At 38.5% G+C, this 144179-nt stretch overlaps 3 protein-coding genes across 8 annotated transcripts in view; 2 read left to right on the forward strand and 1 right to left on the reverse strand.

The window, feature by feature from the left end:
• The first annotated feature begins 876 nt into the window (after positions 1 to 876).
• Positions 877 to 74522, forward strand: MYOM1 (myomesin 1). 2 transcript variants are annotated; one of them, XM_077784125.2, is made up of 40 exons: positions 907 to 1057; positions 4582 to 5072; positions 13004 to 13141; positions 17374 to 17581; positions 19368 to 19525; positions 23092 to 23184; positions 24072 to 24160; positions 24289 to 24348; positions 25716 to 25880; positions 26474 to 26635; positions 29775 to 29916; positions 31846 to 32045; positions 33602 to 33658; positions 34026 to 34150; positions 35772 to 35955; positions 36720 to 36894; positions 39142 to 39263; positions 40181 to 40507; positions 42071 to 42267; positions 42937 to 43063; positions 43792 to 43976; positions 44713 to 44827; positions 49192 to 49348; positions 50257 to 50363; positions 50487 to 50531; positions 54101 to 54237; positions 55069 to 55213; positions 55786 to 55845; positions 56093 to 56160; positions 56740 to 56853; positions 57415 to 57502; positions 58229 to 58267; positions 58361 to 58466; positions 60320 to 60483; positions 62064 to 62100; positions 62415 to 62437; positions 63999 to 64054; positions 68707 to 68922; positions 71655 to 71778; positions 73008 to 74522. In XM_077784125.2, the coding sequence occupies exons 2-40, from the start codon at positions 4645 to 4647 to the stop codon at positions 73241 to 73243; spliced, it is 5379 nt and encodes a 1792-aa protein (XP_077640251.1). In that variant the 5' UTR covers positions 907 to 1057; positions 4582 to 4644; the 3' UTR covers positions 73244 to 74522. The 2 variants fall into 2 exon arrangements, with proteins under 2 accessions (XP_021407189.2, XP_077640251.1); XM_021551514.4 differs by lacking the exons at positions 40181 to 40507; positions 71655 to 71778; positions 73008 to 74522 and having other exon boundaries at positions 877 to 1057; positions 68707 to 69678.
• A 6001-nt stretch (positions 74523 to 80523) lies between these two features.
• LPIN2 (lipin 2) lies at positions 80524 to 123011 on the forward strand. Of its 5 annotated transcripts, XM_085571976.1 has the most exons (21): positions 88497 to 88733; positions 91912 to 91944; positions 93783 to 93983; positions 96351 to 96446; positions 99779 to 100077; positions 104089 to 104196; positions 108079 to 108202; positions 108838 to 109159; positions 109401 to 109500; positions 110299 to 110486; positions 111646 to 111739; positions 112070 to 112139; positions 112241 to 112330; positions 113046 to 113128; positions 114221 to 114365; positions 115080 to 115228; positions 115698 to 115784; positions 117123 to 117275; positions 118294 to 118408; positions 119083 to 119186; positions 120894 to 123011. In XM_085571976.1, the coding sequence occupies exons 1-21, from the start codon at positions 88647 to 88649 to the stop codon at positions 121036 to 121038; spliced, it is 2793 nt and encodes a 930-aa protein (XP_085428102.1). In that variant the 5' UTR covers positions 88497 to 88646; the 3' UTR covers positions 121039 to 123011. The 5 variants fall into 5 exon arrangements, with proteins under 5 accessions (XP_021407250.2, XP_021407249.2, XP_085428102.1 ...); XM_021551575.4 differs by lacking the exons at positions 88497 to 88733; positions 91912 to 91944 and adding an exon at positions 80524 to 80699; XM_021551574.4 differs by lacking the exon at positions 91912 to 91944 and having other exon boundaries at positions 88421 to 88733.
• A 9496-nt stretch (positions 123012 to 132507) lies between these two features.
• EMILIN2 (elastin microfibril interfacer 2) overlaps positions 132508 to 144179 on the reverse strand; it is a 30373-nt gene continuing 18701 nt past the window's right edge. The window contains exons 5-8 of the mRNA XM_031504014.3: positions 140311 to 140643; positions 139697 to 139735; positions 133489 to 133626; positions 132508 to 132922 (exon numbers count right to left, since the gene is read on the reverse strand). Coding sequence (XP_031359874.1) covers positions 132585 to 132922; positions 133489 to 133626; positions 139697 to 139735; positions 140311 to 140643 — 848 coding nt within the window. The 3' untranslated portion in view covers positions 132508 to 132584. The remainder of the gene's footprint in view (positions 132923 to 133488; positions 133627 to 139696; positions 139736 to 140310; positions 140644 to 144179) is intronic.

Raw genomic sequence — 144179 nt, forward strand, 5'->3', positions numbered from 1 at the left:
TTGTGTTCTATGGCAAGTGTGAAAAGAAGCTATAGCAGAACTGAGAGGGTTAATGCAAATGAACAAAATAAAATGCACTCATCACTTTTATTTAAAGCTAAATTTACAGTGCAGAGATAAATTGTATTTACAATGAAGTCACACTGCATTCCTACTATTAGATCTCAGATGACAGAACTCATTCTGATGTAATATTCAGCCACACAGATTACTCATTTTCATGCCAGAATGCTGGGACCAAAATGGAAGAAGACAAGCCCATTTAATTATTCTTAGAGGTAATACTGCTTAATTTAGAAACAAAAAGTCAGATTTTAGAGCTGCATTGTTTATATCTACTTAAATGCCTCATGTGGTCATGTTCTTAATTTAGCATTTTATCTTAAAGAAGACGATAAAAAAGTAACACTGTCAACAGAACAAAGAAAATACATTTCCGTTCAAATGTAACTCATATGACTTTAGAGAGTCTTGATAGATTGTCTGTCATTAAGCTGAAATATTTATACTACCTGTACTGTGGTTTGGCATTAAAAAAAAGAACCAATAAAATGTTCAAATTCTTGTACCAGAGCAAAGGTCAACACAGGCATTGGTCTTTCCTAGTTTCTGGTTCATGACACAATTTTTTTTTTCTCTCCTACTAAATCTGATTTAACTAAGGAAAAAAAAAATCCTAGAAATAATTTTGAAGTGGAATGCTGATTTTATTCAGAATTTAGTGAGGATATTTTAAGGGGAGAACTCTGTATCTCCTTTAGTTTGAAGCTGCTGTCACCATGTCTTTGCACAGAGATAGTACAGGGTATCGGTATCTGTCTCTGTCTCTCTCCCTCTTCCATGCTATATTTATAGCATCCCCCTGGCCATAAAAGGTCTGGACTGGGGCTCTGACATTCCACTGACTGCAGGCATTATTTTTGTTCTGGACCTTGAAGTCCAGTCCTTACCCCTCGTCGTAACTACCTCTTTCTTTGCTGGCTTCATTGTTGCTGTATTTTTGTTCTATTCATCCGCTTCAGAGCTCTTCCATTTGCTGCCATTCATTTGGATCCTGGTAAGTGGTTTTTTTATGCCAGAAGGTTTTACATGTTCAATTATTTTTAATCTGAATCTGTAATGCCAAGTTGATAGTAGTTCCCTTTATTCTTCTTAGCTCAGCTGTTGAGGGATTTGTGGATGTGAATTGAAGACATCTGAAGGTTCAGCTGTGAACCTGAAAGAAAGTAGTGCAGGGGCCCTTTTATTTTCACTCAGCTATCTTTACATATTGTCACAGTACTCTCAAATGAAGCATGGGTTACTGAGATACAGGAGGAGTTTGTCATGTCATCCTGAGGGCTTAGAGAAGGTTTAAATAACATAAATATTTTCTTGTTGCTTAGGATCTTATCTTTGCTTACAAGAGTTTCTTTTTTTAAATCTATTTCACTATTTTCATTGATTGATGGAGTAGATCTTTAAAGAATTACACAGACTGATAAACAGCACTAGAGGTGAGGCCAGCTTCCTTTAATGTGTAGCTATGAACTATGGACAAGTAGAGAACTGTCTGCCTGCTCAGTAGTAATTTTAAATATTCAGTTCAATAGCTGATAAAATATAGTTCCAAAAACTGTGAATTCATCTAACTATGGCCACTAATGTTTTTGGGCTAAGCTCTGAAGTTGCCCTCACACTGAAGGGGCTGGTTGGTGCATGCAGACTATGTGGGTGCATGTATCATAGATAAAACTTAGGAGATGGGAGTCAGTCTGACAATCAGGCAGTGCTCCAGAGAGGAGAAAAGTCCCTGGAACTTTCTGAGTTACTTGTCATCTCCGATAGCATCACACTGCTGTATCTGATCAGACTAATGTAACCAGCTTATCCTGGCCTGTGAGCAATCCGTGATGTTTCAGAGGAAATATAAAACATAACACAGACTATGATAAAATGCCTGTTAAAGGAGTTTCCTTTTACATGATGTAAGTCAATGCTGGTCTTTGATTAGATCATTAGAGCTGACTTAGTTAGTGTTCAGTGCCTGCCTTGCTATAATAATCCTTACTTCTATCACAGACTTTTACTCCTGAGGACTGTGAGACAGTCAGTGAGATCTTTCATGTTTGGAAGAAAAATGTTTCCTTTTAACTTGTTCTTTTGGTCTGATAAAAAGTAAATTAAATGCCTTGTTTAACTTCTTAATGGGCAACACACACAGTGCTTCATACTTGTGGATCACCTTCCATGCTTTGAAGCCTGGAAGATTTTGGGCATGCCTGAGCTGAATGTCTGTTAGCATTGTGGCTGTTGTATGAATGATGCAGCCAGCCAACACTTCAAATAAAGCTGGTGAAGATGCACCATAGTACTCTGCAGAAGGAAAACAGGATGTTCTCATGTTCCTTTCCTTTCAGTGTGCAAGACAATATTCTTCTGTACACCTTAACCTTCCTAGGCAGTGATCACAATGACTTACAAGCCCTAAACCCAACTCTGCAGAGGTGGAAGAGGGAGACAACACAGAAAAATTAAGGAAAAAATCTTCTGAAACTAGGGAAATTAAGAGGAATTACATACTACCAGTAGCTTACTAAGTGAAATAAGTAACAACAGAAAATACTGACAGGTACTAGAAACAAGAATGCTAGACAGCATAATTGCATTCTTTTAGACTGACATGAAAAAATAACCAGCATTAGGAATAAGAGAGCTAAAAAAGAACATCAGCTTTTGCCATAGAGACCAATGGGCTAACACTCTTTCTCATTTCTCCTTCTTCCTCAGATAAAAATAAAGTAAGTGTATAATTTGGTCTCCTTGAAGTCTCATAGTTTCTGTTTGGTCAGGATATCAGCAATTTCTTTTACATAAAAAGTTTCTGAATAAATTTCTTCCTTGTTGACTTCCTGAAGCTAAAGTTATCCTACAAGGAGCATTTCCCTTGTGAGATCCCTGAAATATAAGAACATTTTGGTTTTGGTTTTCGTTTGGTTTGGGTTTTGTTTCTGGGGTTTTTGGTGTTTTGTTCTTTTTTTTTTTTATCCATAATTTGCCTTGGTGAGGGCAAATACCTCAGCAGCTTTCAAAGAGAATTGTTTGAAATTTGTTGACTTGCTTTCAGAACCAAATACTAAAGGAAAAGCCAAGGACTGAAATCTAGGGGGCATAAAGACCAGCAGGGGAAAAAAACCCCACAGAATAGCAGACTATTCTGAACTGGAAGGGACCCACAAGAATCATCAGCGACCAATTCCTGTCCCTGTGCAGGACAACCCAAATTGGATATCTATACTTTCATGAAGTCATGATTATCTTACAGTTCTGTAAATGTATTTTAAGTCCAAAAATTAAATAGTTTTTCATTAGTATGAAGAAATCATGAAGCAGAACAAATTTCCTACTGTTGTGATCAATTAAAAAAAAAAAAATACTCAAAGCAATAACAAACACCTCTCACTCTTGTTTTTTGATCTTCTTTAAATCCTTGTTAACACTTCCTTATTGTAGGTCATTTCTATTACTAATGAGAGACCTTTTCAGAGACAATCCTAGTAGCCATGTGAGCCTAAGAGAAAGAGAAAGAAAGGTTATCATATGGATTACTTGAAGCAAGCTTCCATGTCAAAGTAGAAAAATCAGTTATAACAATAGCAAAATAAAAATGCAAAGTAATGACTGAACTGCTGGTTTTAAAACAAACAAACAGACAAGGGAAATTCTTTCTGCACTCAACTTTCATCCCACTTTGAGAGGGGAACTACCTCTCACCTGATCAGAATTTGCACTACAAGTGACTAAAGATAATCAACTGATGATGTGCAAACTAGAATTAAATGGGTCTATCATCTGGACAAAGGGTCTTGGAAACCTTGAATATGATATTTTAGGTTAAAAGAAAAGGATTTGCATTGAGGAACATGATAATATTTTAACCATTGCATACAGGCTGGATCCCTGATTCAACTGTAAAAGAATAATGCATAATAAGCTCTTTTAAATTGAACCCTGGTATCATGTACAAAACAATTACTATAATGCACATTTAAAGAAAAACTGACTTCCTTCTCAATCTTAGTGTTTCAATTCACTGTTGTAATCATAAATGGAAGATTAAATTCAATCTGAAAATTGGATTACAAAAATAAATGAAATGTTCATATATTTTTGTTTCAGCTTTTATAGGCTCATTGGATTTGCTCTTGCCTTTAAAAATAATTCATTACTTTATTATCTCTATTGTAATTGAACAAAATTCTTTATACTATCTCTGAAGAAGCGAGGCACACAGACTTTCATTAGTTTGCAGTAATAAGTGAGCACATAAAACGTGAATAGTTTGCAGTAGCAGGGAACCAACTATAAATGAACAGACACAAGAGTGCAAAGGTTTCTGGTCATGATGGGTGACATGAGCATCTTGAAACTTGAATATGAACCTGTCTGAAAGTCTAAATCACATCATAAAAAGATAACTCTAAATTCATTGGAGTTGATTTTTCAAGTTCAGTGTTAGTTTGTGTGAAGTTGGGTTTATTTGTATGCTAACTCAGGAGTTTCCTTGACAGTAGTCCTTATGTTTGACCTATTCTTTTTCAGACATTATCCTGTTTTTATTTGCACTCAGAAAAGTGCAGCAAAACCCAAAATTCGAAGGCATCCATGATGTCTTTACCATTCTACCAAAGACACCACGAGCACTATGACCGTGCGTACCGCCACAAAGCGCTGTCGTCCACTGTGAGCCAGTACCAAAAGGAGACAAAGAGCAAATCTGCCCTCTATGCTCAAGGATCTGCTGCTTACGCCAGGGGCTCTGCTGCCTACCGCCACTCGTCTGCAGCAGGCTTCAGCCTTGAATCCTCAGCAGCTTACAGCCATGGCTCTTCAGCCCACGACCTGGAGTCGGCAGCCTACAGCTATGGATCCACAGCCTACGACCACTCTGCCGCGCAAAGCAAGAGATCTGCTGCCTACAGCCTTGACTCCGAGTCCCTCAGCACCAGCTCAGCTGCCTACAGCCACGCATCTGAATCCATCAACAAGCTGGCTGCAGCCTATCGGCTGGGATCTGAAGCCTACAGTTTTGGGTAAGATAATCCATCTTTGAAACAGCATCCTGGTAGAAAAATATCCAACCACCTCCCATTGAAAACAATGGCAAAACTCTCCTCCTCATCCACATAAAGTTTCTCTATAACATAAAATACATGAATGTATTTTCCTGGTCAGGTGTTTTCCCTTGGCTTTGGCAATGGGAAGGACTGTGGTCAGCTTAGTTTGTTGAACAAATCCATGAGTGATTCTTGGACTGTTGTAAGAATAGGATTGGAAATGCTGATGTGGCTGAATGCTGACATATTCACACTCCAGATGGTTAAGCATGAGCTGCCTCTCCTTCCAAGTTCTTTAGTCACGTTAATACAGCTGAATTTAATACGAAGAGTTGAGATAGCTTTGGATTGAGTCTGTCTCTTATCTGGCAAGGTTGGAGTAGTATAAGAACTCAAAGCTCTTCATGAAAGTTTGAGTTGATGTGTCCATATATGATTAATTCTTCTTTGGCCTAATAGTTTCACTTTTGTGCTGAGTGGTCCAAGAAACTGAAATTTTCACACTGTATATTGGTTGATGCATACTATTTCCAAAGTAGAAACAACCTGAAGTGTCCCATCTTACAAGAGAAGAATAGCTATACTCAGCTCTTTTTTTTTTTAAATTTAAGATCATAAATATTGCTCAAGCAATTACATTAGCATAATACTTTGCTATAATAGCCTCATAATATTTGTATGCATATATATCAGAGATTTACAGAAATTAAGGAAGTATTAAAGTAAGATTAGAGCAGCTGTTAGCAATAGAGGAAACAATCAACAAATTATAGCTCAAAAACATCTGCTTGCTGTTATATTAATGCAAAATTAAGAGTATCATTAGCAGAACTGATCAAAACTTGTCCACCAGAAAATTTAAAATTTAAAACTGAATATTCTCCCCAGACTGTGGATAATGGTGAAATCTTGGCCAAAATCAATGAGAGAAAGACTACATGTACCACAGTAAACAATACCTTGTGATTTCAGCCTTCACTGAAATCTTGGCTTTCAGGAAGCTCAGGGTCCAATCTCTATTTGCCCTGAGTGTTTTCAGGAATTTGATCCTCAGGCTGTTAAAGTCAAGGTGAATGACTTTACTTAACTCTTTACTGCAAGAAAGATATTGAGTTGCTGGAACATGTCCAAAGAGGGGCAACAAACCTGATGAAGGTTCTCAAGTACAAGTCTTATGAGAAACAGCAGAGGGAAATACAGTTATTTATCTAGGAGAAAGGGATACTCAGGGGAGACCTTATCACTCTCTACAGCTGTCTGAGAGCGTAACCAGGCAGGCCTTGATCTCATCTCCCAGGGAATCAGACAGGATGAGAGGAAATGACCTCAAGTTGCACTAGGGGAGGTTTAGATCAGATATTAGGAAATATTTCTTCACTGAAAGGGTGGTCAGGTATTGGAATAGGCTGACCAGGGAAATGGTGGAATCATCATTCTTGGAAGTGTTCAAAAACGTGGCACTTAAGGACATGGTTTAAGGGTGGGTTTGGCAATGCTGGGTTACTGGTTAAACCTGATGATCTTAGAGGTTGCAATGATTTTATGATTCTGCATTGTATGATTCTGTATTCTGTATGATTGTCTTACGGTCTGATCATATCCAGGCTTTGCTGTTGAAACAAGTTTACTTGTGCAGATAATTTACCACTGAGAAAGCAGTGAGAATCTCATTTATAATCTGTTGGTGAAGGGAAGAAAACTGGAGGTGCTGGGACTGATTGTTACACTTCCAAAGGGAGCTGGGTGAGGGAAGATATCCCAAATTTCTGCAGCAATGCAGCTGTGCCTGCACTCTGTTGCTGACTGTAACCCAAAGCTTGCTTCTTCTTGAAGCAAAGGTTCTCATAAAAATAGAACTTCAAGTTTTAAAAAATGATTGTTAAAAATTCTGTTTCTGAGTCCTGCTTACAAGCACTTCAGCTGTCACACAAGTTTTTTTCTGAAATCTGTCTTATTAAGAATAACTCTAATGTCAATAGTATAATATTGAAGGAAATTAAATTATTTAGTTGAGAGAGAACTTAAAACATTTACCAAGGTTTTGCTTGAGATGAAAGCTTTTGATTTAAAGTAGCATATTTGCATATATAATACTCTGTAGTACAAGACTTGCCAATAGATTGTTCAGAGATAATAATGTCAGCTGCAGCTTCTTTATTTCTGTGGTCCTGTCATTGTATTGGAAAAACTTCATTGCTGCTGCCTAAGACAAGGATTCTGGAGATTAGATACATAGGATTCCAAGCTCTCTTACACAAAATTTAATTAACACAGGAGACAATATTTCTGAATGAAAATCTCAGTATTTAGCTTGGCTTTATGGTTAATATAGCCTCCATGTTGGTATTTATTTCTTTTGTGCATCCCATATATCTGCAATTTGCAAGAGGCCAAATGGAAAAAATAATGCAATACTACAGCTAAATGTAGTTAAAATTTGAAGGAATTCTTGTCAAATTTGTGCTGTCTTTCCCAGATAATGCAAAATACTTCAAGGGGTAATGTGGAGACAACAAGTGTTAAATAAATTAAGAAAATCAAAGACTTTCATTTTCATCCATTTGAAAAGAATGGTGTAGAAAAAAAAGTCTTCAAATTCTTCCAATTTTCTAGAAATAGAAAAGGTTGAATTGAAATTATGTATCTAAGTGACCTGAGTGTTTGATTGAAACCAGAAAGGACACACAAATCCAAATCCAGAAATGTTTTTCAGCTAGCAATTGATAATTACATATCAGTGAATATTACCATCAAATATAGATTTATGCATAATGGATGTAGTTTTGCAGATAAACACCATTGAGCCGAACAGCAATACTCAAATATTACGTTTTTATTCAGGTTATTTCTTATTTTTATTTAAAGTAGCTTCTGGTATTATAGTTATTATAACTATAAGCTTCTGGCTTATAGTTATTGCAAAATTTAAGTCTTATCCATTTTTGTAATCACGGTAGAGAAAAGAGTTCATGAAGCATTGGTGTTGACATGCAGTTAGTGCTATGTGATGAATTTATCATGGGGAAAGCAGTGGAGAAGGTCTAGGAACTAGGTAACCTGTAAGACCTTGACCTGGACCCAGTTCTGTGATGTTGAAGCCTCACTTGAGTGGAAAACATTCCCAGGATGTGAAAACAGGTAGTTTGAAGGAGGCACAGCTTGATTTTTCAGGGGGATGAAAAATTTTCCCTGTGCAAGTGGCCCGTCCCCCACATTTTGAGTCTTTTTCACACCACAGCATCTTGAGGAAGTAGAGGGAGCAAAATGAAAACTGGCAAAATCAAGAGCAAATATGGAAGCTTGCAGCTCTGCTGGTTGCAGCTGGCCAAAGGTGCAAACATCTGGGCTCCCAGAAGAAAGGGCTTCTCACCATGGAGAGGTTGCCTCTTCACAGCCAGCCCTCCCCACCAGCTGGTGGGGCTCTCTTTAGCCAAGCACTTCTTTGGCTTCAGCAGAGGCAGGAAAAGGGGCATGTGCTGCTTCCCTTGAGGCTTTGTGCAGGTAAGGGATGTACGTCTCCCACAAGCCGATGTTGTGGCCACCCATGCTCTTCCCCATCCAGCCCCTGGGGGCTGCCAGCCTTGGCAGGTTGGCTCCTGTGGGAAGCCTGGTTCCTGACTCCTTCTTCCACAGCAGTGCTCCATCCTCTGTGTGCTTTTGAGAAGATTTGAGTCAGATCTGCCAAAGCTTCTTATAGAACTACAGGGCTGTCAAACAGGGCTGCTGGATTAAATGTGTTTAAGTCTCTTTTTATGGAAGTTCAGTGATTTGCCTTTGCTCAAACTTTCACTGCTTTTCCATGCGTTATTCTCCTGTCTAGCAGTATCAATAATCCCATTGTGTCACAGACAGATTATCTGTCACCAGAAGGGCCAGACACCTGCTTAGAGGGAAAACAGAAGTTACTGGTGTGGCTCAGGCATTTGCATTTATTTTGCAGGTCAGGCAAAATAGCAAAGAGGACATGGTGTAATTCAGGTGTACCAAGCAAAGAGAGGAAAAATGCCTTTCTAACTTGCCTTTAATTGGGTTGCCAGTGAGGGCTAATGCTTTTCTGAGCAACACTGTAACCAGGATTGGGACAAGGCTGAGAAAATAATACACATCCAGAAACATTTAAAGACCATGATCTTGGCACTGCTCACCTCTGGTTTATTATAGGTGAGGGTTAAGGAGCTGGCTTCCAGATGTCATACCCAAGCATGGAAATTAATTACACCTGCTATGTGGAAACAATTCCCCTTCAAATAAAATTGTTGTGGAAGCTGTGTAAGGGAATTTCGCCAGCAATATTGCCTGGGCTTGTGACAAACCTGTCAGCAACTTAATATAGTCACCAGAGAGCATTTCTCATTTTTAGAAGCTGAATTTAAAGAGTTCTTCTCCTATTTACAGTAAGTTAAGATATTGCATATTAGGAAAGAAACAGCAGTTAAAAAGAAAGTCTGGATAAGGACTCATGGTTAATAGAGCTTCTCAAGGAGGTACAGCTGGTGCAATCATTGTGTATACCATTATCTCTTTCTGCTTAGGACAAGATACATGGTTTTGTAGAGGTGTAAAAGAGCTTATATGTGCCTTTTCATGCAAGAGTGAAAGAACAAAAGAATAGAGTGTTGTGGTCTGCTTCCAGAACGCATTTCTACATCCACTGGGTGCAGACTCTCTTTAGGCAGTGTGGGAAACCTATCCCTTCAGGCAGAAAAAAGGGCAGTGCCAACATATTCTCTGTCCGAAAATAAGACATCAACACAGAGCAAAGCATCTGTTTGGGAGCTGCACATGCCCTGCACAGGGTTTTCTTTAGTTCCTCTTTAGGCTAGAGGGAAAATTAATAGCATCTGGTTTTTTTCATCTCTAGAGAACAATGCCTGTGCCTTTTACAACTCTAATGAAAAACTAGGAAAATGCTGGCATTGACATTTTAACATGCTGGAAACCACCCTGAAGTCAGGACAGTAGGCTTAGGTCACCAACCTTGATAAAACTGAACAGAAAATATCTTACCTGGAAAAAAAAAATATACATATACTAACTGTGCATATCAGATGAGGCTGAAAGATGTTAAAAGGTCATGATACTGTTCCTCCCTATGAAACTAGAGAGCACTGATACTCTGCTCTTGCTCCTCTGGGGAGATTCTGTTCCACATATCAGGTAAAAGGTTGGAACATTTTAAAATAAAGGGCAAGATTTTAGAATCTAGTTCAAGAAACAGAGTCCTCCTTTGGGTCACCTAAACAATGGTTTTAGGCAGGATTTTGTTTTTGTGTTGCACAGGAAGAAATAGTAAGAACACAGGAGAACAGGGAAATAAACCGCATGATAGAATAGTGTTTAACCTATATTTTCAAGCAAAGAACTCCATTTGAATATGTGTTTCTAGTAGCCTCCATCTAGCTATGCCAGAATTTAGAAAGGAGAAACATTTTCTGCTGCTTCAAATTTATTCATCTAATCTCTTGGTTTATGCAGTGCAATTCTAAAGAACATTTTGGAGTGACTCTAGGTATCCCTCTGAAAACATCAGCTGGGTGCTCTGGTATGGTCATGAAGGTGAGATATTCAACTTCAAACACTTGGAGTGTTTGAGTGAAAAATCAGCCTCCAAACAAACAGAACCTTTTATTCTTGCCTTTTCAAATAATTTTAGAAAGATATAAATGAAAGATAGGATACCCCGACTACCATACCAGAAAGATATAAACAAAATGCCTGGCAAGGAGTGATGGGTACTGCTTTATATGCTTCCCATTAATTCCCTGCATGAGTGTATAATCTGGACCTCAAATGAAAACTAAAATGACTGCAAGGCCAAACTCTCCTTTAGGAATACTGTATTTATCTGGATTTGTCTGGATTTAACAGTGCTGTAAATGCCTGAGCTGAAATTTCCACCACATTTCAACTACATTTGTGAAAATAAAAAAACTTCTAGACATTTTAAGTTCAATTGCTACTGTGATATTTCTTGATATAGAAGCAACTAGGAATGAAGTGGCCTCATAACAGGTTCAGCCTGAAGCTCTGAGGAAATATAATGTCTGTCAGAGTCAAAATTCCAGGTTTGACCCATTTTTATATAGGACAGGAATAAAAGTCACCTGCTAAGTAAAGATCTGCAGCTCCTTACAGACTCTAGTTCAATTAAGAAAAATAACGAAAATAGTTTGCCTTTGATGTTTCTTTTCCCTTATTTGATGAGTTGTCCCAGTGCATTTGTGGTTTGCCATAGTGATTGCACCACATCATTGTCCAACCTAGGAGTAAGGCCATTGCACACCCCATTTCAATGTTACTTGTCATCTCTTGTCTCTTCCTTTTTATTTCACTCTGCCTGGACTGTTCCCAAGTGTTTTCTGCTTGGATTTCAGTCCCTAAAGCTGGATATGCATCTCTTGTACTCCATCCCTGGCTGTCCTGGGTAGTGCCTGGTGTCAAAATCCAGAGCCCACAGCATCTCTCTCTGTAGATGTGGTCTGTGCCTTAGCTGACCCAGTGGTGCCTGACATGGAAAATCTTTGGCTCCAGTCCTGCCATGTGTGCCACAGTCTCTCACTGGCTGTGCCTCCTTTTGTGTGGAAGCCAAGTTACAGGGAGAGGAGGAAGGAAGGAGAAGCAGTGCACAGTTGCTTTTACCCCCTGTACTGAGCGTCACTTGGCAGAAGTGCTGCAGGATTGGTGATGGTGGCACCTGAGGAGCACAGAGGAATTACATTAACTGGAACTGAGTAGGGAGAGAACTCAGTCTGGGTAAAGGGATGAACACAAAGAAATGAAGGAAGGGAGGATGGAAGAATGAAAGTGATCCTGTGTCATCTCACACACAGTCTCAGTGGATATATTACTAGCACATATTTTGGAAACAGCACTCTTCTTGTGTTGGTGGTGGTACTTTTGCAGGGATACAGCCTAAGGAAAACATTAGCCCAAGGATATAATATTATATTACATTATGGATGTGTAACATTCCCAGGGGCCCAGTGTTAGCATGGGTTTTGATATATGTGGAGACACCAGTGTAAGCTATCCAGGGTGTGGGAAGCAGGTTATCCCTGACAGAGGCACATATCAGGGCTAACAAGCCTTGCTGAGAAACCATCATTCTGCTCCTGTATCTGCACATGTAAGCAGGCAGCTCATACTGTACATGCAGTACATTTGTGTACACAAATCCCCAGACCAGAAACAGACTCATATATGATTTTCTGTGGTGATCTTGCAAGACAGGTGAATAGACACTTGGGGGATTTATTAAAGGCTGATAAATAATTAGCATATTCCACAGATATGGAAATTAGAGATGTGTTGCTTTGGCAAAGGAGGACGAGGTGTTTTGAGCTTTGTTTACACAATTTGTAACTATGTTTAAAATTAACCTAAAGTGATTGCCTCAAATATGCTTCATGCTCTACAGAATCCCTTCCAGTCTGCTGAAGACTGGGGGAGGGGTGGGGGTGGGAAGCTTTTCCTCCTTTTCAGTCATCCTCCATTTATCTGTGCTATGTTAAATGGTGCTACTTCACTCAACACTTCCCCCTGGAGTGTTATGGGAGAGCAGTGGGGATGGCAACACTGTTTTCTGCCCTACAGTTTCTGTATAGAGACTTAAACAATCTTCCCAAGTCCCAAACCAAAAGCTATTAAAGTACATTGCTACCAGGTATATTGCTTACTCTATCTATTTTGATTTAATATCAAGGGGCATAAGTGGTATGTTTGTAATGGTGAGATTGTCAAAAGTACACTTAGTTATGTGTTTAATAACTCGGAAACTATGGCTATTAAAAATTATAAATTCTTGATTACAAAACAAGAGAGCAAAAAGTTCTAGTACTTTAATTGTATTTTTGAGTGTTTCTTTACAGCTGCTTTCTTGATATTTAACAATATAATTTTTATTTCAGACTGAAAAATTCCAACTTAATGATAGAAGATCAGTCCTATAAGATGAGTCCCAAAGCAAAGAGAGCAAAACAGAGTTTGATATCAGAGGACAAAGAGAACAAAGCCTTAGACTACTCAGTGCCCATATTCACAGGACGGTAAGATCATTTTTATTTCATTTATTTAATTTCATTTATTTCATTTTTATTTAATTTTCATTTATTTCATTTGGTAAGATCATTTTTATTTCATTTGGTATCTTATTTCTGACATTCTATTAACAAATTATAAAATAACAAATTCATTAATCTGTCTTTACACTCGTGGATCTTATGGTGATAGTTTGCACTTCATATGAGTGATAAAAAGAAAAAGAGAAGCAAACTGTCTGGCAGAAAATTGGACATGGTTCATCCAGAGCCAGGACAAATGAACCTGCGTGTCTGGACTTTGTTTTGAACACATTATCAGGGCCACTTTCTATGAAATGAAAATATAATTAGAACCCTGCCTACTGGGAACCAGGGAGCATGTTGTCCACATTATTTAGCTTATTCTTTTGGTTTGAAGACTTATTCTGTAATCAGATCTCTCTTACCAAGCATTAAACATAGAAACAATGAAACAACGTGCTAATATGTTACCCTGGCACAGGGAAAACCTGGAATAAAACCAAATGCTTTCTCAAATCCATTGTAATGATTCACACAGATCTCACGTGTTGGTGGTATTTATTGCATGGTTACTACTGACGTAATACATCTTACTGCAGCAGTGTTCTCAGTAAAGCTGAATGTGAACTTTATGTGGAAGCCAGAACCAACATCAGCAATGAGGCTCCCCTGCCCTTTTTGGGGTATGGCATAGTGATTTTAGTAGGAGTCTCCAGCAGTTCCAGCATAGTCACTTGTTCAGATTAATACATACTGGGGTGTAGTGTGGAAAATTGTTCCTGGTTAGAGGCCAGGAAATATTTTCTTGCCCACCTGCAGTTGAACAGAAACCTCCCTTTAACCTGTCTTTCCTCTGCAGCACAGCATTTTTCAGGGGACACATCTAAGTTTTTTCTGGGAGCCAGTGCTTTTCTGTCTACTGCTTCATCAGCACCCAAAGACACTTCTGCTTTATACCCAATCTTGTGTTTTCACATGAACTGTGTTCCAGCTTGTCTGGGAGGATGTTATTGCTCTGGCCTTTTGAGCATTTGTGATGCTTTAGTGATGAGTAGTTTTGTTTTTCATTAACTCCCCCCACTGTCTCAGAGTAATTTTTTCTCATCCCTTGTACATTCCTGTGTTGGTTTCACTGCTCTTTGATCCAATGTTCAAAAACACTGCTGCCTTTTTAAAAATTTGCTTTGGAGTTTAATCTGTATCTTCTGTGATAGAAACACATAAAAATTGACAGTCTCAAACCTTGAGATAACATATTCACAAGCTTTCTTGCTACTTTTGCATCTTGGCCAGTTTTTATACTTATGTAGCAGATTTGCAGCTCACCATCATCTGTCTCCCATGTCCTCAAACACAAATAGTTGAGTCTACACAAGTAAAATTTTTAGTATTGGGCAATATTTGAAAAATACAACCATTGATTAGTACTTAGCTTTTTTACAGGCCTCTGTGATCTTAGCATATCATGTTAACAAATACTAAAAAATAATTTCATTTATTTTATTTTTTAATGCATACAGTAATACCCAACTCAATGTGACAATGTATAGGTTCATTTATTTGTATCTGTAAAATATTTTGGGGTTCTGGTTGGGATTTTACATTAAAAGGTACTGTCAAATTCTTACATCATTGTTATACTTATTTTTTGTTTTGTTTTGTTTTGTTTTGTTTTGGTGTCAATCTTACTTTTTACTTATGGCAATTCAGAAAGCTCTGTGTGCTTTTCTGCCACTGAAATTATCCAAAAATCTTTAATTTTGTTTTGGGATTTTTTTTTAAATTTTTAAAAAATTGGTTAAAAAGAGCATTATGATGACTGTTGAGTGCTCAACTCAACATGGCATGAAATGGTATCTGGTTTAGGCTTTTCATGTTGGCATCATGCTCATGACCACATGCCAAGACTGTGAAAGTTGCATGCCACATTCCTCTCAGATATTTATTTTTGTTTGAAAGATAACAGCTGAAGCCCATTGAACCATGTGCATGCTATATGTCATTCCCAAATTCCTCAGTGAAACTGATGTGTTGTTTCCCATGGGCAGAGAGCTGTTAAAAGGAAAAGTTATTTATAAAGGTCATCTCACTGTGGGTTTGTTGGAGCTGGGTGACCTCCAGCAGTGTGTCACCGTTTCCATTATTTAGTTCTACTTCAGAACTCTCAGGTTCTGCTGTAGAAAAAATACTTTGCTCAGACGATTCACTTAGCAACTGATCCTTTTAAACACCTTGTAAACACCTAGGCTAATCCTTGCAAGAGAAAATTGTGGAGAGCCAGACAGTATTTTAGACAGTAAAACACCCAGAGCTTGATGTAATGCTGTAAGTGCTGAAGTTGCTGAATGTGGCTCATGGAACTATTTGTAATCACTAATAAACCTATGCCGAAGGACTGTAGATGGCAGATACCCTTAAAATGATATTTTTCCTGTGCCATTTGGGGTTGGATCTGGTTGGATCTATTTGAAAATTATTTTCTACTGAAACCCTTGAGACTTGACTGTAAAATCAACGCTTAAATGGTACAATTTGCTGGTTTAGTGCATTTGTCATTTCAGGGAGCATGTTTCTCTTTGATCTGGGAAGATTATAACAGGGAGAAATTATTAGAAATAAATATTTAATACTGTTGATCAAAAGCATCTAGGGATTACAACTGCAGATGACTAGGATGAGTTCCATTTTAGTCAGAGGATATTCATCAGCTCCCAAAAGATGCTTAATGCCTTGAGAAACCAGTCCATCCTGTGAAGTTGCTGAGATCTTAACTACTGTAATTAAGGAAGAAATAGTATCAGTTTGGCTTTGAAGAAAAATGCCATGGATTAATTTAAAATGAATGTAGATAGCTATATTCATATTCATTATACTGAGTTTTTCAAAATTGTTTTTAAAAATTTCTTCAATATAGCTATATCTTCAGGTGATATTTGTGGGAACAGTTGATGTGCCTAAGTGGAGGGAATCTATCATCCCACTGATTTCTTAAGGATCATCCTCTTAAAGCAGACTGAAACACAGGAAGTTGAATTTGAGGGTGGTCATAGCTCTATGCTGTTAAGTAAGATTTTTAAGTCTTTTTAGCAATTGTTAAATGTAATTAAGCTTACACACATTCCACTGCTTGACTGTCTTGCATCTCACCAAACTGACTTCAAGATAAGGGGCTAGACACTTAATTCTGAGCTTGAATTCAATTTTTTTAGTATTGAGATGTGCTGTCAAATGCATAATATTGGAGATATTAAAAAAAAAAAAAAGAAAAAATTCCTTCCTTCTATTTTTTGCTTTGTTGTTGTAGTAGCAGTAGTAAGTGTTTTCTGATAAAAGAGAGGCTGTGCTTGAGTGCACTCCAGAAACAGAGGTGATGTTTCTGTAGTGCTTGCAAGATGGCACTTAATGAGAATTAAACTCAATTTGTTTTCAGTGTGCTAGCTAATGCTCCCTTACAGTAACTAATTCAGCAGGAAGATATTGATGCTTCTTCTTAAGTCAAGGAACTCTCATTGTGTATGCAGCACTGCAGCAGCTGTAATGTCCTGACAGTGCCAAAACAGTATGGTTTCAAAGGTACCTCCATATGTCAGTGTGGAAACAGGATTGCACCCCCTGAGAGCTCTTTGTGTCTCACCTTTGTACAAAGCTTGAAGAGGAGACTTCAAGAAAATCCACAGTTATCTTCCTGAAAGATAATATAGGATGGAATTTATATAGCATATATAAATTATATGGCATATATAGCAATATAGGATGGAATTTTCTGTGAAAAAAGAGAACTTTTTGTTGTCTAAAATTATATAGGGTGGGGGGGGTTAATAAATCATGAATGAGGACATTGATTGTTATACAGCTACAATTATCTCTTGCACCTTTGGCGGTGCTGTCACAAACACTGCAGCTGTAAGTTAATACATTGAAAATCTGTGGTTATGCTTCACACTCATCTTTATAGTGGTGGAGATAAAAGCCACAGCAGGATAATGTTTTAACTGAAAATGTGTGTGGCATATTTAGAGGGAGAGGCCCTGAAAATGGCCATGACTTTGGACAGTGAAATACTCAGTCTTTCTCCAGAATCCCTCCCATGTTTCTGCATTGAATACAAATAAGAGTGTTGTAGCAGAAGGGTGTTGGCCACCATAGTGGCTGGTTTGGTAGCAAGTAGAAATGGAACGTGTTTCCAATGGGATTCTGCTTTTTAAAAATTCTTTCAGAGAAGTGAATATCAGCGGTATCACAGACACTGAAGAAGAGAGAATTAAAGAAAGTGCTGCATATGTTGCCAAGAGGAACCTTTTTGCCACAGGGGAAGGAGTTAGTGTCAGCAAGGTGGCCAAGACTTCTGAAGAGGAACATCATGAAAAAAAATCAAGGAAAGTGGCGATCCGGGAGTCTGCTGAACGTGTAGCCATGAAGAAAACGGTAAAATATTAGAAATTAATACTTAAGCTGGAAAAGAAAATTAGTCTTTTTTTGTCTGCTATTTGTAAAATGCCTAGCACACCAGTGCCCTGACTTACTCCATGGGCAATCACAACAATGGTAGTAATAAACTTAAGTATTTTCAATGGAAATCTCTTTAATCACTTAAAAGTCTTGTTATCCAGGTATCAAATGGAAAAGGAGAGAGGCACTGTGCCCAGGCAGGCACCAGGAATTCTTCTGCTGTGCTGAGAGAAAAGGACAGAGTAGGTCCCCAGGGAAGGCTCTTTGGTCATGTCCACACCTATTTAAATGGCACATCATCCTTCAGCTGGAGGATGAGGCAGCTGCTGGGTAGACAATAAAAGTGGGTGTATATATATATATATATATTACTCATAAGTAAGTGAAGGGGTAATTTCTAGACTTTTATGGGTTGTTCAAAGTGTTCACCCCACCCCAGAGGTACATTAGGTATAAATTAGGGCAGAATTAGGGGAAATTAGGTGTAAATTAGGGAAGAAATCTGGAACTGAATCTCTAATTATGTGCATTATTAACAAATTTCTTAAAAAATACTTCTCAGAGCATAGTTATAAATATGTTGTGACCAGACAGGACATGTAAGTGCAAATGTGTTTCATTTAGCAAATATATTACTTTATTTCTATTACTATACTACTTATATTGCTATACTATACTATACTATACTCTTACTATATTTTATTATTTATTGTATTGAGCAGAAGAATTGGCAATATTCTTTTAAAATATGACATAAGGTTGGAAATGGTGTAAAAACTTTCAAAGACAGGGCAAAAAAATCAAAATCATCTCAAAAATTGAGAAAGAGTGAGGGTGAAATTGAGTAACAACCAATGGAAATGACTACACACAGAAGGAAAAGATAAAGTAAATGAGGAATGCCTGGCTATGTAGAAGTACTTCAGGATCTGAGAGTTATAAAAGGTCAGTCAATTTAATGACAGTTTTATGAAAACAAATACCAATCTAGAGTATTATTAGTAACACATAAGGAGCAGTTATTTAATTGTGTTGCAATCTGTTGTGTCTATGATAATGAGCAGTCACTGCTTGATGAATGTTGAGGACAAATAGAACCTGTCAAGGACTGAGAAACCATTGTAAGGAAAACTGGTATTGCCCTGTTTATAAAAGTCCTCTTTTAATAATCTGGGTACAGGGACCTTTAATTCTCCATATATTTGAAAGTTAGGGCAGAAAATAAATAATTTAGTTTGCAGAAAGTAGGATTTATACCTATACCTATTTATACATATTAGGAGTTTTTTCCAGCTCTGTGGATAGTCAAGCAGTTGAACCAGTTACCTTGGGAGGATGAAAGATGCTGTCAGGAGGAAAGCCTTGAAAGTACTTCTGTCAAGATGATCTAGGCATAGAGAGCCTTGCATTACAGCACAAGTACAGAAGACATCTGAGTTTCAGGCCTATTTCACCTTCCACTCTGTATTTAAAATAATAAATAAGTAATTAGATTTGGAATATTATTTTAGTTAGAATAGTTTTGAAGGGAAAATCTCTGTAAAATCAAATCTAGTTATTTTGGAAGGAGAACTTCCGGAAAATGAAAACTTTATTTTCTGTGTGAGATTAAGTGTGCCTGGATGTTTAAATAAAAATTGCAGGGGTATTTTTGTTGGGGTTTTTTTGTTGTTGTTGTTTTTTTTTTGTTTGTTTACTATTAATAATTTGCACTTCTAACTGCTGCTGTAATCAAGTGTATAATAAAATGTTTCTTTTCCAGCTAGAAGAGACTCAGGCATTCCATAGAAAGTTGAATCAAGATAAACTCTTACATGCTCCTGAGTTTATCATTGAGCCTCGTTCCCACACTATCTGGGAAAAGGAAAATGTTAGATTTAATTGTTCCGTGGCTGGCTGGCCAGAACCCCGTGTTACATGGTAAGTTTCTATCCCTGGCACTGAAAGTCACCAGTTAACCAGAATCTGAAGTCATCTCAGCAAATGCACTCATTTTTTCTGGAAATATATAAGTTAAATTAAAAAAAATAATCAGCTACTAATGGCAGGCCTGTCGAATACCTTTCAAGTCACATTGTGCAAAAAAAGAGCAAAATATTAAAATGAAGCAATAATAATAACAACACAAATAATTATATAGTTATTATAGTAAGTTAATTAATATAATATTTAAAATATTTGTGTAGTGGCATTAGGAATAAATAGACTTTATTTGATAGAGACATCAAATATATTCCTTCTCTCGATGTTTAAGGAAAAATAGCAGTTTAATTTATCATACTATCTTTGTTAATGTTTCCCAAATACTTGAGTATAGTTCTTCAAATGACACTAACATCCCTGAAGCATTAAAGCAGGCTTTGGTCAAGAGAAAACTTTTTGGCAGCTGAGCAGTTATAGTGCTGAATCTTCCTGACATAGAAATCCCTTGATGATGCTGTGTAATCTCAGTAATGATGATGTGCTCATAGCAGACACATTGTCAGTGTTTGGAGTCAGTGACTTCAGGTAGATCTGGAACTATCCAAGTAATGAAAACTTTGGAAGTATTGAAAAATTCTACAAATCACAGAATATGCTGAGTTGGAAGGGAAACATCCATTGTATTATAATGCTATGTAATAATAATATATTGCAATTTGTTAATTGAATTGCTTAAGGGACTCTACATTTATTTAGGTCTTAAAAACCTTAATCTCAGAGCTTGTCAAAAATTGTTATTAAGAGGTATATTAATAGGCCAGACTGAGTCCACAAAGTCACTGATCTCTCTCCTGGGACTCTGACAGCCAGGCTCTGCATGGACACAGTTTTCCCATCCTGTAAGGGTTACAAGTGCCCTGTGTTCACATTCCATCTGGAGAGGATTCCAGACAAACCCTTCAGATCTGGACTCAGCTGGATATAAGCAATGGTCAGCCACACTCATGGCTGCAATCCAGCTCTGTAACCTGAATCCTGCCCAAGAATTCAAGAGCTGGGTCATTTTCACTTTGGCTGAGATTCACCTTATCCCCAAAACCTGACATGGTTAAACTGAGCCTTCAGCTGTCTGTCTTTGCTCTCGCTGTGAACCAGCCTTTCATCTAAGTGCTAAATGTGGATGGTGGAAATTAATACATCATTTTACTGTACATCTGAATTCCAAAGGGGTTTCAGTTTGCCACAGGCTACTAATGAAAAAAAAAAAAAAAAAGAGATCACATCCTTTTCAGCAGGTGTCTTTGCTCTAAGATATAGAACAGTGCTGACCTGGATCTGTCAGCTTTCATTCAGCCTTTCTAACAAAATGTCAGTAGAGTATTACAGTCATTCTTTATGTAAGCAGTGAAGACCTTTTCATGCTATGCCTGAAAAACTATAAAGCTTTATGGACTTTCTCTAAAGGAAGCCTGCCTGATGCAGCTGTTCTGACTCCCCTGGAAAAAAAAAAGGCATATGGAAAACCCAGGACATTTGAAACCAGTAGCAGAAAGCATAAATTATCAGTGGCTAATGACAGTGGGAGGTTGCAGTCCCACATTAGCTAATGACTTGGCTGCTCTGGAATTTGCATTTCCAGAAATAACAAGTGGTCCTTCTAGCACGAGTCCTAGTCTTCTATAGATGAATATAAATAAACAAAAATTGAATAAATTACTTTTTACTAACTGATAATGAAGACAAAAGACGTGAAAGTCTTCTTGCTACTGGCATGACCCAGTAAAAGCTTTTTTCTGCACAGCACCCCATGCAACCAAACAACTTTGCTGCCACAGGATCCAAGAATTGCCCAGCCCTTTGGAGAAAATTTAAAGATACTGTGGTGTTAAGTCCTGTTTACACAATTTCATATACCCTGGAACTGATGGCATTATTCTGTTTTCTAAAATATTTTACACACTAGAAGTAATATAAAAATGCCCTGATGTTCTCAGGCAGTTCAGTCTGGGAGGCACCAGCTCACAGATGAGATGAAGAGTCATGGTGAATGTATTACTCTTGCTGGATTCATGTATTATTCTTTGCCTAAGCCAGGATAATAGAGTAATGAGGTCAGGCATCTTTGCAAATGATTGATGTGCAGAATAGAGAGTACTGCCCTGCATTGAGTCCCTTTTCATAGACATTTTTCTGAGAGGAAGATGAGGATGAAAGGCATTAGGGTTCTTACTCACTTAAGCATTTGGAAAACACTTGGTGTATTACTATGCCCAAATATTTTTAGCCAGGGAAATATTCTTTATTGTACAATGCTGATGGTGCTGAAAGGCACTTTTCAGATTTATTGTGGATATAGCTTCATCTTGAAATATATTCAATAATATTCTTAGTGAAAATAAAATGGCTAATTACTGATTTATTTGGTGAAGTGAGGCAATGCACTGACACCAGGCCACTTCCCTATCCTGACTGAAAATCACAAAAGGTTTAAAATATAAAATCTGAAATGAAGAAGCAACTTCTTTGTCTGGTTATCTGTTGTGAGAAGAAAGATTTATTTAAGCTACATCAGAGTAAAAGATGAAGGTACTTTTATCAATCCTCCTTTATCATTTCACTTTATGTATATACACCTTATGAAGAACAGGGAAGAAGCTATGTACAGTAAAACACTCTCTTAGGAAACATTTTTTCCTTATGGACATCAAGTGAATGCCAAATGTACTGTATACAATTCAAAGTGCAATTTATTTATTTATTAGACTTCTATTGCCAGTTTTTTCCATATTTCCAGTGCCTGCTTAAGACAAGATTCAGACAAACATTTACTTGGTTACACCACAAGTGGCATTTTATGCAACAATTGAAGAGGAAGATTTTGTCATGAACCACTGTTCTTCCACTATGAGAGTCTCAAGGTGTTTGTATAAATTCTGAAATTAGCCGTACCAGCTCACCAGTGATCAGCACTGGTTCATTTATTCCTTCAAACCTGAACAACTGGGAATTTTGAACAGTAAACCTTTCCTACCAGAAGATACACCTGTGCCAGAAAGCACTCATAGTATATTCCAGTCTAACCCTGTTAAGTTGCAAGTAAACAAAAAAGTTAACTTTCTACCTGACATTTTTGTGTATATAAAGGTTTTAAAAGTAGGTCAAATATGCATACCAAACAAAATGTTTATGATAGCTAGTAAGTAAGGAGGCTACAAAATTTTTATTTGCCATTTACAAAACACTGAGATGTTGCTCATGTGACTCCTCCTTTCTTTTACAAGTAGCAACATGAAGTTTGTGGTAATATGAACTGATTTTCATCCCACTCAAGACTATTTTCTTCTTTTAATTTGAGAATAAAATCTACCTGGGACAAGTCAAAGAGAAAGAGAGAAAGGTTACACTTCCAAAGATATGCAATGTATTCCCAGGGAGTTAGACTACAGTTTATCAAGGAGAAACATGCAGAAGCTGATGTTCTACTTCAAATATCAAGCACCTGACCTTTTAAAGTATAGAATGACTTCTCTTTGTGATGTAACTGCTTCTTTGCTTTTCCATAGGTACAAGAATAATGTGCCCATTGATGTACAGGCTCACCCTGGCAAGTATATAATTCAAAGTCGATATGGGCTGCATTCCCTGGAGATTACCGAGTAAGGAAATATTAAATGATTTAACAAACAGCTTTAGCTGAAATGTTGCTATAGAATAAGACCTGCAAAATGTGAACATACCTCTTAGGGATGTAAGAGATATCAAGTCAGGTAATATCAGAGATATCAACTGTGGTGAATGCTGTCTTCTAAATGTTGAAGCAGTTCTGATTTACCTCAGTAGAGGACATGCAATTTACCCGAGTTATTTATCTGGATTATTTATCTAGTTATTCTATTTATGGCAGAGTCAGAAAAGTGGGACACCTATGATTACTTTTTCTGTCTTGATGAGTACAATTAAACATGTAAAAATATGTGAGTTAACTGTTTTTCAAATATAGCAAAGTTCACAATTCTTACTGAAATGAGGAACAGAACTGAGATGTCCTCGTTATATACAAGAAAGGTCTTTTAGAGTACTCATCAAAGAGCAGGAAATCTTTGCACTCCCTTTGCATTAAAAATATTGAAAACATAAGTCCTAATCAACAACAATCTGTATTTGACAATTTTTTTACTGGCAGATACCCTTTGAAAATATTTTATGAAACCTACCATGCTACAAGTTTCATATTAGGCATCTCTTCGTAGAAGACAGTAAATTAGCAAGGAATATTATCAGATTTTTTTTCCTACTTATACTGTATTCCCAGATTCAAATCTGTAAGTGATATTTGAAAAGAGACATTTATTTCAAACACAGGGGTTTAACATTGATGAAAACCTAATGGCTACAATCAGTCCAGTGTCCAGTGTGTCTGTCTCCCAAGCTTTTACTTTATAGATTTTACCCAGATTTCTGAGGGTTTTCTTAATGTAAAACACCAGAGAGGCTATGCCAAGGAGCAATTGGTTGCTCTGCCTAATAATTTTTATCATTTCAGATGTGAATTTGATGACACTGCCCAGTACCATGCTTCTGCTATGAATGTTAAAGGAGAAGTGTCGGTTTATGCTTCCCTCGTGGTAAAAAGTAGGTTGCAAAACATTTCCTTCAAAGTTTTTTTCTTATTAAGATGCACATTGCCAGTTTTGGTTTTGTGGCTCACAGAGCCTTTGCCTCTTGGTGGTAGTGACCAGTTTTGTCTTTTTTTTTTTTAGGGTACAAAGGAGAAATTGATGCAAGTCTTTTGCATGCTAGAAATCTTTCCCTGTCTCCATGTAAGTTACAATGTGTTTCTTTGACACTTGCAATTATAGTTGTGACACCATGACACATGACTGAGCAGAATATTTAGTAACATTTTTTTTAAAAAGAAGCAGGTCTGATCTACAAGGGTGTGGAGCTTTACAATTTGGGATGGTGTTAGCCTCATTAGCAGAGGGAAATGGCATTGCCTTCTAGGTCTATTGGATTATATAAGAAATGTCCTGTTAATATTTCACTTCACTATGAAATAGAATCTGTCAAAGAGAGAACCACTTCCTCTTTTGCAATATGTAAAACATGGCATGAGGAAGCCTGTGCCTACACAGAGTAGGTGACTTAATTGTTATCTGCTGCTTATGTGGTTTCATAAGTTGGGTTTCACAACTGGGTTTCCAGAACCCAATTAGACTATTTTGGGATAACTCAAAGTAAAAACTGTAGTTTATTTTACCTGAGAACCTCACATTTTAACAATACGGCATCCATGCTTCCATGATAATAAGACAATCTGCCCACATATGCCGTGTGGGTGAAGGTGCCCTAGGAACCCCATGAAATGTTTGACAGATGAGACTTCTATATATTTCCAATAAAATTTGGGATCTAGCACTTCTTTATGGGAAAGAAATGTCATTATTTGCATATATTCATTGATCACAGGAAGAGAGAAAGTTATCAGTAAAGGCTAGTTGAGTAGAGTGTGACCTTAGTTTTTATCAGCTCAGCTGTTTCCAAAACAAACATGGAAGGCCCTCTGCTATGTATGTACAGTACAAGTGAAAGGCACTCAGGATGTTCTGCCTGGAAAACTTCACCACTTGGGACACTCAGCATCCGGAAAGATAAATTCAGGAACAAGAATAGAAACAGGCTACCTATTATATTAATAATAGTAGCCACAAAGGCTTATTAGCTTACAAAAACAAAGGCTAAGTGGACACATGACTTCTCTGAGATAGAGCAAGGAGTTAAAATGGGGAAAGAAAATAACTATATAAGCTAAAGATCCACTTGACCCAAACAAATAATTGATCACAAATAGAAGTTTTTTTAAGTTATAAAACAAACCTTAGGATAAAACACTGGCGTAGAAATTTTGAAAATTCTGAAACTAAATTCTGCAGAAGCCTCTCCCTGCTAAAATGAAGTAGCTGTGAGCACTGGAGTTGTACGAATCAAGAAATAGTCAATTCTCTGCAATAGAAAGGACTTGCATTATCCTGCAATTGCCTCTGAAGATGATGACTTAATATACATATTGTTCCTGTTTATACCTTGAACTTTACCTGGGACTGTATTCATAATGACTGAGTACTTTTTCTTCCTACTCTTTTCACAGAAAGAAAGAAAACCAGATTTTTTTTTTTATCTTATACAGTTGCTGTTACTCCTCATGGCTATGCTTCCAGGTTTGAAATCAGCTTTGTTGACAAGTTTGATGTAGCCTTTGGGAGAGAAGGTGAAACAATGAGTCTGGGCTGCACAGTTGTCATCAATCCTGATATCAAGCGCTTCAAACCAGACGTTGAGTGGTACAGAAATGGTGAGAATGTTTGAAAAGAAGAAATATAAACTTCTTTCATGTAAATCTTTATTTATTTCAGCTTATGTCAATATTATGATTTGGTCATCACTTTCTCACATTTTCCAATGATATTTTCTCTTTTTCAACTAGAATAGTTTCATAATTTAGCATTTTGATGTGAAACCACAGAAAATTGACAAAGCACTATGAAAATGTCTTCTAGGGATTTTTTATTTCTTAAAAAAAAATCTGAATTAGAAGCATTAGAAGCATTAGAAGCCAACATCTATGTGGTCCATTTATAGAGCTCATGTAGCTTTTACTATTTATTTATTTGTATGCCAAGATGGTTTTTATGCATTTGCACAGTGTTTTGTAGCAGCTGATATATAAAAAACTATTGCTTTCTGAAGTAATGCTTTGAAATCAAGGACAGAGTTGTAAGAAGAGCAGAATTAAATGTAATTTATGACTGTTTTCAAAGACAGAATGTTGTCTAATAAGAGTGATCTCTTTTGTATTTCCAGTCTATCCCAATATATTCTCCATATTCAGAATCTATTCCTCAGTAGATCCTGCTGGTGCTCATCATGAACTTCTCTGATTCCTAGGTGTTCTTATTACACCATCCAAATGGGTCCAGATGCAGTGGAGCGGGGAGCGAGCTTCTTTGACACTGACTCATGCAAACAAGGAAGATGAAGGTCTTTACACGCTCCGAGTGGCGATGGGAGAGTACTATGAAGAGTACAGTGGTTATGTCTTTGTTCGAGGTAGGACACAGTGTTGTGCACAAAACTCACTACAGAGATAAGGATAACATCTTCCCAAAATCAGATACGTGAGGTGCTTCCCCCCACTCCCCTTCTCACCCCCCATCACAATAGAATAATTATTTTCTATTGATAGATTCTAGCAATTTACATTCCAGTTGTTATCTCTGAAAGAAATCCATGCGTACGTCAGGCTTTGGTGTCATGTGCCCGAAGATTTCTAAACTCCATTAACATTCTGAGGAGGAAATTTAGGGTGTTATGTTCAGAGTGCTGAACATCAGTCATAAGGAGGGAAAATGCACATAATAAGTTACAAATGCTTTTTTGTAACCATCCCACTGCAAGCTAAACTGCACTATTTTTGTCAAGATTTTCTGTTCAGTTTGAGGGGTTCTTTCTAATGCACACTGCAGGAAAAAATACAGTGGAATGGAAACGCAAAGATCTGCAGCTGGAGAAGCATAATCTCATGCAGCAGAATAAGCTGATGTCTGTCTGGAGAGGTGCTTTTCAGGAAGGATCCTGGTGGACCAATGTGAACGTGTGCCTTTGTCTCAAAGACAGTGGCAACCTGGGCTGCATTTGGAAAAACATTGCCAGCAGGCTGTGGAGGTGATCCTTGCCATCTATGCAGCACTGGTGGGGCTCATCTAGAGTGCTAGATCAAATTCTACAAAAGAGACATGGGGTCACTGAAGTGAGGCCACTGAAGGGATGTGAAGGTGATTTATAGCTTGAAACATCTTTCATATGAGGAAAAGCTGAGAAAGCTGTGACTGTTGAGCCTGGAAAAGAGAGATCATGGGGGTAGTTTATCCATTTGTACCTGATAGAAAGGAGCAAAGAAAACACTGGAACAGGTTACCCAGACAGGCTGTGCAGTCCCAGTCCCTGAAGACAGAAAAAATCTGATTTGACATGGCCCTGGGCAACCAGCTCTGGCTGACTCTGCTTTGAGCCAGGGGCCAAACTAGGAAATACCTGGACCTGTCTGCCAATCTCAACCACTGTGTGATTCTCTGAAGTAATGCAGTGAAGAGTAGAATTAAAATGTAATTTTTGTGAATGTTGTTTGCTTGTACCATCAAAAACTTCACTGAATATCCATTGAGAATTTTTTCTTTAAGAGGAGATGTGGCTATCACCTTGTGTGCTGATTCTATATCTGTCCCAGCTGCTAAAAGCAGCTGAAGTGTGTAATGCTAATTCAAAAAGCTCTGGAAATTCTTGGCTCTGAGACCATTGCCAGAATGGCTCCTTGTTGCCATGTCCAGCAGAACTGTGTGAGACAACAACCTGCCCAGAAAATACAACTGAAGCAGACGTTTTCAGCACCTGAAGAAAGAGCCTATTGAAATGAGCTTCTGTGACAAGAAATAGGACATCTTTCTTCATTTGTTTTACATTGTGCTGCCATATAAATAAATGATTACCCTCAATCCTATTACATCTGGCAACACAGGTGTGACCTGACTGAACCTACTACTCCTTTCGGTAGAGTATCTTCCTAGACAATGAGTGTGTTTACCAATTTCTATCTACATTAATTATATTCTACATTACTATTTAAATGGTCCCCACAATCTTGGCTGGCTACTGTATTCTTCATTGCTCTTCCTCTACTGTAGCCAGCTTTTATTTAAATGGCAGCTCTGGTATTTAAGCTGGGGCAGTTGTCTTTTTGTGTCACAGGAATCAGTGTATCAATGGAAGGGAGGCTCATAATGTTACACATTCAGATGGGCTTCCAGAGCATGTGTGACTCCTCTACCATGGCTACAGGTCATCATTTGTCAGCAAGCCACCAGGGATGAAATCCTAGCCTGCTAGAGGCTGATCAGCAGTGGTGGTTCTCCCAGCTGTTTCCCACTCTGTCTTGGAAAGAAACTGTTGTCTCACGTTGTCAAGTGGTAAATACAGGCAATTAAAACCTGTCATAAAGAGGTCACTGAAGACATTTTGTTATTATATTAATGTTCTTAGTATTCTGTGATGTTAACTAGATGGTTTACTCTGTATGTTACCATTTTTAAAAACGCATCGAGTTATCTGTAATGAGAACCTGCACTCGGCAACATTGGCAGAGCTTCAAAAGCTCCATGTGATGTTACTCTGCCTATAAGAGAAGACTCTCCAAAGTGTTGCTGGGATTTTCTTTTTTTTTTTTAGGAAGACTACTGTTTTACTTAATGAAGCATATTAAATTTTCTAATAAGGCATTTTTTAATGAAAGTCAAAATCAGGAAAAATCTGGATTACTGTATACTGTAAACCAAAACCATGTAATGCCTTGAAACATTAAACCTCTTTGAGAACTCAGGTTTATATGGAATGTATTAAAAGTATTTATTAGCAAGATTTTTTTATTCAGGTATATAACTCTTAGGTCTTCTTTTGAGGTCGCTCTCAATTGTACAAATTGATGTTATCCTGCAGAGAAACAACATCTCTTATTTGAAAGTCTTTCACAGAATCTTCCTGCAAAGGTTATTTTTCTCTACATGAAGATTGTACTATCTCACAAATCAGATGCTTAGTAAACAGTAAAAATTACCCAGTGCCCAGCATTATGCTCTAAAGCTTTAGATAGACTTGTCCAGAAGCTGATGCACGAGTCAAGGCCTTTTGACACCAGCAGTCCCAGATTTGTGGTAAGCACTAGAAAGGAATAATGTGCTTATCCTTATGACATTTCTATTCCACAGGGATAATGTACATGTAATGAAATTAAACTTCAAAAGGTTTTGGTACCTTTGCAGTTCATAGCCAACCAAAATCAAACAATGAAGGACTCTAAGTGGGGATAAGATATTTAATTCAGTATTGTTATATCCAGTGGGTGAATAGTTTTAATTCAACTATTGACTGCCTCCCATGTTTTTAGTTCAACATTGTCTCTCACAGCTCCCTAACCAGAATATGCATGGTACTAATTATATTTAAAATGTCTAGGTGAATTACATTTGCAGTAACATTTGTAAATGTTGCAAAGGAAAGCCAAAACTAAGAAAAACACTAGCAACATAAAAGCAAAAACTTTTTTGAGGTCACCAGGAACATAATTTGGTCCTTAATGATTAATAATTGTGAAAGAACTGTGATTCATATTTGCAAACATATTTCTCCATCCTCATAGATGCTGATGCTGAAATCCCTGGAGCCCCTGGAGCACCACTAGATGTGCAGTGCTTAGATGCCAACAAAGATTATGTCATTGTCTCCTGGAAGCAACCTGCTGTCGATGGAGGAAACCCCATCCTTGGGTATTTCATTGACAGGTCAGTGAGTGTGCAGGACTGGAGAATTCAGTATTGAGTATTGCTGCTCATTCCAACTCAAAAAACTAAAGACACATTTAAAAGCATGAGCTAAAAGAAGTAGTTTATTATTTTCATTCTCGCTGCTGGCCAGAAGAAAATTGATTTTGTTTTGTTTTGTTTTGTTTTGTCATGGAAATAATCACATCTTGCTTAATTTAATTGCATAGAAAGGATTCTGACAGATCTGCACAGCTCAACCCTTGCTGCTTCCTCTGAGGCTTGAGAGGCCTCAGGATTTTGTAGTGTTGGGAAGCTCTTCTGCATCATGCAGCTGTGGCTCCTTCAGTACCAGGGCTTTCTTGCCTCTCTCCTAATAGTTACTATGCACCAGAAAGCAAAATACTATCTCAAAGGGACTTGGATTTATTTCCCAAATGCTGTTGTTATTCCAGCTCTTAGATTCACAAGATTCATGGAAATTACTTTTAAAAATATGAACCCTCCTTGTGTTACACACAGTGTCAGGATCCTAGAAGCCTGTGATTTAAGAAATTAAGTCAGTATTTTGAGACTTGCAGTGATTTTCAGTGCTGGTAATATTTGTTTGAATTCCATTAATAATAACTTCACCATATGAGGTTCCTCGGGCTTATTCAAATGCATGTAAAAAGCACTCAAAGATATATATATATATATATATATATGCCATTATGTTATGCCTTTGAATATGCATAAAGTATATCTCTGTAAAAAGAGGTTATTGCTTTGTGAAATAAATCTAACACTCAAATACAACTTTACTGTTTTGATAACTTTTGAGTACCAGTCACTGCTGTAACTATGCTCTGCTAGATCTAAGCTATGGCTCTTTAACATTCATTGAAAAATCCTAAACAAAAGTCAGGACTAGACTCTGAACGATATCTCATTTTAAAACTAGGCTATTGAGGGATGCTAGCACTGAAAGTAAATGCAAGAGAAATGGCATTTTGCTGTTTCAGTTGTGTTCACCTTGTTTATTCTGCATTTGCTCCCAAATTCAAAGCTGTGTTACTGCTGTCCAGTGTTGGATCCCACTAAAGGTATTTAAGGAGCCAAATATTCAGGCAGGGTAGCCCCTAACTGCCTTGTGGAGTTGAGGGCATGACTTGAGCCAGCAGGACTGATCTGTGCTAATGGTAGAAGCAAAGCTTGGGCACCCCTCACTCCAAGCAGACACAAGAGCTACAAAACCACCCTGAGTGGGATGGTAACAATTGTCAGGAGAGATTCTTGCATGTACCAAGAAATCTGGGTAGCAACTGTAACCTTTTCCTTGGTAGCTACCTCACCAGATATCTCTTCCAAGCTGAAAGGTCACGCTTCTGTTGACCATGTTGCTGGATACAGGGAAGCCATCACCACAGGCTTCTCCTGCCTCCCTGAGTTGAAGTGGGTATTTGTCCTATTTTCGTTCTGCCATAACCCACTTTAACACCCGTCACAGCTATCTTAGTGCTGGGCTGCTCCCAGAACTCACAGTGGGGGATTCTGCACCCCATGAAGCCCAGCACCTTGTGGGATGGACAGTGCAGCATTGTGCACTGAAGCAGTGTCCTTCTGGCAACTGCAAGGGCTGCATATTTCCTGTCCCTTCAAGTAAGCTAAAGCTGACGCTCCCTAAGCATGCTTGGGGGGTTTAAACAGTGAAGCGAGTCTGCTCTTATCGCTTTTTCAGTTCAGGAAAGAAGGGTGCAGCTGTGAGGGATTTAGTGCATGCCCAGCTGGTACTTCAGCCTGACGCCTTGGTGCAGCTGCTTTGATGTCACCACTACACAATTCTGCTGAGGAAACTGGCGCAGGCCAGCCAATGATCACGAACAGATGGCGAAGCTGCCAAGGCGTGGGGGTGCCCTGAGTCCATGTTTTCCCCTTCCCAGCACTGCTCTTGCTGTTTGTGTTTTTCAGGTGTGAGGTTGGCACCTCCCACTGGACCCAGTGCAATGAGAATCCTGTGAAGTTTGCTCGTTTTCCTGTCACTGGTCTGATTGAAGGCCGTTCCTATATTTTCCGAGTCCGAGCTGTGAACAAAGCTGGTGTCAGCCTGCCATCCCGGGTGTCAGAGCCTGTGGCTGCTCTGGATCCTGCAGACAGAGCCAGGCTTAGAAGTAAGATGTGCTTTTTACAGGTTGCATGAGAGGTTTAAGAGGTCTCAACTCATTAAAAAAAAAAAAAAAATAGGACTATCAACTCACAAGCCTTCAAAATCCCACCAGAGGGAGCAATGTAAAGCCAAAATATTCTTTGGTGACAGCTTTGCCAAGAAGAAATAATCTCGGTGCTCTTTGCACTGTGTTCTATCTGCTGAAATAGCTTTGGCTGACTGCGGTGCTATGCTTCAAACTTGCAGAAAGGGGCAGAAAGGGCACAGGAGAGTTTAATTGCCTAGAGAGATTTGCTTTTGTTCAGCCAATAAAATAGCTAAACAGATCCTGTGAATAGTCTCTCTCTGAGCCACAGACAAGGGTGGCTGATTCTGTTCTCGTGTGACAATCCAAGTCTTGCAATAACCAGAACGACACCAGGACAGCCCAACAGATCCCAGGATCTCTGCTTTAAGGTTAGCATTTTACAAGTCAAGGATATTTCTCCTGTGGCCTCACAATGTCTCAGACATTTTGCTTCCAAAACCACCGCTCTATGCATATGGCATAATCACATGCCTAAAATAAATTTATACTTCTATTAAAAAATCTATTTCTACATGTTTCTGGGATTTTGCAATTTAAAATGGTGAAGGGATACAAAGCTACAGTGCTCCCACGGTCCCAGCTTGTATGAGCTACTGTGTACAGTGCTGCAGCCAGATAATCTAGGTTTCCATTCAAGATAAAACAAAAGGCTAGAGGAAGGAGATTTGGCACTGCCAAATTGCACTCAGTCAGACATGTGAAACCCTGCCTGGGGAGGGCAGAGGGCTCTTCTTCTCAATGAGCAGCATGGAAGCTGTCACAGAAGGTGAAGTCTGGGTTTGGTGCTCTATTCCTGTTATATCTCTTGCTCTCATCCCTCATCATTTTTCTCCCCACTTGCTTCCTCTCTTCTTTCATCTCCAAATCAAATCAGCCAATGTAAGGTGAACAACATGGAGGCGGAGATCAATGTTTGCAAAAATTATCTCTGAAAGTGCACTGACCTGAAAGCTGCATAACTGCAATAGTGTGATAACATATTGGTTACTCAGGGAGACACCCAAGTTTATCAAGTAGACATGCTGAGTCAGGCTGAGCTGTTGCTGTTTGTGACTGTGACCCATGATTTACAAGCTGGTAATATGAGAGAAAGCACTTAAAAAGAGACAAGATGCAGCCTGCAGGAATTTGGATGCTCCTTTAATAAGTGAACTGTTAAACCAAAGGGATAGAGGATGGAAATAAAGCTGAAATTAGTTCTCTGAAAATGATGAGCTGAGTGAACTAAATACCTTGTCACCTAGGAGACTTCAGTGACATTTTAGGAAGGAATAGATGTTTCAGTGGATTAAGTTTTCTAGCTGTTAAATGCTGAGCTGCTCTCAATAGCCTGGGTAACTAGCTTGCTACATGGGCAACAGCCACAGCATTAACCAAAAATTGAGCTCATTGGGATCTTGCAATTGTTCTGAACCACAAAAGAGTCAGTTTTCCGATTGTTCTCATTGTTTTATCTCTGACATTTGTTTCAGGTCACCCTTCTGCTCCTTGGACTGGACAGATTATTGTGACTGAGGAAGAACCTGCAGGTAAACACAGCCCTTTTGCCTACAAATGTCTAATGTGAAGCTGGTTGAGTAATTAGGAAAGCTCTGAGTGAAGTGGACTTTGGCACACACCCAAAATTTGTTGTTCTGAGAGTCACTTGACCTTGAATAATTCAATAACTTGTTTTTTGAGGTGAAGTTTCATTATTCAGGACCTAATGAAATCATGCTTAGAATTAAAAGAAGGAAATTTAAACCAAATATTTAGAAAACTTTTAACTCTACATTAAAAAAAAATGAAGTGCTGAGGTATAATGATACTCCTATTGTTTAATTATGATGCTAATTCTGATACAAAAATGGAAGAATTAAATCCAAGTTCCCTTTCCTATTCTTCCCTGTCCTTCAGAGGGTGTTGTTCCTGGTCCACCCACAGACCTCCAAGTTATTGAGGCCACCAAGAACTATGTTGTGCTTAGCTGGAAACCTCCAGGACAGCGGGGCCATGAGGGTATCATGTACTTTGTGGAAAAGGTAAAATTGGACAAAATCAGAATCTTGCTGTGGCAATAGTTTACATTTGTTTTGTTCATCTCTTCTGGACCTCTGGCTAACTCTCATTTCTGTCTGAGACTTGCAAATTAGGGCAAGGATTAGAAGTCCATCAAAATAACTGTCAAACTGTAAATTAAGATAAACTAGGAATAAAAGAAAGATGGGAAATAGGAAAGTAAATGAAGAATGTGTCACACCCACTAATATTGTTCTTGAATTGTGTCATTGACCTACCTGGAGTAGAGAGAACAAAACTCCTTCTATAATGTGAAAGCACAGAGCAAAGTCAAGTGATTATGTGTATATATATATAAATATACACACACATATAAAATGCATGTTTATTTTTATGTATATGTATCTCATTAATATATATTATAGACATATATGATATTATATATTTAATTATACATATAAAATTTGCATACATGAAGCGTGTCTGGAAGGACAGATTGCTAACATTTTGGATGGAAGCATTTTGCAAGTTTCTTGTCATCAGCACTTTCTATTCCAGCTGCCTTTTCATGTTCATCCTCTGCATTAGCTTTCCATTTGCTCTACCAACTCAACAAAGACCACAAAATTTCTGTTCTGATCTCCTTGAGCAGAATCAGATTGAATTTCAGTTTTAATTTTTAATTAATTTTTCAGAATCAGTTTTAATTTCACCTGCTTTCCTGAGGTGTTTTTGCATGGCTGCTATCTTAGAAAATTCTTCACACCATCACCCTTTCTACTAGCATCTCTTGGCTCATAAACTTTTTTTATCCATGTTTTTTCCTATCAGTCTAGAGGTGTCATCAAGGGAGACATAAATATCTTCCCATTATGTGTTTTCCATCTCTCATACAAAGTCTTGTCTAAATAAATTAGTTTCTCTTAGCAACAGCCTTAGAGAGGGTGAATATATGAATTTTGAGTTTCACATAAGAAAGTTTTTTAATAATTGATTGCATGCTGAGTATTCAGCACTAATGTCACATAGTCAGATAAGAATTTTAATCCCTCAGAAACCAGAAACATTTACTTGAAATTATACTTAATGTAAATCAAAGCAAAAAATCAATCACTAGTGTTAGTGGTATAAGTGATCATGGTATGTAGAATTTCTAGGCAAGGAAGTAAAAACAATTCAAAACTTAATTTCTTTTTTTTTTTTTAATGGAAAATGAGGGTCAAATCATTATTAATTCTGAAATCCACCCCAAAAACACCAAGAGTGCCACAAGTGCATCTAGAACAAAGTGGTAATGTTAGGGTTTTGCTCCTAGAATAATGTTGAATATCTGCAAAACTCATTTTGAAAGTGGTCCAGACTGGGTGCAGCAAATAACATCACTTCCTTGCAGTGGAGAGGGTTTAGCTCTGGTATATTAAAACCAGTAAACTTTCATGTATGTTTTCTGGAGTAAGTGAACATCTGGCAGATTCATAAGCTTTGAAATATGCTCACTCTGTGGAAAGCCCCAAAGAAAAGATGTGTCTCCCTATTCTCCACAGCAGACATGAATTCAGTGGTCCAGGGAGAAAGCCTTGCTGTGTGAGATGCTCAGCCTTCAGATACTTCTGTTCTAAACATGATTTCTGGGTTTGACTGCAGTGTGTTGCTGGCACAGAGGACTGGCAAAGGGTGAACACCGAGATCCCTGTGAAGTCCCCTCGCTTTGCAGTTTTTGATTTGTCTGAAGGCAAATCCTACTGCTTCCGAGTTCGCTGCTGCAATTCAGCTGGAATTGGTGAACCCTCAGAAGCAACTGAAGCCACCATAGTGGATGACAAACTCGGTAAGTGTGTGATTGTGTATATTAAATTATGCACAGGGTAACTTTCCAGTTTGTGATGTAATTGTTTTGTCTGCAGGCAGGTAGCTGCCCAGAAAATAATTCAAGTGTATGAAAAGCAGTCAGTGATTTATTCCCTTTAGCTAAAATAATTTTTGTTTGGGTTGCTCAACCTTTAATGTAGTCAAATGACAGATGCAAAGCAAGGAAATTAAGCTGCATATAATGATGCCAAGAACTGCAAAGACTGCAAATAGCAAAAGAAAATGAAAACTCAAAGAAGTACAAAAATGCTTTGTTTTACTTAGAGTCTTTATTGAAAATAAGCCCAGACATCAGCAGAGTCTAACCTTCCTTGTTTGCCAAATTAAACTCAAGTGAAAAATTTAATACTTGCACGAAAGCAGAGACAATTTTCACTGGAAGAGGAGCCAAGATGTTCAATACAGAAAGCCATCAGTAGCTACACCTACATCACCAATTTTTTCCCAAACAGCAATGCAGATTTCAATCCAATCCCCAAATGATCTCTGTTCACTTCATATTGACTTCTCAGAGCATTTGGATGCCCATGGAATACATTTTTTAGAACAGTAAAACATCTCATATCCTGTCCTGATAGATTATTTAATTTAAATCAGAGCAGTTTTTTAAAGGTTAAATCTGTACTAGTCATGCTAGTATAATCAAGAATAGAATTTCATGTTTATTTTATTTGTAAGTTTTAACCAGCAGGCCACTCATTTATTTTTGCTTCTCACCCACAGATATTCCCAAAGCTCCTGGCCGTATTATGCCAACTAGGAATACAGATACTTCAGTTGTTGTCACTTGGACAGAGCCTCCAGATGCCAAGGAGCTGGTTGGGTACTACATTGAGTCAAGTGTGGAAGGATCTGGTCGTTGGGAACCATGTAACAACAATCCAGTGAAAGGCACAAGGTAATTAATATTAAAACTTGGAAATTATGGTCACCAGTGTCTGTCTGATTTACTGGATAAATTTGCTTTCCAGCCTTTAGTAGTAGCAGAGCTAATCTCTCAGTGGTAGCCAGCAGTCTGGAATTCCTCTTGCATATGAGGCTCTTAAGTTGTAAAAAAGCATTTCAAACAGTGAGTTTTGTCCAAAGAGAAATTATAATTAACCTTATATTAGAAACAATTAGTCAAAGGGAAAGAAATATGGACATTGCTAATGAAGAAAAGAAAAGCAGATTACTATGTCTAGCTATTGTACAGCTTATCAGCATGATGAAAAGCAGGACATTGAGGAATGACTGAAGTTACAAATGTGGAAAAGTAAGCTGCATAAGTTTGGAAGCAAAGTGCTTTGTTTTGGAAGACTGCTCTAAACATTTCTGGACTGTGTAGCTGGACTGTCAGGAGGACATGTGGACTATATCTCACTAAAAATATTTCTTTCTGACTGCTCTTTCACTTGTAATCATCAATAAATTAATTAACATTCTTAAATATTGGGTACAAACCCACATTTCTTACCAATATAAAGATTGGTCTCCACTCAGAAAAAAATAATCAAAATTTAAAACTTCCTAAGATAAATCAGATTTTGTTTTGTTTGAATAAGTATGCAATCTTCATAGTCCGAAAGAGTAAGTGCAGAACCTTTTCCTCAAGTGGATTGATGTCAATACAGAAGTAATCTCTGCTTGATTCTGCTAATTTGTACATGCTATCCATGACAACCCTTATTACAATAAGTAAGACTCTGCTAAATACTCCTGGACCAGCTCTGCTGTTTAGAAGGGCATTGTGAATGCTTAGTATATCAGAAGTACCTAAAATCTCATTTGGTTGAACACAGACACAACAATTTCCTTTATGTAATCTTTAGTACATTTATATTGCATTTATATTTATGTGTGCCATTATTACATCCTTTCATATCTATTTTTATGAGTGATGTTGCAGTTATATTGAAAGTGGGTGATGTTTCATGTTCTCTGCTTGTTTTAAAATATGATATGTGACCTTTAATCATCATAGAATTAAAAATATTGTTCTGAGTTACTATATATTGTGATACAAGTGCACTGCATAGGTTTCTATCACTGCATTTTTAGTCAGTGTGATATAATATATGATGTAGTCAGGCATATGCTGTCTGTTAACTTTGGATTTTCTGGTTGAGTCAATCTTAAAGCATTAGCTGCAGTTCGTAGTTTGCCTTATGCAGTATACTTTGATATTTTGAAATTCTGCACACATCCTGGTGAAAGCAAATGATTTGGAAAAGTCTGACAGAATGGGTAGGGAAAATTCCACTTTGAAAATTTTGATTCAGGTTTTCTTTTCTCGCACCAAAATTAAACTTTGATTTTGTTTTCCACATTGTAGTTGCTTCATATGCAATTGTGTGACATCAGCATTGGTAGTGCAATTATTACTACATTATGAAGCAGAAAAAAAATCAAAGTAACGTGGAATAAAATACACTTAAGATACCTATTGAAAAATAAATGGGGTTTAAACAAAAAAATTAAATTTCCATAACACAATCTATTCCTAAATAAACGATTCCTGTCTTTGGAAATTTTATGTTTTCAGGGTAGATGCCAGAGAAAATTTATGAGTGTTTTTTTAATATGGCAATTAAATTATCAAGTAAACATCTTCAACTAAAAGAATTTGTCTGACGTGGATTATTGTCATGTATTGAAGCAAGAAAGTGAAGTACAAAAATAATTTATCTCCTGTACAATACCCAGTCATTTTTTTGAACTCTGAAATTTTTCATTTATGATTGGAAGGGATTTATGGGAACCTGTGCTACATGTGTCTTTTACTTGTGTCAGGAAAATATCCCACAAGAAGCAAAATAGACCTTACCTGTGCAGATTGTCACATTTTTCTATTAGGAAGTGTGTATTTTATACACAGGCAGAAGTAAGGAAGACCCTCTGGTAACACAGAAACGTGTGTGACTCTTAAGAAGGAAAGAGTGTTGAAATAGTGTGTCTTAAAAGAGATGAGTTTTGACTTTCCTGTGTGAATGAGATGCCCTGATTCTGCATTCTCTGACCTTCATATAAGCAGCTGGGGTCATGGTTTGTCCTTGGTTTTTAGAAACCAGGATAAATATCATGGAAGAAATGCTTTCTTTTCCCCCTTAAAACTTTCATTTCCTTTATAATACTTCCTAAGTATTTCTTGACTGGTTTGTTTTAGATTTGTTTGCCATGGGCTCAGCACTGGTGAGAACTACATTTTCAGAGTCAGAGCTGTTAATGCAGCAGGACTCAGTGAATTTTCACAGGAATCAGAGCCTATAGAGGTGAAAGCAGCCATTGGTAAGCTATTTTCCATTGCCCCTTTCAATGGTAATTAATTAAGTAAATATGTTCTCAGTAATTATTAGTGACTAATTAATTGCTTTGATTCACAATGTTGTCCATAAATAATAATTTATCCATAGATCCTATAGTCTCACAGACATAGTTTCACACTCACTGCCCTCTTGTAGACTGTTCACCTTCACCATCCAGTTTTTCTTCAGGCGTTTCTTTTGAACCACTGTATGAGAGCACTGCCAATTCACTTAATAGGTATCCTGGAAAATGGGAATGTCATTCTGATTCTGTAATCTGGTATATCACCTTGAATGCACATCATCCTATATATAGTCAGTTCCTAAGAAATTTGTTTCTGTGACTAAACCTAATAGTGCATTATGTTGTCTGTAAACCTTCTATAACCCTGTGTGTTCTCCCTGTGCTGATGGATTGTTTCTGTTTGCCACTGCCTGAACTAATCCATAAAGATTAATGAGATCATTGGACTAGAATGAATTGTATGTCTGCAACACCCTCACTCCCGTTTGTATTGAAGCTGCATACCTCTCAACCTTCAAGCAGAGACATGTGGCCTAGGGCAATTTTGTGAGATCATCTTCATAGAAACACAAATGTGACCTGGAAGATCTAAGACTAAAATAACTGTAGCAAAGTAATACTATTAACTTTACATTTTTTTCTGTTCTGAATACTAGCCATTATTTTAAAAGGCATTATTTGTGAGCAGGCTGAGAGGAATTCTATGCATTTCAAATTTTCTTGAATTCAAGCTTAACATTTTGTGCGTAAACACAGTGACTTGTCATACTTAGCTGTATTGTTCACTGCATGCATTTCTTAACTCTGTTGCCTAAATTAAGAAAATAGAATGTGTTCTAAATCCAAATGTCTTTGCTGTTTTCTGGCAATTATAGGGGGAGGATTGCTTCATGGTGTGTGTCCTGAACTGAGTGGTAAAGCTGCTGGACTAACAGACCGCACTACCAGCTGGGAAGGCATGCATGAGGCCTCCCAGCCTATCTTTGACACAGATGCTTTGCTAAAATGCAATGCTAAATTTAATAGAAAGACACTGCCCAGTAGCTGTGGCAAACTGGGGAGAACAGGAGACAGGAACATCAGAGAAATGGTTAAGGATGCTGTCACATCTGCACCACAAAATGTTGCTGCTAAGCAGGCAAGTAAGTCTCGACCTGGGGATCTTTTGACAGTGGAAAAAGTTACAAAGAAGAAAGAAACAGGTGAGAATTAATGAATAAATAGATTTTGCTGCTTTGGTAGGTCCACTTCAGACTGCTGTAACTTTTGTTCAACTGTGCTACACATGGACATGCTCTACAGTGATGTATCTTCTATCAAACCAATAATTATGTGGTCAGCTCTCCATTAAGATCATTATGCATGTAATGGGATTGGAGATAATTTTACAAACTCAGTGGTTAATGAAAGTGAAACACATCAATATGGTTAGTAATTTAAAGGCTTGTTTGACTGAATATTAACGTATCCAAGGTGATATATTATTTCTAAATCACTTCAGTAATTTGTTAGGAATCTGGTTACCTAGTTCTCTGGTTTATATATGTGGGAAGGAAACAAAATCTGATTATGATGGTAAGCATGAAAATCTGTGTTCTGTTAGAAAATATGAAGATCCTTTGTGGATTTTAGCTTAAGCTACATCTTGCCTGATGATACACTGTGTTAATGAATAGTGTTCTATCTCTGACTAATAGTGCAATGTAAGGAGGAAAACCTATAAAGTTACAGGCACATGCACAAAATCATGTTCTAAGTTTCAATACCTAAACACTCATTTTGTCCAAGATATGTGGGGCTTGAATTCCATTTGAGTCCTGATACCTGGCCAAGGAACTAAACCCCTTCCTAGGCCTCTGAAGTGAGACACAAAATGTTGAACAGAAAACAAATTAAGGGCACCTAGGCCTAGCTGACACCAATATAAAACATTACACACAAAAGGAAACATATATGATGTGGAATTTCCATCCACAGTATGACTTTAGGGGCACAAGTATTGCTTTTCACTGTTATGTTACATATTGGATGTAGGCAAGCATTTTCCTACTAGATACAGAAGAAAAATAAGAAAGTGGGTTTGGATGAAGTGAATTATTTCTGTATTGTTAAAAAAATTGAAGAAGGAGGATTATGTCACATATTTTTTTAACGCAAGTTCCAGTAACAGACATATTCCATTTCTGGTCATACTGCAGTGCCTATGATCACTCTGCCTTCCATTAAGGTAAGACCACATGACGGGTGCAATGATACAATTTGCACAGTAAATAAATCTAAAAGAAAAAAAGAAACAAGTAAAGGAAATTCTTGAGAGGAAAGAATGTGAGACTATTTTTATTTTAAAAAGTAAACCACAATGAATGTGAAAAGGGGTTTGCTTTCTGCAAAAGAAAACAAATCATTGCATCTCAAATGTTTTTGCTTGTCCTGCAATGCTAGTTTTAGTTCCTCATTTTTCACAGACTAAAGTGAGTCTTGATCACTTGCATCAGAGCTGCAATTGCAACACATTCTTTTGCTATGTATCAGCCTGATTTTCAAAAACAGGGCATCCTGAAAACTAATTCCTATGCAGTTTGGACTTTGCATTTGGTTTGTGGAAGCTTTCATCCTTCATTTCTTATTCCAGCTCCAGAAACTTCCCTTGAGCACATAAATATTGTCCTAATTAGGAAATGCAGGGTAGGAGCCGCCTGAATACGGTAAGTGAAAGCAAGCCTGAAATTCTGCCTCCTACTCACATGTCATTGACATTGAAACAGCTGCCCCATCTCCACCTTATGACATCGTGGTACTCGAGAGTGTCCGTGACTCGATGGTGCTGGGATGGAAACAACCTGAAGCCATTGGTGGAACTGAAATCACCGGCTACTATGTGAACTATAGGGAAGTGGTTGATGGAGTTCCTGGGAAATGGAAGGAGGCCAACATTAAAGCTGTTACTGAGAGGGCATACAGGGTAAGAGGTTAACTCCAGAGGGTTTGAATTCCATGATAGTAAATTTATTTAGCCCTATTAAACTTCTCTGCAAAATTGCTTGTACACTTACTTGTTAGTCTGGCACCAATTGTCATCTTCAAACATCAAATTCATTGACATAGTCTGATATTTTGTGAGTCAGGCCCTCATAATAAATGGAATTCCTACTGGTTTTGGGGACATATCCCAGTGCTTGTTGGTGCTAAAACCAGCTCTGTGCCAGCTGGTTTTTGTGATCAGTTCTTGACCCAATTTAGAGACAACCTTGTTGAGCTGCTTTAGAAATGAAAAGCAGTGCCAGGACTGAGTTTCACCCCACACTGAGGACAACACTTGCCTTAAGTGAACTTGCTCCATACCACAAGACAGATTAAGACGATTGTTGAGCAGTACCTTGTTTCCTCCCTGGCTACCAAATGGCTATCAATAAGGAAAAGGAGCTTGCAATTTGAGTGTGCTAAGATCACTCATGTGTGCTCCATCACTGATCAGAGGAAAAGCCAAGATAATTATCATGTTAAGATGTCAATAATGCTTCCATCTTCAGGCAAATTTAAAAGCATGCTCATGTTTCTAACAATTCCCATTGTGACTTTCTTCTGAAGTCCTAATCCAAAGTTTATAAGTACCATCTTATTGATCCTGCAGATCCAAAACCTGAAGGAAAACATGGTGTACCAGTTCCAGGTGGCTGCTGCTAACTTGGCGGGGGTTGGGGCACCCTCCAAACCCAGCAAGCCCTTCAAATGTGAAGAGTGGACCATTGCTGTTCCTGGTAGGATCCTGAGTGGGACACAGCCCAAGGGTGCTCTGGGACTGATTATCTAATGCAGGCATTTTGCAGGGGAATCACTGGGACACTGAAGTTCATGGCCAGTCTTGAATTGTCAGCACTTTGATTTCGTACCATTAGAGTAGTGCCTTACATAATCCCTATTGAATTAGTAGCATTTTACAAGCAGATTCTTTAGTTTTCTTTATCTTTCCATCTTTGTTCCTCTACTGTGTCTGGCACTTTGCTTTCTAGTTTAAGTCCTAGACATAAATACCTGTCTAAGATACAAGGCAGAGAAGAATGGGGTCTTGTAACCCTTGTCTAAATATATCACTACAATGCCAGATCCATGACCTTTTACCATTCATTGAAATTAATGAACACAACCTCCACTGACTCCAGTGGACTTTAGACCAGTTCTTGAAGCAGCACATTAGCTTAATAATTAATTTATTTCCCGGAGTTTGGGATTATCTGTCCATTTTGTAAGCTCATGAATATTTGATCAAGATACCAATCTCAACCAATTAGATTGTGTTTTGGGTTAGTCTTTTTAATTGGCATGGGTTGTATTTTGTACATTGGGTCTAGGTATGATACAGAGGAGCTAAATGTTATATAAATTCTGTGTACAATTCTCGGTTCTGTCTGGTTTTGGTTCTGGAGTCATATGCATTGGTCCCTTCAGGATTTATTTTGACACCACAACCCCAACTTTTACATTTCAGGGCCACCCCATGATGTCAAATGCACAGAAGTTAGGAAGGACTCTCTGGTTTTACTGTGGAAGGAGCCAGTTTATTCTGGTCGTAGTCCCATAGTTGGTTATTATGTTGATATGAAGGAAACTGAAGCAAAGGAGGAACGCTGGAGAAGTGTCAATGAGAAGCCCCTTCAAAAGAAATACTTGAAGGTAAATAGCTGAAGATTCAAATAATGGCATAGCAGCATAACCTTCGGGAATTCAGTTTTGACAGCATCATCCTGAGCTGATCATGGCTCCACTTAAAGGAATACTCAGTAGGCCATATGATACATAATTTTGTGAAATGACTTTGAAATAAGTAGTCAGCAGTATCTCAGTTCTAGAGATAAGTCTGAAGTAGGTTTGCTATTTTTATACTTTTCAGAATATTTGAAAGAGAAGTAATTTTAAAGTGTGATCCTTTAATATATGTTTTATAGGAGTATCCCCAGGTGATATAATTTCAGTATAATACCTCAAGTCACTGCAATTAAATCTGTACTATTAAATCCCCTCTTGTTTCTAAATAGGTGTGGCTGGCACTTATTACCCTGATAATTTAATTTTTTAAAGCCAGCATTTATCTGCAGTAAAAGACTATGATGTTTCAGAGGTCAATGTACATGAATTAAAAACATCCTGTTCTAAAACCAGTGCTCTTTTTGCTAAGAAATCAATGACAGCAATGACACTGCCTGAACATTAACCATGCACGCAAGGAAGGAGCAAGTCACACAGATTAGTCATGTCACTCTGGAGTGGAACATAAAAAAAATAAGATAACTGGAAAAGAAACAAAACAAGAAAGGAAATAGAATTGTCAAATACCCAGACTGATCTTAATAAGCATGAAATTAAAATCAATGTTTTGCAACACACCACTGTATATATTTGGTTCCTCCAGATTGGTGGCCTGACACAAGGTGTGAGCTACGTGTTCCGTGTGCGGGCAACAAATCAGGCTGGCGTTGGGAAGCCATCAGATGTCACAGATGCTGTCATAGCTGAAACACGACCAGGTTTGTTAGCAAGATTTCCTCTTTGTCATCATATTTACACAGGTTCCTGTTTGTGCAATGTGTTTACCTGTAGGCTACATGCCAAGACTCTGATCCTTCTCAAGTCAACCTTTTTTATGAAGCAAGATATGAGTTGTGGGCCATATATTAAGTTCATTGTCTGGTACATTTTAAGGTCAGAACAGATTTTCTTATCGTAACTACAGGTTCAGGAATATAAAGATACAATAAAGTTGTAAGATTTGCATGTCTCTACAGGTAGGTGCAAAAGTAGAGGACCAAGTAAGATCAGCTCAACAAAACAATATTACGGACGGAAATTTTGCCTTTCCTGTATTAAACCAATTGTTTATGCTTTATCATTCTCCTTTTCTTATATAATGTGCCTCAGGAAAGGATAAAAGAAAATACTTTTTTTTTCTCTTGGTCTTTAAAATAAAGGTTTTAAAAGCACAGTGTAGTGACTTTGTAGACCACTTTCAGTAGTGAAATTCTTTGTTGGAATCATCCTTGAAGGCTGGCTCCAGTGTGTCTATAAGATGACCAAGAAACACAGCAACCTGTGCAAAGGCATAATCTCCATACCTGGAACTTCAGGAAACCCTGGGGTTTATTTAGCTGTACAAGTAACAGAGATGACTGATCAGAGACAACACTTTTTTGTCACCAAGTCCCCGCCAGAAAACCCAAGTATGGACTTGTGGCTTCCTTGTCTATAGACTATTTTAGAAGTGCAGGGTCCTACAAGGTGCAAAAACGAAGTCCCAGGTATTTAAAACACATCTAGTATAAGGTTAGTATGATGTAAGAAGGTACAGGGCTACATCTCAACCAATATCCATCATACACCCTCTTCTCTGACAATTCCCTTCCTACACCTGCAGACTTCATCTCCCTGGAATCCTTTCCCAGTTTCTGACACCTAGGCTAATTTTTACATACTGCTGCTCAGCTCTCATAGATGCCCAATCCTTATGACCAGGGCAGCAAAAATTCTAACAAGTATTCAGTTAGACCTCATTGAGGCTGTAAGTCAAGAAAGCCTGAAAAAGGAGGTCTGAAGCTGGGTGTGTAAAGAGTAGGGAGGCTGGGGTGACTGCTATTGAGCTGGGATGGGAAAAAGAGTCTGGAAGGAGTAGATGGTCAGTTGAATGCATGTAGGATTGGGATACAAGGACAAAAAGAAGGTAAGTAATTTTATGAATAAGAAGGGTTTGAAAAAGGATCTTTGAAACATATAGGAAACATAATTTGGTGGTGCTGAAACACCAGATCTATTTCTATCATCTTCAAGTGGAGTAAGGCAAACCATAAAAATTTATTCCTGAAAACAGCTATATACAGCAGCCACTTCTAATAAGAGAATTAAGCCACTATTAATATTAAATTTTGACTTTGCTAATCTGTTTTCACTGGGGGTTAGTATCTGTGCATCATACTTCTGCTAAAACATTGTTATGAAAACACTCTTCAAGTGCCTTAAATAAAGGGTTGACCATGTTACTACACTTGAGAAGAATTACAAACACTCTTGTGAAGATGACCAACATAACAAAAAAAATTGTACACTGTGTTCAGTGTTCACTCAAAAGAGGTGAACTTGAGCAGAACATTGGGTTTATAGACCTCACCATTAGAGAGGGAGGGTTCATACATATGATGTCTGAGGGATCACCAGAAAGTGAGGATTTAACCCAGTGAATACTCAGGGAAACTGAAAATTACTTACATGTACAAATCTACTTGACCCATATTTTGAGCTGAGATCTGCTGATACAGAATCCACCACACTAAGCTTCTTAAAGGTATTAAGAAAAGAAAAAAACTTATTAAAAACAATTATTTCATAAAATAGCCTCTTGATCAGGCTTCCACCTTTCTCACTCTAACCACAAAAATGTCAAGAACAATTACCCCATTTTATAAAAATTACCACAGATACCTTGGTGCTGCCCAATAAATCACACCTCTATTGCCATCTTGGATGGAGACAAAATATTGTCAGGTTTCTCTAGAAAGTTCCTGCTGGAATGCTACTTTTGGTGAATGTGTAAAATTGCAAGACAACTGAGATTTCTAATCAAAGAATGCAATCTAGTAATATCTGGAATGAAAATAGCTGCTTTCATACAAAGAGTGCCAGTTGACTTTATCTAAATAAATGTGTAAATATAATTATTCAATACTTTGCATCCACTTTCTTTTCATTGAAAACCATGTTTAATTTGTAAACACATACCAGTCCAGACTACTTTTGATCTGTACTTTTGGTGTTTGACAAAAGCACTTCAGCATATGTGGATCTCGCAGGAAAAAAAGAAAATCTAAGAGCAGACTGCAACTCTTCTGTAGTGCTGCCCTTAGTCCTGCCCTTAGTCCTTGAACCTCAGAAATTGAGGAAGTTGTCCCATTCAACTTTTCTGACTGGCTGTATTCAAAGTGATCCCATTACCTCTGGTGTGTGGAAGATGTCTGTTATTTATTTTCTTTCAATGTAATAAAATGCTCAGAATAATGGAGACGTGATATGACATGTAAGTATTTTATTTCTTACTATGACTCTAAGAGAAGCTCTGGATAATATATTGAAACCACCAAGCTATCTAGAGGAGGGAAATTAAGACTGCTAGTACTATGGCAGCTTCTTTGGCTCCACTTTGCAGGATAGGTGGAGTGAGGTCTTCAAAAGTGGCCAGTAATTTAGACTATTTTTTTTTACTCATATAAATATTAGAGGTAAATTCCATCATCACTTCTGGAAATAAATGCTATACATTGTTACCATAATGAGAATGCTTTGATGCAAATGTAAAAGACTCTATTGTTCAAATTACCTTTACGGCTGTAATTCTTTCCATGTCACATAAAGTGCCATCAAAAGATTCATGGGCTAATGGCTAATGACTTAGAAGAAACTAAACACTAAGGAAAATTCAAGTGATGAATTTTGCATATAATAAATTAAATTATAACAAAACTTTGCAAATATACTGCTGCCTAGTAAAATATTTGTAGGTCTCAGAATTCATTTATCACATATTGGTACTTAATGTGCTTCACTACTGCAAAGGCTGGTACATAACAGTACCAAAATGGGAATATTAATCTCATCTTTCATTAAATGCTTATGGCAAAGTGTGAAGATTAAGAAAGCTGTGTGTACACAGATTGTCATGACAGAAGCTGCTCGCAGTGCTGGAAAAGGCGTGTATAGTTTTAGGACAATGAAACACAGAAATCTCCTACTATGCTTGAGGGTCACTAAGAATTATGCTGAAAATAAAGCATTCCATTTCAGTGTCAGGAATAAGGCTCTTGTCTTTGAAGTACAATACTTTGTGGAGAAAGTGTGTCATTAGTATTCTGGGCAGTCTAGAATTGTCTTAGCCCAAGTAATGGGACATGAGTGCCCTATTCAGATGCGAGATCCAGCTCAGAGCTATTCAGAAAAGAAAGCTGGATGTTCTCCAGCCCCTCTCAGTGCACATGCTCTCTCTGACATTCTCAGACAAGTTGTTGAAATGAACATTAATGCCACAGATGACAAGATCACTGGGTTGTCCAAATCCCAGATGAAATTCCCTCAGCTCCACTGGGGTGTGAGGGAGCAGAATAGAGGTGCCTTCAGGTTGCTGACCCAGGATTCACCCCCAAGGCCTTCAAAAGGAGAAACTGGGTCACCCTATCCAGCTCAATGACTGAAGGCATTGGCAAGACTGGGTGGGTGACTTAAGCAGCTAATTGCAAATATTCACTCCCTTTGTGGGCCCAGGATTAATGGTGCAGACGGCAGCAGGGCTGGATGCCAAGCACAGCAATTAAACCAACCTCCCTGAGCGAAGCCAGTGTCACCAAAAATGTGCCTCAGTCACATTGTTGCTGCTGGGGCAACTTGACTGCTTCTTCTTCTTCAACTCTTCAAATGATCACATTTGCATGCTATTCCCTGTATAGTACTTACCCTATTAGAGAATAGGAAATCTATGCTGTATAATGAAATCTCTAACTACTGCTTACCATGGAAAATATTGCTATTTAATAGCTTATACATTTAGTGGATTTAGAGTCTTGCTTTTTTTACCCCCTTCAGGCTTTTTCATAGGAAATATTTCAACTCTCGTGTATGCTTCGATTCACGAGTGTAAATGTGATAATAAAACGATTTATTATGTGTTTTAACCTGTGGATTAGAAAAAGAACTGTTCTTGTAAATCAAAGACCAGAGATATCGATGGGTGCAGCAATTTATGTTCCAGCTGAGAAAATGGCAAGGATCTGCTTAATCCACTCTCTGAATGATATCTATAGAAATTTGTTTGCTGAATTCTCTGAGAAACTGGAATTGCCTTGTTCTGCTCTTTAAGGAACCAAGGAAGTGGTGGTTGATGTAGATGACAATGGAGTAATTTCCTTGAACTTTGAATGTGATCAGATGTCTCCAGACTCTAAGTTCATTTGGTCCAAGAATTATGAACCAATTGAGGATGACCCTCGACTGAACATGGATACCAAAGGCGGAAAGTAAGACCCTCAAGGGTAGCAATAATTTTGTATTTGAAAGATCTAGACTGTCACAGAAATCCATCCTTTTTAATGTATGACCTCAGGATGAGCTAAAACTGTCTCTGCTACTTGATGGTTACTTCCTGAGAATGCTGTTCTCCAGTAAATCCATACCCAGACCACTTGGAAATTGTAGCTTGCACAGAATTAGTCAGAGCTCCCCTGCAGGCACTCTAGTGATGTTTAGGCATGGGGAGAGAAAATCTGTGCCCTGTCACCTTATAACCTGTCAGTCAAGGCAGATGAAGATGATGATGATGATAATGATGATGATGATGATGATTATTCCTTTTCCTATTACTTTATATCTCCAAATAATAAAATTATCTGGCTTCTTAAAAAATGCTTTTGCCCTGTAATGGAGCTGTATTCTTTGGAACTGCTGTTGTAAGCAAGGATTTCTTATGATGGCATCGCCATGGCCTGATTTAGTAACTTATATAATGTCTCCAAGCCTACTCTGTTTCTTCAGGCTTTTCCCAGAGGAAGACAGAGTGAATGCACAGGTTCAGCCCATGAAGGGCCTATGGGCTCTCCTAGTGCCAGTAGCCATACTGAAAGAAACAGGGGCCCACCACAGTCATGGTGCTGCCACATGGAATCTGAATAGACCTGTATCTACAGTATCCTTCCAGGGTCATCAAAGCCTTGACAACAAGCCTTTTTTTCCTTTGGTGCCATCACCATTTGTACCACACATGGTAGGACTTACTCTGATTTATAGCTGACAGAGCCAAACATTTGTCTGATCAGTCAGAGCAAAAGCTAACACAAGGCTATTCATACCTGGTAATATAGACAGAAAGGAGGAGTTTGGTTCCAATGGATTTCACCTTTTCATCATAATGGGGTTTTTTCCCTTATAGGTCAAAACTTTCCTTTAAGGATCTTGGAGAAGATGATTTGGGAATTTACTCTTGTATTGTTACAGACACTGATGGAGTTTCATCAAGCTACACAATTGATGAAGAAGGTAGACACAATGCCTACTAAGCATGCCTAGTTTGCTTTCACATCTGTTTTTCTCTGCTCCTGTGTCTCTCAGATACAAAAGGCATGCACACACCTCATATTACTTCTTCTATGTCTTTTGCAGAAATGAAACGCCTGCTTGCTCTGAGCCATGAACGCCAATTCCCAAGTAAGTGTATCAATCATATCTGTAGGGAAGAGCTTTGCATGCAGTGGGGTAGCACAAGCCTGATCTCGTTGAATATGTCCCTGCTCATAGCAGGGAGCTTGGATTAGCTGACCTTTGGAGGCCCCTTCCAACCCAAACCATTCTATGAGTCTATGGTCACAAAGCTCCTGCCACCATCAGGTAAGGAGGTCACTATAGTAATTTCAAGTGAAAGTTGATTGGAATTGAAAAATTTAAGATAATCTTTTTTCTCTCCCTTTTTCAGTACATTTGTATATTATTGGTGCTCTTCCCAGGTTTCAGGCTACTGGTCTATATAATAAGTCTGTATTAGAGCTGGAAAATAAGTATCATATTGGCTTTGCTTCTTCTGCAGAACAGGCTTTAAAACTCACCTAGCACACTTGACCTGATTTGAAAACCAGAATTTGAAAGATTCTCCAATTTTACTCCAACTATATTTAACATGAGTTAAATTTAAGGTTAACAAATTTGGCAAGTGTAGTAAATTCAGCTGTAATGATCTATGTGTACAGAATTTTCCTGCTGAAATTCATTCTCTCCCTCTTTCCTGGAACATTTGACAAAACTTGAACATGCTTTCTACTCTTGGTATGGTATTTTTGTCAATTCCACAGACATTTATTATACCCTGGTAATAGTACAATTTGGTTATTTTTATTGGAATGTTACTTGAAAAAATGGGGGGAAAATAATATTGGATTACATAATTAATCTTTATGCACACAACAAGATAAGACCTAAATGTGGTCCCATGTTATCCTACTTTAGTCTCTTCTTTTTCATTCCAGGTACTAAAATTCTTGCCTGCATTTTAAAATCTTCAGCTTAGTGCATGCACTGCTGGCACCTCTTCCAACTCAGCCCACATTGCACCTCTCAGCCCAGCCAATCCTTGGCTACAGAAATGGCCTTTTTGCCTACATAATCTCTCTCATTTCTTTCTTCATCTTTTTCTCAATGGCTCTACTCTTCTCAACATACTGAATCACCTTTTGATAGCTTAATGACAGCCCTAACAAACCCTTGTTCACTCCTGCTCCTCCCAGCTATCTTCTAATTATATTTTCACACTAAAAATCTGTCATCACAAAACCTTGCTGCTGTCGCATGACCTTACTTGCCCTGACCCTTCCCTTCTGAGGACCCTTCCATGCTGTTTGTTCGCTACCAATGTCACAAAATAAGCTCCTCAGGACATAGATCATATCAAGTTTTTTGCACTGTATCAGGTAACAGCACAGACACAGCTGTGCATCAGCTTCCAGAAGGCACAGGCAGACAAGGGAGATCACTGCAGAAAGTATCCTTAAGGAGGAAGCCATCTTATATGCTTTGGACACTCTGGGTCCTTGTGTACACTTCAAGAAAAATATATATTACAGCTAGGGGTTGCGATTCAGCTGTTTGTACTTCTGAGCAGAAATTAATGGAACTTCTGCTTAGAAACAGAATAACAGCAGCCAGTATAACTCCATGGGAAATGGAGTTGCTTGAATAAGAGCCTTACAGAACACAGCCATGTATGGGTAAGACAATGTGTTGGTACAAGGTAAAGAGAAACTCTTCCAAGTCCTCAATTTAGCAACTGCTTAAGGACTGCCTGTCAAGTGCTGCCAGTAAATTGTGGTGCTGTATAAATACGATGTAAAACCACTGGAAAATGCCTAAAATAGCTATCGGTGCTTATGGAAATATTTTAAATAAGACTTCTGCTTGTGACAGATTTTAAGGCAAATTTGTCCAGTTGCTTTAGGCTGAGAAATTATCAGACTTTTCTCCAAAAAAGAATGCTTTTGCATCCTTTCAGCCATTTCTTTAACAGCTGCTGAGATACTTTTCTCTCTTCCATGTTAGACTAAGATATTCTTAGTTAATAACAGGCAAGTCAAGTGGTGGTTTAAAATTTCTGTAGAGCTGACAGTGAGACAAAAGCAGTGCAGCCTGATGTCTATTCACACTCCCACTTGCTTCCTGTAGCATTTCAGTTGCTTTGTTTTAAGAAATTATGCAAGCCCTGAGATTCCTTCTGTTTCTTACACACACAGTGATGTGCTGGGTGAGGAAAGCTCACATGGACCATTTGCACAGCAGGGACACACTTCCATGGGGTTGTCTTTGCCTCACTCCCTCATGGCAATGTTGCCCTTCCCAGGCTCCAGGCTTTTCCCTCTCTGGTTAAGCATGTGCCTTCATCCTAATTGTCTTTGTTCCCCTGAGACTGTTGCCTCACTTTCCAGGAGTTTTGTTTTATCAGAGGCAGACCCTGTGCCACTCAGGCACTAAAAGCACACATGTGGCTGTGGGATGTGAGAGGGACAAGGACTGAGTGTGGCAAAGGAAGAGCTGAGGCATCCTCACCCCCTAAGCTTGTTTGGCAGTGGGGTGGGGTGGCAGCTGTGCTCCAGAAGGCACCCCAGTCATTTAGAGCAGTGCAAATAGCAGGATGAGAGAAATCAGACACTACTTTTGTCCCAGTCATGTCCTGCTGAGCCTCTGCATACATTGAGCTAAAGAAACCAGCCTGCCCTGGGAGGTGTGTCTTTACACACACCATGACTACATCATCATGTGCTTTGCAACATGTTGTTTGTGCACTGCCCTCAGCTCTTCCATGCTACACCCTGGCACACAGACTTTGCACTACTGAGAAAGTAGAGCCTGGGGGAGAGTTCACACACAGCAGCACACGTAATGCTGAGAGTATGATTTTGACTGAGAATATGCACATCCATCAGGACAGATAACATGAGGAAAGTCAGTGAGATGAGCAATATGCCCCAATGTCAGAGTCCAACTCTTTGTGCTTAATGTTGCTATGTCTTAAAGAAAACTTAAAGTGAAAGCAAGCTGAGGACTGTTACTAACAGGAACTAGCTAAGTAAAAAAGAGTTATCTATGGTATAGTATGTGACTTTTGCATATTTTTTCCCCTGTTGACACACTGAATTGGTTTATATGTGGGAGTTTCGGTTTCTTGTAAGAAAACAAAATGTACAGGGGAGACAGGATGTGTTGGAATATTTGGTGAATTCTGGAGATGGGGGTTCCACTCAGAAGAGGATCAGAGGGTTTTCAAAAATCTCCCAACCTACAGCTCAGCAGCTGACTTTCTGATCTGGCTTTGTGCTTGGAGATCTTTTGTGATTTGTTTTGTTTTTTCCCCTCTGAGTCAGTTCACTGTCTTACAGTAATATTATTAGACAACTAATTAAACATGGGTCTGCAGCATACAGACTCACATAATGCTGTACAGATACTTGCAGCTTGCATTTGAAATAGCCTTGTTTTAGAATGGAGCATAACTCAAACCTTGAACACTTTTAGTTTGGCCTTGTGATTGAAGGATCAAAGGACTAAATCTCATCTGTCATTCTATGTATATGTGGGTGGAGAGTCATTCTGTCTGTGTGAAGAGCTGTTATGAGCTAGTTACCTTGCATACAGTATTCGAGTATGGAAGGATTAAGTGGCTTTCTTGTTGTTGCAGACAATAGTTGTTAGGGCACAGGCAAAATAGGCATCATTCCTTTCTTTCTTCTTTGTAGCTGTCCCACTTATATCTGAGTTGGCTGTGGAAATCTTGGAAAAAGGAGAAGTGAGATTCTGGCTGCAAGCTGAAAAACTGTCTGGCAATGCAAAGGCCAATTTTGTATTTAATGATAAGGAGATTTTCAATGGAGAGGTAAGGCTTTTCACTGCTTACATGTTTGCATTTTCATGAGTATCAATGAGGATTAGTGTCTCTATCTTCAGTATGCTTCCAACTAGTGTTCCACTCTGATGAATTTTCATGAGAAATAGAATATGTCATGGAAAGCATTATTAGAAAGATTTTATCCATAGTTCTGAGGTCCAGATGAATTCTACTGGATGCTTTTTATAAAGGGAAGTTATATGCCTTCCTGAATTTTGTGAATACCACGTGTTCTATTATCTGTGGTTTCAAGGAATCACTGCAACTGCTCAGACTCCTCCTACCTCCTTCATCTATAGCCCTGGAATACCCTTGTTCTCATCTCTCTTTGTGGTTTGAAGGAATTTATTACATCACAGAAAAATTCCCAAGTGGTTGTTTCCAGCTGCAGAACTTGTTAACACCCCAAAGACGGGACTTGGCATGATTTTGTTGCAACACCAATATCAGATAGAAGGCAGAGATGGGGCATTCTAGACATGACCTTGTACAGTATAATCACCTCCAAAGGAAACATTATTCTGAACAGGTTAATCTAAACCTTTCTAATGAAAAAGAGCATAGTACTCACTGTGCAACAGGCATGATGTGGTTGTACAGCATTAGGAAATAAACAGATTTATTTATCTATTTGGTTGTACATTTGGAGCTGGAGGTAGAGATAGTGAGTCTAGAATAGGATAGGGATATGAACAAATGGGAACCTGAAGAAGTGGGAATCCAAAAAAATAATTCTCCTAAAGAGATCATTATAACACTTCACAAATATTTTCTGTCTCTGACATGTATTAATTGTTGCTTTACTTTCCACTCCCACAGAAATATAAAATGAAGGTGGACCACAATACCGGCCTTGTTGAAATGATTATGGATAAACTTGAGGAAAAGGATGAAGGCACTTACACGTTCCAGCTGCAGGATGGAAAAGCAACCAATCAATCTAGTCTTGTCCTCATTGGTGATGGTAGGCTAATCTGTATTATGCAGTGGGCTGGCTTTTCACTGTTTTCAACACCAATAGACGTTCCAGTTTTTTTATGTCACAGTTTTGCCTGCCTCCAACAGGACAGGGCATGTGTGTGAACTGAAATTCTTAAAGTGATGGGAGGAAGGGGAATTGTTACAGAAATGTGAAATACTGCAGCATGTCATGATTTGCTTTCCTATGGGTGAAATGAAAATTTCCCATATAAAAAGCCCATTCAGCTGGGAACAAGTAGCTGCACCTGTTAGAGCTCAAGCAGCTGCTGACTCTGCTGCCTCCATTTGCCTTCCTACCAGGAGCTGCATGACTGGGGGCTGCACATCATCAGGCAGGACACATAAAACTCCTGCTGACTGCAAGCAGCTAGGAAAGTTGAGTTAGCTGTAATCAGCTTCTGACACTGGGAATGTCCAGTGAAAACCTGATCCTATGGCCTGCTTCTCAGTGACATCCAAGGGATAGAGTTAGACCCAACTGTTACAGTGGCATGCAGCATTGTACCAATGGCACATAAGTTTAACCTTGTATTTCTTACTGGTTTTAATTCCTAGTATTCAAGAAGCTACAGGATGAAGCAGATTTCCAGAGAAAAGAGTGGCACAGGAAACAAGGTGATAATATGAATACTTATAACTATCACATATGTGTCTGTTAAGAGTTTGTCTATAGTTATATATGTTAATTTGAAATACATGGGTTTTGTTATGTTACATGGTTACTTCTGAAGCAGAAATAGGAAAAATAAAACCACATTAAAATAGAACAGTATTCTTGTCAAGTAAAACACATCTGTCTTTCATTTTGCATCATGAATACCATTGATGTGACCTTTAAAAATATACTTGTAATTTCTAACAGGTCCTCATTTTGTGGATAAACTGGGATGGGAAGTTACTGATGAGTGTAATGTGATGTTGAAATGTAAGGTAAGGGGCAATGAAAACCCTGAGTACAATATTCAGAGTACACCACACTGGCCTACCACTACCTAGATGGTTGGAAAGGGACTAAAGACATGCCCTTTGCTTTTGCACTCCCAGCTGCATGTTGGACAGTGACAGAGCCTCTGAAGGTTAATCCTGCTGAGGCAGCAACTCATTCCATGTAATAAAATATGTTGGAAAATAGCTTGAATTTCTTTCTTCAGGTCTATCAGCCACCCACTCAGAGAAAGGCACCTGAAAAGGAATGACAAGTCTTTGTAAATTCAGGGACTAATTCATTCTTGGCCTGTTTGTGCATGTAGAAATTCCATGGGCAGGACCAACTCATTCCTTTGTCTCCTTTTCTCTCTGTTTGCATCCCTGCTGTTTTCCCTCTTGCCTCCCTCATTTTAAAACGGAGGCCTGCAGTAACTCACTGCAGTTACAGGTTGTAAAGCTTGCTGTTCTTCTGTGAGAGACTTGAACATGCTAACCCCTGGAACAAGCTAACCCAAATTAAAACACCGAGCTCCCCTGCTCAAATGAAGTGAATAATTGCAATGTGGTTTTCATCCATTTTAGGTGGCTAATATTAAGAAAGAAACACATATTGTGTGGTACAAAGATGACAGGGAGATAATGGTAGATGAAGAACACGACTTTAAGGATGGCGTGTGTACTCTGCTGATTTCAGAGGTGAGTGACTGTTTTCATTAGCCTTCAGTTGAAATTAGTGTTCAGATGAGTTATATGATCTAATCTGGTACTCCAGCAGAACAATTGAAAAAGGAAGTGAGTTTTAAAAATGGAAACGCTCACAAGGCGTCTGTGTTTTCACTAAAGCAAATGTCTGTCTGTAACTGCTTGTTCAGATTTTCAGGAAATGATGACAGAAGAGATAATAAGCTTGTCACTTCCTTTGCATGTCAATTTAGCAACAGATTGAGACAACATTTCCATTCTGAATAGCATTTGGAAAGTGCTTGTCACTCAGGGATCACCAGAGGTGTCGGGTTCATACCCAGCCTTACAGCAGATTTGGGGTAGGACAGGGTCCCCTGCATACCAGGACCTCCTGCCAAAGCCCATCCCACCACCCCAGCCAGGGGTGGGGCAGCTAGGGGGCACAGGGGCAGCCTCAGGCATCAGGTACCTGCCTGGGGACAGGGACGGGATATCAGCTGGGTTCACAAGTAAAATCTAGATTTTTCTACAGTACCTGTTCTGAAAACTGGTTTTATCATTACAATATTGCAGTTTTCTAAGAAAGATGCTGGCACATATGAAGTCATACTGAAGGACGACAGAGGAAAGGACTCCAGTGAGCTAAAGCTCAAGGATACAGGTCAGAGTCTGGCTGTGGTCAGATACCAGGACTGAAGTGGGTTTGGGGTAATACAGGTATCTCCACATGTTGTCTTCTTGTGGCTTTGTTCCTCATGTATACAACATTATCTGATTAGAAAAACTGAGATTTTTCAGTTCAAATAACATTTGAATACCACTTATTGCATCTGGATTCTGTATAATCTTGGGAGCATACAGTGATTACCACTAAGCAAAATGATAAGAGATTTCCTCAGGGGGCCATCAAAGCTTACAAGTATAGAAAAAACATTGCAGAACCAGATAATTTAAAAATATTTTTAGTATATTTTGTCAATTACTTAGAGGCCTCTCCACTTACTGTGATTACTATGTTCTTAACATTCCACTCCTATCCATTAGAATGTATATAAATGGGCTAGCATTCCAGCTGAACAGTGTCATTTACAAAAAAAAAAAAATCCTCTTGTTAACTGTCATTTACAAAAAAAATCCTCTTGTTAAGCTGCAGCAGTATTCATCAAGACTGCACTTAAATAAGGTCTGGAAACTGTAAAATAACAGGCCACATTTCTGCATTACTCAGATTTCTAATATGCTTGAAAAGGTAGCTTTTTCAAAGACTGGTTTTTCAGACCTTCTGGGGAGAATATTTTCTAAAATATTTTCTAAAATACTTGTCCTGTTGTTGACTGTGCTTGGACTGCAGACACAGAGTCTTAGTCTCTGGATTTTATTTCCACAGCCTTTGCAGATCTGATGAATGAAGTATGCAGAAAGATTGGTAAGCACTTAATTATTTTTTTGAAAGAATGACTCATTGTGGCACTCAATGAATGGCTGTATGGCTGCATAAAACCATGTGCTCTTCTTTCAGCTTTATCTGCAACAGACCTGAAAATCCAGAGCACAGCTGAGGGTATCAGACTGTACTCCTATGTTACTTATTATGTAGAAGATTTGAGAGTAGGCTGGGTGCACAAGTAAGTACACGAGAGCTTTGCAAAACCCAGTGCAATTTTGGTTTCATAGATTCAGAATCAACCTGAAGAGAGATGAGGCCCAGGTTTTCCCTCCACTCTCATGAGTCCTTATATCATACGAGCTTTTTTCAGTCAATTACTTTCACAGGAAATCAGTATGAGAGTCAGGTGTGGTGGTTCCAGGCCTCCTGTTGTTTCTCTCATGAAAGACAGTCCCATGCCACAGGATGCCAGCAGGATCCTGCTGCTTCAGAGCACTTCCCACCTCCCCAGTGGGAGCTGCATCTTTCCCTGACTCAGTTTTAAGGAGTGATGCAAATAAAACCCAAGTGACTGTCAAGCTTCAAAAGAGGCCAGCACCTGGAGGTACTTCACAGATACCTGCCCGGGAGATCTGCATGTCTAGAAGCCACATTTCAGTGGAACTGGGACAAGCAGGCATATCCTCTTAATGCATGGCTTCATTTTTAGGAGGCAAAGCAAATTCCAGCATGTGTTTGGGGCAGTAAAATCCAGACAACCCCTCCTGCAAGCACTACAAATGTAACCAAGACAGACAGAAGAACTGAGATTTTAAAAAATAATTTGAATGCCCAGCTCTCCATAAAATTAATGGCAGTAGCACATCCAAATCTATGAGACACCTTTGAGTTATCAGCCAGCACAAATAGCTTGCACTGGAAAACCCAGAGAAGCTAACAAGAGAAGTAAACAACTTAGATCACTTCAAATCCATTATTACTGTTCTTGCTGTTTCACTTCCTGTGGACATGGTAGTAGTTAGTCTGTATGATGGAACCTGAATTGCTGATCTCTCAATAACACTCTTGTAAATGAGGCACAGAATACCCAGGATGTGCTGTACCAGGCTTGCTGTAATTATTGACACTGATGTTAACCAGCATTCTGTCAGAGAAATGAAATGAAAGACATTTGAGGCCCTCTTGTTTCTTGGCACTCCTTTTCACCTGGTATCATCCAAAGTCCCAAGTATTTCAAATAAGTGCAAGAGAATATGAAGCATTCTGGGGGGGTTTTCTTCCCTCTCTCTTTCTTTTCTCCATTTCATTTTTAGAAACTTGTTTCATCTTGAATCATGTAAAATTAATCTAGAAAAAAATTATTTTTTCTCTCCAGTGCATTCAAAGTTATCAGTTTAAAGATAACAAGAAAATGAGCAGCTTATTTGACAAATATCTTTTGCTTTATCCAGGGAAATTAACTGCTTAGCTAGGAAGCTAAGAAATTGATTTTGGGGGGTGAGGGAGGGGGGTGTTGGGTTTTTGGTTTTTTTTGTTTTGTTTTCTGTTTTTTTAATGAAAGAAGATATGCTTATGTCAGAGTGTGTTTAAATTCCAAACATAGCAGAGCATCAGAAATCATTCCAACTGGGCAAACACCATTTTTGACAAAAGTGGGGGTTTTTTTGTAGATACAGCCCCATATAGTTTTGTTTTGCCCAACCAGAAATAAACCTATGCTAAAAAGACAACAGTAAATATGTTAAAAAGAGAAGAGTAATTATATGGATGCCTGGGCTATCCCTCAGAGATCTGGCTTTTCAGATCTTGTACAACTTTTCTATGGCTCAGGTCACAGACTGAGATGCATTATTTTTCTGCATTTTCTGATGATAGCTGGATCTTGAACAGGGAAAGGCTGTTACACCAATTCTGCCCAGCTGGCTCACAACTCCAGCAAGAGTTTGACTTCAAAGGTTTCAGAATATGGTGTCATACCATAGCATCTTGGAAATAATTTATTAACTCCAGATGTTCTCAGAGACTCAACATGAGCAAACCCTTTTTATACTCCAGTAAAACCAAAAGGTAGCATTGTTTTGTACTTTTCAGCGATACCCAGATTAAGTTCACAGACCGGATGAAGACTGGTGTCACTGGGGAGCAGATCTGGTTGCAGATCAATGAGCCAACTCCACAGGACAAAGGCAGATACATAATGGAACTCTTTGATGGCAACACAACACACAAAAAGACAGTGGATCTTTCTGGACAAGGTAAGCCATTCCCTCTGCTAACATCATCACTGTGTGGGCAGTGTGCTGTGGCAGCATGGGAGCATCCACAACAGGATCCTGCCACAGACCTGTCACCCTTTGGGGTCTGTGTGTGCACCCACCAGTCTGGCATTCTTTGTAGGGACTGTGCCAACAAGCCTGACAGAGTTAAGAAGCATTTTTGGACAATACTCTCTGGCACACAATGTAACTCTTGGGGATGGCACTGTGCAGGATCAAGAGCTGAATTTGATGATCTTTGTGGGTTCCTTCCAACCCAGTTTACCCTGTGATTCTGTGATTTGTTATCCCCAAACCATGTCATTTGTTTTCCCCAGCCTGTGCTCTCAAGTAATAAAATACAAACATCTTTTTCCTATTCTAAATACCCATCTACAGTCTGCCTACTAAGATGCCAGCCCAGTTTCTGAGCTATTTTACAAAACCCCTTGTGTTGCTGACATTGATTGGCAGTTTTGAATGTGAGTTGTAGCACTGTGTGTCTCTCTTCCTTCTGTGTGTCTCTCTTCCAAGGAATATTTGAAGGAGGAAGGGAGGGATGAGTTTGTTCTGATACTCTCCTACCATATTTCTTTGATGGGTGCAATAAAACTCCTTATTCTTCAGAGATGCCAAGACCTCTCATCAACATGAGGAAGGACGAGGGGAACAATTTGCATTAACTGTTGGAAGCTTTTACTTTGAGAGACTTCTCAGATCCTAGAGAACAGATTAACTCCTTCCAAACTGCTCTTTCCATTCCCTGCTCTTCTCATCCCTAAAGCTTCACTTTTTGTTCGCAAGCTCTGTGTAAGGGTGATAACATTGTAATAGTCTCCATGCTGCTGCTTTGGTACTTTATCTCCACTTTCTAGGGAAAGATATTTCTTCTTCCCTTTCAAAACAGGAGAGGTTGACCTCCCCCATGATGGCAGCTTAGCCTGAATTTACAAAGGAGACAACAATTTGTTGTTCACTTTGCTTGTAGCCATCACTGTGATGCTTCAAGTAGATGTGAACAATCCTTGGAAAATCATATCTCTTGTATTCCATAAACCAGTGGTCTCTGAAGTGGGTGTGTGCAAGATGACCCATTGTGCTTCACTGGGGTGGCAGGAAGAATATACAAGAACTTCACTTGTATACATCTACATAATCTATAAATATATATACATACAGGGAGAAAATGCTCAGATCATTTTATATAGAGATGTATAATATAAAAAGTTTGGAAGGTCACTGCCATAATCCCTCATTTAGGTGATGCATTGTGGATTTCTTCCACTTTTTTGTGAAATTACTTCAGCCTACTACTTTCTTGTCCTCTGTCTTAAAGCCTGACATCTGGAAGAAAAAAGTGTGTTTATGCCTTTATGTGTATATATAACAGCTGCCATATACCAGATGGCCTTTATCAGTCAAACCATTCAGCATTTTTGTGTTTGTACAGTACACATGCATGCATTTTAAATTTTACATTTTAAATGTATTACATCTACATTTTAAATTTATTTATTCACTTTAAATTTAAACTTGTGTGGTGTTTTATCTCTAAACATACTTTTTTCTTCTTTCCAAAGCCTTTGATGAAGCCTTTGCTGAGTTTGAGAGACTAAAGTAAGTATTATGCCATCTAAATACAGAAATGGCAGGCATAAAATAATAACAGTATTTATTTGTTTTGTGCTGGAGATAACTATATCTTATGAAACAGTCCTAGTCATACAGAAGCCCGTAGGAGTTTTGCATGTGACTTCTGCGGTGCAACTCTTATATAACAGTCAGGTAGCAAAGAAAAAGCTGTTTTGCCAAGCAATGAGAGAGCTTTTCCTTAATGGATTAAAAGCAGTTTAAAAGATAATCTATTTCTCAATGACTCTAAGTAAACCTTAACTGAAATTGGACTTTCCCTTTTTTATTTTCAACTCCAGGCAAGCTGCGATTGCAGAGAAAAGTAAGTAGGCCTTCTTTGACAATGGTTACAAGAAACTGTTTATTAAGCTTTTCTTCCTCTCCAGGAAGGTTGTGTGTTGGGAAAGAGAGGGCATGTGGGCATGTTTATATGCATGTGCTCATCCTAAACCAAATTTGTCCTCACACCTAGGAGAAATGACCCTTGGTTGATTTAACACTGGTCCACTTTGCAGCTAATCTTATTATCCTTATGGGTTAGGTTGATTTTTCTTATCTAAGCTCCTGTTCTCAGTATTAGCCTTCTCTAAAAATAAACTTTATTGCTGGGATCCCTCATTAATGTTCTTTGCACAAAAGTCTCTTTGTTTTCAAGGATTGAGAAAATAATTTGGCTAGTTTTGAATGCTCTAAAATGTCAAATGGCTCTGCATTACTTACAGAAATGGGTAAGAAAGCAACAGTAGCTTTTTAATTGCTTAGAATCTCCTCACACTTTTGCCTGTATGTCAATTACAGCAGAGCAACTAAAGCAGAAGTATGTATTAAGTACTTGAGGAGTAAGTTATTAGACTTCAACTTGAATTATTAAACTCTTTATCCTCCCTACTTACAGAAGAAGCCATGGAAAAATGAACTGTTCAAATTCATTTCAAATGACTTTCAGACCTGCGTAAAAATGAGGGCAGGACTGGCATTTGAAAAGTTATTTGAGAAAAATGCATAGAGAGATAGAGCAGGGCTTGGATACGAACAGGAACCCCCACAAGTCCTGGCTGAGACAGCGCAGAGGGGTCGGCGATTGCCCTGACCTTTAATTTCTGACCCGGACTATCCCTGAGGAGCTGTCATGCCAACTGTGACAACACAGCCCTTTCCTGGGCTCCTAAGGCTGTTATCTCCCTGCTCCAGAGCACATCTTTTACAGAGCAAAGCAGAGGGGAACATTCTGTACAGTCATTTCCTTCCTCTGCCAGGCTCCACCCAGACCTGTAACGAACCAAATCCGTATTCCAGGATAAGGGCCCTAAAGCCTGCATGCGACTGGCTTGTTTGTATTTGCCTAGGATTTCTATGGGACTCTCGAGTTTAAAACTACATCAATCGGGTATCAGTCTCATTTGCACACAGATTCACACAAGTGATGGAACTTCATTGTTGCCACTGAGACTGACGTCTTTGTATCTAAATTAAAAGCCAATCTCCAGCATTTTACCAGGTGTCATTCATTTTCCTTTGGACACCCAGTGTTTTTAGTTTACTGCAGTAAAAATTTTGAGTATCAGATCTCAAAAATGTAAATCCTTTTTGTGCACTCAGAATTAAAACCGAATTGATGTCAAAGTCTGCAGGACGCTGCACGTGTACTTTAATTCCTCTCTATAAGTGATTGACACCAACTATTAACACATCTTCTGCTGTGAATTCAACATATTTTAAAGTCCAAATGGTGTGCTAAAATTGCTGACTAGTTCTCTGCTAGCTCAGATATCAGAGACAAGTTGTACATAAATAAGACAAAAGGAAAGAGCTAGAAGAGAAACAGAATCCAGCACACAGTTGATTTTGAGACACTAAAAAAAATTAATCTTCTTTATTTTCAGATCGTGCACGAGTACTTGGAGGTTTGCCCGATGTTGTCACCATCCAGGAGGGCAAGGTACAGTAAATTAACTGAAGCTTTACACAACATCCCAACAGCTTGAATGCCTTTCAATGATGGGAAAACAGTCACACAGTCACCTTTTTTTTTTTTTTTTTTTTTTGAAGATGCCATCTTTTAAATCTGCTACATTATTTATTCATCCCCTACCTTCTGTACATAATTCAATGGACTTGCACAGATGGGTTTATGTATTCAGGGCAGTGTCTTTTCTTAAGAGTTAGATAAAAGTGAGATGACAATGTGAGTTGGGACTAAAACTCCTTATATAACCAGCTCTTTAAAAATTCATGCACAGGTTTCACAGTTAGATTTATTTTCCTTGTAACAGAGCATCAGGAAAGTTTAGCTCTTTTTTCACATGGGAGCCAGTCATTCTATGCCTTCTGCAGTTAACTTCTTTGCAATGTGACATGGTAATCACACCTGTAGTGGCTGGCTCTTAAACGGTGTAAAAGTAGTAAACCACAATAACTCAATTCTCTTCCAGCCTCCAGTCAATAGGAGAAAAAAATTCTCTATTTCCTCGGGGTAAAGGAGATGGAAGTCAAAATAAGTCACTGGTGCTATACTGGATTATATTAGGAGAGTTTAGCTGAAAGATTATGGTAAGGCACTCCCAGAGGAACACTGATGCTTGAGCACAGAACAGATGACCCAGAAACTGAGTTCTGAGTCTCACAACTTTTTGCCAGCACACTGCTTCTACAGCTTGCTGTTTAATAGCACTGAGACCAAGAAGTGCCTGCTCTTCACTTCCTGCTGCTCTGCCACAAGCCAGTTCCTCTTCACAGTATGTTCAAGCAGTGAAATAGGGCATGTGAATGTCACTGAAAACCTGTAATGTGACAACTATAGTAAGGCAGCACCCTGGTATTTCTGGCTTTATCTGTCAGTAGGTCAGCTGGGTTAAAAGAATTTGATTATAAGCTCAGCAGAAGTGTTAAGAATCTAAAATCTTATTCTGAAAAGCTTAACAATGTGAGATATAGCAAACAAGATAGACTGCAGCAGTTCTGGGAAAATCAAGTATGTTAACATTACAAAATAAAATTCTTTAAGAGCTTTAGCAGTTTGAGAAATGCTGTAAAGTAAGAAGCACTCGTGAACATTGTAACTATAGATAGAAGACACAAAGGAACAGAATGAATTAGCAGATTCTCAGCTAATCAGTGCTTGGAGGCGAGATGCTTTGGCAGGGTGTAAACTTGGATGTAAACTTTTACCAGTTTTAATCTTTCAGACAAAAGAAAGTTGATATTAAATTGTGTATGAGTTCACTAACACAGAATGTGCAGTGTTTATAAAACAAGTTTGTAAAAATTAGTTGCAAAAATCTTACCCAGACACATGTTGTCCTTGACAGCAAGGACATTCATAATGCTTGAATACACGGCTGAAATACACTCAGAACTTGAGACCAATATCCTTGACCTTATGTTTCTTGATTCAGTAGAGGATTGTTCTGAGTAGGACAGAGTGATCAGGGAAAACAAAGCTGGTTTGGGTGGTGTTGGCTCATCTGTCTGTTGTTTGCATATATGCTGGAGAGAGAAGAATGCAATTCTCTGTTGTGTAACTCATGCAAATTGCACAATCATTGAGGATTTTGTAAAATAGCAAATGAGGTAGCAGAGGTCCGGCAAGCTTTGATTGTGAATTCTCGTGCCACTATTACCACAGACTTATAAGAACAGATTGGTATCCTGAGACTGAACTTTCAAGCACGGGCATATCTCAAATTTAAACTTAACATTGTGACTGTGATGCCATTTATTAGCTTTTTACATGTGAGCTGGAGGGTATAGCTGAGAAGGAATGAACCAGTGTTTACTGAGTGTTAATCAAATAGCGTTCCAGATGGCCTAAGAGGCTTCCACTGATAGACATAAATGCTCCTCAGCAGTGTGGTATAATTGGAAAAGGCTAAGTGTCAGTTCCCATTAGGGAGGAATCTGACCTGACAGAGCATGCCAGCATAAGTTTTGTATCCAGCCAGCCATCTTAACCTAAGTGCTGTTTTAATGAGGGCCTGTAAATGAGTGAAGAGGCTTAGGATTCTGACAGGCACTTTCGGACACAGAAGCAACATGTAACATCCTTCTTCCCACCAACTCACTATTCTACCCTTCTGCCAGGGGTGTAGATCCTCACAGATAGGCTGGAAGAAGGGAGCAGATTTCCTTAACTGAGCTGCTTCAATCCACTCCCCAAACCATCCACGACTGGGACTCTATGCTAATATGAAAGAAGAGTGGCAATATTTGAAATACAATGACACATGTCTCTCTGCCACCTCTACTGCCCTACTCATGATAATCTGCAGTAAAAGGCAGAAGAGGTAGTGAGGGGCACAAAGGGTCTGAACTTGCAGCTGCTGGTTGCTTCAAGTGGACATGCCTCAATGCCCTGGGCCCAGGAGTACAAGGCACACTTTTTTACCATAATGATATCAGGTTGAACACAGTATTATAATCAAGGGCTTCGGTGAGTAATAAATGAGCAAAGACAATCTCTCGCCCAAAGAACGGAAATCTGAAACAGATGCAGTCACAGTGAACAATCATTTCGCCTTGGCTATGGAATTACCTTCCAGAAAAACAGGTTCTCACCATCTACATAGCAAATTATAAGACACATCTCTGCACATTAGTAGCTGGAAAGTAAATAGAAAGAGTTGGGAACATCAAGAGAATCACTCATATCAAACAGGAGCTAGTGATGCAAGGTTAAGGAAAATATAGCTATTTTAAGGAATTATTTAGAAGAAGAAAAGATTCATCACTGCTGCTTGAAACTCTTTGAATTATGGAATATGACAGTACTTCAAACACCCCAGCTTTGAATGATGCCTCTAATGGAGCTGTGTGGACATGGACATCAGCTCATTAGCACTGTGGTGGAGTGGAAGCTGGAGACACTTGCTACTGACTTCTTGCTTCCCTGAGAATCACAAGACAATAATAAAATGCTGAGCACCTGAAGGGCCCTATATGCATTGCCTGGCTAAGGCTGAGGACATGTTTGTATCCAGAGTGATAAAGAAGAGGGGGAAACACAAAACCTCATTTCCCACTTGTTTTTCAAAAAGATGGACTGATATGCCAATTGAAATCACATTCACACCAGTGGGCTATGAGAGAAAGGAGCCAACAGCCCCACGTGGTCACCAGCTGTAGGTGCTGCAGGAAATCAGATAGATGCTATTTCCACCATGCTGTAACCACCTCTCACTTGGAATCTGCCCTCCTTCGGTACCAAGAATTGCATGTTGCTAATAGAAGAAAGACTTCTCCTTCCCTTTTGCTCTCATTTTGGCCCTCAGGTTGGGCACATGGGGATTTTTATTTTGTTATCAGCGATATCAATGCCTCTTACTTTTATAGAGGTGTCAATTTTTCTGTCCATTCATTTCAACAACCTTTCAGGCATCTCTCTTCTGTCCCATAATCCACTATCACACTACTGGATAGGAAGCAGTGAGTTGGAGGGAAGGTTGGAAGAGATACTTGATTCCGGTCAAGTGAAATATTGTCTACTAAGTGGTAAATATATCACTTAGTCCATTCCCAATGAAGCGCTGAAGACCTTTCTCTTTGCAGTAGAAGTTCTTAAATTTCCAGTCCAGTTAGATTCTCCTTTAAATGGCATACATATAAATAAATTCCTTCCTAAATAAAGTTCCAGAGAAAGGCCTATGTACCACTGAATTGTCATGTGAACTTTTTTCACATTTGAGTCTCTATGTGATACTAATTTTTGCAAATATTTTTGAGAAGACTGCCATAGCACTGTGACTGGAAGAAGGGATCACTTACCTGTATCAATATCTCCCAAAAATGAATTAGCTGACAAGAAAAAAAGGAGGCCTGTCCAAAGTGTGCCCAAGAGACCCACCAGACTGCTGAAGGTACAAGAAGTTAGCAGTGACCTCTCCAACATGATGATTCTCTAACAGTGAAGATACTTCCTACAGGCTGATGGGACTGAATTCAGTCCTTAGGAACAGTACTAAAGTCAAAGGGAAATACTTACATGAACACTAAAGAATGAGTAAAGCCTGTCTTGATTTCAGTTAAAAATAGCTTTACAGAAGTGCATAAAACACTTCAAGTCTGTTAGAAAAGCTGTCAGGGCACAGTTTAAAAGGATCCCAAATTAAACAAAATATTCCAGGGCCACTTTGTTCTTAGTTATCTAAAAAAAGCAGCCACACTTTCTTTACTTATGGGATATATATATATATATATATATATGTGTGTGTGTGCGTGTGTGTGTGTGTGTATGTTGAGCTTAATGTGAATGAAATCACCTGACAGCTCATTAAAATCTCATTTCAGGTCTAACACACAAAGGCAGATAATATCTAATTTTATATTAAAAAATATGCATGGAGAAACCTCTACTAATGATTATAAGAGTAGAGAAGAAGGTCCATAAAATATTGAAAGGTTTTAATGGCATTCTTGAGTTCCTACTTTTCCTTTATTATAGAGAAGAGCAACATAAATTATTGATTACTGATGATGGTATGCATCCCTTTACTAAAAGCAGGAAGCTAAATGGGAAGTTGGAATATTTGGAAAGTCAGGCATCAAAAAATACAGCAAATATTTACTGACTCATAATTCTTTTGTATGTTTCTGTAGGCACTTAATCTTTCTTGCACTGTCTGGGGAGATCCCACCCCAGAGGTCTCATGGCTGAAGAATGAAAAATCATTTGTATCAGATGCCAATTGCATCCTGAAGTTTGAATCTGGAAAAAATGTCAGCTTTTCCATTTCTACTGTGTCCACGCAAGACTCTGGGAAATACAGCATTGTTGTGAAGAACAAGTACGGTACAGAGACCAGCGACGTCACTGTAAGTGTGTACATACCTGAGGAGGAGAGAGAGTCTGAGCAAGAGAAAAAGCAGTAAGATAAAGCCAACGCGTGAATTTAAGTCTAGAAGACAGAAGTACAGAGGAGATTTTGGATGTTAGGCTGATATAATCCATGTGTGTAAATGGCTTTCTGCTTTAGCAGGCAGCCTTGGGTTTTTCCATTCACTTCACATTTGCTTCTAATACACTCATTTATGCCAGGGAAAAAGGCCTTTCCTAAACGTTTTCTTAATGCTAACTTCACAGAAACTAACTATAGCATTTTAAGCAAGGCCAAGTGCATACTGTCTGTAAACACACGCCCACCATTTCACCCTCTTCCTGGAGCATCTGGAAGGAAAGGGTCAGGAATTGTTTCAGTGGAAGCAATTAATGAGGTAGATGGAAAGATCAAAATGATCGGGGCCTGTTTGAGCAACAGTTGGGATTTGTTCCAGCTTTAGTAAAGCAGCATAAATGGAATGTGCTAGATCACGGAGAAATGAGTGTTGGTTTTTGTCTGTGTTAAGGCCCCTTTGTATTGCTGTGTTAAATTAGTGAGGCCTTAATATGGGTGTCATTTACAGCCCTAAATATTGTTTAATCTGCCCAAACAGGCTAACAGTACTGTAACATAAATGAAAATAAGGCTTAGGAGGCCAGGATAATATGTGTGTGTGTGTGTCTGTAAAAGTGTATGAACTCTGCTCTATGTTCACAAATAAACTGAATTCACTTCTTTCCTTCCATCACAAGCTTGTTTCACTGTGTCTTGTTTTATTAGTCACAGCTCATGTAGTTGTGCACAGTGTCTTAGTGTCTTAATGCTTTCACCACTGTAATTATCTCCAGCTTCCCTTTAGATCCCTGTTAATCTTCACTTTGCAACAAAACCACAATGGCATCTCTTGACACCTCTCTGTCCAGACCTTCACTGCTTCACACCTTAAGTCAACAAGGTATTTTTGCAAATTTTGTCACAGGAGTAGTCCTATGCTTTTCAATGCACCTGGGTATGAATTGTGATTTAAGGGTGATATATAAGTGTTTTGTTAGATAGAAAACTTAACACTGGAGATTCAGAAATAATATATTTTATAAAGATCTTTTAGAGGTACAAAAATAATCTTCACTGTAACACACACACATACACACACACAAAAAAGTGTTACACAAAAATATTTCAGAGGAAAAAAGTTTGTCCAGAACTCTGAATGCACTTAACATAGATTAAATAACTCCACGTCTGCTATTTTACAATGCCAGCTGAGGAAAAGCAACAGAACCTGCTGGACATATGTATGTATATACATATGTATAGAATAGGATTAGAAGCAGTAGCCAGCCCCATTGCATGCCAATAAATGTTTTCATTAGTAGTCTCACAACAGCACAATTCTTCACATCCACATCTAAAGAACTAACATATATATTTTCAGTCTAAGCATCTTTCACAAACTCTCTCTTGTCTTTTCTAGCTACTTTGACTGCAGAAATAGTGCTGCAGTCCCAGGCACTTTGGTGCATTTCTGTGAGGATGCCACTACTAAATGTTGTACAGTTAACACTCACTTATACCCTTGCAATGTGAGGTTTACTCTCAGCTAATGTTGAAGTGGAAGCAAAAAGGAATTCTTAATGGTTCAGGTAAAAATAGATTCAACACAGTTACCAATGGCGAAAATGCTGATTTTAGCAATTTCTTTTGTTTAAAATAAGTTTCTATAAAGGGCTAATGATTATTATCCTAATCTTATACAAATAATCCATATTTGCATCAGTTTTATGAACTACCAAAACATGTTAGCACATGCCTAACTTTAGTGCACATACCTGCACTTATAGTATCATTAGTTTCAAGGAACATATTGAGTTTATCTGGTATAAATCTCTTTTTCTTCCAGAACAGATTTCACATCACAGGGATTTTTAACATGAAATTATGCAAAAAACAATGTGATTTTGGTGTTTCACATAAACAGTGTATGTGTTCACATAGCCTTATCTCATAAAATATTTCACACTCAAGCATCAAAATTGATCATATTATTGCATTTTTAATGTGTGTGAAATTATATCCTTTAATCAATAAATATCTGTTACCAAAACAAGTTAAGATTATCTAGTCACAGCTGCTGAGTAAAACAGACAAAGTAACAAGGCTTAATTTTTAAATTTCAAAATATAATCATGACAAGATCTGTAATTTGAGATAGAGCAAGATTCCTGAGTTTAAAGGGCTTATGCAAAATTATGTTATAATTTTTCTTAATAGAACATGAAGCCAATTCAAAGATGATATACAAGTCACTCCATCTTTGTCCCATGACATACAACATATAAATAACAGTCACAGCTCTTCCATCCTCCAGAATGCAAACAAGAATATGACCAGCTCTTTGCAATAACTGATATTTATTACTCAGTATTATTTTTAATAACACTGAATTTTGAACACAGTTTATTTCTACTACTTTATTTCCAAAAATCTGTCCTCCCGCCTCCCTCCTTTTGGCAGAACAGCCAGGGAATACAAGTGAATCACCTCCCAGGTAACAGGCTGGATTCTATTTTGCTTTGCTTTGGCAGATGCATGTGTCCCTGAAAGTTAGAGTAATAAGTTCCTTCAAAAGGTGTTGCTTCCAGGGACTCAGTTACGGTGATTTCAGGCTGAATTTGTGATGCATTTACATGTCGCGCTTGTGCATGTTTTGTTCTTGCTTTGCTTCAGGTGATTGTGATGCCTGTGTCAGGGCAGACTGACACAGTCCAAGGACACAATCAAAATAATAAACCTGTATCTAAAAAGAAAAAAGCAATGACAGCAAACAAACAGAAGGAGGGGGGAAAGAAAGGTAAGAGTGCCTTCACTGTTAGAGTCTTCTATCCTAATGAAAAAATTGTTAAATTGTTACAGAGTTAATTGTCTTTGTCAATCAATATTTTATAGGTCCCAATCAATCAAGCATACAGTACATATGCTCTTAATCAACAACAGATCCAAAGTGTGAATTACCAGGTTAGGCCTAAGTGAAAGAGACTTAAATCAATATTTTCAAACCACTTTTTCTACTTCCACTTCAAGCTGTCACCTTGACTAACCTGGCTGATGGAAGTTTTTTAAGTCATAATAAATACTTCTCAATTTCTCAATGCAGAGGAAAGACTTTGTAAGCATGGATACATACACAGATGGTATTATTTTCCAAAGTGAGATTCATTTCAGCAGCTAGATATTTGATATTTCACAAAAAAATAAGGCCTTACTGATTCAGGGACCCTAAATGCCTAAGTCTTTTAGAAAACCCTGACTGTTTAGCCGCTACTTGAGATTAATCAATTATTCTCTCCTAGATTTATGTCCATATTGAATGGTAAAGTTGGAGTTATAAGTGACCAATTTTGGTCTCATTTAGAGGAAGGGTAAAAAATGAAAAGCTCTCTAGTGATTCAGCCTTCCCATGTATTAATTGTATCTTATTTTACTGTTCTTTTAGATTCTAACTATAGAATTGCTATTTGGACAATGATTTATTCTTCACAATTACATCTCTCTCATACAGAGCATTTTAACTCCAAATCAGTCTTAAATTCTGACAGTATCAGAACATTTATTTTACATATTTTTGCCTAAGTATTTTTTCTTTGTATACAGGGTGTATACATATTATATAATTTCTGACAGAATATGTAATACTTTTATTCTCCCCCATCTTTTTGCTCCTAAGGCAAGAACAAATATTTTACAGCATTTCCTTCCTCTCTTGTCTTACTGGTATGGTAGACTTTTCTAAACAATCCTGTAAATTACGTGACTTAAGCAGGAAACAATTATTTCTGTACCTGTAAATGTGTTCCAGTATCTACCTCTAAATAATTTTAATTAGAGACATAGAGACTTGGGCTTGGTTTTGGTTCCATAAGAAGTAGTAATGCTATGTGTAATACTGAATCTCTTTATATGGGCAGGGAAAGAAGAAAAGAACATGATAAGGTCATAACCAATGTGAAAGAAATGTTGCTGAGCACAGTAAATATTGTTACTTAGGATTACTCAGAAATTTTATTACTTTTCCTAAATCAGATTTTATTAAGCCACACGTAGAAGAAATTACTGCTAGAGAAGAGACACCTGATCCAAATGAAATACCCCCTGTGGAAACAGAAAAGGATACAAAAAGCAAGCAGCAAGCAGCAAAGAAGACTGCTGGAAAGGCAGGAGTAGCAGAAAAAGCTCCTCAACCCACAGAAAGTTTGGATAGGCAGGGAAAGAAACCACTGGAAAAAGCAGCCTTGGGTAAACCCACTGAACCTCAATGAAGAATGTGATCCTGTCATCAACAGGATAATAAGTTCAACCTGAGATTTCATGAGTGATAGCTTAACCATAATATTGTAACACAGAAGTTTATTAATAGGGTTTTTTTGTGTAATATTTGTAATATTTCCTAACTTTAAATTTAAATGCATAGTAAATGGGCACTTATGTTTCAGTACCAGATAACTGCACTGCAGGAATTTCTAAACATCGGAATAATGATACATGTACTGTCAATGTGAATTTAATTACTAAAAAATGTTCATTATAAGCAGAGATCATTAGAGCAAATCCTGTCCAGAATGGACATATTTACTACAGTGTAAAGGAATGTTGGTATCAGTTACACAGATGTGTTAATCAATATTTATAGGCCATCACAGCTTGAGGCAGATGCTGCTTACTTTTTCAAGGAAATTATATATACAGTCATCTTCATGCCATGTGGGCTCTACTTCCAGTTTGGCCACAGTGGAAGATCTCCAGAAACAGAACCATCTCCGATGGATGTAGAGGGGGCATAAGTCATTTTCTTTTGATCCAAGTTTCTTTCATACAAACCTTTTTCATCAGGCAGATCAGGACCACATCTGGCCATTTCTTATCACCAAGATTCACATGACTGCTTTCCAGTCCTCTCCATTAATCCCTTTAAAGACTTCATGAGTTACTGTAGATAAAAAAGTTAGCCCATGAAGTATCAGCTGCCCCCCAAATGCTAATTTTCCTCCACAGTTTTTGCCACAACAGTCAGATTTCTGATAAACCCACTGCTCTTCTTCCTCAGTGGCTCAGCCCAAACCATCCCTTCATCCACTCACTATCATCACATCCACCGGTATCTTATAAGAGAGTGTAGCTTCATGATCATGTAAGTAAGGAATAAATGCAAGGCAATCTGCATTAAATCGTTGCTGTGCTCATTCAAGTTCATTACTGTGTTCATTCACATGTTTATGCTGAGGATATAGGAAAATATGACTCATTTGCAAATGCTTAGATACCATGAAAGAAGCAGAGTTCAAGCTAAAAAACAAACCAATAAAAATAAAGGTCAGAATTTATTTTGTTGCTACGAAAGCTAAGTTCAACTTTAAAGTGACCAGAAGTTATAAAACATAAGAAATGACAATAAAATATTTTAATTACTAGGAAAATATTCATATTGCTTTCAACTGTAAGAAAGCTCAATCGTATTGCCTTTTTCCAGATGGATTATTGATGGAAGGTCACTGAATTCCACTGGTATTTCTAGGTGCTGGATCTATTACTAATGTAGAAATACTGAAAACAAAAGAAATAACAGTTTCTAATCCATCCTTACAGAACTGTTAGCATAAGAAAACAAAGAGTATCAATAGCATGTAAATGCACAGAAGTCAAGACACTGATATCCCAGATGAGAAGAAATTAATTTCTTTCTAGTAGAATTCCAATTGGATTCTATTCAACTCTTTTTAAAAAAAACAGAAATTTTCTGGCTGGATGAAATACTGCATAGAACACTTATATGTAGGGAAGTAGAGTAATAATGTTCCTGTAAATAATGTAAAGGGTTAAAAAAACTTAGATGGTCCATAGTAAGTGACAGAAGGATGTAGGATGCAACAGAGAAAAAATTGTAGAAATCAAAATACTGACATCTACACAAAATGATGCTGGGAGAAACTTAAATGCAGACTAAACTACAACTAAAATAATCCAACTACACTTAGGTACTGTTTGACATTGCGCTTGACTCAGTTCTCCACCACATCTTTATCTAAATCAATGTATTGTATCCCAGCAGTGAAGGACATAGGTCCTTCAGAGAAATGCAGGAAGCAGCATTTCCATGGCAGGACACCCCAATGCATGTAATTTCTCGTGCAATTATTACAGAAAATGATATATAGAGATGTGCAATTCTAGTTACAGAGAGTGGCCCCTCAAAAGCAGTACAAAGCTGCAGGATGTTTCGCACAACTCTCCCTTGCCATGGCAATTATTTCAAGCTGCCTTACATCTGTAAAGATCCATCACCTCTCACAGCTCCTTCGGGTTGGGAGCCTGCCTGCCACGAACACCAACGGCAGTGAGTAAGTTATATATAGAACAGACTGTACCACTGAGAGCCTGATCCAATTCCTGCAAAATGCCACAGGGGTCTCTGCATTAGCTTTAATAGAAATCAAGCTAGATCTCAGAAGAATGTTCTAAAAATGTCCTGAATCTCAGATTACAAAGCCCATTTTTTCTCACCATGAAGCCAATAGCAGATTTCTCTTTTGTGTCATTTTAGCAGAATCAGGTCTTAGCTTTTTGTTGCAAGAATAACCACTGTTTTCCTGTTATGTCAATTAAAACCGACTGGAAATAGCTTTAAAATTTTACACTAAAATACACTAGAGTTAGGGGAATGTTTTTGTTAAATTTGGATGGTTCCTTATAAAGCTGGAAATGGAGTCACATCAGTACTGTTCTACAGGAATACATTAGCTATCCAGAAGAATAGTGTAGCTATGCACAGCAATGAGATAAACATACCAAAGATTACCCTTCCTTTTATATTTCAATTATTTAAGCTGTAGTGGTTCACAAATATATATAAAAAAATGCAAAATTAATATTAACAAAATTGTTGAATATACTAAAGCTTATTATGTTGCTGCGGTTGAATAATTTCTTCCTTGCATTTTAAATGTATTATTTATAGTCTATTCTGCATTATAAGCAAGAAAAGTTGTTTCAGTCTCTGTGCACTACATGATGATAGAAGGCAAATTATTTCTGTAGCAACAAGATCTCCTATCAACTACATTTAAACTCAGGCACTGGATGCCATGTTTATCTGAAGTGCACTTCTCTTTATTTTCTTATTTCTCACCTATATGTTCCCTTTCAGTTATATTCTAATTTATAACTCTTTTAGAAATTTGTGTTCTTGTGCAATAGTAACTTTATTTAACAACAAGGAAAAGTGTTGCAATAAGCTATATTATCCAGTCACCTTCTAAAACCACAAAGGATGATTTTTGAAGATGAAAAAGGATGAGAAAAATAGGCTTTGACTTCCACTGCAGTAAAGGCACTGTGATTCCAGCTGTCCTTGAATTCTTCTGGATTTGTTAGCCAGTTGTTGAGGAAGATCTGTCTGTGCTCTGAGACTGACAGACACAATTTGGTAATACATTAAGCCATAATCTTTGAAGCAGCAGGCTGTAAACTGAGATCATCCTTAAACTAGCATAGACTACACTTCTGCTCTTTGCCCTTGAACAACAACTGTAAGGTAAATGCATAAGTGACATCTCATTTAATCTGCACTTATATGGGACAGACACCTGCAACAAGTCTTTCCCCACAGTTTTTTGTTTGTTTGTGTGTTTTGGTCTGGCTAAAAAGGACATTAAATTTTAGGAATTGAAGCAAAATGTGACCCAGGGAAAAGAGCCACAAAAGCTGTAAAGAGAAAAATGTTAGAAAAACCTCTGTTTCACAAGGGCTTCTAGAGATAAAGGTATTATGAGAGAAAATAAGGGGCTGATGGAGAGGAAGGAAGGCCCCAGACTTAGGTCCAATCTTCTGCTGACTTTTGCCCTTGCCTCACTTCCCATTTCATTATGTGAGAGCTCTTTCCTGTAATCTCCTTCTGCAAGTTTTCAAATGAAACACCTTTTCTTCCTTCTTTCCCAATCTTGCATTTTCTACCATCTGATTATTTCCATTTACCATTTCATCACTTATCCTAACAGGACCAGAATAAAATCACCTGCTTAATTAGGCTGTGATTTTGGCAAGGATAAGGAACTTCTTAACAGAAGGCCTGAAATCCTATCATTATGTGTTATCAGAAAATTGTTTGTAAAACACTTGCTCATGGTTGACAAAGAATGGAGAAATATTGCTTATATGAGAGTTGATTTGAGTGTACTGGCTTAACCAAATATGTTAACTCTACACAAAAGTCAGTCAACTTTTGGGACTAATGATGTGCTTAAAATTTTTGGTGCATCAGGATACAGTTCCTTACAGCCCTGAATCCTTGCTATTAACTTCCCTCCTTTTTTTTTTTTTTTTTTTTCTGCCTCTTGAATGAAAATAAAAAATAAAAATAAACTTAACTAAATCACATCATGTCATAATGTCATTCTGATCTGAGAGATGTTATGGAAAGTACTTCTGAGGGACATGTGTTGGTCATGACTAAGAGGCAGAGATAAGGATTCTCATAGGTTTAAAGGGTAAGATATCATCCTATCTGCTGTATGAGCAGGGGTGATGGTGGGTATAGAATAAATGACTACTCCAGAAAGCATTTTATTTCTGAATGTTGTATGCATACAAACAGTCAAAATGACAAAACTATAACTCATCAGTAATGCCAGCTCTTTTTCTGCCTTATGTGCAGGTAGCCCTAAGCAGGCTACCTCTCTCACACACTGCTGCTGCCGGATCTGATCCTCAGCTGAAGAGCCAGAGAGCCACTGATTTACATATGGCACTGGGTATCATACTTTCAAATGGCTTCCTCTCCACCAAAATAACCACACCAGTTAGCAGCTGCTCTCATCATGCCCTCCCCTCTCCCGGATGGGGGAAATAATAGTGGCATTTGTGGTGAAAAGGCAAAATAAACACAAATGAGGTAGCAGGCTACCTGTGCCCTGGAGGCCTTGGATTAACCAACAGTGAGCTGTGGATCAACAAGGACCACAAATGGTGCCTCAATGTAGAGAGCTCCTGTCTACACCACTCCACACACAACAGAAACCAATCCTACTTGATACAGCTGTGGAAAATGCAAGCCATTTTACAGCTTGATTGTAATCTTCCATGTGTAACTGCAAAAGAGTAAAGAATACAAAAGGAGAATATTGAGGGATGTCTACTTCAGTAGTCCTGATTGTGTAGAGGTGATAATTTTGGAATGGTAAATGTTACCTAAAGGGAAGACACTGTCTTTTCTAATAAATGCTCTTTACTCAGAAGCACCTATTCCAGGTTTGAAACAGAAAAGTATGATCTACCCATTTATTACCCCTTTTCAAGTAAAGATTTTTCTAGCTTATTTTTATAATAGGATTTAGCTTAATGTCACTATTTGAGAACATATGACAGATTTAGCCCCTAGCTCTTATCTTCCTGTGAACAGGGCTGCCTGGTGTTGAAAAGGAGAATACCATCCACTAAAAAAATAACTTCTTGTTATGACCAGCAAAGATAAGGTCACAGAAACACAAATGAAAATACTCTGTTAGAGCAATTGCTGAAGACATTACCCTCACAAACTATGAGACTAAGATGCCAAATAAGGAACTCAGCAAAGCAAGGAAAGGTTCTGCAGACTGTGTTCTTGCAACAGATGTTATGCTAATGTGGCTAGGTAATTATTATTGCAATGCCATACTCAAACAGGAGGCCTCTCAGAAAACTGCTGCAGCTGAAAAATGGTAGCACTGAAGGGTGGCAAATTGCTCCATTACTCTTTGTTGCTTCCATGTATCCTGGGTCCTGGAAAGTGTTCCAAGATTGACTCAGAATTCCTAACATGACAATAACATCATCAAAATGGGCAGGCGTGAAATCTGACCTTCCTTTTTACATATCCATAATATAGTCACCCTATCCATGTAATTCTGTGTTTGTGCCTTCTTCCATGAACCACTTTCCTCAAAAACCCAGCATGCATGTTATGCAGGGATAGATTTGTTTTAGTTCCATGCTCAAGTGGATTTAAATATATTATCTACAAATAAGCAAACTGATATGCTATAATCTTTTAGGCAGCTTGTCCCAGGAGGTACAGATGAATAAACAGATCTTATCTCTTTGTAGGACTGGTAAAAAAAGATTGTGAGGTATCTTTTAAGAAATACATGGACTATCAGAATAAATTTTGTATATCTATTACTTTACATACTAGCATGCATTTTTGTCAGTTGCCCTGAATACCCTGCTGACCAGCCTGATTTTACATTATGTGACAACTACATGAAACCTATGTGAAAACCTAAAATGGCTCTAACACCAAGTGGGGCAAAGACCCATTTTTAACAAAACTTTTGTCAACAAACTGGTGGATGAAGTAGTAGTTGGTAGACAAATGGAAGTACAATAAAATAAAGAAGCAACATGGGTAGTGATAAAACAATTCACATTTGCAAAACCCAAATTGTACTTCCAATTATGCTTCTTCTCCATTTCTTTTCTCTTTTTTATGGTGCAAGTTGTTTGAAGTGAGAATTTTACCATGGTTTTACTACAGCATCCTCTGGAGCCTCTGGGCAACAGCATCACGTAGATAAATAGTAACACATCACCAAACCAACTTCAGCAAGCAGTGGTGCGAATCATAAAAGCAATGGGCAAATGAAGCTGCTCTCCTGAAATGCATTCACGGCCTGCTGGACATGTTCTGATTTTGCAATTCTACACTTTTATTTAAAAAAAAAAAAAAAAAAAACAAAAAAAAAACCAAAAAAAACCCAACAAAACCAGAAACACGGAATTAATTAAGTTGGAAAAGACCTCTGCGATCATCGCCTACAGCCTACAACCAAACATCACAGTGTCAACCAGACCATGGATGGCACTGAGTGCCACCGTCCAGTCTTCCCTTAAAGATCTCCAGGGATGGTGACTCTACCACCTCCCTGGGCGTCCCATTCCAATGTCTAACCACTTTTCCTGTGAAAAAAAATCCCTCTAATGTCCATCTGAAACCTCATCTGCCGCAGTTTGAGACTATGGGATGTAGATAGATATAGATGACATAGTTATATAGATGATATAGATATATATGATTATAATATATAGATAGATATATGTAGATATAGATATATATAGATGATATATATAGATATATAGCTATATCGATATATAGATATAGATATATAGATATAGATGATATAGATAGATATGGATATAGATATATAGATATAGATATAGATGATATACTACGGCAGAATGCATATATGACTTATATGCGTATGTATAAAGATATGTATATGTATACGAAAAACAATATTTTCCCTCCTCCTGTGGGCGGGCCGGTAACTTTCAGAAGAAGGATACAATGAGGGGCGTGTGAAGTGGCAGACACAGTGAGGGCAGCGCGTCTTTCCCGCCGCGCTGTGGCTACAAGCAGCGGCTCCCGAGCGCCGGGCTCGGTGCGCGCCGCCGGGCTCGGTGCGCGCCGCCGGGGCCGCGCCGCCGCCCCCGCCGCGCGCACGCGCGCCGCCTTCCCCCCCACCCGGCGCCGCTCCATGGTCACGTGGCGGCCCGGGCCAGGCGCGCCCTCGCCGCCAGCGGGAGCGCGCGCGGGCGTGCACGCGCTGCACCAACGGCCGCCGCTTGGCGCAGTTCGCAGCCGCCCGGGCGCGGCTCCCGCTCCCGTCCTTCCTCCATCCATCCCTCCATCCAGCCACCGTCCGTCCCTCCTCGGCCGGCGCCGGCTCCCGCCGGGCCTCGCTCGAGGTAAGCGGGAAGGCGCCCGTGTCGCCGGGTCGGCTCGGCGCGAGGTGTCCCTGCCTGCGTGCGGGGGACGAGCGGCGGCGCCGGGCGAGCCCCGGCGGCCACCGGGCAGGGAGGGAAGGGGGGAGAGCGGGAGGAAGGGAGGGCGGCGCAGGCCCTGCCCCGGCTGCCAGCCCGGGCTCGCTCCTGCAGTGAGCCGTGAGAACCTCCCCGGAACCGCGGCTGCGAAGCGGGGCCGCCCGGCCGGCACTGCCGGCGCTCCGGCCGCTGCCCGCAGTTCCCGGCAGCCGGGCCGGCGGAGCCGAGGGAATCGTGCCCTGCCGTGCCCGGCTGCCCGGTGCGCGACTCGGAGAGCGGGGCGGGGGCGGCGCCCGGCGCTGCCGCCCCGCCGCGGCACGGGGGTGGCGGGAGCGCCGCTGCTCCGGCGCTCCGGGATGCGCGCCGCGCCGCCCGGCGCCTTCCCTCCAGCTCGGGCGCTGAACTCTCGCTCTGCTCTTCGTCCTTCTGCTGTGGGGAGGCTGAAGTGGAGCTACACTGCCCGCAGTTCTTTGCGCGCTTCTCTTTGGGGTCTTGCCAAGCGTGCGTCTGGTTTAATTTGTGTGAACTACGCTTTGCTTCTCCTGAAGTGGTTCCTGAGTACATGTAGGAGGCATGAGTGATTTTTGATAGAGTAGGGCAGTATGCTGTGTAAACCTGTGCATTTCCATCCAGAAGAATGATGTAATAAATATACCTGTGTTGTGGCTGCACTTTGTATATGCCCATCATCTGGTTATCTTTCTTTGCTCCCCCCCCCCAAACAAAATTCTGCTGTTGTTACAATAAACTATTTGTTAGCAGAATGCCATATTTGTATGTGATATTATGCAGGATACTGTCAGAGAACATGACAGCCTTATAAAATTTAGTCCTTAGAGTTACAGAATATCCCAGATTGTAAGGAACACACAGGCATCACTGAAGTACAACTCCTTGGGGTTTATTCTGGTTTTCTTTGGTTGGTTGAGTGTTTTTTTTTTACTTCACAAGCATTTTTGGGACAATTTTGCCTGCTAAGCATTTAATGTTTGCAAAATAGAAAAAAAATTGGTAGCGTTGCATGCATTTTAAGAATATACAGGTATTCATTAGTTGTAATCAAAAGTCATAAGTCATTAAATGCCTTCTCTTTTTTTTTTTTTTTTAAAGTGTGGGAATGTCTATCACTTTGTGGATACATAACCAACGTTTTTTGTATACATACTAGGCAGCTAGCTCCAGCCAGGGCCCAAAGTTGTTCCTTCTCTCCTAGCCCCTGCTATAGTTCTTTTGCATCCCAGAACATACAGTAACTAGAATAGTGCTGAGTGGCTCTCGTCAGCAATGCAGTATTGATTTTTAAGCTTGTATCATAACTTTTCAGTTAAGCATATCAGAAAGTTTGCCTGATATACCTCTGGTCTGTAACAGAGATGGTGTTTGAATTTATTCTGGGTACTTAATACTTCATCTCTTTCTTGATACTTAATATTTTGGGTTGTTGCAAAAGTAAGTGTAATTTTTTTGTTGTTGTTGTTTACTTGAAAGGCCTCCACATAAAATGTTTCAGGTTGTAGTGCAGTGAATTTTATGTCCTTTCTCTCTGCATCTAGCATTTCCTTCCACTGGTGTAAAGTCTTGATCAGTTAAGGGGAAATCCATACTGCAGGTAGAGCACTTGACACCTCCTTATGTACCTACCTTGAGGCCCCAAGCAGCCCTTTTTTGCATTGCATGCTGTATGACTTGGTCTCCGCCTCCGAGAATTTGCAACCTAGATCAGATAGAGGCGAAATGATTTTGTTTAAAGCCACTTTGGGAACCTTTGTCAAAGCCAGAGGTTAATTTAGCTGCAGTTGTTGCTTCTCTTCCTGGAAAATGGTCACACGGTTAATAGTCTAGTCTAGATCACAATTTTTTGTTTTCAGTTTGCATCTTTTAAGTACAAGATCACAGCATACAGGAAAAGAGTTTCTTAGGGTCTCTGTGTGAACATAGAATCTGTGCTTAAGTTAGAATTTCTAACAAATTGGATTTTTTTTAAATAGCTTTGGATTATTTATGAAATAACTTTTAATTATTGGTTATGATTTAGCAATACGTTCTTATGTAACTGTCTGAAAAGGGATGAAAGGACCGTTTCTGGTGTGAGATTCAGTGCTGTTTGTTACGGATATCCACAGTGAAGAAGCTTTCAGGCATATGCACAACAGTGTGTGATAACCTTTGTGATCAAATACAAGTCTAAAGTGTATATATCAGATGTCATCCCATACTGAGCACATTCCGAGAACATAGCATAGTGGCATACTGTATCCCAGTGATTTTTGTATCTGGAGAACGTTCTTTATGATCTTGTTGAAATTACAGTTTAAGGTTCTACAGTAATACAAAGACGTCATCTCTGTCACTGTTACATGGGTAAGCATAGGGTTTGTTTTTTTTTTTTTTAATTATAAATAGAATTATTCACTTTAAGCATAGTAAAAATGTTGCTGCTTTTGCAAAGAATGTGGCACTTAAAAATGTATTTAATCTCCCTAGCTGCTCTCTCATCTTGATTGTTACATTAGTGCTTGCATTTCAGTTTGGGCAGGCAGACTGATTTAATATGAAACTGTCATGCTCAGTCAGATTGTCTTTATGCTTGAGGACAAAGCTTAAGCACACTTTTTGGAGTTTTTTTCCTTGTTAAATATATTTCAAGGGATATTGTCAAAGAAAGGATGCTTCCCCTTCCTAGCTAAATATTTTTAATCCATTTCTTTCACCTTTGCACTAATGTAATTTGACATTAGTTGTCAAAAGTTGTCCTGAGTCACTTATTTTCCCAAGACTAAGGTCACTTCCTCATTACTTGTGTATGCAGTGAGTGAATGAGTGAGATTTTTAACTGATGAATCGGCCCATTTCTTTATCCAGAGTGCTGAAGTTCAATACCTGAAGTGTAAACACACAAAGTAATAATAGAAAAGTCTGCAGTATACTAGGTGACATATTTCTCTTGGTGTATGTGGCTGAAGCAGGCTAAGCTGGTCTTAGGCTGTGTCCCTAGGTTTACTTGTCTTTTTTTAGACTGCATAACTGTCTCCTCAGGAAATACACTTCTTTTGAACTGATGGTTGTGAAAAGCCTTTTAAAGGAAATGTGTGAAGGATTCTTTTCAAAATTCTTTCAAATATGTGCTTTGAATAATGAATTTTAGCTGTGATTCCATTAGAAATGGAAGTAATTGGCTCTCCCTTGGCTAAGTAGAATTTAGTTTGTGATGTGAACTGAAATACAGTGAATTAAAGAAGAAAAGTACTTAGTGGTGACTTAAAGGCATTCATTCCCTGAAGGAAAAAGTATGCTTGTTAACACAAACAAGAAATCTGTGAGGCCACTACACAGGTGTGTTGTGTCTTGCATAGACAGTGCAGACACCCTGTGCTAGGGGCGAGCACGTCCCTCAGACAGATGTGACCTCTATGGTTATTACAACTCAATAATGCAGTGGATTGGCTTTGATGAAAGAGTAAGCATATGCCACTTTGCTCAGCTATATCTAATTTTTCTCTTCCCAACATCTCATGTAAATATATCTGTGTGGGAATTCTATAAGACTAGAATTTTTACCCAACCTCTTAGTAATATAGCCAAGTCTTATATGCAAATTAAATTTAGGGTTATTGCTTTATTTTGGTATATGTTCATGAGTTCAGCAATATGGAGAATCTTATCAAGTGGGGGAAAAAAGGTGTCTTGTTTATAGATGCAATATTTAGAGCTCTTTAAGTATTCTATATATGTATTTCTCAGAATAAGTATTAATTCTGTTCTTGTCAACCTGAAGGTTTGTAATAGTCTCAAGTCTTATATTTGTGTATTCATTCTAAATGTAACCAAATTATTTACCACAGATAGATTAGTTAGATTTCATGCGTGCACGCATGACTGGTTTTTTTTGTTTTTGTTTTTTGTTTTTTTGCTTTGACTTCAGTATCCTGGGAGGTTGCAAGAAAATTTAAATACACATGGGGCAGATAAGCACCTGGAAAGTAATGTTGTTAAAAAGGGGAAACAAAGATAAGGCCTTGCTGGATTGCTTATTTAGGAAATGATTAGTGCTTTGTAGAAACATACAGGAAAAGCTTCATCTGCTTTCTCTCATTTCATCCAAAAATGAGATTGAGAGAATTTCTGTTCCGAAACATTGGTTTCTGTGTTATGTGTTTGGAAATAAGTTCAGCCAAGGATGATGTGGCCTTACAGGAGTCTGTGTTGCTGGAAATATGTCTAATGTGGCAGGAGATATGCCCATGCAGATTGCAAAGGGCTGCACTCTTGGATTAGCCAGTTACTTTTTTCAGTACTTTGAATGAAGCTAAGATCTCCACATGTATAAGAACATTTTGTGTATGTGTAACTTAAGTATTTGATTAAACTGATCATTTTGCCAGCAAAACTCAATTTATGAACTTCTAAAGTATTATTTGCCCTTACTGATGTTCCTTTGTAAACAGAAAAAAAGGATAACTTTTTAAAAAAAAGAAAATGCTCAAATTAGTACAAGGACAGATACTGTAACACTGAAATCAGATGATTCATAGCAGATTGTACAGATAAAACTGTTGACACAATTACAAAAGCACTAACTCCAAATAAACTGTGGATTTCCTTTCTTGCTATTTTTCCCCCAGTGATAAAAAGTAAAGTTCCACTGCAAAATATTTTGTTTTAAATGGCTCTGGATTCCACATGACAGGAGATTTTGAAGGCACTGAATTTACCATATTGCATCATAGGTGCAAAATTAATTTGATTTTATTTTTTAACCACCAGTTTAGTGAACAATACATTACTTTTGTATCATCAGTGTTTCTCTAACATATGTCATCTGCTTGAATTTTTGTACCTGCTGTTATTACTTGATAGAGCTTTTTTAGTATTCCAGTCTCAGTAAGCAGATGCTTCAAACCAGGGCTGGGACCAAGAACTTGGGCACAGAAAAGTGTTTTCAGCCCCAGTCTGATTTTTGTAATTTTGTAGGAGAAGTGGCAACTCCTTCAGTTTTTCTTTGCACCTAATAAGCAAAGTGTAAAAGTGTATGAAAATGGAGAAGTGTTGGAATTTTGGAACTGGAGTCGAGCCTTGTGAAGAAAGGACCTTTTCCAGTGTCAGGATGGGGTGTGAGAGTAAGAATTGTCACATCCCATCCTGACATTGAGAACTGTGGTGTTTCATTCTTGGTTAATAGTAGGTAAAATTATGTGTGGCAAGGTGGGGTGAAGGAGACGATTGGAACATGAACAAAGGTTGTCCTAAATTTGCCGCATCCATTAGGGTATGTTAATTAGAGAAGGATTTGGCCCATTCATTTGTCTTGGCATACTTATTCTGATCTCTGAGTGAATTGAGATAGTGTGCTGATAAAAGCTATGTCTGTAGGATTTGTGCTTCCTTCCTTCCTTCCAGAACTCAGAGTGGTATGCACTGCTGAAAGCTGGGGGAAATGTCCTGTAGCTGTTTTCTGGTGGCATTTGTTCTGCAGTTCCTATACAGTACAATCCAATATTAATTTAAATGTCATTTTCACAGGCAGTCAGACTTAAACATATCCCAGATGGTCATTAAAAAGAAATCTGATTTGCAACTGAAAATATATCTTATTGAGGCAAAGAGGTAAAAGAAAGAGGGAAAACCTGAAAATCAAGTTCTAAGTGTGCTAACTGTCCCCCCCCCCATGTTTAATTCCTAATTGGTCCTGAATTTTTCACTGCATAGCATCTCTTAGATGCTATAAAACTAAATGAAATGCAAATGAATACATTATGATGATTGCTGCAGAAAACTTATGTTTTAAAAATGGAATCATACTTCCCATCAGGGATTTTGACTAATGAGCAAAGGATAAAATGTCTAGACTCACAAAGAGCAGGGCAAAGGCAGAACACAGGATGGTGAATGATCTTTGACAGCATTATTAACTTGTGTGAGTCTAGTAAGAAAACTCATAAGTGCTTTCTGAGACTACCCCAGAGGAAAACCTACCTACACCAAAGAGCTTCATTAAGGTTGCATGGAAAACATTGCTTCTAACACTTCCAAATTTGAGGTATTTACTTTTCAAAATAAAAGCTAATTATCCTGTGCAACTTGTAAGTACATAGCCTAGTGCTGAAACTTACTCAGCAGGAATTATATTTTACAAATCTTATTAATATTGAGAAATAAATGACAAGAGGGCTAACAAAATCTGCAAATCTTATTACCTGCCTAAATCTTACCTTACTGCAGTGACACAATTTTATCTGTATTCCAGAAAAGCTGTTGTCTCAAACACTTTTATAAGCTTTGAAGAAAATAATGCCCATTTGAAATACTGAACAATATTGAAATAGTGGAGATACCACAGAAAAAAATCCCAACATAAAATAAAGTCAGTAGTGTTGGAAAAGAAGCACTGGTGTATGAATTTTGCTTCTATGTTTTATTCTGTATTTTAGTGGAACATACAGGATAAAGGAATGATGAAGAGGAAGAAGAAATTGAGTGTTTCTAGTAATTCTTAATATTCTATGAAAATACTTGTCATGTTTGCTAGAAAACTTAGTAGTTTTCCCTGTAAGAGCCAGATGAAATATGAATTTATTCAATATATAGAAAAGGGCTCAGAGGTGGTAGCAGTGTATTACAGCCTTACTGCAGATATAGCAATCTCAACACTCAATTTAGGATTTTGTCCTTGACACTGATGCAGTGTTCACTGTCCTTGCATCAGTCTTTTACATGAATTTACAAAGCTTTGAGGAGGAATAGTAGTAAGATCCTGAATAAATTTGGTTTTTAAAGCTTGTAATTCAAGAAGCAATCCTCCAGAGTCTTCTGAGCAGACACACAGTAACTCCATGAGGGTGGAAAGGAAGTGCAGGTTTAGGTTTAGGGTAGTGAGAACTTGTCTATGTTGAGGGAATATTGATGGTCCTCAGAGAATGTCTCTCGCATTCTGGGACAGAATTGGTTCCTTATACTACTGATCTTCCTCAAGTTATTTCACCTATCCATTATTTTATTTAGATCAGTAATGGTATTTCAGAATTCCTCAGATGAAAAATCAATTCTTATTCTGAGTCATGAAGCTAGTTATTAAAAAAGCTTATATGTTTTGGCCACATACATTGAATTGCTTTATAATTCTGTTTGAAGAAAGCAAGAAAATTTCCACAGGAAAACAAATGCTTATCTTGGTGTGCATTGGTTTTGTATGGTTTAGTATAAACTTGACATCAGGTCAGTTGTCTCTTTGCTATTATTATGTAATTTCAATTTCAAGAAGGAGGGAGAAAAGTTCACGAATAGCAGACCCTGAAATGTTGTGAAATTTGCTGTGTAAAACATGACTGGCTGCCGCAGTGACACCATCAGCAGAGGGAGCAGCACATGGAGTGTCAGCAGGCAATCTTGACTTAGGCTGAACCAGGACCTGGAATGCTGCTGCCAGTGCTGGAGTTGCAACAGTGGGTGAAAAGTCTCCAAGTGAGCTAATGTAGACTTTGCTTAAGAATCATTAACTAAATCCCTGTTTTCGTGGGAGCTTCAGCTGTAGTCACGTGCTGTGATGCAAACCAAGATCATCACCTATCAGTGCAAACATATGGCAAAGTCAGCCCATGTTGTCACTTATCTCGGAGAGTGCAAGGGGGCTGGGACATTTCAAGCAAAGCCTATTGGTGAGGGAGTTTCTGTATGAACTTTCTTAAAGAAGCACTTCCTTTTTATTTGTAATTCTGCGTGGGAATGTATACCAAGCAGTTTTCTCTAAGAGACCAGAAGGTTTACATAGTTCTTTTGCTTCTATGAGAAGAGAAGAAATGCTGCTCCAACCTTTTCTTATGGCTGTAATTTTTTCATTTACCTGTACTGTGGAAAGTTAGTTTTCTGTTTTCTGAGATGCATAACTCAGAAAAGGATGTTCTTGAAGATGACTCAAATAGAAGTGATGTTGCTGCCCATGAAAAGGTTCCTTCTGGAATCTTGGTGAGTTTGACAGATTTATTGCTAAATATGGGTATATAATTTCCTGTAACACTGTTAAAATATATAAAAATTGACTGCCTTTATTTAATAGTATGTGGAAGACTTTAATTAGGCATTCAAAAGACTTACTTTGTTTCCATTTTTGTTCCATAACTGCTTTGTGCAATACTAGGAGCAATCCTAACCCCACAGTTAAAATCTTTAATTGGGAACAAAGATGTTTTTGTTGAATAGATCTGATGCTCAGTGGTCCTGTTTGACAGGGTCATTTTTCCCCCCAAGTTTTTTCAGAGTACAAAACAGAAACTAGTAAAACACTTGCTAAAGATTTTCTCTGCTTAAGGAAAGCTTCTGCCTCATAAATTTATATGTATACAAATATAGGCAAAATGAGCTAAATTGATGTAAACCACTGCTCTGCATGTTTTTTTATTTTATTCTACCTAATCTCTTGACACAAATACAATGTCTTTGTTGTTTACATCATGTGGCATTAGACTTATTTTAACTTTCTAAATGTATCTCAAAATAAATGATGTGCATTAATATCTACGCTACTGGAAGCTAAGATCTGCTTCTAAGTAACTTTTTGTTTTGCAGTGATAGTGAAAATTCATGGCCTCCAAAGTTGTAGCCTTCTAGAGCAATCTGATATCTTGCCTTTGAGTAACTTGCACTCTTTCTATTGTTGAACTAGGCCCTTGTAGTAGTCATGTTCATAATGGTGCAATTGTATAAAAGTGAATGGATATAAGAACCCAAAAAATGCAGTTTACCATTAGAAAAGCGGTTCTCCATATGCACAGGAAATACATATTGTTGACAGAGTTTTGATTATATCTTGGACCTCTATATGGATATTACCAAATAACAACAACAACAAAAAAGCAATGTTAAAGAAAACATGTTGGTCTAGTGGCAGTTAAAATAACATCTTTGTTAATGGTGCAGAGATATAATTCCAACCCACAAAACCTCCTGCTCAGGTTATGCTAATGTAAGCATTTCCTGGTAATGAGTCTTGAAAATTTGTCTTTCTGTCATATAAAGCATATCAGATACTCTGAGGTGGAATACTGTTAATTATTATTTCTGAGAGTCATTGCTGTAACATGAGGAAATCAAACAGCATATTCAGGGCTAATTTTAGTTGCACTGATTTGAGTATTTTATAAGTGGAGGGCACAGCATTTTAGTTATTGAACTTCTGAAGCAGTTATTTTTTCTTATTTTGTATTTACTCTTATGCACTCTCAGAAAAAGTTAAAAAACCAAAGCAGTTTCAGTTTCTGCTTTTGGCAGTGCAATGGCTTCTTGCCAGAAAAAAAACCATTATTTTCATGATATGACCTAGAGATTCTTTCTCCCATTCCAATTACAGTTGCACTTACCTTTGTGGTATTAATATATTCCGCTGTAAGAATTTTTGTAAACTAGGTAGTATTGCATAAATATTCAAAAATCAGTCTCTCTGGAGCCTCAGAAGTCACAACAAATGTTTCTGCTTTGATGTAGTTCAGGTATTCATAGCCTTTTAATTTAATTTGCTGTGTGAGAAGAGTCAGTTGTAGTGGCTGCATTAACCTCAGTTTTTATGCAGAATTCTGGAATTCACTGCATCAGGCACTGTATAGATTCTGGATATCAAAAGAAATAAAAGCTAAACAGTATTGTGAAATATTGGTGCTTTGCCTTTCTTAGTTTGTCTTTTCCATCAGGCTTTTGTCCTGAATTTCAGAACTGGCAATCAGTATGCTTGTTAGGCTCTTACAGGAGGTTAGGAAGGCATACTGCTCTCTGCTTTCAAGGCAATGACATTTAAGAAATGTTTATTAAGCATTAAATACAAGAGTATTATCGAGGAAGTAGTTTGTCTTACTTGGTTATGCCATGATCAGGATATTTCTATTGCATTTGCAAAAATTAACGCGATAACGTTTTACACTGTTCCTTTCTCACTGTAGTCTGGTTCTGTACTTGTTCAGCACAAGTTTTCCAACAATATACAATAATATTTAAGGAAAACGACAAGCCCAAGCAAAACTCAAACCCATACCTAACCCCCAAATGTTAAAATCTCCCAGCTGGGTTTCTACTGACACTTGAGATAAAATGGCATGTTTCTCAGGTATGCAGTGACATTTCATTTCTATTTGATAATTTTCTTGCTACAGTTTGGACCTTCTTATATAACATGTTTATCTTGCAAAGTGAACCATTATGTTAAAAGCTGAAGTGCATCCTGGTAAGCAATAATGTGCATTTGTTTATTACCTTTATCTAGTTTGGTTTACTTGCAATGTACAAAACAACGTTTACATCAAGACTTGAATAATAAAAAGCTACTTTCCTCATAAGCAATGTTTTTAATACTCAGTAGGTACAAAAGTTCATAACTTCCACAGGTAAGAGTGAACCAGCTATGAACTTTCAAATGTAAGAGGTTTTTCAGTGTGTGTATGTTCATAAAAGTGGCTGTGCTATGAGCTGCAGAAATGAAACCGATACCTGTAGAAGAGAGAACATTGCTACAGGATATTCTTGCTACAGAAAAGCAAGAATATGTGTAAAACGGGTGAACGCTTTGGTCTTGTGTGGGTTGTGTGGTGAATTTCTATGGTCAAGTTAGCAAGTATGTGAGAAAAACAGGGTTATTTATCATCTGAACTCAGTTCTTAGCAGAAGGTGTGAAATTTTGATCTTTTAAGTCACTGCTTAAATCGTAGAGAAATTCTTGCTAATGCCCACTTCTCAAGTCCTGTTCACTGAAATGAAATACATGGAATGGGGACCCTATTAAAGACTTATTCCTGATTGTGTCAGACATTTCTTTTAACAAATGCAGTCTCCTTGATGGCACAAAATCAACTTTTCTTTCTAAGCTGATACCATAGACAGCTCTTGGTAGTGGCCAAGTTAGAGCCAGGAATGATAATGATTTGCATTAAAGATTTTTTTTTCATGAGATTGAGTTTAAACATGGGCTGTCATTTTAGATGAAGACTAATAGCTTCAACAGGAAAGCAGGGATACTGTAATGTCTCTGTGTTGACTTACAGTTCAGTTCCATGAGATGCAGCAAATATCTCACTTGTCAAAAAGATGTTCAGTTCCTTCTTTCCTTTTTTTTTTTTTTTTTTTTTTTTTTTTTTTTTTTTTTTTCTTCTTTCTTCCCTAGCTCTCTGGTGCTGCTCAGGACCTCATGATTCAGGTGTTTGTCATGTTCTGCTTATTGAGCTAATCTAACTTACTTACAACCTGCTGGAACAAACAACAACAAAAAAATGGTAGACTTTTGCCAGCTGTGTCAGGGAGCTAAAATCAGCTCATTAAGAGGTTTAGATGAGGAAAAGTTGAAGTGAGACCTTCTGTCTTTAGCAGGAGTGAGCCATTACTTCACAATGAAGCAATCAGTTTTATAGTTGTACATGAAGCTACTTACAGGTGAAGTTAATTACTAATGTTGATAGAGAGTCCATTCTCCTAATCTCATTACTCATTAAATGTCAGTTTGTTCTTTTTGTCTTCATCAACAGGCTACAGGAAGAAAATTCTCTAGTGTGTTACCTAGTATAGTAATTCTGTCGATAATTTCAAGACAGTGTTAAATCTGTATTGGAAACCCTCCACCTTCCTTTGTAACTCTTGTGAAGAGAAAGGAATTATTTTTAAAAGCATTAATATGATTCAGTAATGCATGAAAAGCCTGAGATGGAGAAAAACATTTCCATAGCTGCTGTGTGAAAGTAGTTTTAGATTTTTTGCCTGTTTACAATTGTATCAGTATAGAGATGCCATAAAAATCTTGTGGGTGAGTATAAGATACCCTGTGTTACTGTAAGGAATACTTTAGAGGCTCAAAAGATAAATAACTGATTAATTATATAGACAATAAAGCAGTATCAGTAGGAAGAACTGTTCTAATGCAGTACAGTTTTGTTTAGAGGTATTAAGAAGAATCCTTAAACCTTGTTCAATGACTAATATAAAAAGAAATGCAAATAAGAAAAAAAGTAATTTTAGATTTTTTCCTAGAAATACTATCCCAAAATAGGGTTTTTTAATGTATATAATTTAGGCTCTTTTATGTGTTCAGTGTTGTGGGTTTTGCTTGTTGACAGTGGTTCTTTGTTCTCCTAAATATCCTTAACTTCAGAGGCTGCAGTTGCTTGGATGTTTTTGAAATGAGCTTGTAGCAGTCTTTTGGGTGGGAGGTAGAAGATGGTAGGTCTAATGTGGAAGAGTTCCACTTAGGTTTCTATTAGAACATTTTCACAGTTTTCCGTCCTCTTCCTGTTCAAGCTCAAATGTTCTGAGAAATCTTTGGGCTTTCATTTCTTATTGGCAATTATAGTTCAAATTATGTTCTTAGTCTGAAAGACTTGTGGTCATTCACAATTCATTCATTTACTTAAGTATTTTTAATAGATCAGACAGAATTTTCAGTAAGTGATTCTATGCTCTTTATCCTATTTGACTATAGCATAATCTTATTAATGTATGTATCTCTTTTCTCCCATTACATACTTTGATAATTTCTCTAAGATGACTCAGCTGTTTTTGAAATACACAGCTGTAAATTAAGAGTTACATGCAGTATGTTCTACATACCCTTTCCTGCCTTGTAAGATTTTTTTTTTCCCATTCTTATGTACAATTATCTCCATTTTCTATATATTTCTGTTGTATTAAACAGGCAGTCCTCTGGAGAATGATTTTTTCTTTTTAGCTTATCCGAGTTATTAAGCATTGCTTAAATCTAGGCTTTGAGGTCTAAAAATTACGTGCTTCAGAATTTTCTTTGAAGTATTTAATTAGTCATAGATTCAAGTTGATAAAGCATTAGGAATAGGTTTTATAACTCTGGATACTTTTAGTAATATAAGGATTGTCTCAAAGTTGTGTTGATTGTTGAAAACATTTGTGCTAAGCTTGTTACAATAGAGTAATTGATAAATGACATTGCTCACCTGTATGATTTTTTATCCTTTCATAAAACCTGCTGTGTTTTAAATTTACTTACTTTTTTTTTGTCTTTCTCTCCCTTAGTCTCAGACTATGAACTACGTGGGGCAACTTGCAGGACAAGTCCTGGTTACTGTGAAGGAGCTGTACAAAGGTATTAATCAGGCAACCCTTTCGGGATGCATCGATGTCATTGTGGTGCGGCAGCAGGATGGGACATACCAGTGTTCTCCTTTCCATGTCCGGTTTGGGAAGCTTGGTGTACTGCGCTCTAAAGAAAAAGTGGTAAGTTCAGAAAGTGGGTCAAAACAAAGTTTTGAGGACCATTTCATTCCTTTCCCCGCCCCCCCTCCCCTTCCTTCCTTCCCTAGCTCCCCACATTCCCAGTTAGCAGGCTGGTTTAGTCCAGAACAGTTGCTCATAAATGCTGTACAGGGTGGTGGTTTTGGAATGCAAAATAGAACTTCCTGTGGTAATTTAAGGATTCTGCAAAAATGCTGTGAAAGACAAATACCAGTATATAGAGTATATAGACTTCACAGTTTTAAAATGTTTGCATTGAGCTATTTGTTTATTTATCCAAGTATGCTGGGAAAGAAATGCTTAATGCTATTTAACTGATCCCTGATATAAGCAACTCTTTTTTGGAATGTCTGAAGGACAAACAGAGCATATGTTAAGTGTTAGTGAGCTATTATAAATATTGTTTCTTGTTAGCTGTGCTCAAGGCTGATTTACAATAAAAAATGCAGTTATTAACATCCACAGGCAAGTGAAAACTGAGACTAAAACTTTGTTCCTGTGTGAGTGTGTTTGAGTGAGAACCTGGTAAAATTTCCCATCCAGCCATAATGAGATGGTGGTGCTACCTGAGCAGATTGTCCTTTCGTCCCCTTCCCACAGGCTATGTTAATCATGCTAAGAGAGTGAGCTGGACTGGGTTGGCTGGAAAATGGAGCTGTTGTAGGGGGACTTTACTGTCAGTAAGGAACACTGGTGTATGCCATCTGGGTGTGCTACCAAGGTAAATTTATTTAAACAGGACATAAACCCTCAGGATTATATTCTGCTTTTTTAAGGAGTAAATGGTTATTGCAGGAAGCTACCCCTATCTTTATATTTTGATTGTAAAAAGAGAATAAGATGAAAGAGTAGTTAGGTCAGGACATTTTTTTTTGTTAAAGGTCAGTAGATGGAGTTAAATGCATTAAAGTTGTATGTCTGAAATATTTAGCAGGTTTTGTGTTTATTTTTAATTTCCCATTTGTTAGTGTTTATTTTAATGAGTTTTCTGATGACAAAGAATTTGCCCTAATAATTTTGTAACAGATTACATTACAGTTTTCAACAGGGTGCAAAAGAGGTGGTATAGCTGTACTTTTTCTGACGTCTAGGCAAGTGAGATATGTTTACAACAGGAGTGTCTGAAATTTGATTTTGTTAAATGTCTTTATAACTTCTGAGTAGCTGGACCAAATTTGAGAGGTTTTCAGCTTCTGAGTATCTCTAAAAAGCTCTTGAATAGTATAAACATTTACTCTTGGTACCTGTTGTACTAGACTGTCAGTGTAATTCTCAGCTTTTGCTTGTGTAGATGACTGCTGCTCCTTGTTTCCTCCATCCTGGGAGTTACTGTTCACACAGTTCACTCAATAGTCAGTTGAGTGTTTGTTACTGTATTGTGGATGCATTTTTCTCTGGCATATTATGAGGCCAAGATCAATTAGTAGTCTCAAGATCTGTGGGAACACAAAGTATGCGTGTCTGTGCTTCAACTTCAGGTATATATGGAGGTCTCCAGAAAGCAGTGTGAGGTATAGGGACTAAACTCAGAGATGTTTATATGTCTAAACCAGCATAAAGAAAAGGTGAGGCTTTTAAACTCATGTTGCTGAATTGGAAATACAATAAAATATTTTTAAAATAAACAGTAGTGAAATATATATGATTTTCAGATCAAAATCAGCGTGTTATTGTGGAGAAGAAAAGTGGTTATCTTAATGATTTGGGTATAGTCTCCATGCATGTTTGGTTATTTACCAATACTAATACTGGGTTTTCTTGGCCAAAAAATACCTTTTTAACACAATAAAGCCATTATTCTCTGATGAAAACACTCTGGTTGCAGAAGGGTTGTGGTCCTGTGTCATACCCCCATTAACTCATGAGCAGGAAAATCTGAAACGCTAATTTGAGTTGCAGAAATAATTGTGGCAAGCCTCTTATCACTTTCAAACAAAGCCTGCCTCCAGGAGGCCTCCAGGTGGAATTTCTGGTGTTCAGGATTCAGGTTCATACCAGGCTCCAATTCAGACTGAGATTTAAACATCTGAACAGTCATTCTTCCAAAAAATAAAGACTATATCAGTAACCGTGTGAACAAGATTCAGTCTTGATATCAAGTTTTTTTCTTATTTTTCTTGTGGGTGTTAGGCTCTCTGCCAGGAGTATCATATATTTTGCAGGTGAACAAATTAAAGACCATTATGGTCTTCAAACACACAAATTTAACACTAAGAAACATGTCAGAAAGAGAGGAGAAAGGGACGCCATTATACAGTGAAACAAAGTTTACTCTCAGACCTAAGTGGGCCATGAGGTCAGCATTTTTCCCAGGATGAATTATTTACAATAAATTGTCTCTTTCCACAGATTGATATAGAAATTAATGGTGATGCTGTTGATCTGCATATGAAATTGGGTGACAATGGAGAAGCTTTCTTTGTGCAAGAAACCGAGGAGGAAAATGTAAGGACTTTGTGCTTCTTGATGGCTACAATGTAATAATAACATGGTAATGGGTTAAAAGTGCTTCATAGTCTTGTCAATATCCTGACTTCTGTGAAAGCTAAATTTTCTGTAACTGAATCTTAACGTCTTTCATATGCTGCCAAGATGCTTGATGCTTTGTACAATTTTGCTGCCAGTAAGAATAAAGTAATTAATAATTTTCATTAATTAGAGCATTATTTGGAAGATGTGCTGAAGTATTTTTTGTTTTAGTTAATACATTCTTATTGACTGCAGTTAAACTGCTATATCTTACAATAATTTTTGGTTTAAGTTATTACAGCCTGTTCCTCTACTAATAAAGGTAGTCTGGTTTTTGGGCATATTTTTAATTTGCCTTACAAATTTTAACCTAGTTTTTCACAATTTTTTCACAATTTATGAAACTTTCACCAGGTAACAATAATGTCTTTGACTTGTGAATTTATTTTCCAAGAATCTTTTGCAACTGGAAGCTAATGAGCCTCTGAAAAATAGGAGTAATTATTCGTTTTTACTCTGATTTCCTAAGGATATGGGAGATATGTAATCACAGTATTGGTCAGTCCTGAGCATTGCTTTTGAGTCTGTTGGTATTTTTCAGCAAGTCTGAAGGAAAGTAGTTCTAAATAAAAGGTTACAAAAGGTTTAATGAAAAATAGAGCAGAGAGGAAAAAATTTGTTTCTGAGAAGTAGAAGTGTTAATTTTTTGTTTATTAGGAATCAGTCTTTCAAGGAAATGAGAATGATCCAACTTTTAGTTTAGGGTGCTACTTGTTTACTTTGGGGGATCAGAGGAAGTTCTCATATTGAAAGCAGTTAAATACAATTTAAAGAGGAAGAAAAAGTAAGTGTTAATACTCCAAATGAACTTGGAGTTCATGGAGTGTACACAATGATTAAAATAAAAACTGAAAGCAGCTCTTGCAGATCTAGGCTGTGTCAGACATTGATGGGAACTGATCAGTCTCATGACTTTCAGAAAGCAAGGGTGATAACCACTACCTGTGTTCCCAGTAGAGTGTTTTAAAGGAGCTGTTGCACATGCATAGTACATTTTGATTTATGAGTGCCTTATCTGTGTATAATGTGTTCTTGAAAGCTGGTAATTCACACTGAAAATATAGATCAAATTTGCTACAAAGCAAAACTGTTATTTTTACTGCTTTTAGGCTTTTTTTCCCCTGCAACTGACCAGCATCTTTGCTTGCCTCTTGAAACTATGCTTAAGGGATAAATCATAAACCTCTCATTGATTTTTTTTTTTTTTTCCCCTTTGAGGGGATTCAGAAAGGTCCTTTAAAGGGATAAGTCTTTGCATGTTTCGCATCTTGACAATCAGAAGTAATACCACCACTCACCAAGTAAATACCACTGTCCATGTAAATCAGGATAATAATCAGCAAGTTTTCTTTTAACTTTTCCTGAGTGTGTGTTTATGTATTTATGTTATTCTTGGTTATTTATCACTAATCGTGCAGACTATTGACTTCAGTTTAAATGCTAGCATTTGATTTCAGGGCTTTTCACAATGCAAAATCTGTGTGTCATCGATGTTGTATAAGGAAGTATTTTGTTCTCCTTTCTCTACTTCACTCTACAGGCCGTGAACAAAATTTGTTCTGTAACTTAATTCAATGAAAATTTGAATTTAAGTAAAGTTTTTTAATTTAAATCAAGTTTTAAATAGCATTACTAAATACTAAATACACTAAATACTACTATCTAAAGTAGTATCAGTACTCTGGCTGGGTCTCATCAGTGTTCCTGACTAACCTTCTACACAAGAGTCCAGTAAAATAAGAGACATCTTGTAATTACTTCTATTCTCTACCATGAAACTGAGTTCCATAACTGTTTCTCTTCACTATGCAAATTTCATTCTCTTCTACTTTTGTTCCATCTTGTCTTTGTCCTTTCACAGTGTGTTTCTTTCAGACTAGGTGTTAGTGTCTTTCCAGTTTCTTGTTACAAAGTAAATAAACGTCAGGCAGTCCATAGCTAAAGCTTTTCCTTCAAGGGGCAGTGGATTGTAATTAGTTGAGGGTTGATTGTATGATGGTTTTAAGGTGAGTAAATTATAGTTGACTTTTTCTTTTTGAAAGATACTTTACATAAATAATGTCTGACACGTATGACATGACTGAAGGCACCTTTATAATTTTGTGGGTAACACTGAACTGAGAGGAGAGGTAGGTCAGAAAAGGAGCCACCACAGAGAGCCAGCTTGGCAGGCTGGGAGACTGGACCTACAGGATTTACACCAAGGTTTAACCAGGATGCACCTGCAGTCTCATGTAAGGCTTGGAAGTGTGGGCTGGCACCCACAGCAGCACAGGCTGGGATCTGACTGGATGAAATGCAACTCTGCATCACCTGGCCAGCAGCGTGCCCTGGCTGCACTGAAGGCAAATGCATCCCAGGTAGTATCAGCAGTAGCACAGCCAGCAGGTGAAGGGATGTGGGGTTGTCCTGCTCAGCCTGGTGGGTGTTAGAGCAAATCTGGAACACAATTCTGACCCTCCCAGTTCAGGAGAGACATGGAAAGTTGGAGAGAGCCCAGTGGAGGGCTGGAGAAATTTAAATAGAATAAAAAAGTTGCTGGAACTTGTTCCATTGAGCCTAGAGAGGATTCAGGGGACTCTAACCACAGTCTTGCAGTACCTACAAGGTAGTTACAGAACAGAGTCACTCTCTACACAAAGCTGTCTAGTCATAAGATGGAGCAAAGGACATGGGGAAAATATCAGCTAGATATAAGGAAAATGCTTCTGTACAAAAGCAGGAATAGGTTGCCTAGAAAAGTAATAGACTCCCTCACTAGAAATACTCAACCTTTGGTTTGACAAGGCCCTGGATAACCTAACCTGAGGCCCTGCTTTCAACAGAAGATTAGACCAGATGGTGTCCAGATGTCCCTTTCAACCTATACCTTCCCATGACTGTTTCAAAATAAACAGCAGTGGATTTAATTAGCGGTTTTTTTTATTAACACATTTAATAAGCCTGGAAGTGGTGTGCTCAGGGCATATAACTTCAAAAACATTCCACTGACTGGGTGTTTGCTGGAAAAATCAGTTGTTTGTGTCCAAAAACTTTAAGAATACTTACATGCATTTTTCAGAACTTTTTGTAATCACTCTTGGTGAACTTGCTTCCTTTCTAGATATCAGCTTCATACCATTAGGCATCTGTATGGTTTTGTGTCTAAATATAGGTACAAGGATTAATCTGTAGCTGACAACTACACTGTGTGCACAAAACAAAGTGGAAAAAAATAGCTTTTTTGTTTTTTGCTTTTTTTTTCCTAGGAAAAAGTTCCTGCTTATTTGGCAACATCTCCAATACCCACTGAAGATCAGTTTTTTAAAGACACTGACAATCATTTGAAATCAGGAGAAAATGAGAGGACATGTGCAAACTCAGAAATTCCACATTCTGGAGAAACAGAGACTGTATTCACCCCAGGTTCTGTGAAAAAGAAAAAAAGAAGAAGAAAGAAATACAAACAAGATAGCAGGAAAGAAGATCAGATCTCTTCTGCTGGGACTGAAGACATTTTCGAAATGGAAATAAGCTCAGATGATGAGAAAACTGTACAACCCCTAAGGTAATCTCTTAGATAGTTGCTGTTTTCACTGTTATCACTGAACATTTAAAAGGCAACTTGTTCATTTCCTTCATGGAAGTATTGCACAAGTTTTGATAAGTTCTGCTCTTTCCTCAAACAAACAAAACTCCAAACAGGTATCTTCCAAATCTTCACATAGTCGCCTTAAAATAGGGCCATTTTTCAATGAGCATGAAATGCAGTTAAGCCCATTCTGGTGAAGAAGTGTTGTAATAATCTGTTGTGACTGAGAAAGTTTCAGTGTGATTTCTCTGATGAGGCAGAGTGGTCTTCTGGTATGTCTGTCAGCCTCTAGATAGACCGCAGTGTGAAATGCGTGTAGCACACCACATCTGAATTTTGCTTCTCTGTAACCTGAAGTTTACTGTGGCAGCTGAAAAGTATATAAATTAATATCCCTTCATGTTAGTAAAGAAAATTCTTACATGTGTGAAGAGGAGGGGTGGGGAAAAGAGGAAAAAATCAATCAAACCTGTATTTTGAGGTGGATAAGCTCTTAGTAAAGGGGAGCTTGTGCTAAGGTGGTAGCACATATTAATAAACTGAAGAGCTCTATAGGGTAACAGGAAAGATGAAGGTTATAGATGAAAGCTATCAAGCATATAAATGTTTCAAATCCAGGAAAAGCTTGCTCATCAGGACTTGGTTTTCAAAGAAAGCTAGGTGTTTCATTGGACAGCATTGTTATTAAATGTAATACTGGCTGAATAAAATTCAAGATCAGATCTGGGAATTGCAAGAATGTTTTGGTGTAAGAGAATAACATATAACTGAAAAAACTCCTTCAGCATGGATCTTCAAAGGAGTCTTAAATTTAGTAAATACCAGACAGAAGGGTTAGTGCAACAGAAAAACATGAATCTGTTATCATACTTATGACCAATAAAACACAACAAACAAAATCTGGTTTTTAAAGTGTTTTATAAAGTGTCTTAGTTAATTTGCCTTATTTTATTAGTTAGTGTCATATTTATGTCACCAAATTGTCATTTAGATATTCACCTCTTTGTTTTAAGTCTTGGCATTTTGTTTGGTTTGAAATGTTTATTTTTTTTTTCAGTTTAAGAAAAGGAGGACCTTTCCTTAGTGTTTAGCATGCATTTATTAAGACAACAATAAATTTGTCATAGTAAAATCAAAAATAAAAATAACTGTCAAGTACAAGAAGAGAGCAGATATAACCCAATAATTGTTTATTCTTTATTTAATGTGTCATTACAAATGTATGAAGTATTTAGGCATGTCATGTAGTGGCTGTAATAATGGTTACTTTCATCTAGTGTTTAGGATTCAGATTGCTACTCTAGCAATTATCTTACTTTGTCTAGAGGTAAATAAAAAATAGTGTATTTGTTCAGAATGTGGAATGTTTATTCATAGCTGAATAGACCATGGTGTTTTTATCAAGTTTGCTCTGGTTTTATTTTTTTGTACTCTATAGAATGAAAATTTGGCAAGGCTTTTAGTTTCTAAACTTTTTTTTTAATGTGTTTAAGCAGGAACAGAAGTAGAAATACATTATCAGACAGGGTGCTATAAAGAAAAAAGATGATTTTTGTAAAAGAATGGTGTTATTTTGTGAACAGCAAGTAAATGCAGAACTGAAACAGAAAAAAACCATTGTAATGGTGTAAGGCCAAATACATTACGTTTGTGGCTCTGTGTAGGTTAGTCAAGTTTATGTACACTCATTTCAGTGAGCTACCAGGGCAGGAAATAAAATGCCTTGCAATAAACATGCATTTGTTTTCTTCCCAGTTAAAGGTTGTGAAAAAATGTTTGTAACTTTTCTTTTCAAACCCTGTGGGGACATAAAGCGGAATCAGTAGTTTTGTTTGAGATTGTGTTGTTTTGGTTGGTTGTTTCTTGGGTGGTGTTTTTTTCTTTTTTTCTTTTTCTTTTTTAGTTATAAATATGTGGCTCTGAAAAGGAAAAAGAAAGATAAGCAATTAGAAACTTAACTGTTCTTAGGCATGGCTTCAGGTTTCAAAGTGAAACTAGAAAAGGAAAAGGGAGGGTGATGTTTTAAGAGGAAGGTCAAAAATTCAGTCACAGGTGTCTTATCTCTTTGGTTTTTTTATAAAGCAAAAAACAAGATATTTCCTGTTTCTTGGGAAAATCTATTACCAAGTGTTTGTTTATCAGCTTTTTTCAATGTATGTTCTTTGTCTTTTCCAGCTATTATTTAGATATGTTAGTAGTGCTAGACTTATATAAAATAATATTAGGAAAACTGAGATTACAGTATATACAACTCAGAAACAGAGGGCATTATTTCTCCAGTGCTAAAGGGTGTTAAAGGGTTAAAGTGGTTATCTGTCTCTGAAATAGTATATATTTATTTAGGCTATATGTAAAGTGGACAACAATGCAAAGATGTGGTAATACTATTTATAAATGTTGCAGAATAGCTTAGAGTTGATAGTACAGCTTGAAGTTACAAGTTGATGCATACTGATTTTCCCCTTGTATTTTCAATAATCTTTGATTGCGTTTGGATTTTTAACTTTAGTGTTTATCCACTTATCAGTTAAAACTGAATTTTTCCATCCTCTGTATGAACCCTTCTTGTTGCTAATTTCCAGTGAATAAAATTTGTTCAGTACCACCCATGTGTCATCCTGCCTTCCTCCCTACTGAAGTAAAGATATTGAGGACCTCTTTAATTTTTTTTTTTTGTTTTTACATGGTTGTTCAATCATACTTTTTTTTTTTGTTCTTTGGAGATACTTAGTACTGCTGACAATGCTAGTATGAAACATATTTCTCTCACACTTGGCTTAGTTTATAAATGCAAAGGAACAGTCTCTGCAGTTCTCATCTTAAGTCAGGCAGCGTCATCAATCAAGTTTCCTAAGAATACTACTGTAGAATAAGAAGTGGCACTAAAAAGACATTTTTAGAGTTCAGCATTTACTTAGACTGTCTTCCAAATGAAAGACTTGTGCAAATGGGGTAGATTATTGTAACTGCTTAGTGTCTAATTGAGTAGGCATACAAATTCTAAATATTTACACATTTGGTAATAGCAAATGTTTTCTTTCCTCCATCCATAAGAGAAATGAGCATTAGCATTCCAAAACAAATCCAGTGCGACTGTGCACTGGGATAAAAATATTTTTTTCTTTCTATTAATGGCTTAAATAATTTTTGCACTCAAATTCTAGTCATGTCTTCCTTGTATTCTTGTCTACTATATATAGCCATGATGCCCTTGATCTAACCTCAGACAAGTTAGTTGTATCCTGAGAACAGATATTTGTTCAGTTAAATTCAGAAAGCTGTAAAAAGATCTGAAGTACTTTATGATGGTAATATTTCAAGGGAACTTCTGTGTAAAATAGTGTGTATGCCTGTTCAATGGCACACTGAACTTACTGTTGGTTGGGTTTGGGTCTTTGATGTAGATACTGAGTAGACTTCCCAGTGCAAAACAAACTTCACTGTTCAGAAAAGTGCGTTATTTTATTTCCTTGTTATAGTTGATGTTAATCTGTAAGCTCTTGGGAAAGTTGTGATGCTAGTACCTACCCCTGGTTTTTTACTGCTTTAATTTGTCAAGTGTACATTGTCAAAACTAACCTTTCTATTTCAACTTTTCCAGTGATTGTAAAATTCACACAGTAAAATTTACAGTGCAAACATTTATGTTCATCTTTGTGTTTTGTTAATATTATCTGCCTGTGTAGAGTAAAATCACTAACCATTGCTCATGTAGTGTAGTATCATTTATGCTATTGTGATTTCTTCAGTATTAACTTCCAGGAGTAGTAGATTTTAAAATTTGCAATATATTCAAGAATTAGTAATAGTTTTTAAATACTTTTTAAGTTACATAAAGGTGTCTTGCAAACAACAAATCCTTTAAGCTATACTCCTTACTTCTGCTCTTAGTTTTTTTTTTTTTTAATAACGTCTGTGTAGCTTCTTTTACTGAATTAGTAACAGAGATTTCTCATAGCTGACTTAATGTCTTATGTGTCTACACAGAGGATCCTCAAATTCATCACCAAAGGGTGAAGAACAAAAAGAACCTTTGATTTATCATTCGAAAGACCATTACCCCTTATCTGATGGAGACTGGTCCCCTCTGGAGAAGTAAGTCACTTTGTAATGTCATCATTTGTGTAAAGATGAGTAATTATAAATAAAGATTATTATGCCTTTTTATTCATTTTCCCCCGATCCATAAAACTATCAGACTTGCCCAACTTCTGTGATATCAAATGCAACACTTAATACTAATCTGAAACTTTGGGAAATTTACAAAATTTCACTGTTAAAGAGAGGAAATACAGTTAATAAAATTCCCTCAAGCTGAGAAGGGTATGGAAAGCTGGTATGCTCCCTATGATTCACCCTAGCATACGCAATACTTGACCTGCCAGAGCACAAAAGTGATGAGTATGTTAAGGTACATTTTACTGTGTGAAGTAATGCAAATTGCTCAAGGTAAAGCCAGATCCTAACATTGAATCATACTCCACTTCAGAACAGGGGATATGCTGGAGTTCTACTATCTTTCTTTGTCTTAAATCATCATCAGTTGACTGTGGATTCTTAAAAATGGCATAATAGAGTTTGCCAGTCAGTTTTCAGTGACCAGGGTACTTCTGTATGTACATTCTTCAGTTTCTGATGTTCATGCTCTTCCTCTTGCATTCAGCTGGTAATTTTTCAAGGCTCAGACTTTGGATTTCATCACTCTAACCTCAGTTTCTATATGCATAAGAAAGCATTTAGTGCATATGTGGTAGTATTTGACGTAAATTTTGTACTTTTCCTGAACCTTGGACATACAGGAGAGGGCATAAATGTCTCACAAAGATAGCATGCTAAGTAGTATCTTGATTCATCTGAACTCTTTGGCAAGTGTCTAGTTGTACTGATTTTCACTTCGATGCGAGAATCTGCCTCATAGCAGGTATATTCACAAGGTCAGTGAGGATTACTGGTCAGCCTTCCACGATGGCCATTTTTGCTTGTTACTTGCTCAGTGCACAGGCACCTGTCCTTCTGCATCAATACGTGGTAAAGAATGGAAGAGTTCAACTCATACTGAACTCTTCAACCAATATTTTTTTGAAGTGTGTATGATCTCTCTTCTTCAGGTGTTTGGCCTCAGTGGAGTGGAGTCAGAATGTATCACGCCATGCTTGGTGCCTGCTAATTCCCCCAGTGCCTAGCTTGTTAATGAACAGAAGCAGTTGGGCAGGAAATCCCATTATCATTCCTTTTTATGTTTTGGGCTGACAACCACATCCTCAATTACACTTAATGAGATGCAGTCTTCAAATGTTCCCCAAAGGTTTGTGGTTTGTGACTGAAAAGCAGTCACAGTGTTTGACCCTTAGGACTGACACGTTGCTGTGTGGGTTATGTGACCCAGATGACTGTAGAATGGAGGCTGATACTCATTTTCAGTTTATAAAACTTTGAGTTAACATAGACTAGCAGGTCACATCTGGGAGAGATAATTCATACATCTCTTCTCATTTATGTATTATGGGGCCAGTCTGATCTAGTAACTTCTTTGTGCCTCATGTGAGGTATCTAGGTTTTTCACAGTTCTGGGGTTGTTTTTAACAAAAAGCTACCCTGTCCAGATTGCAGTTCAACAGAAAAATTGGAAATTTTCCTTTTTGTCTTTGGGGAAGATATTGGGTCAGGGATTCTCTGACACAAGCCATCTAGGAGAAGAGGAATTTTTCTTAAAATTATTTCTCCTAAGCTATCAAAGAAATATTTTATCATGTAGCTGTCATACAGAGGAAGAGAAATGGGAGTTTTTAATAACCTCCTTTTTGGAGATCTGAAAATGCTAACTAACTTAGTTCAATTGGTTGTCTTGCTCTTCAGAACCCTTGCAGGGAGCTCAAGGGAGAAAATAGCACAAGTCCTTCCCATGAGGACATTTGTTTGCTCTACTCGATATAATAAGATGGAAAGCATAACCATTAACTATTTGATACCTGGTACCATCAGTATTCTTCCTGTTTTAACAGGCAATGGTGGCACAACTACATCACTATTGCAAGCATGGGCCTTTTTGCTAAACACTTCTGCCTGAGAAGGACAGTGAGAAACCTGCTTTGAGGGAAGTAGAATAGTTTTAGGGTCCCAAAGCCCTGAAATATTCAATCTTTTGCAGGAGCTGCTGAATATTAAGAAATAGACTTAGAAACAAGTTCATATTGTGCATAGCTTCCAGTTGACTTGTGGTGTAGGTGGAATAAATTATTTGACATGTAGGGAAAGTTAGTTTATATTCTTCCTGAAGACAAAGGTATACATGTATTTTCATCAGTGTGTCACTTTAAACAAGCCCTTTGAACAGTACAGAAAGTGTCATTCGTGTATGACATTGCTAATGGAAAACTTGAGGAGAAAATGCCAGTTTTGTTTTTGTGTCCATGAGTGATGAAGGCTGGAAGTCAACTGAGATGACAACACACTATTGTAGAGATGTTTAAATGTCCTGATATCTTGGATTTTTGAGGTGTAGGGATTCTTACTGTCTGGATTGTGATCTGTGTAATGTCTATTTTTGTAATCTGAATTGTGATCACGATTTAGTTCTGTATGATACTACAAAACCTGAGTTCCTCAAACCTTCAGAAAGTGTGATATATGGTGCTGAATTACATAACTAATCCTTGCAGGAATTTTGTATGCAAAAAAAACCTTCATAAATTAAATACCTGTAGGGAGTTACTTTAAAGTTTTCAGTATTAAATCATTGGAACCCAAATTGGAAGTGACCTCAAAAGTTCATCTGGCCCAGCCTTTCATGGGAGAGGGAGCCCCAAAGAGATGTGTTTGCACTTGTAATTTGTGACTGGGTGCTAGACAAAGTGTGCAGTTGTGTACTGGGATTACACAACCAAAAAGCCCAGTACAAGCTGAGATCTGTGTGGTTGGGAGCAGCCTGGCTGACCTCGGGGGCAGCAAGCTGAGCCTGAGGCAGCAAAGCACAGCTGCAGCAGCAAAGGCAAACTGGATCTTGGGCTGCATCCATGGGGCATTAGTGGCAGAGAAAGAGATGTGATTATCCCTCTCCTCTTAGTGCTGTTCAGGCCACACATGGAGGTCTGTGTCCAGTTCTGGTCCCTGCAGTTTAAGTTCAAATACTGAGGTTTGTTTGTATAAACCAAACCATAATATGTTACGAATGTCAAAGTGCAAAAAGAGCAGCATTTCTATAATATGCAATATAATTGCCCTGTTCAAGGAAGGGTAGACAAAACCTTGAGTTTTCCTTTAATCTCTAAGATCCTATGTGCAAAAGGATTTTGAAATCACTCCTTTTTAGCATTTTTTGGGGTGTCTTCTGGCTTGAAAGTAATCTCAATTGAAGTAAATTTTAGAAGTCTGTTTCTGATTTATGGATAATAACCAGTGTAGGAAAACTAGGATGGGTTTTTAAACATCATGTAGTCCAAACACATCTCAAGTTCCTAAGTAATCTCTTTTCTCCCTCCTAACTTATCTTCTGAACGGTTTTTTCCCTGCATTGGGAATTGATGTTGTTTTGTGCACTTGTGAGTTATGTTTGCAAGATTTTATTAGTCAAGTCTCTGCATAGCAAGCTGAAATGCTGTATTTTTACAGAGGTAAGGAACTCAAAACTATTTTCTGTCTTACTTTTCGATAAACCCTTCAAATTTGTTCTTGTTTTGTTTGAAAACTGGAACATGGACTGAGGGGAGAGATATTCCTGCACTTTAGATGCAGCAGAGGAATCTGTTTAGTGTGATCACTATGTAAGTCCTTTAATGTCTTTAATGTGATTTTGGTTTTAACCTAATTTCTCACCGTTTGAAAACCCTCCTGGGCTTCTTGCCATGTTGCCAAATAATTGAAGCTCTGTTAAGCTGTTGAAAACTCTACCAACAGTAGCTGGACAACAAATGCATTAATGCATTTTAAACACTGGCTTTCTTTTTCCTTTTTTTTTTTTTTTTTTTATTGATTTGGTAGCCCTTTCTCTGAGCAAGTCTGCCCTAAAAGTGATTCAGAACTAGAAGTTAAGCCTGCTGAGAGCTTGCTCAGATCTGAATCTCACATGGAATGGACATGGGGAGGATTTCCAGAATCAACCAAGGTAAATGTCTTTATTGTCTCTAACTTTGTAACTGACTTTTGGCGTATTCAAGACTGTCCTAGGAGAGGATTGGAAATTTGCTGCCATTGTTCAGATACAGCTGAAATGGAGAAGTAGCAGCCCCTTGTGGCCGGCAGAGAGAGTCTGCTTTGTTGAGTTCAGAAGTTGCTCAACAAAGTAATCCCAGAAAATCTAGCAGTGAAAGTCAGAAATTTTATGAATTTTAGTTAGAACCTGAAGGAAACAATTAAGAAGTTAATTTTCTTTATTGTAGAGCAAGTTCTGTTTCATTCTAGAGGAACTGTAGCCTTGATAAGAGTAAATTTGGTATCTGAATAGAGGCCCTGGTAATAAATCCACACTTACACTTTTTCCTTGCTGTGGTTTGGTCAAGTCAGTACTTTCTCTATGCCAGTTTCATTACTGAACTTGTAAATAAGCTCCTATGAAAATTCTTTTGCAGGGAACTTTGCTAATATGGTGAGACATGTTTTATGTCACTACAATACTTGTTTAAGTTATTTTCTGGTTTCCTTGTGTGATGAGAACTTGTACCATGAGTACAAATTTAATGTTTAGAATGGAGTAAAACAAACAAGTGAAGTGAAAGAATTGACTAGACTTCTGTTTTTCAGATAAGTAAGAAAGAAAAGCTGGAACACTGCAGAACAGCTACCATTACTCCATCAGAGAAGACTCATTTTAGGGTTATCCTCAGCTCTGATGAAGTTGAAGACGATGATGATGTGAAAGATTCTGTCTGTACAGTACTGAAACCTGAGCCAAGAACTCATCCTCTCCTTAAGCAGATGGATGTTAAAGACTCTCTTGCGTCTGCAGTCATAGAACCGCAAGTTCCGTTGCCATTGGATGTTGATCATCAGTCCAGAATATTGATGGATCCTTTACCAGAAACAAAACCAACAGCAAAAACTGACTCTCCTTCAAAAAAGAAAGGTGTGGAATAAAGGTCTTGATTCTTGCCCTCAGTGTGATCTACCAAACTTGAGGTCATAGTGGAAAAGTGTAAATTTGCCTTTTCAGTTTTTCCTATTTAAAGTTTTATCTGACTGAAATTATAATGAAAACTCTGGAACTTAAAAATCATAAAAATAAGCGTGAATCTTCCATGGTTATGTTTATATTTAACATGTCTGAGTAACTTCATCTAAGTAATCTTAATTGTTAAAATTAACAGGGGTGCACAAGCGAAGTCATCATCAAGGCCCTGATGATATTTACTTGGATGACCTAAAGGCTTTGGAACCTGAAGTTGCAGCACTGTACTTTCCCAAAAGGTAATTTTGACTTAAAATGCTCTAAATCTGGGTAATTCTGCAGTTGCATGACCTGAGTCATTACATGTTTTATTTATGTGCCAGTTCTGATAAAAACAATTTGACTTCAGGTTTTTAGGCTTTTGTGAAGTATTCAGTACTTACCTCATTGTGAAAATTCTAATTTGACAAGAAACACATTGAAAGATCACATGGGAGGTGACTACTGAGAATATTCCTCTTTGTGGAACCTGTATGTTCTGCAGACACAGGAGTACATTCAAACTGCCTTTGAACCAGTACTCTTGTTCAGCCATATTGTAAACTTTTCAGTGGATTGAACTAGTGACTTGAGCCTTGAATGACAATGTGATTTAAATGACATTTAATTTAAGTTTTTTAAACTGCATTTTTCTTTTCTGTTGTACATTCTGCAACAGATAGTGTTCTAAAAACATTGAAAGCAGTGCCCTTTTTTCCTTCTTCTTACTTTACAAATTTCTGGTAAAGATTGAGGAGCACAGGATTATTCTGCAGAAGTAGAATGTAGAGGATTTTTTTTCATTTGAATCCAATTTTGGCAAGAAATGCAATTGAGGGGGATGTTTGGAGAACTGGAAACAGTCTGACAATATTCTGAAGGGTTGGTGTGGGGTGTGTGTGACTGGGTTTTTTGTTAGGTTGGTTTTAAATTAATATTGTGAAATGATGTAAAAATTCAAAAGCAAGATTTTTTGGGGGGAGTAATTATAGTGTGTGTTTTGTAACCTAAGATCTGTACGTTTTTTTGCAAGTAAAATACTTTTCAATTTCTTTTAGTGATTCTGATCCTGGCTTCAGGCAGTGGACAGAGTCAGATACCCTTTCTGGTTCCCAGTCACCCCAGTCAGTGGGCAGTGCTGCTGCTGATAGTGGTACAGAGTGCATGTCTGATTCTGCTATGGACTTGCCTGATGTTACACTTTCACTTTGTGGAGGTCTCAATGAAAATGGAGAGATTTCTAAAGGTATGTGAAAGACTAAAACATAAAGAGGAATAGAGCTCAAGCAGCTAAACAAATGAAGTGGCTTGAATGCTCTGATTTCCTGCTTAATAAATTTTGGCTTATGGTCACATTGAGAAAAGAGAATAGAAAGTCTTTCATTTTTCTAAAATTCTCAAGGATTTGCCAAGCAGAGCTAGCAGAATTGAACCTCATATTAATCAAGGATACTTGATGTCTTGAGAAGCTTTCTGTCTCATTTTTTGTACTCTATATTATTTATCTGACCAACTACATTGGTGCCTGGTTGCTTAGCCCTATGTAAATCTTAACAATTCATCTTGTTTATAATTGCTTGACAATTTTTCTTGTTTTTCTGTTTTTTTGAAGTGATAAAAAACCCTTTGTGTTGAACTGTGTTTTCTGCTCTACTTCTGTCCTAAATGATTGTTAACCTGTAGATTTTTACTAGGTGATTTTTCTTGCTTAATGCTTTAGTCTATTTATTATGGAAGTTTTATGTATTTTTAAGGGAGCTCTTAGGAGCATAAAATCTTCATGGACATATCCTGCAGTGTTTCAACATTACTTTTTTAAATGATCATCCAGTCTCTAATACATTAAATGACATTTAGGTGCTTATTAATAAGGACTCAGGAGTGTTCTTGTGGTAACATGGTAGTAATACTGGATTTGATTGGAAAAAAGGATGTCTTGATTGCAGGGGTCTTACACTGAATCATACATTTCTGCAAACATATATAAAAACTAGTTGTGAAAATGCTACTTAGTGATAGTAGTAGTTTTTCAAACCTGAAAAGCTGGCATCACCCTTCCCCCTCTTCTAGTGTAGTATGTAGGCACCTTACCAGCCATCATATTTTTGAAGAAAACCTGTCTGGACAAGCATGACTTTCTTTTTCCAGCCTTTGAACTTAATTAGTTCCTCCTTATACTTCCCCTTTTGATTTCTTAATGTCATTTTAATGTGACTTTTAAAGTGGTCCAAGGCTTTTTCTGTAGGGAGGAAGCAGTCACAGGACCCTTGACAGGTAGGCCTCAATTAGCACATTTTAGTGATGCTGCAAGATCAGCAGAGACAGGGTTTTCCTAGATGTAAACTAATCATGCATCTTGGTATTTTATGTTATTACTTTCTAATTAAAATCTCTTTCTATTGCAGAAAAATTCATGGAACATATTATTACTTATCATGAATTTGCTGAAAACCCTGGACTCATAGACAATCCTAATTTGGTAATACGGATTTATAACAGGTAAATTCTCTGTCTTGTAATTAGGTCATAGAAAATCCCATTTCAGGTCTGGTCTCTGAAGTGAGCAGATTTCTCAGCTTCCATTGCAGTTTTTGTGTGAATCTGTTTGAACCAAAGATTTGCATTAAATTCGGCTTTAGCTTAAGTGAGATTTTTTTTCTCTGCCACTGATGTTGAATTGCATATATTAAAATCACTCTGCTTGCAGAAAATGTTAGTGTTATTGGTTGGCAGCAAATACATGTTTTTATCAACACATAGGCAAGATTTTCATGCTGATATTTATTGATCTGTTACAAAATATCTTACCAATAACATGTTTTAAAACAGGTATTATAACTGGGCATTGGCTGCTCCAATGATTCTGAGTTTGCAGGTGTTTCAGAAGAGTTTACCAAAGGTAAAGAGATACATGAATACTTTCTTTGAAAATTTTGTATGTAGTAACACCTGATTATCTCTGTTTATATATACTAATTAAAAACATACCTAATTTTTCAGGCTACTGTGGAGTCTTGGGTCAAAGAAAAGATGCCAAAGAAGTCTGGAAGGTGGTGGTTCTGGCGCAAGAAAGAAGGCATGACTAAGCAGGTGGCTGAGATCTATTACGAATTTTTTTCTGTTAGGTGTTTAAATTAAAAAAAATAGTTATTTGTCAGAAGTACCTCAAAACACTGCTCATATAGCTCAGTGTCACTGATGGCCAGCTGATGTTGCAGTAGCTGTAACTGTATCTGTTTATTTAGCCTCAAATACTGCATCATTGCCTGGTGCTATGAGTTGTGTCAACAAAATTTAATGTATACGCCTGCTGCACATAATTCTTAAAATTTTTTCCTCTAAGCCATAAGCAGTTATTAGAGCTGCTGTTCAGTCACTGCAGTATGTTTTAGGAATGTACACACACATAAGTAGGTGCTGCACTGCATAATAGTTAAACTGAGACACCCCATTTTAGACGAAAGCTTTCTAAACCTTGAATATGAGCCCTAAACTGACTTGCCCACAAAACAGTGATTTATAAGCTCAAAGGGTGACAGCTCCTTTTAATGCTAAATCCATCATGTTAAACTAGCAGTTCCCAATTTCTGGCACACAGAGTTTTGTTTCCTGAAATAAGAAAAATCTTTAATAGAGAATTTCTTCATAAGTATCCTTTTTAAAAATAAATTTTAGAAATTATTATATAGAAGAGTGATTCTGAGACTTAATATAGTTTATGTACTATTTTGGTAGCTGTTTTTAACTTGGATTTGTTTAAAATGCTTAAAATGTCAATATGTTTTTCATTATCTTGTTGCTTTAGATACCAGAGGCAAAAGAGGGGAAAACTGAGACGCAAAGACCAAATGAACTGCCAGCAACTATAAAAGAGCAAGTTAATAGTAGGTGTGTTCCTGTCTGAAGACTTATCTGTGGACTGAATGGTGCCTTTTTTTCCCTTTTTTTTCCCCTCTTTTTTTGAATGAAGAATTCAGTAGTAATGTACTGTGGGGAGAAACATTTTCCTGTAAGCTACTGAAGAGGAACCAAATAACGTGGCAGCAAACATTGTAGGAGCTACAAATAGACTACAATTATTTCCTACATGCTATTCTGTTTATTTCTTATATCGGAACAGAACTGACAGAACAAATACATACATAGTAACCTTTACTTATTTTATTATCATTACAGGCCACTACTCTGTAAATACAGTGATATTGTTTCTGATACACTTTGTAACACTTTTTTCTTTTGTGAAGGCCTAATATTGTATTAATAATTTAAACCATGTGGAATTTTTGTAACATTAAATAATTGAAACAATAAAATAGTATTAATCACAGCGGACATGTTGCCCAAGTTGTGGTAGACAGCTATCAGTGCTTAGCACAGAACTCTCCCATTCTAGAGTATTTATTATGTATATGCATATTCTTGCATGATTTTACAAAGGTACTTTTAAATGTTTGTATCTTAAAGATTTAAAGAACTAAATATATTGTGATTTAATACTTCAGAGAAACTAAATGCTGCTTTTAATTTTGAAATCTCTAATGAGCAGGAAAATAAGTCTGTGAATAACCTTAAAAGGTGAGCTACTCCACTAACACCCACAGTTTAAATGCCATAGGCAGCTTTTTTTAAAAACAAAGCACTGCTACCCATTCAGTGTCCCTTTTCATTTGCAGTTTACCTAATTCATCAGCACAGTATTAGTGACCACCTAACAATGTCTTTACAAAACCCATTGTGTGTGGAGCCAGCTGGGAATAGTCATGTTTAGAGTTCCACCAGTACTGGCATTCTAAGTCTTACTTGCTTACTGGCATGTACTGGATGTATCTGGGCATTCACTAGACCATGGACTTCCTTAATTTGTGCTATCAGGTAGCAGCAAATCCTCAGCATAAGCATAAATTACTCTGGCATAAGCATCTACTCCGTTAAAAAAGAATTTTATATAGCTTACATTTATTCTGGTTGATGTCGCATTAGGCCTCCAGAGGATGATTCTTCTAGTGATGAAGCATCCCAGGAGCTGAAGGAATCCCTGAAAATGGATTCTGCCCCAGCAGAGCATCCACCCCATGGGAACGTTACATCTTATAAGAAGTCACTTAGATTGTCTTCAGACCAGATAGTAAGTGACATGCCTGTCTTGTGCGTAGGATGATTAAGAATCTTTCAAAACATTTCTTTAAAAAGAAATTTAACATGTATTCCTGTGCAAGGGTAGGCAGCTGCAGGGAATTTCTGTTAATTTTTTTTCTGTTGTGTTTTTTTAAGAATCTGTTTGGATTAAAAACTCGTAATTTCTTACGAAGTTCTACAGGCAAACTTTATATAAAGATGTTGCCAGAAAAGTGGCATTGTTTGCCTCTGCAGTTTGGATATCCTGGGATCTTCACATCTGTGTAATAGCATACATTTAAATTGGTGTGCAGTTTATTCACTGTGGTCTAACTTAACTTAAAAGTTAGTTCTGCTACTGTCTAAATGTATGATTTTCATCAGAGAGAATTTTGAGGAAAGCATCCACTAAGTAGAAGATACTGTTTGTATCCTATGGTAAAACCAGGAGTTCAGTTTGATAGTGCTGCAAGTCTGTAGTAGCCAGAGTTAAAATGGCAGAGGGTGAAAAACCTGCTGCTGTAGGCAGTACAAGAACTGTGGACATAAACAGACTTGGACAGCAAAACTGCTTGTCTTAAACCATGGTTCACTTTTTGATGAGTTAATCAAAACAGACAAGGAAGACTATATGAGCCATTTTGTGCAGCTCATTTATGATTCTAAAGTCATAAAAATTTTAGAGGGAGGGCAACTTACATTTTCAGTTATTTTTACTCTACAGGCAAAGTTGAAGCTCAGAGATGGCCCTAATGATGTTGTATTTAGCATTACAACACAGTATCAAGGGACTTGCCGTTGTGCAGGAACAATATACCTCTGGAACTGGAATGATAAAATAATAATATCAGACATTGATGGAACAATAACCAAGTAAGTATCTTAGGGGGTTTTCTTTCTTTGTGTCTTTTTTTTTTTTTTTTTTTAATCTTGCTTTATTGATCCTATCCTGCTTTTCAAAACAAGGTAAAGAAACTTTATGTAAGATAACTATTAAAGGATGTTAATTTATAATGTTTCTTTGGTTTTAATTTGTACTGCCTTTAAAGAAAACTAGAAAATGCATTTTAAAAGAATAATGCCAAGATAACATTTACCATGGGATTGTTCCCTCTATTAGACTTCTTCAGATTTAGCAGCCAGGGGTTAACTTGGAAACGGACTTGTATTGTATGACCCCACTAATTTCTCTATCTGGACTATTTATTAATTCTCTTAATAAATAGTTAGGACCTTCTGCAGAAATATTTCTGTAAATATTCTTTCTAAATTGTGTGTTCATTAACGGTTGTCTTTAACAAAACTCATACCACGCATCAGGTACCTTTGATTCTCCTTTTAGGTCTGATGCTTTGGGACATATCCTCCCTCAGTTTGGCAAGGACTGGACTCATCAGGGCATTGCAAAACTCTATCATTCCATAAATGAGTGAGTATGAAATCTATGAAACAATTAGGATTTTCTGGAATATGGGAATTAATGTATAGGTAATTGGTCAGTTGTTTAAAATTACTCAGTTTATTAAAATGTACTGGTCAAAATGCTGGGAAGTGAACAACTTGTGTCATACACAAATGAAACTAAGTTCTTTCCACAGATGTATACTTTTACAGGAATGCAAGTCACCACTTTTACTAGCTTCCTTCTCAGGAGGGATTCTGCATTTTAGCTTCTAAAAATGCTGTGTAATATTTTCATGAATACAAAAGAGAACCATAATAGAAATAATTTCTCAAACATGTATGTGTGTTTTCCACCAACTCAGGTTGGTCACTAAGCCTATCAGAAATATCATATGGCATAAATTTAAAACTAGGTAGTGTCCTTCCAATGCATTAGTGTCTTCTGGTTTAATGGGTTTGCTTCCAAAGCCAAGTGAATGCTCCATAGCTTAGATTTTATGTTGTGGAACAACTGTTTTCAAAAATACAGTGATGCCGGAAATAATACTTGCTAACTGAGGACTATCGATAGCTAGAAATTTCAGAATTATATTAAAATAATCAACTTTCTGTCTTTGTTTTTTAGTAGTCTTCCTTTCTACAAAAATATTTGGGGTCTTAATCTATTGTTGGCCCCTTGTGTGTCATGGGAGATAATATGTGTTACTGTTGGGTTTTGTTTGGGTGGCTTGGGGTGGATTTTTTTGTTTATTCAGTGCATAACAGAAGAGCAGTTTTGGAATTATTTGCCAAATTGAATCAAGTCTTTGAAAATGCACATAAACACTAAAGCCTTTTTGTGCATGCAGTAACTGTATACAAATCTGTGTAACAGATTAACATACAAAATCTGCAGGAAGAATTTAGGGATTTAATGAATGCTTGTTGTTACCCATCGTTCATTCTGCACTGCAAATTCTGCCAACAGCCTGAAAAAGACAGGAGATCTGGCACCCATTATTTCATGATGCAGATAATTTAAATAATTGCTGTCGTCCTACAGCTGGGCTGAAAAGAGCTGAATAAAACCAATGTGGCACTTATTTAAACACTGTCTAGTCCATCTAATTGTGTCCTCTGAGTTTTATCATGCCTATTCTGTTTGCACTTCCTGTTTCCCAGTTTTGATTAAGTCGTGTATTAGACTACTACATGCCTTGCAGATTCTTTTAACAATAGAAAAGCTTTTTCCTTGTGTGTGTGAAGGGCTCTGCAGCAATTCAGTACCTAAACTAGTACCTCTGGACATTGCTATAATTGTGTACTTACCTTTGCAAAGAAAGTTCAGCAGAAATATTAACTAAGTTGGTAATTTATTTTCTAGAAATGGCTACAAGTTCCTGTACTGTTCTGCCCGTGCCATTGGGATGGCAGATATCACCAGAGGATACCTGCACTGGGTGAACGACAAAGGAACAATTCTCCCTAGGGGCCCTCTCATGTTGTCCCCCAGCAGTTTGTTTTCTGCCTTTCATAGGTAAGCTTGTGGGATTTCTTGTATCAGTTCCATCCCCATTTCAGAGAAAGAGAAGATTAAAAGTATTTGGCACTGCCGCTGTAACGAAATGTTCCACTGGACTATATTTGCTCCTGAGACTTGATGTCCCTCTAGTGGTCATTTAAAAACTTAGTTTTGTCTTAATTTCATTTGTATACTTCAGTTCCTGTGGCCACATTAGAAGTGACTACAAAACACAGCATATCAGTCCAAGAGGAACTTCTCTTTAATCATCTAGTCTATGACTGATGACTTTTAGATTCTGTTTATATCAGTACATATTCGTCTTTTTCAAGCATATCTTCAAGGTTTGCAGTGCCCTGCCACTACAGAAGGTAGAGAGAAAAGAAAAAAAATCTGGGGAATATAGACTGTCATGTGAAATGATCTTGTGATGTTGGGATTACTCCATATACAGCTGCTTAAAAAAACTGTATGGAGTTTAGGTATGGTTTAATTCAGCTGATCTTTTGGACCAGCCATAGTCTACCTGTTCTTGATGGGAGGAGCTAATAATGGACAGGTGTTTGGGGTTGGTTGTTTGTGGAGGGGGTTTTGTTTGTTTACATTTTGTTGGGCTTTTCTGGTTATTTGGGTTTTATTTTGTCACGGATAGCAATGACAGCATTTATGTCATGGGCTTTACACACTTTTGTCAGAGGCAGGAGTTTTAACAAGTACATTTAAGTGTACTTGATTAGATCTTCTGATTCAGATAGTCAGCTACAAAAAAGCAGCTCACAGCTGCATTCACAGCTGGGAGTTCCATTGCTGTTTATACTTAGCCTGTGCACAGTATTCACCTGGTTTTCTTTACTGTAGGATTTGGAAAAGAGGGAATGTTTGGTTGTTTCTTGTATTGTTCTTGGAGAGCTACTTAACACTGTCTATATAGCAACAAGAAGCAATGAGAATATAAATACCAGATAAATGGGGAAAGGAGAATACCTTCTATCAAATCATGATTTAGAATTTGACTGTTGAAATTTTATTTTAGGGAAGTGATAGAAAAGAAGCCTGAGAAGTTCAAAATCGAATGTTTGAATGATATCAAGAATTTGTTTGCTCCCAGTAAACAGCCTTTCTATGCTGCTTTTGGAAACAGGCCAAATGTAAGTGCCCCTTTCTAACTGAATGGTTAAAATGCATGTACTTCAGAAGCAAAACAAACAGGCTTTTCTTTTTGTGTTTATTAAAATGGGACGCTGCTGCTTTTATGGATTTGATTGGGAAAAGCTACATGCAGATACCTTAAATAAAAGTTGCTACAACTGCTTATATGACAAAGGTTGCAAAGATACATTAGTATTCTCAGTTTATTGAATATGTGCCACCATCTGAATTCTTTTAAAGTATTTTTGACTGCTTTGTGACCTAAGGGCATTAATTCAGTGCTTTACAGTCTTGAATCCCTTTTTCGGTTGTATGGTTCCTGTATTTTCTCTGCAGCTCCGTGCTTCTGTAATTAAGTGAGAGAAAGAGGGGTATTGTAAGAAGAGTATTGTCACAGGGAGTGGTGTTGTGTGGTCCAGACTTTGTGCATGTTTGTGGTCCTAGGCTTGGGCACAGGAATTAAGGGTTTCAGGGCAGGAAGAATATTTTTTTATAGTGTATGTGTGTATGTTTTGGAGGTGGAGTTTTTTCACTGTTGTTTGGAGACTTTTTTTAAGGGGCAGTTTTACTGTAGCCTTTTTGGATTGGTTTTTCTCATTTCTTTAATAAATTGCTTGTTACCACATTCAATAAGGAAATGTTGAACCATGTACTTGTATTGGTGCTTTTGCAGGATGTATATGCCTACATGCAAGTGGGAGTTCCAGACTGCAGAATATTTACTGTGAATCCAAAGGGTGAACTGATCCAAGAGCAGACTAAGGGAAACAAATCTTCGTAAGACCATTTTTGTTATTTCAGCTAAAGAAAGTATTTAGAAATGGGATTATAAAATAATTGCAGTTATGACTGTCATGGTTTGACACTAGCACAATGCCAGTGCCCCCATGAAAATGTGATCCCTCCCTTGAATGCTGTGAAGTGGAATCTAGAACAGAGCAAAGCAGGCCCAAGCTTAATAACAGGGGAAAAAAAAAAACTTTATTAAGCTACTACTACAAAAGAAAAGAGAAAGGAAGAAAAGAAAAAAAAAACACACAAAGATCAAATTAAAACCTTGCAAAGCATTCCTCCCCCCACCACCCAACTCCAACAAACCACAATGAGACACAATCTGGACCCCAATCAGGTTTCCACCCTCCAGACAATTGATACTCAGCTCAGAGGGAACAGAGTCTCTCCTGTGCCACAGACCCCCCAAGAAACACAGCTCCACATACTGTGCTTCCATGTCACACATGGCACCGCCCGGAGAAAAGTTTGCCATGGTGACCCTTCTCCTTTCCATGCACAGTGCTCTCACCACCAATGCATGGATGGACAGACTGCTTTTAGGATTTTTCTTTTCAAGGATGTCCTGCCAAGAGGGGAGAAAACAACAGTTCAGTTTTTCATTGTTTGGGACCACAGTCCCCCCATTTTCCCCTGGGGCCGAGGGTCCAAGAACAGAGATCTTCTTCTCTTCTCTTTCCTTTCCAGGACAAGGGGGCGCCACCACAAACCCCCTAACTTTTTCTCTGTCCACTCCACTTCTGTCTCTTCCCAGCTGAAGCAGGTCTCTTGACTCACTGGCATCCTCCTAAAACACAGTCCCTCTTGAGGAGAAGATTGGTTCAGGTTGTGGCTAACATGGAAAAGTCCAGCCAAAAGCCACTCTTTGTCCCCCTCCCATCTAGAATTTCTCCTTCTAACATCCCAGGGTCCAAGGTGTCCCTCTTCCTCTCTTTCAAACCGAGGAGGGGAAAGGAAAATTCACAAAGCTTTCATTTCTCAAGGAAGGGTTAAAAGTCCAAACTCCCAGGGATGGCTCGATGCCCGGACATCCAGCAACTCCCACGCACTGGGCACCTTGCAGCTCCCCCCGCTCCTCCTTCCTCGCGGTGAAATTGCTGACAGGACTGCCGCTGTCTCTTTCTCTCTCCCTCTCGGGAGAGAAACTCTGGCAGAGGGGGGAACGGAGACATCCCAGATTTCTTCCATCTGCAGGGGCCAGCCTGGTTCCAATCCCTCCACCCTTGGCCCTACCTCATTCAGGCCATGGGGCTTCCCCTCCCCACCCAGCCACGGCCGGGGAGGGGAGAGGCTGCACTGCGGCTGAGCGGAACCAAAGAGAGCGAGTTTCCCTGGGAATTCTGCTTTAACCCCTCTGTGTTCTCAGAGGCGTGTCCACATTCAATTAGTCAACATCCAAATTGACCTCTTTCTTCCAGAAAAATTCTCTTTCCGTGTCAAACCACGACAATGACTGATCTCCTTTTACATATGACATGTGCAGAACCTTATTTGCCAGGGACTTGCAGCTTTTGATACTTGAATGAAACTTTTAAAAATAAAAATTGGAAAAATAGAGTTGAAAATCGCTTTTGTGGTAGTAGGGCCTTAATTGACTAGAACTTTCTGGTCTGGACTTCTAAAGATGCTTTTGGCTACAGCTGAACAGTACCTAGACTGTTAAATAATGGTCTTTCTTCTCCTTTAATACAGGTATTACAGACTAAGTGAGCTTGTGGAATACGTGTTCCCATTGATTAATAAAGAACAGAGTTCTGCATTTCCGTGCCCAGAATTCAGCTCTTTTTGCTACTGGAGAGAGCCTCTCCCTGACCTTAATATGGATGACCTGGCCTGAAGAGTGCTTCTCATCAGGAAAAGGAATTTCATATTGAGCTACTCAACTTCAGTTTAAATGTGAAGAACTTTCTTAATGAGGATGCTAATTTATATATTGGTACCGTAAGTCTTACTAAAGAAATCACTTTAATTTCATTGGTTTAAAACAAAGAAAATGCAAAGCTACTGTCTATTTTTTGTGGGAGGGTGTGTGGATTTTTGTGTTCGTTTGTTTATTGCTTGTTATTATATACCTGTTCTAAGGCACTTGAGATTGGCCTGTCATTGATGGTCATGGTACCCAAGTGCTTCAGGGCAACTAAATGCTGAGGTAAAATATGACTTGGCATTTTCATCAGTACAAATAAGGACCTTATTGTAAACATAGATTATCCTTTTTAAGTTGTCTTAAGTATATTTTCTAAAATGAAGCCAAAAAGTGTATGGAAACTGCCAAATGGAATGTCAGACCTATTAATGAAAAATGTGGTTTAATGTTCAGATGAGCATTTAGGCCATTTTTGAAAGGAGCCAGCCTAAGACCACTGTGTTCTTTCTCAGCTAGAATACAGAAAATGTACAGACCTTATTAGCCTGGCAGATTCTGAAGACATAAAAATCCCTCTTTAAATGTAAATATGCCTTTTGTTACATGTACAAGACTGGGCTTGTACAAATCACGCTCAAACTAACTCTGCTTATTACTTTTTTTTACACACAATGTTAAAACTATTTCATGAGCTTGTTAAAATGAAAGTTGTCTTCAGACACTTGTATGGCTTTTGTTGTTTTCAGGCTGTGCTGTGTCATGTTAAATTTTCATCAAGAAGAATCTTGGAACATTTCTGTAAGAGTTGGGGAACTGGCATTTTTATTTCCTTTTTCAGCAAAGAGATAATGCATATATGTGTGTATGCTGTGTAGGCCAGTAAAATGTATGTATAGATTATATTCAGGGAATTGCAATACTAAAAAAATTATGTATTTAATTTTTTGTCTACTGCAGGTCTTTCCAGAGTTCTGTATTGCAGGTTTTCAGTAGCTGAAAGAAAATGAAATTCAGTAGTGAGGTTCCAGCTGTGAGAATGGTTAAATGCTGCAGAGCAGAATCTTTTTTTTTCCTTTTTTGTATTTTTTTTTTTTTAAGAAGTTTTGGGTTATTTGAAAACATCATGCTGTTCATTCCTCGGGTTCTACTCAGAGCCTGTGAACAAATTGCATTCCACTTCTTGTGTTTATCGTCATATAAAAGCAGCTAATTGTTCTTTCTCCAAAAGTACTTAAAGGCAAAGGTGGCTGCTTTTTAAGTTGAATTAGTGCATTTAACTTCTTTTGGATAAGACTATATGTTATTCCACCAGGCCAAAGGGCTTAAGAACTACAGTCATTTAAACACCAGATCACTCAGTTTTACTACCTGCAAAAGCATACATTTAGAGAATTTTACACCCCTCCAGGAGTATTTTTTCTCCATCGTCAGACTGTCTTAACCCTCAGTTCTGATGTAACATCAGCTAGCTATGGACAATTGGTGAGCTGCTTTGGGGGGAGCATTTTTAAATCACTATATACATGAAATTACTTTTCCTCCCGCATTATAAAATTCTAGTGTATTCCTATATTTATAAAACACTGGATAAAGAGTGGAGGCAAGCAAAATCAACCTGGAATTTCTTTCAGAGCAGGAGAAGGAGAGTGAGATAAAAAAACTTACCTGTCATGGTGTATCATGCATGTCAGTGACTTGAAAGCCATTGTGGGAACAATAACTTCTGTCTGTGATTCTTGGTTACCAGTCTACTCAGTCTTTTTAAGTAGAGAGTTGAATCCTTTCACAGCATCCAACTCAAAGGGTATTTTTCTGTTTTTTTTTCTTGTATTTTTTTTCAATGTCAGAAGCTTGCAAACATCATTCCATGTATTTTTTTTTTCTCTTTTCTTACCTTTTATCCCATAGATTTTATTAGAAATTAAAATTTTCATGATCACCAAGTGCTTTGAATATCAATGTGATTTGAGCTTTTAAGTCACTTAAATACTTTAAAATTAATAAATAAAAATCCAACGTAATAAAGTATTTTAATTACAAGATTAAATATTCTATCTAAAGATTCTATTTTGCATAAAGGGAGTGAAGCAGCCTTTCCTAAAACAGTCTTTTTGTGGATGTCAAAATTCCTTTACCATGCTTAAGGTTACTCTTGGTAGCCCTGGTATTACACAGCTTTTCTAAAAATAAAAGCACTATATGAAACCATGATGAGTTCCCAAATGGGACATATTGTTTCCATGGTTTCGCTGTGTCTTTTTTGGTTAATATTCTTCTTTCACTTTTTTTTTTTTTCTTTAATTCTCTTCAACTTTTCAGACTATCATAAATATAAGCTGTGGATTTCAAGGTGGAGACTTGAGTAAATGAAAAGCGTGGAAAATAGTATCAGGTATATCTGCAAATACATATGCTTTCAGCTGGTATGAAAATGGGGGTTGTGTGAGTTTTGTTGAGAGCTCCTCATTCTGCTAAGCATGTCACTTTGCATTGTAGGAGTGTACAAAAGGTTGCTTAATTAAAAAGATAGATTTGTTTTTCTCTGTAACAGCTACAGTTTGATACTTGTTTTTTGATAAAATGTAAATGTTGTTGAGTCTTTCTGATATGAGTAGGGCAGGGGGTTTGGTTTTTCTAACTCTGGCTTGTATTTGAAGCTTTTCAGATTGTTTGTTAACCCCATTTAGGGACAGAATATGGGGCCTGTCATTGTGTATCTGTGTTCTTGGGGCTGCTGGGCACTTTACTGACTCTAGTGCAGACATCTCGTTGCTATCAAGCTGTGGGCTTGTGCCACAATATTAATGTGGAGGGGGGTAAATAAGAATTATGCATTAGCCTGTCCTTTGTTACCTTAGTGGAGAGAAGTGGCCTGGAACTAATGTTTGAGAACAAGTTGTGCTATACTGATGTAAAATTAGCGCAAGCTACATCATTCTTTCTGTGAAAGAGGAACTTCTAAGTGTGCCTGGCTGTGGGCACACGCACACCCCTGTTAAAGACTGTGTTGTTGAAGATGCAGATCCTCTTAGCGTTGGAACCCCTCAAAGGCTGAGTCAATGACACCTGTCTGGGAGTAAATAAGGAACATTGCAATTCAAAACTTGTTAGTGACTTGGACATTACTTATTTCTGTAATGATTTAAAGATCAGCAGTTTAAAGGGTATGTGTTTCTGGATTTAATTTTTTTAATTTATTTTCTGTACCAAGCATGTTTGTACTTCAAAAGATTGGGCTTTCATTCCCAACAGTATACAAGTGCATGTGCAATCCTGGCTCATGTCTTCTTAACTTTGTCATCAGTATATGCCTTCCAAAAACCTTTTTTTTCTTTCCAACTGGAAAAGTTCTAACACTTTTGTCAACTCCATTATGGGATGTCTGAAGCAAACTCTGAATCCGTTTATGGTAAACACGAAAGAGATGAAATTTCATGTTAATATTTCATGCAAGTGTTTTAGAAAAAGCTGTCATATGAACGAGTTGTTTAAATGACTGTAAGGCAAATTCCTTGTGAAACATCACAGGTAAGATGGAGAACTTGAGATGCCTTTAAAGTGTCACTTTTGCCTGAAGAAATTTTAATTTTCAGAGTTAAAATCTGCTAAATAGAAAGGAATTTCTGGGGCTTTTTTACAGTGTTAATTACTTCCAGATGAAAGTTAAAATGTTGGTTTATTTTGAGGGTGGGAAAACTCTCTTCAGTCGTTTGTTTCAATTTTATCTTGAAGATGTGGAATACTTGATTGTTAAGCAACCCAATCACTAATAAGGTAGTGTGTTTAAAATGTCAAATCTGTGATCATACCAATGCAGTGGTTTTTGTTAAGACTGGACTGTCTTGGGTACAGCAACCCTCACTTCAGTGCAATGTTTATTGGTGTTTGGAACAATGTTATCACAATAAAAACAGACTTAAAGTGAAATTTCTCTTTGTATTTGGTAATTCTTTATTGTACTGCTGAATGACTAAACACGGGGCTATTAAAATTGTATTTATGTTTAACATAGAATTCAAGTTAGTCTTCTCAGGATACAGTACATTTGCTTTCTTTTGGGCTTGATTTACTTTTTTTCAGAGTATTTATACAGCTGATACAGAATTGCTGTCATCAAGCTTAACTTCTGTTCCAGTACCAATACTGGGTTACAACTGTAATGAAAAGCAAACATGCACTTGGTAATATAAAATATCAGGTAACAGAGGCATGACTTGGGAATGTACAAGCTGCCTTGAAGAAAACGTTGTACCTGCAGTTTGAGCTCTTGTAAATCTGCCCTAATTTGGAGTTTTATCCTGTTTCTATCAATGTTAACTTTTCCACAGCAGTTGTTAAAGGGTTTGAAGCAAATATTGTGAGGCCGTCTTGGAAAAGGGGCATCAACCTTTCAGTAGAAACTGATTTTCCTGGTCACATTTGCTGCTTTTGGTAAATGCAACCAACTAGCAGCCTACACAGAAAACCTGACTGTTCAGTCACATTATGATGGATCTGCATGGAAAGGTCAGTGATGCTGTGCCTTTAGGTCCTTCTGTGGTGTCATTGGTGTTGCTGCTGTTTATCACCTCCTGTGTTCCTACCAAGTTTTTCACCCATGACTCTGCTGACACACTGCACTTGTTACTCCCACCCCAGTCTGCTCGCTGCCCATCGTTCACACCTGGGTCCCACTGCATCCTTGGTGCTGCAGTGAGTGACTCTGCCAATGCAATCAACAGAAGGGTGGTGTGTCCTATTTCTGGATCTGTTGCAAAAACTTTTCTGAGCTGGCATTGCTTCTTGTGTGTCCATCTTACTGTAATGCACTCCTACTAGGGTGGTCTTGTTCTTGGTGAATGGATTTTTCTGTCTTGGAGCAGCTGGCTTCAATGTGTAAAGAACAGAATCACTGTTTCCAGGAACAGGCACTTTCTCTGTGCAGAACAGTGTGCCTGGAGTTAAGTCATGCAGTTGGTGCACTGAGGGCCTGCAGCCCTGCACTGTTGTGGGAAGTATGAGTTTGCTTCCCCTTGTTGCCAGCTGAGCTCTCGTGCCAGTGGTGAGCTGAGCACAGAGTCAGCTCAGCAGGGTTTTGTGGGCAGATGTTCCTTGTGCTGTGTGTGCTCGGAGGTTTCACTGTTGACCACTGCAAGGGTTTGTCAGGGTCTTCTGCCTGGCAGAGGTGGCCACTCCTGTGAAATGTGTTTCCTCAGCAGTCCCTTGCTGTGTTTCTTCCTTTCCCTTTTCTTAAATTAAACCCTTGCTGGTGTTTCTGTCCCACTTGAGCATTGGTGCATCTCATGTTCTTCCTGGTCACATCTTTTAGCCAACCTTTCCCTGCCCTCTTTATAATTCATTTTCCTGCCTTGCTGGTCTCTAATCTTGCATGCCCCACCTCTGATGATACTTCCTGTGTACATACTCTGGTGATCACAAGCAACAGCATGAGGTGCTCAGCCTAGAACTGGCTGAAGGGCAGGGCTCAAAGGGTTGTGGTGAAAGGGAAGAATTTCACCACCAGTGAAATTCTGGCTGGTGATGGGTGGTGTTCCTCAAGGCTCAATTACAGGCCCAGTTATGTTCAATGTATATATCAGTGGTCTGGATGCAGGAGCCGAATGCACCCTTTGCAAGTTTGCTGATAATGCCAAAGTGAGAGATGCTGTTCACTCTTGAGGGATAAGGCCTTGCAGGGAGATCTAGATGGGTAGGAGCACTGGGCAGCTCAGCTCTACAATGTTGTCATGGTTTAGGAATGGTATTCCTGCTGAAATGCCCCAGAGGACTGAGCTTTCTCACCCTTCCTCCAGCTCCCTCTCTTCCCCTGTGGAAATGACAGCTGGAGGCACACAGAGCTAAAGATCACAGGTTGAGATAAAAACAATTTACTAGAAACAGCAGTGAAATAAGGAACAGTAACAACAGCAATAGGAACAGCAGAGTGTACAATTCATATCCAGTTGCTCACCACTGCTACAAAACACTGCTCTGTCCAAGCTAGAACCAGGACAAATGCAAAGGTCAGTGATTGGTAAAAATGAACAAACAAACAAAGTCCAAACAAGTAACAGCCCCCAAAGACCCCAAAACTACAGCATTTATGGAATCTTTTGTGTGTAAGGCAGCCAAGTGCACTCCCCACTTGGCATTGAACACTTCCTTTTCCCTGGAAGCCACCCTGGATTCCCCTTGCTGTTGAACTTCAAGCTGCTTTGATACACCACACAGAAGGGTGTACTGCCAGGGAATGACTGTCTGCCCACGCTCTCTGTTACTGGGAAACATCCCCCATGCCAGCAGGATGGATGGAGGGGAATGCAGCCCAGGAGTGGTCTGTGCAGCTGCTCAGCACTCCCAGGCATGGACAACCCTTGCTCCATCTGCTTGTGAGGCAGGCACAGACTCACTGCAGTAGTGGCAAGCTCAGCCCTGCAGATGCCAGATCCTGCCCCTGTGGGCTTCATCCCTGCCATGCTGGGGGAGTGGAGGGGCCATCTCAGGATCCCCAGGCCTGTCAGTATTTAAGAGGCATTAAAGGCAAAGGACAATGCCTTTGACAAATATGCTTTAGCTTTTGTCCCGCCCTGAACTGGTCAGGCGCTTGGAGTAGGTGATTGTTGTAGGTCCCTTGCAACTGAAATACCATCTTTGCCAGGAATCAGGGCTGTGACTGAGCAACTAAAATGGACAAGAGCGGTGTTGGCAGAACTACTCTGTACTACAAGGCCTATGTAACAGTGCTTGACACTGAATAATCATTTCAAATATATGTGAAAGCTTGACTAAGCCAGAAACTGCAGTTGTAAAGGCAGTGGAGAAGAGAGCAAAAATTTTGGCTTAGTGCTGCTGTATTCCCTGGAAAGCAAAAGAGCATCAAGGCATTACACAAGAGGTAGGCTTTATTTGGACATATCTGCAGTTGTTTTCTGTCACACAGTTTCTTCATGTTTCTGGATATTTCCCTCCCCCTTTGAGATTATTTTCGTATACGCATGAATATATATATATATATATATATATATATATATATATATATATATATATATATATACATATACATATATATATATAGACATGCACACCTAGAGCATACTTGAAAATGCACTGTTCTTTTTGCTGAAAAATGTTAATAATGTTCCTTTTTTTCACAAGACAGTGAAATAAATGCCAAAACCTGCTTATGCAGTTACATATTACAAGGTGTTGTTTGAAGTCTCCCATATACAAAAAGATTGCCAGAGCTGCTGTTCTGCATCCCAAGTCTGCAGGGCATGTTGCAAAAAGGTTATGTTGGCTGGAGCACAAGTCTGTCTTGTGATGACAGGAGACTGCCCCCAGGTATTCCTGGTAGCTGGATGATTTGAACTCTGTGCCATTATCCAGAAGCAGCCAGCAGCCGATACATACCTGTAAATGCTTTTCTAGTTTTAGTGAAAGAGACCCATAACCACTACTGAACTCTTAATACAAGGACTGAGCTAATCAGCAAACAAATGCATGCTGTATTCTTCAGGAAAGAACTCAATCCTGATTTGAATCTCCTGATTGCATTTGGGGAGCTCTTTACCTTGCATTCCCAGCACATTTTAAAGCCTCATGGGGTAGTGATAGGCATGTTTTTCAAGTTGCTTTCTTATGCTTTCCACCTCCAGCTTGCTTGACTATTTTTAATTTTTCTTGTTGGGCCAGCTGGTTTCACCAAACCAACTAGAGTCTCAGTGACACTGCACAAATTTGCTGCAACTAGCCTGGTGTACACTGAAAGGAAATGTGATAGAATACCACAGAAAATCCTCATAGCTTTGAGTGTTCTCAAAGTGGACAGTAGAAAAATGTCTTTGCTGTCTCCAGAGGTCTTAAATTAAAATAATGAGGTAGAATTTTTTTTACTCTTTTTGCAGTAAAAATTGGCATTCCTGCTTTGCTGCAGTCTTTCCTGGGGATATGACTGATTTATATGTCACATTGAGGTTTTAAGATACACTTGCCATGTTTGGCCAGAGGCGAGTCTCTCTGGCTGTCAGCATGCTGGCTTGGCTTCAGATGTTCTGGCTGCTAAAGCCCTGCCTCTGGGAACTCACCTGTCTCACAAGTGATGCTGCCCTGGAGACTCATCTGGTTCGGGTATTTGCAGTCCCTGAGGAGCCACAGGGCCTGGTGCCAGTCTGAGGGACTGACACACACCTGCCTGTACAGCTTCACCTGGTAGAAGGTGAGTTTCTTCTTTCTGAGTTTCGTTCTCTTTTGATGTCAGATTAAAGCACTTGGCCCAACAGATACTGTATTGTCCAAGAGTCTTGCAATTCTCATATACTGCATTACTAAGCTACCTACCAAGCAGGTTTAAAAGGTAGCACTGTGATCTGTGAAACAGGCACCAGTCCCGTCTTAGAGTTCCCACTTACTGGATTTTTTTAAAGGCTTTCTCAGTTAACAGATGCTTCCTTTTTGAGCTTGTGGATTCTCCTGGATGTGGCAGTGAAATCAGAAACCTACAGTGAGAAATGAATTCATTTGTGCCCAATTCTCTTCCAGCTCTTGCATTATTATTTAATCCAAACACTGACTAGAGCAGAGAGAAACTCGGGTTCCATTTTCCCTTTCCCTATGGATGGCTACATCCCAGTGGTCTTCCCAGGTGGGTGAATATCCCACCTTGTAAGCTCCAGGAAAATAACCTCATTAGGAAGAACCAAGCCACCTACCCTGATTACAGCAACTACCAAGGAAGTGCAAATTAAATGTCAAATCTCCCTCAACAAAGGTGGGAATCTTAGAGGTTCCTTGTAAAAGGTCATAGCTTTACCTACCACACAGCTAGAGATTAATGGGAAGCTGCCCCTGAAAAGTCTGAAGGTGTCCTCAAGCTAAGGTGCTGGAATTGCACCCTGCTGTGACACAGTTTAGGGAATGCCCTACAGCAGTGTACAAGCATCAGTTTTGCTGCATTATGAGGGCTTAAACTGTCCCAGCACAGGCAGCAGCAGATCCTGGGTTTAAAGGGAAACTTTCTGGTGGAAGATGGCCCTGTCCCATTAGCAGAACTGGGCTTGTGAAGATTTGTGGGTTGGATTTAGAAATCTCCCAGAGCAGTTAGGTAATAATTAAATTATTGCTAATATTTAAATAATTGATTTGCAACTGTTAGCACTAAACTTGCACTGCTGATTCCTAAAAATTCCTCACTTGGTGGGAGATGGAACAATAAGGTTGTGTTTGCCAGCTAGGTCTCCCTAAGCACTCAGCTCATTTTGTTTGTTTCCATGAGTCATTTTTACAACAGGCAACGATAATCTTGAGTCATACATAGTCTGGAGCCAGCTTCTTAGAGAACACATCTTTCTTGAGGACAGTGAAAAATATCCTGAAAGGAAAGTGCTTCTCTGGCTTTTGTAAGTAAGAAGAAAACGTGTTTTTAAACCGAAAAAAAAAAAAAAAGCATATAATATGCTTGGCTTTTGAAAACACAGAAAACAACCTTTCCTGTCTGTCCCTACCATTCTGAGACCTAGAAAGGCATGGGACAGAAAGGACAAAAGAATGCTAAGCCCTCCTTGAACAAGTGTGCAGTTGCTGACTGCATGATAACGCACAGGTCCAGAAGCACAGGCAGGGAAAGGAGACATAGGCTTTGATCAGGCTGTGAAGTGCAAGTTCACTGCACATCTTGGGCTACTGACTACCAGCTGCTCTGTCAGAAACAGACAGAAAAGCCTTCCTCCTACAAACACAGCCGGCCCAGCTTCTGCTTATCTCTAACACCGTCATTTCTGGAAATCAGGTGTCAAGAGATCTTCCCAAATCAGGTGCTTTAAAACTCCACTCACAGTTTCCTTCCTGTGCTCACAACTGCTCCAGTGCAACCCTAGCTGCACTAGGACTGACTCAGAGGTCCTCTGTGGACAGAAAAGGTTTTTATTCCTGCTTTTCTTAAAGCAGCTCAGCTTCCAGGATGTGGTAATTTGTTGTGGGAAGGCCCCATCTCATTGCCTGGAAACATAGTTATTAGGGAGTATCTGTTCCAAAACTAAGTTACAAAAGCACAAGTCTTCATCTGATCTCCTCAGATGGGAAAGGCTTCAGCTAAATACAATGTACTGCTTTACAGGGCAGGGAGTTCTTCCCTCACCTAAAAAAATTGTTTGTTCTGAGGCTACAAACAGCTGTTCTGCATTTGTAATAAGGAAAAAGACACTACACAAACCACGATGATAAATACTACTCTATGTGGCACAAACAGACTACTAAAAAGGTCAGTTGATCTAAAGAATGTACAGGTGACAAATGTATGTACATGTGAAAAATGAACATACAGTCCTGCTATCAGTTAAACATGGCTGGATCAAAATGCTAACTCCTAAGAACCAAAGCATCATTTTTATTACCTCCACTGAGAAGTGGCTAGTGTGCAAAATAAAATACTGCTGCCTCAAATGTGTTGTCTGTTTAAGCTAAGAAGGCTGCTTTATCCATATAAACAGATGCTGGGTGTTAAAGCTCCCCCAAAAGCACCAATGCAGGAGTCTGTCACAATGACTCTGGCAGAGGGTTGGTTTGTGCATTTGACAGTATTGACTAATAACATTTTTATTTCTTTTTTCTCTGATTTGTCTTCTACAATGCAAAAATTTCCCTTCTAATGGCAAATACTGCTGCACTGCCAGAAACAAACCCTGTAAAATTTTTTAAACTTTTCAAAATCACCATTTTTGTAGCTAAGCAAAGTTGATTCTGATTTTTCTGACCTGTTTTATTAACTTCCAGCAGCAAGCTTTAATCTCAAGAGTGTCATGAATAGCCAATCATCTTTTTACTCCATAAATAGACAATAACTGTTCTAAATCCTTCAGTAGTAGCAACTTCACCTTGCATTCACATCTTCCCCGTGGAAAGCTGAGGCAAGTTTCTTCCTGCACTGCTGCTTCCACCTGAGTCACTCACCTTGTCTCCCAGCACTTTTGGCCCTTAAAGGCAAAAGTGAAAACTGATGCAGATTAATATCATTTTGCTTTGTACAACCACGGTTTGCAATTGCACTGAATGAATTGATTATGCCGACCCACATTACTAAAATAGTACAAGGAGTAAAAATTCATCAACCATATTCACTACAATTTCACTTTCTTGGCTCTGCTTTACTGAAAACATGAAAATAGCTGACCACAACTGTAAACTTGAGCAAAGATGTAAACTTTGATACACTAGGGACAATTTGAAAACCTAGGGAGAAAATTGCAAAGGCAATTGCTTAGGGAATGGCAGGAGCACAATGGAGATATATCTATTGAGAACATGTTGTTTAAACTGTTGTTCTGCTTTTACAGGTAAACAGCTTGGGAAGGAGTTCATTTAGCTACAGAAATGTGTCTTTTGTAGCTACCTCTGGAAACAAGGGACAAGGAAAATGTTTCCATATAGACTATAAACCCATCACTGAAATCAAATATATAAACTGAATATATTAAAGCTTTGAATTTTATTACACTTAATTTCTTCTGAATATCTTACCCTTCTCCCCTGTTCAAGGTTCAAACCTAAACATGAGAAATGGAAGGATAAAGGAGAACTCCACTAAACGTGGAGTACATTTCGTCAGAGTCTGTGTAGGCCAATTTGCCTCCTGTTACAACAACGTTTACTTCGTCTCCTGCTTTGAGGTGAAGAACAAGGTGGAACGTCCCAGGACCACCACAGGTCTGTTTCCCCGAGTAGGGTTTGTGATACTCCAGCAGTTCCCTTCTGTAGCCAGCAGTGTGGAGCTGAGCCACGCTCGCGTTGGAGACGGACAGCACCGCTTCCACGTACTCGTCCCTCTCCGGGGCCAGCACGGCGGTGATCAGGTAGCGCCCTTCATACGGCGATGTGAAAATGCCTGCAGAAGAGAGACAGCCTGGACTGACCTCAGCCACCCAAAATGGGGACACCTGACTGCCCTAAGCACAATGACAAACATAAAGCCATGTGGGTCACCCCCTCCTTTGTAAGGCAACAAGGTCAGCCTGGGCAGGTGACCGACTGATTGGAGTCATGGAGACGAAGGCACACCTAGCACTGTGCTTGAGAAGGAGGCATGCCCAGTTGGGACCCTGGGGAGGCAATATGAGAACTCTCCTCCCCTCCCTCTCTGTGGATGAGTAAGAACCTCACCTCTGCTACCTGGGCTCAGCTAGCCTCAGGTGGGCTGAGGAGCACAACCAGCTGTGCTGGCAGGGCAGATGTAGAGGTGAGCTGGGTCTCAGCAGTACTGGGCAGTCATGGAAAACCAGCCATGAAAGTGCATGCCTGTGCACACCCACAGGAAGCTTTTACCCCCGTGTGCCTAGTTTAGATGGACTTGGTTTGTTCAATGTACCAGCAAGGCCTGAGGTAACATGGAATGCTGGTCACCCATGCTCCTGCCTGTCCAGCATGTCTGTGGGTGCATTCCTTGGCTGTTACCTGTATTGGGGTTATAATAGTCCCCATCATTCACAAGCACTTTGTTGAAGTGAACCACACCAACATCGCTGGAGAAAGGCTTCTGTGTGAGCCCAGCAGAAAATGACACCAGAGAGGGCACAGCAGCAGTGGCAGGTCCTGAAATGGGTAACAACATGAATCAGAGTCACATCAGGATGATAACACAGCCTTTTCCCTATGATGCCTTATAATCCTCTGTCTGTTCCTTCACATACTCCACTTGGACTAATTCTGCCAATTACAGGATGACAGAAGTAGCAGAATATGTACTGCTGGCCCAGGCATCTCACCATAAAAATTACTGAGCACCGAAGTTCCTACCTTGGCCACAGGTTCCTTTTGGGTTTTGTTTTCCCTTTTAAGGAAATAATTAGTAAATGCTGGCAGTGGAAATCCTACTATCCTTCAATTCAACAATGCTTCTGCCCAAGACCTTCTTAGGACAGAGGCAGCCTTTCAACACGTCCATTCTTCATCACTATCACAATGGCCATAGAAATGCTTTCCTTGTCATATTGAGAAGCTGTGCACAACTTAGGTCTCCCACTTTCTCTGCCAAAGTCTAGTGAAAATGACTATAAGAACATATAACATTTCCATATTAATGCAAAGAGAACCTTTTGTCTCTCTCCAGCACTTCTCTTTTGGGGGACTTTTCACTGTACACTTTTTTCTTCTTTTCTCAGCAGATCAAACAGGCAAGTATGTTAGAGTGGCTATCCAGCTGCTAGATGAGCACTGCTGTTAGACTGAGTTGGATGAATTATAATTTGGACAATTATGACAATTTTAACTTTTAACAAACTGACTTAATATCAAGTGTTCAGTGCTCAGCCACTTATTAATCCCATTCCAAATACCTTCCCTTTAAACATTTTCCTTAAAGCAGTACACATTGCTATAAGTAGTCAATTCTTGCTGCTTTGTCTGGGCAAGCAGCTAAACAACAAATGCCCTAAAGTTGTCCAGAGCTGCTGTTTCACCCTGCTCCTTCCGTACCTTCCTTAAAATTAATGTTTGCCCTCTCTCTCTGAATCAGAGATGTCGATCAGCAACAAATGCTAAATTCATAAAATCCTGAATTGAAAGAGACCCACAAGGACCATTTAAGTCCAACTCCTGGCCCTGCAAAGGACACTCCAACAATCACACCTTGTGCCTGAGAGCATTGTCCAAACTCTTCTTGAACTCTATCAGGCAGGTGCTGTGACCACTTCCCTGGCACTTGCAGTACCTGACCATCCTCTGCGTAAAAACACTTTTCCTAAAATCCAACCTAATTCAGAGGATATTTCTTAAAAACGGAAGCTTAAAAAGTCACATAACTCCATCTAAAATGTGGATATACAAATGTTCTGCTATCCACTGCTTTTCTGAATAACTCAGCCTGGGGAAGTGGGGAGGAGAAGGCAAAGGGGAAGACATGCCTGCAACTTCAGAATTGGCAGATAACTACATTGATTTCCCTCAGGGGCTGGTAACCAGCTGCCTCATGTACCTTTGGAAATCTTCTTATTCAACATTTTGTCTCAAGCTCAGAAGATAGACAGAAGCCCTTTTTCATTAGTCCTACCTGCCAGTGTGCCTGCAGGTGCTCCTGCAAGCTAAGATGAGGTTATTAGAAAGGACCAAAATTAATTGCAGGAAGCCTAGTTACTTAAACAGCTTCTGTAAAGCTCCACCACCTTAACACAATGCTACTTACACAGAAACTACTCTCAGCTTACCTTGAGACTGAAATGAACTGAAAACACAACTCAAATTGTTGGCTCACTCAAAAGTTTTTTTTCCCTGCAAAATGGAACAAACCATGTGCTGCCTGTCTAGAAACACTGCCAGCTTTGGAACAGCAACAGTTACATTTGGGTTGGTGTCATCTGAATAAAGGAATGACTCCTGCCCTGGCTCTCCACAGCTTCCTTCAAGATTTTCCTTCAGTAACTGCTAGAATAGTTATTAGAACTAACTATTTGTTGCTAAGCTCATGAAATTGCTTCAGATCTGCAGCTGAGTTTAACACACCATATGTATCTATTCAAAGGAGAAATCTTAAACCTGTCTAAATATCCTGTAGATCAGTTCAGGGGGTGATATAAGGAGACACAGTAATGATGCAGTGTGTCTGTTCTCTCCTCCCCTCTTCCCACCTTCTAGATGGAGTTGTGCTGGTTTAAAGACTTCACAATTCCTACCAACACCTCAGCAGTGCTTTTTCAAAACTTCACAGAGGGCTGCTACCTTCTCTTACATGTCCCCTCTTACAAACACTTTTCTTCATGCAAAGATCAAAGTTCAGCTTCTTGAAGGAAGGTCCAGGCTTGGACACTTACTTTCACTTAAGCAGTCAATATTGTGGAAGTATAAACATCAGAAAAAAAAAAAATTAAAGCATTTTAAAGCTGTGAACCATAGGCACAGCTCTGATGAAGAAACTGCTAATCAGACAAAATGCTTTACAGAAGTTTCAACCACAGTTTTACTCCCCCTTTTGGGGAAGGAAAAAGCTCTTTTGACTTCAGGTGCATTCAAGAAGGTTTCACTTGATAATATATACACAGGTAAACAGGAGCAGGTAAGTCTGTTCTTGGCAAACTACACTATCCTACGTGTGTTCTGGGGAGTCAAAAAACCACAGAAGATGCATGGGTGGCCCTTGTTAGGTTACATCTACTTCCACCCATCTGCTAGTTGTGTTCCTGGTTCCAAGAACAGTTCATGCCTCCCACAGAGCCCAAGGGCCAGAAGGAAAGAAAAGAAAAAAAGATCATTAAGCAAAACAAAACAGCACACAGCATAGGCATTTGCTATCAAGATGAAAGAAGAAAAAACTAACAATGTGAAGGTGCTGTGGACAACTGCTCAGCAACGGGAATGAGGATTCTTTAAGAACTGACACAGAAGAGAGACTAAGTACATAATTCATTTGTCAGTACGCACTTATGATTCTCTTGGATACCGCAGGACTAAGGAGGATTTGTCAGATTTCCTCTCACAAATGGTCAATACTTCTAAAGCTAAATGGGGGCAAAGTGTGTAATTTCAGTTAGAGCAAAGGGGACAAAAATTCAAGCAATTTGTCACTTCCCTGCCTATGTTTTTTTTTTAAATTCTCCAATTTGACCTTAACATCTCATTTTCAGAAACATTCCTCTGCCTATGGCTTGGCCATGCAGCACAACACTAATTTCCACGAGCCAGTGCTCAATGAAGCTGCTCTGCTAAGTCACAGTGATTCTGATGTGGATGATATCTCAGTGTGTTATGAAGACACACATACTTTCCTGCTGAGTCTGTTAGTAACATCTGTCTGTTCTTACAATTCCATCCTTTCACACTGCAGCAAGAGAATATTGCTCCAGCACTTACCTAATGTTTCTTATACATAGCTAAAGAATCTGAAAAAAAAATAAATTCTCTGGTACTGAAAATATGCAAATCATGCCTCAGCATTCAAGAAAAGCATGAAAGTGGGCTACTTTAGTCCCAGGAGACAGAATTGGAGCATTGTAGCCCTCAACTTCTTCTTGAGCAGTGCTTTTATGTAACAGAAGCTATTCAGAAACACATTCAGAAATGAAAGTGAGTACTCAGAAGGCCATTTTAATAGTACAAGCTTCTTACATTAGGAATTATAGTACAAGAAGGTCTGGTCATCTTTCAGATTTGAATTTAAGTATACAAAATGTACTGGGTGAAGACTGCCAAAGACATCACAAATGGCTGTCCAGAGCTAATGAGACAGTAAGGATTCCTTGATGCCTTGTTTACACAGTAAGTTCCTCCTCCAATAAGCCAAAAATCTTCCCTTCTCCAGCTGTTAATTTCCACAGCACTATTAACTGCTGAATTCTGTCCTAGAATGCTCTCTCTTCATCAAACACTGACAATTAGAATCACAGACTCAATTAGACTGGAAAAGACCTCAGATCATCGAGTCCTACGTATGACTGAACACCACCATGTCAACCGTGGCACTGAGTGCCACATCCTGTCATTCCTTAAACATCTCCTTGGGTAGTCCATTCCAAGTCCATTACACCCTTTCTCTTCATGTCTAGCCTAAACCTTCCCTGGTACAGCTTAAGACCATGTCCTCTTGCCCTATCACTTGTTGTCTGGGAGAAGAGGCCGACCCCAGCTGGCTACACCCTCCTTTCAGGTGGCTGTAGAGAGTGATAAGGTCACCCCTGAGCCTCTTTTTCTCCAGGTTAAACACCCCCAGCCCCCTCAGCTGCTCTACACAGGACCTGCGCTCAAGACTCTTCACCATCTTCACTGCCCTTCTCTGGACACACTCCAGCACCTCAATGTCCTTCCTGGGTTGAGGGGCCCAGAACTGGACACATCACTTGAGGTGTGGCCTCCCAGTGCCAAATACAGGGGAAGAATCACTTCCTTGGTCCTGCTGGCCACACTATTTGTGATAGAGGCCAGGATGCCAATGGCCTTCTTGGCCCCCTGGGCACATGCTGCCTCATGTTCAGCCACTGTTGACCAGCACCCTCAGGTCCTTTTCCTCTGGGCAGCTTCCCAGCCACTCTGCCCCGAGACTGCAGCAGGTTGTTGTGGCCGAAGTGCAGGACCTGCTACTTGGTCATGTTGAACCTCATCCAATTGTCCTCAGCCCATCAATCCAGCAGTCCTGATTAGAGACATTGGATGTAAATGCTCCAACTCCACAACAGTCTGAACAGCTTTTTTATCTCTCTCTTTTCTGACTCTCTCCCGCTGAGGTCTGCAAGGCACACTGTGGGAATTTTAAGGACGTCAGCAGGATTATCTTGTATTTAGATAGCTGTTCAGTGGCATGGATCAGGAAAATGAACTCTCTGGTCAAGCCTACCTCCCTCTGGACCCCAGGGTGGTAACTGTTCCACCAACATGTTCCACCAAACAGCAGATGGGTGCACTCCCGCCTTGCCCCACCTTTTCAACACTTCTAACATCCACCTACTGTTTCACACAGTTTTAGCATAAACTTATTAAAATACTGCTATCTATAAATTGCTATGGGAAGAAAACCCCCAGGAAATCCATTTATCACAGAAATCTAGACATCTATATTGGTTTTGCTGGCATCAAGATAAACGACTGTTTCTTTACTTCTTATCCTCTTCCAGAAACCTCATCTATTGCTGCCTGTTCTTACCACTACAATCCTCAAATGCAAAAAGATTGCTTTAAGGCTATGATGGAATTTTAAGTAGCAGGTACGAATATCACTATGAGAGCATGAACTCTTTACAATTCTTTTTTTGTCAGTCCCCAGACCATTCTTCATGAAGTGTATTTGTGATTTTGTTATGACCATCAAACTAAATCCTGGGGCAGTAGGTTTTTGAATTCCATAAAGCCTTAATGTTTTACTTCCATCTATCACCCATATTTCCACAAACAAATTTAAATTAAATAACTTTTTTTGAAGAGGATGTGGAAATACTTTGATCAAGGATACCATTCTCCAGGGTTTGATAATATCTTGAGTATGAGGCTGCAGGGCTGGCAGCACCCAATCAACATATTTATCTAGGCCAACCAGCATGTCCCACATAAATTTTATGCCTGTTCATCATACAAATTCATAAATAGTGATATTAACAATTATAAAAAAATGCACCCCAGCAAACCCAGAAAACTGCATTTTGAATCATTGTAATCAGTGGCTGTCATTGGCAGCACTTCTGCTTTTACTGAAGTCAGGAACTCCAGCCTTGGTGACTAGAATGAAGCCAGAAACTCTCCCAGTAGAAGAACAACCCCATGCACTAGAGTAAGATGCCAGCAGTTACTCAAGATCTTAGTCTTGGCCTTATTCATGTTTTATTAAAAAAATAGTAAAACCATCATAAATATCTATTTATTTTCTCATTTAGAAAGCAAACAGAAAGGTGCATAGTGAAATTAGTTAGAAAATACAAACTCTCTTATTTAAAAAACACACAGTGAAATCAGTAGCAAGAACCTGAAATGATTTTTCAAAACCTAACTCCTCTCCCCACCTCTATATTTTCAAAAGATACAGGTTTTATTTTGCTTAGGTCTAGCAAAAATCAATCCAATTTTCCTCAATGCTAAACTTAAATACTAAAAATTAACACATGTTTTTTTCTCTCAGCCCTGACCATCCAGGGATTGAAATAAATGTTAAGAACCCATGTGAAAAATTTCTAGGAAACAACTGCCTTACCTTGTGATTCCGTGGTAGGATGAGATGACTTTGGATATCCTACAAAGGAAAAGTGGTATGTGTGACTCAGTACACAGCAGAGTAAATTATGACCAAATATCACTGCGATATCACTAAAAAGCATCCCTGGTTACTGAAAAGCAAGCTACCAAAACAGCTGTTGAATAGTGTCTCCTATGAAATGCTCAATTATTGTTAAACTGGAGTGGTCACGGCAAAGAGAACCAACTTATTACTCCAATATACTAAATCTACTGCAAGCATTATGGAAAGAAAGAAAATAATTCAGTTTCCATAGTGACAAAGACTGCTGTAGTTACCAGTGATTTTACATCATCTCTGTTGACCTCATGCTTTGTGCATCCTTGGAAAGGCAGTAAAACTGGCACTGGATGTGCTTTCCCTACTTCTGCAGCCAGCTGGAGGCTGCAGAGGCCCATTCACAAATCATCTCTGCTGTAAACCCATTCCCAACAGCAACAGCCTCAGTGGGTGTCCACAAAAGGCCAAAAGGGGGCTGGTAAAGCACAGCAGGTCTCAGTGTCAGCTCTCCAGCAAGACCTGACACGTCCATTGCACTCAGGAGTGATGCACTACCAGCCTGGTTGTCTCACCTGGTGCTCCAGCATACCCCTCAGCAATGGGCATGGTACTCTGGCCAGCCTGGCCATCCACACTTCTAAGACGCCCTCTCCCAGACATTAAAACCGTGCCAGGAGGTCCTGCCTCCCCAGTCTCCAAGATGATGCCGGTTGTTCCAGGCAGAAGTGGCACAACTGCTGACCCTGGCAGAGCTGGGCGTGGAGGAGGTCTCAGCTGTGGTGGGAGGAGGGGGATCCTCTGTCGTGGGGGCTGTATCCTGGGCCGTGATGGCAGCAGGGATATGCCAGGCTGGGGCTGCATGGGTGGCCTCGGTGGCAACGGCTGCTGTGGTACTTCTGGTCGCCCTTTGGCATGATGAAAGAGGAGGAAAAATACAAAATTATTTGCCTAAAATAGAACATAAGCTTGCATCTTTTTTTATGATAAATACTTCAAAATAAAACAGGACTCAGTTGGAGGCCACCTGTTCCCTCAGATCTGAGACTGCACTGGCTAATCGCCATCCAACTCCTGAAGTACAACAGACTCCACTCTTTACAGCCCTGGGACACAGGGAAAGGAATGAAGACAGCCTGGAGACAGGACAAGCAGAAATCAAATAACCTATGAACATTCATTCAATTGTTACACCAGCTTGGCTTTTCTGCACAAACAGGTGGAGTATCACACTTATTCCCACCAGTACCTTCATTCCACAGTGTGCTTCTCTCTCTCTCTCCCCCCTTTCACTTCAGTTCTCCTCAACCCCTCACACCCACTGTTCTTGCTTTCAACTCTCTACTCCCACAGCTCTTAGCACAAGGCTGCCTCTTTAGCACGACCATAAAGAAAATTATCCACAGCAAAAAACATCAGTAAATGAACATGACTTAAGAGGGTTTTTTCCCTTACTTTGCAAAACAACAAACTTAAACGTCCTAGTACTTTCATTACTATTATTTTCTGACAATAAAGGCAGGACTCAAAGATATAATCTACCAGAAAATTATTTATTGTTTAAATAGAAGAGACACCATTAAAATCTTCTCCAGTGGGGCAGCCAACCCATATGACATCAGGGTTGAACAGCACTGACATGGTTCCCTTTGTGTATCTGGTCAAGTTCTAACCCTTTATAGGAATTTTGGTTTATTCATAAAAATTAAGCCCTAGAGGCAATGCTCTCCCAAGTGTAAAGCTGAATTACATTTACACTAAGAACAGAAATTAACAAATGTAGATTTTAGCAGATGCAATGACAGCTTTACACAGAATAAACAGAATTTCATGCTAAATTAAACCTCAGCATAGGTTAGTTTGCTTGCATTTTGAGACTAAAACATGTCTTTATGTGCAGGGATGACTGTGAGTTTCTGTAGAAATGAGCAAACATCCCCTTGCAAATTTATCTGATACAACTTGTTGCATACCAGAGATGCTTGGTAGAGCAGTAGAATCACCTCTCTGAGTGATGCTCACAATGAAGCACTTCTATTCAGTACAGTCCAAAATCAGCCTAGGCAAATTCACCAGTGGCTAGGGCCAAGCCATCTGGCTGTGCCGAGGAGCAGATGTGGTGTGAGGCTTCCCCTGGCTCTGCTGTGTGTCTGGGGAGCCCAGGAGAGCCTTACTCTACACCTTTGGGGAAGAGCTTACAAAAAATTTGTGTAGGTATTGTCCCCAACACGTGTCTGGGGTCCAGACAGCGTCACTGGCAACCCACCTGCTGTTCTGTGACTACTCAACACCTGCACTTTACCCTTGTGAATTTCATTTCTTGTTTTCAGTCTCATAAAAGCCTACATAAGCCTGCAGGAGGACTGGGAGGCTGTCTGAAGTCATAGTCTCACACCATCTGCATTAATTTTCTAGATATGGCTGCTAGGAAAAAACCTGCCTGAGCTTTGCTGGCTGACTTTTAAGCGTCAGGAGAATTGAAACTCATACAGGCAATGCACCACAAAGCTGGGCTGAAGCTCACTCAGTAACTGTCCACAAGGCAGAAGCCTAAATAGTGAAATGTTTGCTTTATACAGATTAAAATTATTTTCATAAAAACCTTAAAATTAAAAAAATCTTTAAAACATTTTCAAAAAACTCTGAAAGTATTAAAGTTAATTTTTAAACAGAATTGTTTGCTTTGTAAGACAATTTCTGTCCACAGAGGCATTGATTTAGACCTTCAACTAAAATCTTCATATTAACCTCATTGAAAAAACAAATTGACAAAGTACCTTAACTTGGGATGCATGCACTTGTCATTTCTTTAGTTAATTATGCTAAGTTTCATTAAGACAATTATTTGGGATGACACTGAGAAAATGACTACATTTCTCTTCTTTTCTTTGCATTTCTAGACCTTTAAATAACAACTGAAATCCCGTATCCTGAGCACACTGCTTCCTTGCATGCAACATGAACACTGCAATATTCAGAACTGTCCCATCTCCATAACACTAAACCCAGAATCACTGGCCTAAAGCTCAAATTCAAGTGGAAGCAATCAGATATGTGTGAGTAGAGATCTGCCTGAACTTTGCTGAGCAGGCCATGAACACAATCTTCTCTTCTATCTGGGAAGGCAAGAACAGAGCTGAGATCATTGCACAGCTAGGAACAGCAACACTGTTCTCAGCAGCAGCATCCTTGCTGCTCTGCTTGTCATCGCTGTTGTGAGTGACAGTGTGGTTACCACACCACATACCAGCATCTTCTGATGCTCTCCTCAGCCCCCGAAACACAGAAATAAAGTGGATAAAGCTAACTAGAGAGTAAGGGAATCTGTAACTGCTCTCACAAGAAGCCAAAAAGGTCTCACTTGAGTTTTGTTATAGACACCAAGGGAATTTTACAATTCTGTTAGAAAGCAGCATTGTGCACAAGCTTACAGGGAGCCCAGAGGAATTGACTGTATGGCTATTCACACTCCAGCATTAAAATTTTTATGTTGCATTTTATCCATGCCGTAATGCAGAGCACACATTTGGTTTCTTAGGCCACAACTTCATCAGACAACATTTTGCTGTTGGTTTCAAAACCCTGCTACACAGACAACTACCACAGAAATTGCAGGTCAGGTCAAATACCCGTAACCAAAGCCAACTGCACTCCCAGAACAGTATCTGGCTGCAATACCCCACTTTTGATTCCTGGAAAACTTCATGGATATATATATGCAAAAAGGCAGTACATTAAAAGAGACCACCAACTTTAGCATGGCTTTCAGTTTCATGCCATGTGAAGGGCAAACATACCTGCAGAGACAAACAGAGTGCAATGAGAACAACTTAGACTACCAGACTTGGAGCTGGGGGAAGACACCATTTAATACGGATGGAAAGCTGCTGGATAATTTTACCTTGGAGAGAACATCATGCATGGTTCCCTAAATGCTTAGAGCAGACCACTGGCTGCTGTCACCACTGCCCTGTGTGCTGCAGGCTATTTCACTACCTTTGCCAGGAATTACAATAAATCAAATATATTTCTGGTCTCTGAGTTCATATGTGATGCACAGTCACTTGCTAAATTGGCTTCTTAGTTTGGATTGAGGCACTTGAAACCCCTGAATAAAAAATATGGAAGATTACAGAGATATTTTTAAGAGGAGGGCCATTTGACCTTGCAAGGCTTACACTGCTTGGTAAGATTTTGTGTTTCCTTTCTTGCAACACTTCCTTGCCTTACTGCCCTCAACAACTTTATTAGTAACAACTTGTTTCTGTTTTGGCCCCTCAGAAGTCAAATGACATCATTTGAATGCTACGATATGCTGGCAAACTGTGCATAAGAAATGCTCCACTGATCCAAGTTCAGGTCTTCCTGTCAAATAATGTTGGTATAGCAGACAAGGCTACAGATCATAAATGTAAAAATAGTTAAAGCCATACCCCAACTCATG

Source organism: Lonchura striata, chromosome 2, assembly GCF_050655825.1.
Source record: "Lonchura striata isolate lonStrDom1 chromosome 2, ASM5065582v1, whole genome shotgun sequence".
In the NCBI taxonomy this organism is placed as follows: Eukaryota; Metazoa; Chordata; class Aves; order Passeriformes; family Estrildidae; genus Lonchura; species Lonchura striata.

What these genes read in the sequence shown, in the direction of transcription:
- MYOM1 (XM_077784125.2), top strand. Translation starts at nt 4,645, where the DNA reads ATGATGTCTTTACCATTCTACCAAAGACACCACGAGCACTATGACCGT. An exon ending in TGCTTCCCTCGTGGTAAAAA is followed by an intron (nt 24,161 to 24,288) that starts GTAGGTTGCAAA and finishes TTTTTTTTTTAG; the next exon opens with GGTACAAAGGAGAAATTGAT. An exon ending in GAAGGAGGGGGGAAAGAAAG is followed by an intron (nt 71,779 to 73,007) that starts GTAAGAGTGCCT and finishes TTCCTAAATCAG; the next exon opens with ATTTTATTAAGCCACACGTA.
- LPIN2 (XM_085571976.1), top strand. Translation starts at nt 88,647, where the DNA reads ATGCATAACTCAGAAAAGGATGTTCTTGAAGATGACTCAAATAGAAGT. An exon ending in AAGAAACCGAGGAGGAAAAT is followed by an intron (nt 96,447 to 99,778) that starts GTAAGGACTTTG and finishes TTTTTTTCCTAG; the next exon opens with GAAAAAGTTCCTGCTTATTT. An exon ending in ATTGATGGAACAATAACCAA is followed by an intron (nt 115,229 to 115,697) that starts GTAAGTATCTTA and finishes TTCTCCTTTTAG; the next exon opens with GTCTGATGCTTTGGGACATA.